This window comes from Metopolophium dirhodum, chromosome 7 (genome assembly GCF_019925205.1).
Source record: "Metopolophium dirhodum isolate CAU chromosome 7, ASM1992520v1, whole genome shotgun sequence".
In the NCBI taxonomy this organism is placed as follows: Eukaryota; Metazoa; Arthropoda; class Insecta; order Hemiptera; family Aphididae; genus Metopolophium; species Metopolophium dirhodum.
In genome coordinates this window covers 30,712,345-30,856,523 of record NC_083566.1, presented here as the reverse complement: position 1 = coordinate 30,856,523, position 144,179 = coordinate 30,712,345, and the positions used below count along the sequence as shown (strand labels likewise).

The following is a 144,179-nucleotide window of genomic DNA, read 5'->3' as shown; positions in this document are numbered from 1 at the left end:
AACCGTATTCCTCGTCCACGTCGAACGGTGATTCGTTTGCCGTTCAGTTTCAATGCAATTATAAAATACTCCCGGATAACGAGATCAAAGAACGCAAATTAATAAAAGGTAAAAAAAAGGTAAAAAAAAGGTAAAAAAAGAGATAATAATTTGCATATACATTAAATTATGTGATCTAACCGAGTGACTTTGGGCGACCGGTAAACGTAACTCGTACTAATTCTATTCCGTACAATAATAATATGAACCATCGTCGTTTGTTGTCCACCAGCATATGATATTATTAAACAGGGTGTTATTCACCGAGCTTGCTAACCTCAATTTTTTTAAATGAATAGGAAATGAATATTTTCGAAATCTGATTTTTGAAATGTTTAAGGACCATCTTCTTGGATTTTTATACGCAACGTACAAAATGATCAGTAAAGGTGCAAACTTATTTTTACCAATGAAAACTATTTATTTTTTTTATTATTGCTGATCTATAAAAGTGATGGTTTTTTGAAAGTTGTAATGTGTATCAATTGAAATGTGAACGAGTAATTTCTGAGTTATTAATATTTAACTATTTATGTAGTTGCTAAGAATAATAATCTATTATAATAGGTATCGACTGTAAAAAGATATAATGAAATAGTTATATAATTTGGTCACACCAGCAAATGTATGTTAAGTGTAACTAAGTATGATTTGATTTAGGTACTTTGGTGTGAATCGCGATTCTCTCGTTATTTACGGATGACACTATCAATATACATATACATATATTGTACAGTCTACAGTTTGAGTTGAAAGTTGTCGTTAAAAATAACAATATCAAATGAGTTAAAAATTCCTTTGTCCTCAATTCTCAATAATTGGATTAGAAGGTAATATGGGGTTGTGATAATGATTTTGAAATATTTAAAGTTATTAATACTAATTTATTACAGTTATATAATTTGATAAAATCGCCATTGCATATTATTAAGGTCTGTAAATTATCTTTAGTAGGTACATACAGTTGAATTACTCGTTCGAATTGCAAATTAGATGTGTCAAATACTATTGATATTTTAAAAAAACTCATCAACAGTTTAGGATATAAAATGGCGGTTCTCATTTAACAAAAAACAAGCTTGTATTTCCGCAAAATACTCATATACTTATTAAATGGAATAAAAAATCTTAATTTTTGAAATGTATTTATTTGTAAGTACCTATAGGTACTTAAAAATTCCAAAAATCATAATTTGTACAAAAGTATGTAATGTGCATGCTTGGTAAATCAACAATTTAAGTTACAAAAAAAATCTATAAACACGTTTATACAGAGTGATTAATTTATTTCAGAAGACTCGTCATTCTTGTTAACAGCATACAAACTCTACTAAATTAACATTTTTTTCTTTTAGGGATTTTTTGCACATGAGATGGTATATTGGCCGTCATAATTTATTATGGACAATTAAATCTTATCACATCCTTGACTTAAAATGTATTTCTTCGAAATGTCAACAGTAGCTGAATTATTTAGTAGCTGATGCTCGGATATCATGTGGTATTCAATCATACGTGTACCGCATATCCGAGAAGCAACAAAGAGAAAACAAAACAATATAACAATTTAATTTTACAAAAAATGGATCGTTTCAGTTCTATAAGAGATATCAAGACAATTTTCATTAGGTTAGGTCAAGTCATACCTTTGAAAGTTGTGCGACGAGTACACCGTCTTGTGTAAATGGGTGACTGTAAGTTGCGTCCCAATGTACCTTATTTATATAAATTGCGTCCCGAGTATTTTTTGGGTATATGTAAATTGCGTCCCGGGTATTTTTTGTTTATGTGTAAATTGCGTATTAAAATGTATATTACCAATTTACAACCAATATTTTCCTTCCCATTTTATCAGACTTAGGACTGTCAACATTACTGTTATAATGTTGGTATGGTTAAAAATATTGGTAATTAATTATTTACATTATTATTATTTATTAATATTAATTATTATATTTATTTATTATTATTTAAAATTGTATATTTGTATCGATACTAAGCTGTTGAATTTTTCTGTGCCAACTTTGTCCTTTATCAATTATTAACTTATTCAGTATAACTTATTTAAGTCTATATAGAAGTAGGTAAAAATTTGAATGACAATTGCCTCACAAATTTGAAAGTCTCATGAATTTGTGTTAATGTAGTTGGTAATTTGGGTAGCTTTGAATATCGAGCATTATGTATATTTCTTTTTATTAATAAAACATCTCCAGAAGTTATATTTTCAATATCATTATTTTTCAGTTCAGAATGTAAAATGTTTGATAGTCTAATAAACATTTCATCAACTGCTTTCCGTTTTAAATTGTTACTAATTTTTTGTCTAGTTAAAATATTTTCTGGTAATGGCTTATGTTTATGTTCATTAAAAATCTCAATTTCAGTATCAATAAGACTATTTACTTTTGCAAAGCACTTACACGTTTTGACGGTGCAACACCAACGTTCAACATCATTTATTAAAAACTTGTGAAAACGGAACTTTTGACCAGCAATCACTTTTAATGGTTTATTTTTTTCACTTAGCATTGTATTAAAATTGATCACATTCATTTTCAAAAATCTCCACGTGCACTCGTATAGAACGGTTATCGGTGAACTAATATGTGTTCATCGTATGAAATGTTACTACAGTAAAATTTTGCAGATAGAGAACAGGATATACTCTTGATAATACCACCATAAATACCATCGATAAAAACATTATAAATGTTAGTTTTACGGATTTTCCGTCGGATGCAATCAACGCATACATGACAGAAACACAGGCCGCAACTTACGTAAGTACCTGAGAAATACCGGGCCGCAACTTACGTATATTGTTATCGGAACCTTTTTTTTGGGACGCAACTTACATTTACCGGTGTAAATATATAACTATTACCGTTTACTTGTGTGCCTGACGATGTACCTGCCAATTACATTATTGCTTAGTAACTTTTGACGGATCAATAATGCACTGGCGACGGAGTTTGAGACGAAAAATCTGCGGTCGCAAATGAATCGATCGACGATGACGACGAAGACACGATTATTGGGCTTGACACGAGCGATCGACCTACTTTTCATAGAAAAGTTTCTGGGAAACCATCTTGGCGACGCGAAAGCGCACAATGAGTCAAACGCCGATCATTAAAAACTCCAATTTAAAACGTAGAAACGGTTCGCCTGAAAACGAAACGCTCGGATGACCTGCGATTGTTGATTTTATTTCACCGCCTACCCGGCCAAAGTGTCGTCGCGGTTGACATCTCGTTCGAGAAAATTTTCCATTAATTCACACAAAACGACGGCCAAATGACTATATATAGGCATACGGAATTACTAAGTTTTTCATTCGATCCAAACGTCGACAAAACTGTCGGCACTGCACGACCCGGTCCACCGTTAATGGTTTCTCAGGACAGAAATAATATAGTACACGTTCGAGTGAGTAATTTAAATGAATAGAATGTTAAATGATTTTTAAGCCTTTGGACATTTTTACGACTTTTATACACTGCAGTGACGTGTGTGAAGACAACATTAATCACTTATTTTAGTATAAACTATTGCGTGTACGACTTTTGTTCCTGCCGTTGATCATTTAAAAATAATAAAACGTTTGGCCTACAACTGCACCCTTTCGCGACAAAATTAAAAACACCGTCTCCGGTTTAAAATTGTCTCGTTGCAATGGGAAATTTTATATTTTAGTAGGTAGCTATTATAATGTTGTGATTTTATTTCACCGACGACCGATGGTATGAGGTGTCTGTACTATATTATAATATAATATTTTCACACAACATAAAACGGACTGCATGTTAACGATTTGCATTTGTACGTATTATTTTAAGATTGTGTGTGTTCCATGTACGTATGATAATAATACGTCTTGTCGAATATATTGTACGATCAGTTCATATATTTTTTTCTTTTTTAAATAAGTAATATGCAATCTGTATCAGTTGATACAATAAGCATATATTATAGAGTAATAATAAAAAAAAAAATGAATATAATTGAAAAAAGAATCTACCCAATTGTGACACTTTCAAAAGCAGTTAATATAAATTTGATTATTGGTTATAAAAGTAATTTCACACTCATAAATTACCTATAATATAATATCAGTATTCATTATAATATAGTATATTATATATTTATATCATGTACCGTGGACCGTACAAACCTGAACGTTATTAGCATTGTGATTTTATATTATGGCAGCATCTATAAATATTATTACAAATTAAATAATATTAATTAATTTTACTGTGCTTTATACAGTTATTAGTTATTACATTTGCATAATGTCTCTATACAATTCTAAATGTACTTTCTAATGCCATTTTCTATATTTTCACATGAAATTTCATGAAATTCGTGTGGTTTTTAAAGTTCAATACCAACGTATTTTTAAAAAATGATCATCAAAGCGTAACATTCATGAGCAACATCAATCATCGAACCAAATAATATGTTATCCCTTCGTTTAGAATTCTGATGGTCAGTCAAAATATACTAAATCTAAATTAATTACCTTAATTTATTAACTGTATTAATTTCCAAACACACTACGAGTTATAACTGTTAACAAAATATTATATTTATAATTATAGCTGTTTTACCCGTCATTGCCCTGAGATATACGAGACCAAGACGGAAAATCTACCTGTGACAGATAGTAATAAGTAACATATTTTTCTTACGCGTAACCAATATTGCAAGCAGAAATGAACGTTTATGTGGTTTAGATTTTAATATTGTTAACATCTAGTGGATGAGCCACCGTAAAATAACTGGTTCAATATGTTATCCAAACCTTTGAATCGTCAAAATCGGTTAAGGTTTTGACCTGTAAGCACGAAGTCAATGGTTGATAATAATATGCAGCTATGTTGTTTTTAAAATTATTAGTAACGAGTAAGTCACCTTAAAACAACAGGTTCGTTCTACTATCCAAAACCTTTTTTTGAATCGCCAAAATCGGTCAAGTATTTTTTTTTATTTCTCTAAGTCCCAGTAATACACTTTGGCTTTTATATATAGATAATCTGGTAATAGCTTTTCACTTGATACCCGTGGCTTCTATTCTAATACTCTTACGACCCGTCCGGGCCCCAAATAGTATGTGAGCAAAATTAGATCTCGATTGGTCAAAAACAGTGGATTTGCGTAATATGCGTAATTTAGATATCTAGTAATATATGTAGCAGCCGACTGCTCGACTATTTATTATAATCGATCCATCAATAATAGTTTCCGTTTTGCTTCAGTTGAAATATTCTCATTCGTTTTTTTTGTCCAAGTCAATGTGTTTTTCTAGTATAAAACTTGAACCATGCACTTTGGCTCTAATACGTATATAACGGCTGTTTTTTAGTAAATTTATATTATAGAATTGCTATATTAGCCAAAATGACAAATTGTAATACAATACGACGGACCATTATGTCCATTCATCTAATATATGAAAATAAATATTTGTTCGTCCTTTATAGACTTAAAAACTACAGAACGGTTTTAAATAAAAGTTAACTCAATTGATTTCTTGAGACTCGACGATGTCTGTAGCTTCGTTTTTCAACCCATGTAAGTCGTTATTGTATGGCTCACACATGCATTTTATTTTGGCGCAAGTTAATCGAATACTTTTTGTTAATGTATTGGGTTTCAATTTGCTACAGATAATAAAATAGTTATTACCAAGCCTAAATTACAAAATATAATACAATACAGAAATGATAATATCCAATCGTACCCAACTGCGAGTTTCAACTAGTGGAAACCCTATATACATAATATAAACAAAAAAATATTCGATTTTCATGAGCCACGCCAAGATTTATGCATGAGTCACCCCTATTACGACTTATATATGGGTTGAAATACGAAGCTACAAACCTCCCGAGTCCAAAGAAATAAATTCATATAACTTTTATTGAAAACGGTCCTGTTGAGTCTGTAGAAGACAAACGCACAAACATTTTTTTTTTTTATTTATTTTTACAAGATATTTACAATCCATTCATAGAATAATAAGCAAATTAGATAAGAGTAATAAAAAAACATAAGTAATATGACGGAAGAAGCCACCCATTGATGACACTACCTATTTTGTTTAGCTTATTAGGGGAAATTTGATCTAGGAATCAAGCATTTAGCAGGTCACGACACCAACGCACAAACATAAATTTTATTATATTAGATAGGTAGATAATTAAAATAAATACAATAATAATTTATAGTTCACATAGTTTATCGTTGTAAATGTGTTTTCTTTTTAATCATGTAGTACGGTCTACGAACGTTACTAAACTTTCTGATGGTAGTACAGAAAATTAATAAATAAATATTTTTTCTCATGTTTTGAATAGATCAAGTATTATTTTATATTTTGTGAAAATACTAACTATTGCTATTATTATTATTATTGTCATGAATGTATTGACATTTTGAACAGTTTTATTTTTATTCATTAGTGGTAAATGGTTTTAAAATAAATCTTAAAGTCAATGCTTCTAAATGTCAAGTCATGACGTTCACTCGTTCTCGTACTTTATGACTACTATATCTCAGGTATAAAAATTAAACGAGTTGATGATCTAGTTGATCTTAGTTTCAAACTATCTAGAGCCCTTAGTCCAAGTCCTCATATTGCAACGATTTCTAGTAGAGCATTTAAAGTTTTAGGGTTCATGATGCGTATCTATCCAAAGACTTCAAACTAGCAAAATCACTGAAATCTTTATATTGCGCTTTAGTTCGTCCTATTTTGGAATATGGATCTATAATCTGAGATCCTTACACTGTTTCTGATTCCGACCAACTTGAACGTGTTCAACAAAGATTTTTGAAATTTGCTTGTTTTGTGTTTGGCATTCCCCATTTAGCTCACAATTATTCCAATATCACAAACGTACTTGACCTGCCTACTCTTGCTCAACGAGAAGAATATTAAACATAACATTTATCCATGGTCTAATAACTATAGCCAAATTGATTCCCCATGTTTTCTATCCCAAATAAATTTTAAAGTTCCTTCACATACATCTCGTTCTCAAAAAACCTTCCTTATTCCTAGCGCCAACACAAATTACTTACAAAATTAGCCTCTAAGACGTATATATGTCACTCGCCAATGAGGATTCTTCATTTGATGATGGTTTGTTTTAATGTTTTACTATTTTAATATTAGTACTTCTGTTATTGTATTACATAATATAATATTTATAATGTATTTATATGTCCTACTATTATACTAATTGTTGAACTGTTAGTTTTATGTCAAAAGGGAAACCCGTATATTTGTAATAAATAAATAAATAAATAAATTACTGATCCGTAAATACGTATGCGTGTTATGTGATCAAAAAAAAGTTTGAGAATCTGACTACTGTAAGAAATAAAAATAAAAATAATGTATAGGTATATTGAAAGGCTTTAACCTTTGATTGAGTATGTGATAAAGTTTTACGTAAATAAGTGTGTGGGGTGTTTTCATTATTCGACTATCTTAGTAATGTAATTTTAATTTTTTTTAATTTAAATTTTTTTTGTTAAATTGTAATGAACTAAATTATAGAAAGGTACTTATAGGAGCTTAATTGTAGAGATACCTTAAAATATTATTTATTTTCAATATTAAAGCAGTGGGGTGTTCAAAACACCCTTGGATACGCGATTAAAGGTTAAATTAAACGTTAAAAAAACGTTTTTATAAATAATTTTTTTTTTTTATTGAGCTTGAGTCTGGCAACTAGGCCATTAGCTATTTTTGTTTATTGTTTGTAGGTTTTTTGTTGGTAGGGGGAGGAATACGTGTATGTTTGTTTTGGCAGAATTTTTGATTTGGGCACCCGTAGGTGGAGGATGGCGACACTTGTTCTCCGGACACCGTGACTTGCCCGAAGAAAAATGCCACCCACGGCCGATGATCGAACCCGGGTAGGCTGCGTCGCAGCCGACGCCTTAGTCCACTCGGCCACTCCGTCCGAATATAATATTCGTCCTATATTATTAGTCTATGCTTCAACTATAAAATATCAATTCAATTACAATTTTTTTTATTTTAATCACATTAGTTATATCACGCTTATTATATATTTGAATTTAATATCCTATGATCGCACTATTCTTTTTAACTGTGTTCCTACTAATATATAATGTAATGACAATAATTAATGCGAATGTAAAATGTGTTTTTAATAACTTTTTATTTATTCTCCAGGACATAATTTGAAACGTACCTATACTCATCTTAATCCTACTAAAGTGCATTGCATCAAAACTAAGTTGTGTTTCAGTTTTATTTTGTTAGCCCTTCTGAACTCCGTTTTTATTTTCAAACTATATAAAGAATTAATCACCGGAGGCAACAAGAATACTTTTCCATTGAGAAAAAAATCAAGCACCCCCATTATAAAATAATGTTCCGATTATAACGGATGATTATACGACGAGTTCAGGTGTTTTCAAAATAAATCTGTTCAGATCATAATATTATATTCGTGTAACGAATGTAAAAATAAAATACGTTTTTATTTTTAAATTAAAATTTTTATAGATAACAGAAAAGACACATTTCACCAAGTCGTTATTTTCCGCGTAAAGAAAATACGAAATGGGAATTTTGAAAAATCGTCATAACAACGACGACGAGAAGTCAATTTATTATTTGAGTAGTTTATTTGTATGCTTTCAATATTCTGATGGGTTCGTTCGTGCTGCGTATATACACAATACACATACGTATGTATTTACATTGCAAGGAAACAATAATATATACATATATGTATTGGAATAGCGGAATACTATAAAATCAGAGTGCACACAAACGTATTTTTTAAAATAAATAATTTATAATAGGAATGTGTGTAATTTGTTACTGTGATGTTGACACAATATTAATACGAATGCATTATAATAATATTGTGACGTGCGTGTGTTGTTTATAATATTATTTCAAATATTTTATCTGTTCATATTATACACACTATACAGAGTGATCCTTTTATCACTGCGCAGGAGACCAGGATACCAGATATTATACCCAACATAAGCCCGCCTAGTCTAAACTGATTTGGAAAGCGCATCTTTCGTAGGTACTAACCGCTATAATAATCATTATATTATAATGTTCTGCTTTAAAATAATCGCGCTGAACCTCGATAGTGTGTTTCGTCGCGATTTTAGCAAATTATTGTTCAAGTATAGACGACGCATACCCGCGGTGTGGTGTATTCGGTGGACGATGAAATTTACTCGCCGTATATTTCATGCGGTGGATAATTCAAAAACACAACGGAGTAAAATTTAAGTGCGCCATTTTTAATTTTTATGGCTATACAAACGATAGTAACCGACCGTTTTGTATTTCGTCTCAAAATTATAGTATTTTGTTTTGTATTTTTTCGCGAAATAGAAACCGTTAAATCTTCGCAACGTTTTGGTCGACATTTTTGATTGTTTAACGAGTACGGAAGTTCGAAAAATCGACACACAAAGAATATAACGACTGTCGTTACGTCGCTATTCACAATGCCAGCACGTCATCGGTATTTGCTTCTGTAGATCGTGTGTACGCACATATTCTAATAATCTAATACGTTATCACTTGATGAAAATACACAAGCATGGTCATAAACAATGTCAAGTGCATTCGAAACCATTTTCGTTTTTACTTGTACGTGAAACCATAATAATAATAAGTAATAATAATAATATGCTAGGATAATATGCAATGTTAAACGCAAGATCTAAACAAAATCATATATCTAATTATTTTAATTTTTTTCTTGCTTGATACCTGAATTATACCATTCGGCACTTACCGAAAAACCCAAAATTATACAGTCAAAAATATAAAATATGTTTTAAGGCGCTCGGTTTAAGTGTCATTTTATCCACAAAAATACATAAAACAGGAATAATGATCCAGTCTTACAACATCAACTAAATTCGATAATTTTTTTTAAAAATAATAGAGGGTAATGTTTTACATTTCGCATTTAACTTCAGTTTTCAATTTTTTATTCTCAATCTTAAACACATGAAAATGTTAAGTTTTTTTTACAAATTGTTTTCTACCATTATTTGAAATAAAATTAAAAATCAGAGTTCAATTCAGCGTATTGGAAGTCTTCTTCTTTCAGATGAATAGTTATCAAAATCTGACAATTCTACAAGACTTGATAGTTTTTCCTGTGAAGTCATTTTTGTCCCTCCTAAAAGATAACGAACAGAAGATTAATGATACAGTATTATGAGTAAGGTGGCAACTAAAATATGAAATGTAATTTTCAAAGTGTATTGAATAGCGGAAAATTTGAAAAATCGTCTCCGATTAAAAGAGGTGCGCCTATATTTTGTAATACATTATTTACATAATTACATATTATGAGATAACTTACTACCAATAACACGATATTATAATATGATGAAATAAAATTATGCTAGGTTGCCAAAACAAGCATGTTTTTGGACTGGGCAGATATTTTTATTTTCTAACCGATTTTGCGTGACGATTTGCTTATCACCATAGAAACGAATGAAATGTAAAAATTATCTAATTCCCACAACTATAATGGTAAATTATTAATACATATTTATGATTCATAAAGTTTCTTCGAAATGGAAAATATAGCGTTCTACGTTTATCTTTCCGTATAATAATACCTAATTTTTTTATCATCAGCGTCGTGATTTACCTGTCGTTGATGTTGCCACGTACTACCTACAAGCCCAGCGTGAAAGATATGGGCCATATCTGCCATCAGACTACACACCCACACACACACACACACACACACATATATATACACAAACATGCATTATAATAATATTATTCAATTACTATTATGTATATTAAAAATTTGTATTCAGAATGAAAAACGTAAGACACTAACATTTTTGAAAATATTTCTTTTATATAATTTTAAGCCGTTACAAAACATTATATTATTTACTTTTTTGAATGACAACATACATTTTTAATTTCATATTCTGAAAACGAGTATTATTCGGGGAACAAAAAACAAATTTCGAAAAAGTAGTTTACTGTAGTTATAAGTGTTGATGAGCGGACTAACATTTTGCGGGATATCACTGAACCAATTCATTCCACTATAGTGCGTTTCATAAGAACTGAAACTCGACACTAACGCGCCTCGTGGTGTTTTTTCATTATGGTTTCTAAGACTAGAGCGTAATAATGCGCGGCAAATTTAAAATTGAGACATTTTTGACATATTTTACACTTTAAAATTATACATTTATTATTTATTTTTTTTTTATATAAGCAGGATATTCAACGAATCATAATCAAATAATAATCAATAACCAAAAATGGTAACATTTGTTATAAAACGCGTGAAATAACGAGCACTTTAAATTTTTCTATCCTAAATTGAGAACCCCTGGTTTGACACAAAACCAAATTCGATTTTTATACATCGAAGTACTCCAACAAAATATTCTGCTTTAAAGTAAGGAATTAAAATGTATGATAGCATTAATTAAAGTAAAAGCTTAAAAAGAATATAATGATAAAAAATAAAAACCGTTGTTTTTAACGACTTAAAATTATGTAAAAAATAATTTTAAATAGGTCACCCGGTTGGAATTATGTATAACTATCATATAATTTTTACGAATGAAATTGCCTAGTTTTATTATTATTTAATACTTATCAAGGTCCTATACACCAAATAGTCAACATTTCATTATTAATGTAAATTCACTGCTCTTATTCATTATATTGTATTTTATAGCCTATTAGCATTTGTGAGTTTAATTTAGTGCAAGTTAAAGGTAGTGGCTGGTCAGTCGTATACACCGTCATATATTTGTAAGTATCTTTTATCAATCATTTTTATATTCATATTTACTTTTTGTAAATTATTCAAGTTATTAACATTCAACAATATTATTACCAATTTTCTAGAATATATAAGTACATGCATTTTGTTAGAGCTCATCGATATTTTCCCAGCAATCCAGAGCACTGCTAACTGAGATACTCATACCACTACTCACCGAACACAAAATAAATAAATATTTGGTCTTTTCGTATAGCACGCAATGAAGCCTTAGGTAACCGGACGCCTATATTAATATGATATGCTGAAGGCCCTAATGCCATCTCAATGTGATGATGAAATATTCACAAATAAACCTTAAAGGTCACCTCCTGCTGAAATATTATAAAATATGTTGATGTGTAACCTTTTTACTGTCGACTCTCAAACAATACGACGATACTTAAATGTCTGATAGATCATACACAGCTATGTAAACGACGTGTAATAATATATTGTATTATGTGAATCGTAAATCGTAATCGACGTTGATGAAATATTTTAAAGATGTAAAAATTATAGCAACCAGATACCTGCAGCTAATTAGTCATCTGGTCAAAATATATATGGTTATGTTAGATATCAGTAATTCTGAGCTTCATCGACTGAGCTAAAAGCTAAGTTGGTAAAGGTATCAACTATTATTAATGAAATTTATTGTAATAAAGCAATCATAAGTGATTTGGTTGAAATAATTAAATAAATAAATAAAAATGTTCAATATTATTTAAATCCCACGAACCATATTTAGGTATGTACCTACTCTATCTACAATCTACATTTAACGCGTTTCTAGATAATATACCTATGCACTGCTTAAGACTAAAATTATTTTACTCGTTGAGCACAGCGATAGACATGACATTTTCAATAAAAAAAAATATTATCTAGAGAATATTTTCAGCCCGACCTACATATTTTTATAAATATCTGTCGGTAACTTTAGAGTGTACATGGGAGCGACTCTCTGATCGAGAATCGCCAGTTGTACACAAGTGTAACGTGGGTTCGCGATAGTATACGCAAGACTCGCAAGAGGTCCATCTAAGTACATATTATTATTGTATCTATAATACATCGACAGGCGAGAAACGCTTGGTAGATGGAGCGGAATGGGTACTGTCCGTCACCGGTGGTCATATAAGGGCATTCGCGGTGCAAAAAGCTTTTACGCGAGAGTACGAGGGATAAAAGTTTGGCGCCGGTTTGACGTGACGGTTCCGCAGAAAAAAAAATACACCCCTCAGACGGAGGAAATATCTGTAGACGACTGCTGGGGTGGTGCAGCTATAGAGACGATGCAGGTCATAGGAGAAAAATACTAGTCGGTGGGTCGGTAGAAGGGTGGACGGTTGGGTGGGGCAGCAGTTGACCGTGCCCGGGGGAGGGGGATCAGATCGAGATTCGAGAGCTAACAATAAACGAAATTGATATCTGCTCGCCCGTGACAGTTGATAAGTAGCGTGCACTGCTGGAAACTCTAAATTGGTGTAGTTTTGTAGAAAACGCGTTCGAAAAACGGATTTTTACTATTATCGTACAACGAGCCGTCGTCGTCGAATGCGACCCCACTCGATATATCGATATCGTAAACCACGATATGTATTATTATCATTGTTAACGGCATGATTCACTTTGTTAACGAAAGACCATTGCGTATTCCGTGGGACCAATTTTGTGTTTTCATCGTAAAAACCAAAATGTTTTCAATTGTTTGAGTTATAATTTAATAGATACATTTATTTGTAAACGGTGATGACAATAATTTTTAAGTCCGTGGTCTAAAGTAGAAAGTTTGGTAAACAATAGTATTTAGATAAACACGTGACCGGAGATGGATCTAGGAATGAAAAAAATGGTGGACTAGACACACAATATGCAGCGCCCATGTAAGTCATAATATACCTAAATATAAATTAAATACTAATGATATCTCTGAAAAGTGATAATGATAAAACGTAAACATACGAAGTATTGTATGCACTGTTTTTACTTGTTCGGGACTAAATTGTTGCACTTTTTTTTGTAAATTAACTAATGTATAAACGAAAAACTATCTTCGAAATAGTTTCCAAAATGAGGCTGAGCACCCTTGCACGTGACATACCGTATATTTTATATCAAACAAATAGAGTTATTATTATTTATAAAGTTTAAATAGCTTAGATGTGTAAGAAATGTAACGGAAAACTGAGAGAACAGAACGCCCATGGAATATATTCTGCTGTATACTACGCTCTCGTCTGAGATTTACGAATTCGTATAAATAATAATAACCGTTGGTTCTGCAATAATAATCGATATTTTTATTAAACATAAACGTGTTTGGAATACGAAATTAAAAATGTGTGTGGTCTAGTTATAAGAGTACTAAAATGACTAGTAATTCATAAATAAACGTGAAAATATTATATAAAGGTATTAACATACAAATGTAGAGAGCAAATAATTAATATACTTTCGGGCTACTTTAGAAATATTTCAAAAACTTTATAATAGTACGGATGAAAACGATGCACACATGTATAAAAAAAAATTTAAAAGAAAAAAATAGCATCTACCATTTACCACCGTTTCACTAAATAACGGGTAATGTAACTTTCTATATGAATAAAGACGCAATTTAGGGGGATTGGAGGTCCTAAACACTTTTTAGCACCAGTTTACAAATCAGCACACTCGTAATTTAATATGCAGTTTGTGATTAGTTAATTTTATTTGTTGTTGATAATTGTTATCATGTATAGTACAAACTACAAAGCCATTATTATTAATTAATATATAATGATTATTGAAGGAAGTGCAGATGTTGAAGTTATTTTTGTTCACCACTCATATAGGATTAACTGGAAAATGTGCAAGGGCTTCAGCACTCCAGTCGTTTCGTTGAAATTGTGCCACTATTATACGTGGTATCCCGTCAATCGAACGAAAACGATTGATCGCATTACAATAAATTGCTCATACAACTAAAAATGATATCATTAATATAGAAATAAGTCAAATAAAATTGCTAAGTTAATAATTATATTATTAAATAAATACATTTAAAAAAAAGGTCGAACGAAATTGTTAAATAAATAACAAGTACTTATAAAAAAAAATGAAGTCAATTAAAATGTCTAAAAAATACGTACAGTTCAAAATTAAATACATTTTGCAGTTGAAACTTATAGGTTATTCCAGGTAGATAATCGAGAACGTACAGATCGTTATAATCAGGGAAAATTTTTAAGTTCTTTTAGCCCTATCTTGGTATTTTTTTCGGAGGTTCAGTGCCAGGGTGCTCAATTTATGCTTTTTTCCTTCTTTAAAGCTTCAATAAAACCTCATTTTTATGGATGTTTTTCACTAAAGATCGGTGTAAAACAGTTATGCCATCCTTCAACGGAATCATTTGTCGTTGCTAAATCTTCTTCTGTTCTTAAAAAAACAGTTCCACATTTCAATTTCAATTTTCTGTTGTTTTCGTCTTCTTCGTCTGTCTAATTTTCCTAACCAGGTATTTTCGAATTAGTCTAAAAATTGTTCTAATATTAATTCTTTATTTTCTGTATAGTAATTACTTTCAATTAAAACAGTATATGAACTTATTACACCATCCTTGTACAGATGCTAAAGCTGGTAACATTCTTAATTGCAATGCAAATTCAGGGTCTTCACTGTATTTTTTTTTTTAAGCCGTATACACTGGAACAAATAAAAAAAAAATCACCCATTTACTGCAGTACTTGGAAATTCTGTTTAAATTCTTTAATAGTAGTTTTTTCATAATCGATGACTATAGTTTTTGTATTTTAATTTGGCTTTAATGACTTTAACAACGAGTTAATAAGTTTGAAGTTAAATTAATTTTAACTTATTAATTTAACTTACTAGTTCGATTTTTAATTAACTTAACTTTAACGTAACTACATTTTCCTCTACATTAACTTAAAATCAACTCATATTTTTCTTTATTTTCCCAATTAAGTTAATTTTTAATATTCCTATTATCCAGAAAAATATTTTGTTTATTACAGATTTTCGGTTTATAATAATTATTATAAGTTCGAAGAATACAGAAAATATTATCAGAAAAAAAATAAGAGAAATTTACAAAGAATTTTGTATTTATATGTTTAAAGATAAAAACTTATATGAGTTATTTATAAATATTAATAAAATTAATTATCTATTTGAAATTTTGAAAACATCGATGCTGCGAATTATATTCATAAATCATAATACCTATTCAATAGTATTCATTACTCATTAGTTATTAATTATTTTTTTATTAGTACAATAATAATGATTATCATAGATTGTTTGAATAGTATAACTATGAATGATAATTATCATTCAAGTGATTATCACTTATTTTATTAAATAATATCTCATAAATGCATTTTTTTTACTATTAACTTAACTTATTAATTAAAAATAACTTAATTTAAACTTAACTGGTGTATTAAAATTAACTTTTAATTTAATTAAAAAAAACTTAACTTACCAACTGAGTTAAAAAATATCATTAGCTTGCCCAGCCTTGCTTTAAAGTATCATTTAAACATTAAACATTCTACGATAGTTATCTTCTATTTTATCTGGTAGTAATACATAAACACTGGGAACCAAATTTGAATAACATATACCATCAATTGAGTATAATTGCTCAAAAATTAGCCAGGCTACCGAAAACATTTCATCACAGAACCAATGTTCACAATTCTCCATAAAATCCAAATTTTTTTGGCTTGTACAAATCAAAATAAGAGGGAGATATTTTGTGCCACAGTCATAATGCAAAGATAACTCATCGTCACTTGTATTTCATTTCTGCTCAGGAATAATGAAATCAAAGTCATTTGGGCTTCTTCACTTTGACAAAAATATTGAATTGTACTTTTTAACGTTTGTACACTTAGCATATCTGCAGCTACAGCACTTAGTAACTAATTATTATAAAAATAAATTGTAATTAATTTAAAAATAATTTTATTACATTTATATTGAGATTTAAAAGGCAATAAACTTTTATCTTTCTCGATTTGAACCTGTCACTGTAAATTATTGGATCTAAACACGTAATTTTAGTTCATTAATAATACATATTACCAAATATAATATATAATAACAAATATTATATATTATAATATATAATACAGCCGGCCGTCCGTAACCTGTTATTGTTATATCCTGTTATTATTAGCACTATATATATTTTTTTTAACATTTATTGGATCATACCTATAATACAATCTGCAATGGTATTTACAATAAGCATATGTGCAAAAAATATATATATACAAGACGTGGAGATGTGATGAGAGAAGTCACCCAGCAGTACCACTCAAACGCCCAATATTTATGTCTGTATTTGTATTGTGTATGTATGATAATACATTGTATAAATATATTTTTTTTTAACTATTCTAAAATAGTTTATAAGGAAACAATACTTTGTCGTATTTGTTATTTAGTCTAAACTAGGTATTTTATGCTGGCACCCAAACAATTTATTACCCAGCATAACAATAAAAAACAAACTTCTTACTCCACACAAGTTCATTCAAAAATAATATATATAATAATATAATAAGTATCTGCTAGGTATGAATTATTAATGTACAGAACAAACTAATTTGTGATGTGTATTTGAAAAAGTGTAATATTATGTCCTATTTATTTAGGCTATGTTAATCATTTATGTATATTAGTGTGTCAGAATTAAGTAATTTAGAAACCAAAATAACTATAAAATGATAATTTCATAACATACTGATGGCTATATTTTGGAAAAATTATGAAATTGACTATGGTGCACCCAAAATACTCATATACATAGTTTTTTTAATACAAACAAACGGACATCACAAAACTGTTTACCTGTCGAGTCATAGATACACTGGAAAATGAATAATATTTTATGTTGAAACATTGAGTAAATACTTCTATAGTAATACGCCTTGCTGCCATCATCGCTTGTACTGTACTTACTTCTATGTTCAAACTAAGAAAAAAGCAACCGTCGATAGTGAAACGTACATAATATTATACAACTGCCCATCCGTAATACTCTGTGTGACCGATGTGAAACCGTCGAAACCCTGGTTGTGGTCCCCGGGCAGGTTTGTGCCGACGGAATTCGGCGTCCGCGTGCTGGTCGGTTAGGTGGTCGTGTGACTCGCACACCCAAAAGCCGACGACGACGGAAGCTCGACCGCCACCGCTGCGTCGGAATTTGTCACGCAAATGTTTGCACAATATTACAACAGCTACTACCCCACCGTGCTGCCCCACCTGCCCCCCCCCCCACTACCACCACCAAATTTAATACGGTCCACTGTGCATAGTTCCCGTTGACCTGGTGAAATATTGCGTCCGACACACGCGCCAGATCGTCCGACATTAATGAGGTTTATTTTTCGATCATACTATAACTATACAACCACCGGTGTTCGGACTTATCTAGATGAATATCTAGATACTTATTTGGTCATCTTTCATCTTATCTAGATAAATAGTTGCAAGGTATCTAAACGTTCATCTTAGATAATTTTTTTACTAATCTAAAATAAATTCATCTAGATACATTTTTTATTGATAAAAATCGCGAAATTTTACAAACGCATATTTACATATTTGTACCGATTCTCAAAACAAAGTTTATGGTTTATAAATAATGTAATTATTTTTATTTATATCATTATTATTATTATGTTCCTAGTGCCCAACTAAAATATACCTAAATTTAAAACCATTTAAAAAATAATTGTATCTTTTTTTTTATCTAGATAAAAAAGTATTTATCTTTATCTCTATCTAGATAAATATGAGTGAAGTTATCTTTTATATCTATCTAGATACGTTTGAGTTGCATTGTCTTTATCTTTATCTAGATAAAAAAAAAGTACTTATCTAATCCGAACACTGACAACTACACGCAGCTTAAGTAAGAATATCATCTACTTGGTACAACGTTAAAACACACATTGACCGACCAGGTTTACAACAATGTTTAACCGTACTATGATGAAACGTTCGATAAACGCGTAATACTTTTAATTTATTCTATGAATCGTGAAAAAAATGTACTCAAAAAACGGTGTTAATTTGATTTAAAAAGTAAATTATTTCTCTGAAAACTAGTTCGAATCGATTTTAGAAGTAAATTGAAAACGAGTTCAATTATTATGTAATAATGGAAGAATTAATGCAATACAACCACTACATAAATATAAATTATATACTTTTAAAATAAATCACTATAAAAGCGTTTATACATTTAAATTGGTTTCGATCACAAAAGGTCACTCTAATAACTCTTGCCGACCGATTGCCTTATCATCTACATTCTGTAAGCTAGGGAATCGAACACATCCTTAAAAAGATAACTGATTGGAGGTACGAATCTAACTTAACTCTGCCTATTAACTTGTATGCCTTAAGGTTTACTTAGACAATAAATTATTAATCAATCTTTTAACAACAATACGCTGTTCCCACCTTCCTCATTATTGACATTCGTGATATCATATTGGGCATATTTAGGCTTGTTTAGGCCAATATCAACTTGGTACCTCAAAAGACTGAGCTCGATGCTCTGATTGCAGGAGCTTTATGGACTATGGTCAACTGCCATCACACCACCATAAACATCTATCGTCCATTTTTAAATCTTCCAGCATCCCTCTTTATATTTAAAATATATTCTTCGCCAAACAAAAAACAAACCTGTTCCTAATCGTATAATTCTTTAGTTACACAGATAACCAGTTATATCAATTTAATGTTATGTATTATATATTATTAATGTTATAATTTTATACATTTAAATTTTAACAGCTCAAACGGCAAAACCAATTGGAATACAAAATATTAATTTTTTTAAAAAAAAAGAAAAACTATGTTTGACAATTTCATGATAATTTAAATTGTAATCAAAAAACTACACTGTTACGTAATTTCCGCTTATTATTAATTTATATAATAATATTATTAGTAAAATAACTATCAAAGTAGCAGATAAAAAAAGAAAAGAAATTTTAGTTGATTTTCAATACTACCTACCTTATAATATATTGGCACAAAGAAAATATATTAATTTTACTAACAGCCCTTCACAGATTGATTTTATTCTGATAATGAAAAACAATTAAATTGTATTGTAATTTTAAATTCTAAATAGTTAATTGTATAATGTATAACATAATTTAATTATTTTATCATTTATAAACTATAATCATAAAATGTAACCGATCAATTTATTTATTTATTTGATTTTAACTCTTTTCAATAAATATATTACAACAATAGGAAGTAAGAATAAACTAGTATTATGTATACAAACGTCTTATGTAATCAATTTATTTATTATTAATATAAATATCTAACCCAATTATATCAGCTGATAAGTAAACAAAGATGTAATTGGATTTATAAATAATGTATTATTGAGGTTAATATTACGAATACCATATAGATATTTTGTTTTTAATACGATGCTATTTAGGTCTTGCTTAATTTTGAAAATAATTACCCGGAAATCGGAATTCGTGTTTGTATGTAATTTTGTTCTTTTTTTTTTTATCAAAGTATTTTGTTATTGAATTATGAAATAAAAATCGATTGAAATCATATTAACAGCAGCTCATTCATAAATCACACATGAATAAATGCTTGTCATGTTCCACATCCAATATATTATGTCAATATAAATTCGTTGTTTAATAAAATAATACATGTTTAATGTTTATAGTTTTTTTTTTTTTTGCGAATCCTATTCCACTTGATCACGTTGACGTTGTCATTGTGATTTGGAAAATGAATGTCTTTGTACACTAAAACAAACATTCGAAATTGATTAATTAACGACTTGTAACAAACGATTTATGTAGAAATTGTTGTATTGAGAACAAACCGACAGCTTAGAGATAATTTCAAACAAAATAACAGGCATGCTGAAAAAAATAAAAATGATAGTTTTATATGGTCACTGGAGCAGAAATCGCCTGTTCAGAATACATAGCACTGCTTATTAAAAAATAAAATATAATGTGCCATAGCTTTTTTATTTTTCTAGAGACAGTCAAACTATAATAATAATATTACGGTGCATTGATAAATTAAAACCATCACATAATATACTTTGCGTACTAAAATAATTGTATAAAACAATATATTTAGTTTGCAAAACGTAACAAAGCACATAACAAAAGATATTTATTTTTCAAAATTGTTTAATATAATGTAACTGTCTAGTATTGTAATATTATATGTATAGACTATGTATTTACTATGTAAACAATACTACCATTATTTTTTATCGATTTTAATAATATTAATCAAACAATTTTATTACGTATAATATAGTAAGTAGTATTAATAAATAACAATATAATGTATTGCGAAAAATCAATAAGTAAATTATTTTTATAAAAAGATAACATAGAATTGTCCTTAATATAATAACGTTAACTATATAAATTACAAATTGAAATAAATTACGAAAAATGTAAAAATTAAAAATTTTAAAATACATTCACATTACACTACACTTACTTGCAATTAAACACAATTTTGTTTTATTTATTTATAGTAATTATTACATTGTTTGTTTTGGATTAGGAAAGTATTCCGCTCTAAAGCCAGTGTTTCACAATTAAATATTACAATTTACTTATCGATATTTTATTTAATGTATACGTGTACACGCAGTATAAAAATATTATATTTTAATTGTGATATTATTGTCATGATAAGTTTTGTCCATAGCCAAAACCTCAATTAACGAATAAAGTATAAACTTTAGTTGGGATAACAAGACAGCCGACCGCATTAGCTGTTATTATTTTTTCATGTTCTGCTGCAGATTGTCCAATTATTGGTTTTTAAAACATTTTGTTCAAATAATATGGTTTGAAGTAATTGAATATCGCAAGATGTGAATTGATTATAGCTTTTTCGTATTATGTGAAACAATATTGGCAGTTATTTGCCCATAATTAGTGTATTATCAAAAAAAAAATTTTTTTCTTAAAAGAAAGTTTGCTTTCATATTTTAAACTAATAATAAATGTCGTGTTTTATTTTATTGCCGCTACTCGGAAACTGTAATTTTAAGAGAAAAAAAATGTTTGACGTTTCTAATTTCTTTTATGCTTTTATTTTTAGCCTCATGTTGTCGATTTTTTTGTTAGATTTTATTTTCGTAACTGAATCAGAATCACGAACGCGTTAGAAAACTGAATACATATTTTTTAATACCTATGGCTTTTTGTAGAATAAAAGCATAACATGTGTAAAACAATGAAATTTCATAGTAAATCAGTGGTGTTTATTTACATCTATAATAGAACAGCAACAGTACGATTCGATGAAATATAATTTTAAAAAGCGAAATAGTTTTTTTTTTTATTATTATTAAAGGGATTTGAACCGCATCGACTTAAGGAGTTCTGCATAAGTAACAATACGATTTCCTGTGTGCATATAGGTCATGATTGTGTTGGTGTACGTGCGTAGTAAATGATCATTAATGTGTGTGTGAAGATGTGGTTATAAGATGGGACACGTTTTGTTCTCGTAAGCACATAACAACATTTCGTATGTCGTAGAATCACATATTATAATTTCATTGCTAAGTTTATTGATTTCCAATCCGTCTACTAAAATAAAAAAAAATAAAAAAAACCCTCGATACTTAATTATATTTACACGGTCAGGTGATACTGCTAAGTGCTGAGAAAAATTTCTACCAGAAGAAGTGCTTCGATTTCAACATATAGTACCTTACATTTTAGCCAATTGGATCAAAATAGTACCTTAAAGAGGTTTGATTTTTTCAATAGTTATTTCATTCCACGGGAAAAACCACCGACAAATTACAAAAAACCGCTAAAAATGGGATTTTAATTTCTAACGCTTTGTCTATCACCGTGTAGTTATGTATGGCTTTGTAAAATTAAGACCAATATTCAACATATTATGTTTGTGTATTAATCGACTAATTAAATTATGATTTTACAGAAATATTGTCTAGGAGAATCCATAACACTGAGGAAGAAAAGGTATTCTCAAATATAATTTCAAACATTTTAAAACATAGCCGTAATCATTATAAAAACAAAGTATAACAGTTCCTATTTAATTTTTATTTAATTTAATTTAAGTATTATTTTTTGTTTATATACCTAGGTCTATGGATACTATTTTTTATTTATATGAAACTTCTCATTACACCTCACAATATGTTTATTATCATTATTTTTATCAATTAATATTAATTATTTTATTAATCATAAATTAGTATTACTACTTTTTTTGTTTATATAAGCTATATAAGGTCCATATAAAGATACTATTTTTTATTTGTAAAAAAAAATGTCATCACACATCAGTATAATATGTATATTATTATTTTATATCAATTAATATTGATTATTACTATATTAACTATATTTTGTAACTATATTTTCTAAAATTTTATTTTATATTTCATAAATTAGTATTACTTTTTTTTTCGTTTATATAAGCCATATATAATTATATAATTATATAACCAATGTATATTGTTTTTTATTTGTATTACATAAGTGTACATTATGTGTATTATTATCATAATAAAAGAATTAACATTATGCAATATTATCTTGACTATTTTGTTATTCTTAAAAGGTAAACTATTATTTTACTTGACATAATATACAACATTGTCTTGCATTAACATTTTTATATAAACCAATATATGTGGGTACAACAATAATAAATATATGTAAATAAAATGTTATAATATATAAGTAACTTTGAAGTAGTCGTACCATGATAAAATAAAAATCGATTCTAAACTGACCCAAAAATGCTTGGGGCCATTTAAATTTTTGTCTGGTTAATGCACCGTCAATTGAACCAATAATGAACGGTTAAAAATCTAGATTCGTTTCACGTGAGTATAGGTGCCTACAATATAAACACAGCAAAAACATTCGTCAGTATGGCCGGAAAAGGCAAAGGACGTGAACTGTTAACGCATATTATACCTAACATAAAATATATTATTATTTACATTTATCGGAAACGCAGAGAGCATATTATATTACGAAAGGTTTTCGGTGTCGAAGTTAATGTACCGTGTCCATGAAAAAAATATATGGTCAGCCGGCGTATTTATTCCGTCCTCTATCTCCTCTCGCGCCACTTTATACACTCGACGACGATAATAATGATAATATTATTAATAACGAACTGCACGTACAGAATACGCCGATATCGCGCTCTGCTGTGACTTCAGAGGGTCAGTGTGTTAAAAGAAGACAATTATTATCGGCACCGCTTGTGTTTTTCCGACTGTCGAGAGATATAATTTAATCCGGTGACGGGCAGCTCGATGGGACCGTGTGCAGCCGTGCAGTTGGCGGTGCTCTTCAGACTGCTGGGCTGCGATAAGTCACCGGGCTAAGGGCGTTCCGGGGTTCTTAATATCACATTCAACCCCATCCCCCGACCAATGAATACCTGACATGCGTGGACGACGCCAGTGACTTTTCCAGCGACTTTGAATGGCACGTCCTCTAAAGGAGGCATTAATTGCCCCCGCCGCCCCTTATTGTTGATTGTTATGCATTTACGCATTAAACACATATACATACTGACATACACAGTAAGTTAAGGGGCCTGTTTTTTGTGCTCAAAAACATGCCTTACAGGGAAAACCCTCACGCCTCGTAGAGTGATCCGATTTCAATCTTTTTTTTTTTTTGAAAGAAAAACGCTTCTTGGATGAACTTGGATTCTCAAGATTCTATTTGCAAACCATATTATAACACGACTTTGAATATGACCAATTTTTCACAAGATTTTGTTATTTTCACTATGTTCATTTTAAGCAACGAAATTAAAAATCGAAGTTCAATGTGGAAAATAATTTAAATAATTCTTAAGTAATCAATTCAGACCACTCTACACGATGCGTGAGAGTTTTTCCCGTAAAGCGTGTTTCGAGGAAAAAATCATGCATTTTATTTTTGGTCGTTGACATGTGCGCACACGCAGTGCGTGCGTAGATAGCCCGCCACCAGCATACAATCACACTCGCACTAATCATCATTCATCATTGACGACTAACACAAATGGGCGGCCGGCAACAAAATTGCACATTGCCTAAATATTGCCCCTTATTGAAGACACGCGAGCAGGTCCCTCAACTCATTTCTATACCTCGACGACAACACTTTACTACGCACTACCAATCGCTGCAAACACCGCGTATAATAACTGAATTGCTAAATGCAGAAAGGGCACATGTCCAATATTTTACAAAAATCACTTTATTGCATAATCGAATTTAATATTGATAAATACATGGTTTTGTGCAGACAAGGCACATGTCCTATTAAATAGATCCCCGTTAAAAATAATTTAAAATTTCGTTAATTGCAGAAAAGGCACATGTCCTGGACATGTAACCTTTTTGCATCAAAATTATACTTTAGTAATATTATCAAACCTAATCTTCGTGAAATCACTTTATTGTATGACATGTAATATTGTTCTATTTATAAATTTAATTTTGTACAATTGTTTATCAGTAAATAAAGATTATAATGGTGAAAACGTTGCTATACCTACTTATAAAATAAAATGATTATCAGTGAATAAAATAATATTGTACTGGTTGAAACGTCGTAGTCGTGTACAAACGATCATAACGTGTATAACTTTCAAATATGAGTTCAGACGACGAGTGTATTAGTCCTCTCAAAAGAAAAAAAGGTGTTTCTAACAGTGATAAATATAAAAGAAATATTATTAAGCAAGCAAAAATCGAAGGGAAAAAACATACAAACTGGATTGGAAAAATAGTTGCTGAAAAAAATGATCCTTCATTAATACTTAAAGAATGGTAATTATATAATATTTAGTTTTTCAGTGTTTCTAGTTGATAAAAGTATGATTTATGACTATCAAATGTGGTTTCCACAATTTTATATTAAAAATACTAACGCATTAGAATGTTTAAGCCGTAATAAAACATTGAAACAACGTCGTACAATAGAAAAATATAGATACCTACAGTTTAATTATATTTCTTTAAGTGATTGTAGAAACATGTATACCATGTCTTAAACTATATTATTCTATAACATACAATTTGTAATTCATTTTTTTTCAAAAATATTAAGTTTTTTGTGTTTCCTGAAAAATTATGTTATTGGAATAGTGCGTAATAGAAGTATTCGTAATCTATAAGAGATAAATTTAATAAGGTCGGCATGTCGTTGCCCGAATGTGTGGGACATCAACACGGTTTAAGACGACTCGGAAACGGAAGGTGGTGTGTGACGGAGGAGAATGAGAGGGTCGTAGAATCCAATATAGAGAGAGGATAACGTCATGATAGATGTGTTGCAGTACAACGACTGTGGCCGTTCTGCGAGGAGCGGAAAAAGTCAACGATGTAAATACGTCGTTTATAGGTTTGCATAACTTATAACATTATGACGTGTATGGACTGTGATGTGGTTATGGCAAAAGGCGTTACGCCGTTTACTATATTATTATTATTATTATTCCGGAAATGAAAAAAAAAAATTTTCCAATTTGCGAACTTGTTTTGATGGTTGAGTATTTTACATGCCACGCTATAGCGTATTGCGACAAAATAAACATCTTGTATAATAGTTATATTTGAAGTTTGCTAGATAGGTAGTCAGATTTTTGATTATATAGAATACAGTATGGACATATTATAATATTAAAACTTAAACACAATTATGTATTTGATCACAAAATCCAACAACGTTCGAATTGTGTTCCGTGCCTCAGATTTCTTTAATTGCATACATTATTTTTTTTTATATATATATTCAATCAACGTGTCAAATTAAACTTAGAGGTCAAAATAAAAATGGTGTACCAAAATGATTAAAATAAAAGTTGTATTCTTTTGCCAAAGTACTATAATCATAACGATCGGAAAGATCCCGTAAATCAAATGTAGCGACGACGGTGGTGATGGTAAAATTAACCGAACCGTCTCATTAAAAGTCGATAAATTTACATTAATGATGTATGCTTTTATTGTTATGTCATATGCACGATAAACATTATTTGTAGTGTACATGATATGAGTAGAGGTCTATAATGCACACAAATTATGTTTTTAGGATGATGTGAAAAATCAAAAAACCCATTAGACTAATTTTTAGAAAAAAACCTGTTCGATAACAATTTTTTTTACATTTTAATGTAATGATAATTGATTAAGAAAATGTAACGACAGTGAAATCGATACAGTTCTTAATAATTCAATATTATATATCATTATATCATATCTCGTTGAAGAATAAAAAAATGTTTTAAAACAATAATATCCATCTACAGAGAGGCTTGCTCTGTTGGATACGGAGGGTCCTAAAGAAAAAAATCGTTTCCATTGAATTCGTCTTACAAGCGTACTTAACATTTACTGCTATAGTAATATTATATGATTTTAAACTTAAGAGGACGATTATTGTTATATTATGTGATCAGCGCGTGACTCAATAATATTATATTATATTTGTGAACTGATAATATACGTTGTATACTTGTATATATTATAATATATTATATTGTATAGGTAGCGCTTAACAAGTTGTATACGTCGTGTACGTATATATTTCTCACGTTTCGTACTCAATTTACATTTCCTATACTATTAAGTTAAGTGTCTGTTTAAACTTAAAATAATAATATCTTACGGGGGGACGAGGTGGCCGAGCGGTCTAACGCGTCGACTGCGGCGCTGGCAGTCGCGGGTTCGACTCCCGGCCACTGGGCGGCATTTTTCTTCGGGCAAGTCACGGTGTCCGGAGAACAAGTGCCGCCATCCCCCCACCCCGGGGCACGGCAGAAACCTACGGGTGCCCCATTAGAAATTCTGCCAAACACAACACACACGTGTACCAACCTACCCAATATAAAACCTACCAAACCTACCCAATATAAAACCTACAGTACCCTCCCCACACCCAATGGCCTATGTTGCCGCGGGTTACTCAATAAAAAAAAAAAAAAAAAAAAAAAAAAAAAATAATATCTTACCGGAAAAGTAGAATTTGTAGCTAAATTGCCTATACAAGACGCCGTGTTATAAATGTTACTATATTACTTATAATATAAATATTAATTATTATTGTCTTAAGAGGACGCCACACGGACATATTTTACTGTCCCCGACTTACAAGTGCGTGACATAGTAAATTTACGCTCTGCAGATGACGTTTAACTCCGTTAGTTTAAAATTTAGAGTGAATCGACATATTATGCGAAACTTGATGGTAAGAACATTATCTATGTTCGTAAGTTGATTTTTTTTACGAGTATTCAGTTTTTAAGTGGGTTAAGAGCATTTTTAATTTACGCTATATTATTATATACGCATAACTAGCTAAAAAATTGAACTATTGTAAAAACTAAGATACGAAAACAGATAATGTTCTTATCATCAAATTTCATAATAGGTCGATTCGCTCGAATTTTTTAACTAACGGAACTAAACGTTATTTGCTAAGCGTAAATTTGCTATGTTACGCATATGTTACGTATAGGACGGATACAACAAAATATGTCCGTATGGCGTCTTCTTAATATTGAAATATAATTATATATTTTTTGAAGTAAAGACCTCTGATTGATTATAATAAATCGTATTTAAAAAAATAAAACATACTCCACTCACTATTCAATAATACGTATGATAAATTAATAACAATACATGAACAAATTGACACGAATTTAATCTAAATAACGGATATAACTAGAATAATAGACACGCGTACATATAATATAATAATATGAAAAATATTTTAGTATCACAAGCAAAATGTACGTATTATGTATAAATTTATTTTTTATTCTTGACTTTTAACTTTACATTATGGACTTTTTTGGAGTCTTAAGAGGTCAGTTGGAAACATGTTGGAATCAGTACATCTATACAATAAAATCTAACGATATCATTCACGTGATTGCTGCAGTAGCAATGTCCATAGTTTTAAAATTATATGCCAGTGATGCCCAATGGCCCATAGTCTATAGCTCATAGTCTATAGCCTATAGCTCATAGTCATAGAAAGTCTCAAATGTTGGCACACGACATTACATTTTTATGAAAAATAAAACTTTTTGTTCAACTGGTAATAGTACTATAGTAATAATTAAGATGAATTTTTGTGTGTCAATGAAAAAAGTCAGATTAGAATTATTTAGTTTTACCAATGATCGTTAAAATTGACAGAAAACTAAAATTTGTTAACCTGCCCGATCTACGAAAATATTTTACGGTCGTTTCATCCATGGAAATAGTTGGAGAAACCAATCACTGCTCTGTAATATAGTCGGGTATAATAACGTTCAGAAAATAACATTAATCATTTTTAGATGACTTGTTTAGATCATGATAACATCATGACGTTATGACATTATATTATATTTTTATGGCTACAGCGAAAAATAATTATTTCGTCTTGAGTAGAACGTCGAACTCAGTAGAATCGGTAGACTCGACTGATCCAGTGGTCCGTACACATGACTATGTGACTACGTAAGATAATATAATATGTGCGTGCCTTTAACGTAACCAGGAGTATATAATATAATATAGGTAATATATCATCTCATTAGTCATTAATCATTATCACCTTACACGTCGCTCACGCTGTTTAATTAATACGTCTTCGGTAATGTTCCCATACACGTCACGACGTTATTATATTGTTGATAATAATAATAATATATCACATTGTATGGCCCACTTTGTATCGTAATGGGGAAGTCAAAAGCCCCCCAGTCGCGTATACCCGTTTGAAAACTTTGAATTCGCTCGTGTAGGTGGTCACAGTGATTTCGCAATCGTATAGGTATTTAATAATATAGCTTCAGGTATCACGAGCACACGTACCTATGCTACACTTGGGCGTTACGATATTATTACGTTCCGAAAACTTCGTCAACCGCAATCACACTTGCAGCTTCCGGGTGTAGTATAGGAGTCGTCAATACGAAATAATAATATATTATAATATCCCACAGACATTGCGTGTACAAATGTACAAATGTACAAATTTATTATACATCACGAGTACATCACCACAAGTTTTAAAATGTGTAGAGCAGTGCAGCAGTGCTAGGTAATTATTTTATGTTGCGTATAGTTTATTGATAGGTAGGTAACCTATACTAGGTAATCATATTATAGTGTGATATATTATTTTACTACCGAACCGGTTAAAACGTATTGGATTGGTTGCACCGCAGCTTACAAATAATGGGTATGAGAAATGGGAAATGCCGAAACACTAGTTTTCAAAATTAAATTATTTCGAAAAAAAAATAAATGTTTTTATATAATTTCAAATTATTTTCATAACGCGCTGAAAAAAATAAAAGATTAGATTTAAAAAATGTTTTATTAGTGTAGCTTATTACAATATGGAAACCTATCTGTATACTGATAATATAAACTTTATACACGAGTGCAGACGTATGCAATTTTATCTGTACAACGATATTATATTATTATATGGACAATATACATAATATTGATATTGGACTGTTATATAGTGACTCTAAGTTTATATCTAATCACAATAATTATGATGTACACGACACATGCATCGTCAACAGTGTTGCACGCATGCAACTTCTACAGTGCTTGATGTGTTTTAGTAAAACAATTTTCAACTATTAAATAAATTCACAACTATAGGAATTACAAACAATTTTAATTTGAATAATTTGATATTTTCAGGGAAATAAAACAATAGCCAAAGAGTGAATACATCAGTTAAAAGCTCTCAAATCCGTTGACCATGCAGTTTCTCTCCCTATTTATAGTGTATAAAAATAAACAGTACTTATATTATAGAACTGAAAATGAAAAAAATTATATAATTTATCGTAGAATTATTCTTATTTTTATTGAATTAAACTGTAGAAGTTGTTTAAAAAGAAACATAAATTAATTAAACAATCATAAAAGTAAGATGAAGGTCGTAAATTTGTTTTTTATTACAACAAATTACGTTCAACTTTTTATAAAGATAATTTTTAATCTAAATTAGAGATTCATTACGATAACTATATGAAAACGAAACAAACAAAATATTTTATTTGTTCTTAGCAATTGTTACGAAATAATTGTTCTTAGTATACTAATTTGCTTTACAGATTGCTACCTATTTCAATTTTTATAATAAAAACGCATTTTATTATAATAACTATATACTTGACTAATTTTAATTTCAAATTTGTTACAATTTCATACACTATAGCACTATATTCCTTTATTTTTGTTCGTGAATTATCGTCACAAGTGGTATTATAAACATATTATGAAGTAGAATATTTCCAAACAAATATAAGGTTTCTGTTATAAGTATTATTTTTAATTTAATTGAAATAATATAATAGCAGGATAGTCCAGTGACAGAGATAGAGCATAGACAAATATTATTGTGTTGTATTACTTTCCGCTTTACTATATTATAGAATACAGCCCTGGAACACGTGATTAAAATAATTGGCTCTAATTAAAATTAATCACACGCATATTTTAAAACCTAATCAATCGCTGTAATTACTAAAAACTGAGGACCTCGTGTTTATTCATATTTATAATATATAAAGGTGATAATCAGGGCTCAGGACTTATATTATTTGCTTATTTTTATGGCTTGACATAAAATCTAGCAGAGCGCTATGAAAATGTATGTCATGTTACAAGACGTTCAATTATGAAATTTAAAAGTGCTTTTTTTTTGCTTTTTTCCGCGATTTTTTAAAAAAATACTTATTTCCAGTTTTTCTCATTATTTTTACTTTTTTGCATACAACCTCTGCTTAATTATGATATATTTATACATTTCCTACTAACAAAAACCTAGATATTTTAGTTAATTTCTATTTTTATTGTTTTTTTTCACGGTTAGTTAGCTACAACCAAAAATAATTTTTCTCCTTTGTATCATATTTCCTAGTAATATAAACACCGTATTTGCTCGTTTATATTTCTAACAGGCCAAATTAATACATTTTTTTTTTTTGGTTATTTTTAAACAATTTTAAATTGTTTTTTCTCAGAAAATACATAAGAAGTATAATAAAGAAGCTTAAATGTTTTCAAAAACTCAAAAAAACTAAAAGTTTTGGATTTTTTTAAAGAAGATTTAAATATGATTCTAAAAAAAGACTCATTTCAGTAACCACCACATAAAATACTTAAACAATAATATTATGAAATATGAATGTACTACGAGTAAAAAAAATATTTATAAAGCTTCGGTACTGCACATAATTAAAAATAGTCTTACTTTTAAAACCGAACACGGACATAATACTAGACAAACAAGGGCGCCCATTAGCGGGTGCAAGGAGGTGACATGTAACCCCCCTAAACAAATATGAAATGATTGTAATTTTTTGTAATTGTATAAATAATAAACTATTTTTACTGATGATATTATAATACATGACATATCACATAGGTAAATCGTTTATCTATGTTGGGTATTTATTTTCTGTTATTTAATAAAATCAATTCTGTTGGTTCTTAGTTATTTTTATATGATATTGTCACCCCCCCTAGGTTCTGATTGATGGGCGCCCTCGTAGACAAATATCTAATACTAAAGTGCCCACCATGCACACAAAATGAACACAATTCACATATTTACGCATCGTTCCAAAATTTTACAATATATTATTACCATTAGAAATTAAACATAGGTAGTAACTTTTTTAAGATTCTAAAAACAAAATTACACTCTGGATATTACAATAACAAAATAATGACATACCTACTGACTTATAAAAAATCGTATATGATTATTGCATTACTTACAGTATTAATTAGATGATTTTAGTAATTATTATTATTCAACTACATGGTTTTTACATAATACTACATTGTATTATACGAAAACAAAGAAAAAAAATATCTATTTATGTATATTGATATTTTAGTTGTGTGAGAAATATTCAAATATGTACTTCAAGCAGTAATTATTTAATTCATATTAACTAGGTACTTAATGAATTTATATTTCAAATTGTGAACTCGTGTTTAATACATGATTGGTGGTAAATTATTATCACCAACAATCCGTATTCGGCGTTAACTTTCTTCGTGTATGTCAAATTGCTGTAAACGTAAAAAGAAAAATGTTTTTACGATTATTAGGTCTTAGGATCAAACGGAATGTGTCGTGCAATTAACCAAACCACTTTACGCGCTCCACTTTATACATATATATTATATTACATGCATAATAATTATGGTTTCATAAGGTTTGGATTATAACAATTTCTAACGCATATTATTTTTGACCCTACAAGTGTTATTTCCTTTGGGAAATTATAGTTAGTCCCTAGCATACGTACTTAATCGCCTGCTGTGGTGTACTGGATTCAAAATCATTAAACTTTTCCCTTTAAACATGTATGTTAATTTAAGTAGGTACTTAAGACATCTTGGAGGCGCAAAAGTCACTTTAAGCCTAATGCCTGGCCTAATTCTCTATTCCGTAATCCACTGTATTTTAGCCCCAAAACCATTATGATTATATTGTATACCGGGTGAGGCTCCAAGCATGATCACACAATTTTTTTCATTTAATAATAAATTTATTCAAATTCTAATTTTTAGAATTTTTAAGTCTAACCTAGTTAATATAACGGCAATATTTCCAAATACTTAGATATTTTATACAATTTCAGTGGTGTCCTGTATCAATATTAACTTCTTCTTTTTTTCAAATAAGAATCACATTTTTTTTTTTCATATTACATACCTTATCAAATATTTTTTTTTAATTTTGATGTAATATTATCTAAATTTAACTAGTTTTTTTTTAGTTATTCAACTTTGTTATTCGTTTAGAAGACTATCGGCTAAGATACTATATTGTATTTTCCACAGGACACTGCTGTTACATATTTACATGGCACAGAATACTTCAGTATACTCAAAAATTCTAAAAATCAAAATTTTAATAAATTAATCATTAAATGTAAAAATAAGGAGTGTACAATGTTCATGGTCGGGGAATCAACCTATATAATACTATAGACCTGTGTGTGAAAATTCAAGTGGGTAACTATATTACTCCACATGTAGTATATTTTATGAAATAACATCAAGTATCAACTGTATATAGTATCATATAATTAGTGTCGAACACACTTTCTATGCGACCTCTGCTCCTGTATTCGATATCCTATGGTATTAATATATTGTTGGGAAATTATATTATTTGGTATACCATTGCCTCAGCCAGTTCTATAAGCTACCACATCAATTACCATATTATAATTTATAAAAGTTTAACATATAATAATTTATGTCAATCCACACGGTATTCATTAGAATTGCAAATCAGTTAAGGGTTATACAAAAAACCGTTAAATTTTACTGATATTCTATTTGCTATGAAATCAACTTATCGAATCCCAACAATTTGTCAAGCTTCGTAATACATTTTAATTGCGATTACAGTTTAATGGTTTACACAGTTTAAATATACCATTGAAATTATCAGTAAAAGGCTGTTTTACACTTTATCGTATTATTATAAAAATGATGTGTCAACAGTTCATTAATAGAAATATTCATAAAATAGAAGAAATTAGCTAAATTACTTTTCAATTTTTATCAGGTCTAAACAAATCTAATATTTAATATAAATATTTGGTAAAAATTACAATTTCCTATAGTTTTTCATTTTTAAATAGGTTAAGTACGACAAAATCATTTTTCCCGAAAACCCGGTTATATTGGAAATTTGGTTTTTCCTTATTGTTTTTTTTTATTTTTCACGCTTATTTTGAAAAGAGTCTTTTAAAGTGTCTAACTACTCGTAAATCGAATTATCCACCAGTAGCTACCCTTACATTTTATATTCATTAATATACGCATTAACAAAATTTATTAATCAATTACGTTGGTCGATCAATACATACGACAAAATTACATAGGTATCTAATCTGTGTTTTATAATTATTAGGCCTGTAAATAAAATGCACTATAAAATCGTGAAAATGCAATTAACATCTCTAGAAATGCAATTTAAATTGCAAGAAAAAAGGGAAAATGTCCTAAAAGTTTTAGTCTTAAAATTTAATTAGTTGTTACATTACTAATAACTAACACTTTCTGGGGAAAGAATAAGTGTTACAATAAACAAAAAAAATGCACTTTCCTTCGAGTTCACAGAAATTTCTAATAATAATGCACTATCCCTTATATACGCTACACAGTCCCGATCCGCGACAGCGGGAATACCCAAGTCATATTCATTAACGCGTGATTCTCATAGATTCCACGGTTTTCGTACAATTTATTTAAATTACACGTCATGCCATAGACAATATCTAACCGAGAAATGCGACTGTTTTGATCCCAAAATAATAATAATAATAACAGCATTATTCGAGACGAGGGTACCGCACACACTTTCAGTCTCTTTCTCTCTCTCTCTCTCTCTCTCTCTCTCTAACAACAATATCCTAGCTGTCCTACAGTCGTCTTTATCTCGCCGTTCGCATCAAAATTGGTCACTATTGTCCGCGCATAGCTGTAGTATTTGTGTGAGCGTGTAAGTGTTTGATTCTTGGTCCCCGGACGTCAATTACCAAGAATATCAAAGGCTGTGTTTAGATAACGCTAACCACAGAGAAAACATTTCGTATTATCACACTGCAGCGTAGTAGACCGCCCAAACGACGCGTTCGTTGTCGACAAACAAAATACATGAAGAATATAATGAAAAACGTTCTTGCGCGAAATGCCTTTTTGCCAAATTAAATTCTTGTTGTGCTTACGCGTACGTATGTGTAAAATAAATCTTGACTTTTTCCCAATATGAATTTTAAAAAAAAAAATAATGATTTTCTTGATTAATTTAATAATTTAGGTACCTATAATAACTATAATTTATTATAAGATACATTTTTTGCACGCCTACTCTTAGGAATTGTACATTAAACGCAACAGTAACTGCTCATAATAGTCATAAAACATTCGAAATAACATATATTAGATAAAATATTAAAGTAGGTAAATATTATCGATGGTGACAGACAAAATTGTTTGGTAGAAAAATATACAATGTTAACCAAGATATTTTAATCAGTCTGTATAGATAATTTGTAAAAAATTATACGGAATAGAAGATATAGAATGACAATTATTGTTGTTATTTTATTTTTTGTGACACTCTAATTATACAGAAATTTATTTTATTATTTACTTTCTCATAGCTTTTTTATATATGATTCTAAAAACAGTTTGTTTATTTTTTCAAAGGTACTTACTTAATAATCTGTGGGTCATAGATGGAAAATTTAAATTTTAGTTACCTTAAATGTATTAAAAACGTAGCTTACAGTGTTTCAGTAAAAGTGCTTAAAATAATCTAGTTTTCTGGCTTATTAACTAGTAATAAATGGTAATAATAATATCTTTTAAACACTATTTCTTAGTGTTCGCTTTAAATGCTGATGTTGGAAGTCAACCTATAGGAATACTTAATTTAGGAATCTAACTATCTAAAGTTGTATTCATTTTTGTAGACCCGGTAAAAGAAAATTGCACTGACCGAACAATAATTCAGATCAATATATTTACAGATAGCGTACCATTTTTTGTGATGCTCAAGTGAAACGACATTATAATATTTTATCGGAATTCTACGGGTTTAAAATAAAATATAATATATAGGTATACGTAACACACTATACTGTTTATGGTGTACGAGCAGTATAATTAATCGTAGTACTTATTGACTTTGTTCAACGAAGTTCGTTAGTAAAAATGAATACCTATATATATATATGATATATACATCAACAAAACCAATTAAAATCTATTAGAAGTCCATATTAAAATCCTTATTAAAGTCCTTTATTGAAATTTTTCCCGTTTAAAATAGGATTAATTGAAAATCGAATATTCGTCCTTTTGTCTTTAGTGTTTGTGTGACGTTTCGATTATCATAAAACAGTGTCGGTCCGACGCGCGCGAGGGTGCACATGTGAACGTGACCTCTTGCCAGTTATATCAGATACCCAGCTGACAAATTACTTAAAGACAAACAATATAGAAATTAAAAAAAAAAAATTTTAATCTAATACAGTAGAATCTCGATTATCCGAACCTCCGTTATACGAACTCTCTATTATCCGAACTATAATTAGCGTATACGAACGTTCTGTTATCCGAACATGAAAACTTGTATCCGGCAGGTATTGATAATTATGTCAAAAAAATATAATAAATGTCATGTATTTAATTATGTATTTATTTATTTCTAATAATGTATGTATGTACCTAATGTATTTCTAATAATTTAATGTATTTCTGATAATGTAATGTAATATGTAATGCAATTCTAATAAAATATTTATAATAATAATAAATATTTAATTATAAAAATAATAAATAATTAATACATAATATTATAAACATTTTTTATTTTATATTTCCAATATCCGAACTTTTGCGTATCCGAACTAGGTGCGGTCCCAATTGGTTCGGATAATCGAGGTTCTACTGTATCTACTATGGGTATATTGGTGAATTTGTTAATTATCAACGACTCGGGTTGAATTTTCTTTCAAAGAATCCACATGATAAGATTAATACGTCAGCACTGAATAGATTACATGCGTAATCAGAGTAATCTATGTATGCAAAATGTATTAATATTCATTATTTCGTGATGAGGTATTAGATATCTATACAAAATAAAATTGTCTGTAATATAAACAATATAATATAGATAATGCGTGTAAAATATATCCACGGCTCTAATAAAAGACAATTTTTAATTAATATATTATTCAAGTAGTTACAAATAATATATAAATCTCAAATAAATTAAATTTATAGCTCAGCACTTATTTCAGACATCAACTCAATTTATTGGATTAAATATTAACAACATAATATACTATAATATACACAGTACACTAATCAAAAGTAAATAGTTTTGAATTTTAGATAATTCGTTACTCAATTTGGCCGAAGAGGTCACTTAACTATGGACACATTGTTATGAAAATAGTGAAATTGTCATAAACTTAATAAAAAAAAAACAGCTTTATTAAATTTTTTTCAATGGATTAATTTATTATGGTCCAATAACGAGTGAAGAAAGTTTTATATTATTTACAGACCAAACATTTAATTTCTTTGAAATATCGTCAATTGACATATTTAATATTACACTTCAGGAACGATGATACGTGTATGTTTTGTACAATATTTTACCGACAGCGACAGCAGCACTTTATCATAGTGAATTTTCTGTGCCAGCATCTATACATATAGTACTATAGTAGGTACTGAAAAAGACACCGTGTTTCGTTTTTTTTGTTTCGTTCTTTATTTTCGAATTGGCTTAGAACTAAGTTTGACAAATTTATGATAACTCTAATTTTTCAAAACAGCAGAGTTCGTCATAATATTTAACCTAAAATCAAAACTACGAAAAAAAAATTAACTCTAAAAGCTATTTGATAATATATCAATATTAACTACTAAGTATTATTGTCTATACTCTATACTATGGATATCGGATAATGTTATTAGTTTACACTCTAACTCTAACACAATGTAACGGTAAATAACGCGAACAAGCACACTACCAAAACCCATGAAAATCAAGCGTAAATAAATATCAGTTCTTTAAGGCAAATACTTACATTATAAACACGACCATTAATCCAAACAAATTGGTATCGACATTAAGGTGAAATCCGCCGATTGAGAATCGCATATACATAACGCAACAACCCATGGCATATTTAGGTTTATGTTTTGGGGGGAGGGGGATTTGATTTTATCCAGTAGCCCCACCTTTAAATTTAGGTGTTAAGGTCTTAAGTTATAGGACCCTAAAAAATGTTGCTCATTGTATACAGACTATTGTGGTGGGAGGGTTGATCCCCTTTATTCCCCCCCCCCCGTAAATACGCCACTGGAAGGTAAGACACTCTCTCTACACAATTCCCGTGCGGTCAACCGGCACTCATACTCGATCACCCGGCGCTCACACAGTCACACCTAAACGAGGAAAAAATATGAGTAAATGTGTCCGGGCGATTGCTTGCCCGACAACATAAGGTCACTAATAAGTAACACCGACGGCCAGCATACGACGCCGGAGTTCTCTTATCAACTCAAACTGGACCAAAAACACCATCCAGAATTAGAACATCCGACTCGGCAGTCGGATTCCAAGGACGGTCGGCGTATATTCGGTCCAGAAAATATCCAACCATAAAAAATATCCATTTTCAGGGCAAACACTATAACGTTCCCACATGGCAAGCTTCTCCAAGCCTCTTCCCCAAGTCCACGCAGTCTATCGACGACATTTATTCGAGCAGGCACGAGGACGGCGGGACTCCGTCATTAAAACAACAGCGTTCAAAGATTTTCTTAATATTTATCAAAAATATATTATACCATAATATTATGACCGATATGAGATTGAGAAAGTGCTTGTATTATAATAAACAGGGTGTCCCGTGAAGATCTATTAGCCGTAAAGGGGGACTCGCCGCCCGGACAAAAACAAGGTTTTTGCCGTTTTGCCTATAGACTAAAAAAAATATTAAAAATCACGAGATTAATGAAAATAAAATGTTGAAAAGTCAACATTTTCACAAAAATAAATTTTATAAAATGACCATCTTTAACTGTTTCAAAAATAAAAAATTAAATTAAATACGGGTAGTCTTTGTCTCTGTGAGTCTAATAAAACTTAAAAGAAAACAGATTTATGATAATATATCTATTATCTCAGGAGATGTCGCAATGGGCGAATCCTCGTGGAACACCCTGTATAGTTAGTAGTTACCCAGGTAGCATTCATAATTATAACGAAAACTATAAAATCCATGACCATTTAAAATTAATCATTTTTTGATAAAAGTAATGATGTAATTATGTAAACTTTATAAAAACCGAAATGGTGATCTTTTGTGTAGTATTAGTTTTGTAGAAGAAATATTAATAAATTAACCTTTGTTTTTGAAGTAATAGTTGTATAGTAATAATTGATGAACACGCTATATGCCAATATCATATCTTGATTGTTGATAGTAACACAAGACCGGCCGAACTTTTTTCTCACGGTCGACCCATCGACGTTTGTAGTTTGGTGTTTACAAGACAAAAATAATGATTATAAACCTAATCCTGCCATTTATTTATATGTACTTTGTACAAAAGGTTTCATTGTGTTCGGTAATCTGATTCGGGTTTCCTTATAATAGGTATGTCCAAACAATAGATGCATTAAAAATAAATGCTCGTACCTATAGGTGTAGTGTGTACATAATAGTATAATGTATGTTTATATATTGTGCGTGTATGTGTGTGTGTGAGAGAGAGAGAGAGAGAGAGAGAGTATGTGCATGCGTATTGTTTATGCGTACGTAAAATCATATTAATTGTGTTCACAATAAATTATAATATTCATCGAAAAAGTAAACAATAATAACTAAAGGGCATATTTTAATGAACTAAAAGACTAGTATTATACTCTACAACTCTACAGAATTTTAAAAACTCCCTATAAAACATTCTTAAATGACTATAAAATAATAATATTTGTGCTAAACAATCAAAATATGTGCTGAAATATCAAATATAATATATTTATAACTCTAAAAAATCAAACTAATAGACATAAAAATAGTAATTTGAGGTATATTAAATATATAATATTAAAAAAAAAGGTGGACAAGTCGGTTGTCTGCTGTACAGTAGTTGTAATGGATGTGTTATATTTAAATAGAAAGATTAACCATTGTATTTGAAAAACGATTCTGAGCAGTTAGCGTAGTCCTTATAATATTATTATTTTTTATTCGTTGCTATAGTGATAATGATAAAACAAATCGTTAGAAATTAAAATCCCATTTATAGCAGTTTTTCGTAATTTGTCGGTAGTTTTTCTCGACGATTTCTAAAACTACTTGGAATTTTCAATTTTGCCCTCCAAAAAGTACCAACTAGGTTCACTTTTCTATCAGAAAAGATGCTGATCTCAAAAATCGAAGTATGCTTACTATCCGAAATGTTGCTGACAGACAGAAAAAAAAACACACATCATTGTAAAACCAATACATTTTTGCTCCGCTCCGCATCTAAAATAATCATTAGTCGTCCAAAATGTAATTTATAGTCGGTTTAAACTAAAAAAAAATATGTTTTCATGAACAATTTTGAATAACTATAAAATGTATTTGGTTTTATTTGAAAAAAAAAACAATATTTCAGACAAAGTGTCTACTCTGTAAGTATAGACAATCAATTTTAATATGATAATTATTATTTACCATTATTTTTATTAAGACGCGTCAATATCAATAAGTTGAAGGATTGACAATAATTAAAAAATTATATTTACTATTCATTATTCAAATATCTGCTACTTCCCCCATTACTGAAACTGAATAACCGTCGGATTTACTACAGTTACACTAATATATTTATACTTATATATTTTTCATTGTCAAGTCACAAGTAGTTTCCAAAAAGGTTCTATAATGACTATCAGTAGACACTTTATTGAGCTGAATAATAATAATAAACGTTCCAAGTAGCTCTATCTATCGAGTTTAGTTGGTACTTAGCAGAAAAATTCATCTTTAAACCAGATACATATTATTCAGAATGTTTGCGCCGTTCATTTATTTGTTCAACTTATTCTTTTAAATGTCAATTTTTTCCGGTAAAATTAAATTGTATACATGTTACATAACTATTAAGGAAAATTAATATAACAAAAAAAAAAAAAACTTATTATTAAAGCTACATAAAAATTGCCAATAGCATTCAATACGTAACATAAAAAGTATAACATTTAATAACTAAATATAAATAAATTCAATAGGTATTCAATTGGAATGTACTTAGTCAAAACTCAAAAGTTATGCATAATGATTATATCCATTATATATTGTTATAGCCATCGATATATTTTGAGAAGTTCTCGTCAAACTCTGTAGTTGTATTCTAGCCACACTCGGAATCCTTTATCAAAAATACAACTATACAACGATTTAATATTTGTTGTTTTTCAAGAACATAATATAAACTCGTTTCTTATAACCATTGTATTAAAATTCCATAATAATTTTACATCACTATCTTACGATGGCAAAATGTACGATCTCTGATATCCTATCTGGCTTATAAAAATGTTTATTCTTATTTATTCGTTATTTTTATCACTTATATTTATAACGTATTGGTGTCTACGTAATATTTTACGACGACACCGACCGATGTATTTTACATTTTTATTCACTACATATTATTAGATTCTGAGCGACTGAACGGATCGATGAATTCATTGATTTTACGATGATGTATTTTTATCTTGTCTGTTTACTCATTTTATAGTAGAATCTCCAATCATTTACTCTAAGTGTGGTTAATTGGATATAGTTGGTATCAAAAATAACAATTTTCAGTACTTTAATACAAAATAATCAGGAAAAACAAAAAATTACGTGAAACACTGGACTAACTCTCTAGATCATTATAATCTTTTAATAATTACAACATAAAAATCAAATAGAATTTGTAAAAAACTGGTTTTGCTTACATATTCCGGTTTTTCCCTAATATTTAATATTAAGAACTCATCATTGTAAAGTCAATACATCCATTGATCGAAAATCAATCGACAACAATAAAATTATTGACCTATTTTCATTAAGAAAAAAAACACAGTTAAATAAACTAGTTATAAAGTAATTCCATTGGTTAAACCCTGTATAGGTAATCAATAGTAATACATATTATTAATTACCATGAATAAATGTATAAGTATTAGGCGTAGGTATATCTACTAGATTACAATTATTATTATTGTGGAACCCGTAGGTACCTCCTAAATGTTATCTCAGCTCCGCATAATGATGTTGTTGTATTATTTTAAGTTACATTAAGATTTAATCTGATTTATAAATTCCACACCCATTTCATATTATAATATAGATTGTTCATTGTTTTCAATACTGTTCCACACTAAATATTCGGTTCGTGAAAGTGTACGAGTTGAGCATAGGTACCCTGCGAGACCCACGTCATAGTAGTCCAAACTAGTTATTATTATTCAATCCGATATTGGGCGACTGTGTTTACAATATATTATACACGTCACTAACATTGAAACCATTCTAACGAATAATCTAATTTGACTAGCTGAATGTAATAATGATTGTTATTCGACCGGGCGAGACCGTTTGCTCAACCGAAGTACTCTAATTATTATAATTATAAATTTTGCACTCTATTATTATTTTATTATTATTATTACTATACATTTTGCACGCAAAAATCAGTTATAAACGAGCCATTCACCATATACGAACGAAATTTAATTATTTCGTGCATCATTTATGTACGGCGTCAAAGACGATATACCCGTAAATTTAAAACTCGTTGTCACAACGTAATAGTCGCGCATTATGGACAGACCTCCATAGGCGCTATTTGGGGAGTGCTTAGGGGGGTGCTCGGCACACCCAAAATTCATATTAGCACCCCCAAATTTTTGATAGCATCATCGAATTTTTATTGACTATAATATGATGCCATAGGTGTTTGGATACCTATTATTTCTAAGGCCTTCTCATTTTCATAATAATAATAATAATAATAATAATACAAAGATACCTATCAGAATAATAATATAGATACAATTTCTTGTTATTTGTTTATATTAAGATTGATGCGAAGGTCTATACAATTAGGTTGCATGAATGGAAGAGGATGGGGAGGGGGAAAAGAAGCCCCCCACTGATCACTTTAGTCGACATAAATCTAGCATCCCCATAAATTTAAATCAAATTGCGCCTACATGCAGACCTCTCAGATATTGCGTGCGGCTATATAATATTATCACATAACGGTTTAATTTATGTTTAATTAAGACGCCCGGCCGCCATTTTATACGTTGTGCGTATAGCACCCGTAGTATACAGCACGATGATATTATTATTATTACGTCGAGTTTGCGGATGACAGCGTTTCCGTTTTATTTCTCTAAAAAGAAATTCCCATGTCCCTCGTTCGAGAAAAATCTCGTACGTTTTCAAACCACACGGCAGTAATATTACGTTCAGGTACGTACATTACATTACATTATGTTCGACGAGTTTTGTGTGCGAGCAATCGAAAAAAATAAAAATAAAAACGATTCTTTCCGGAACCGTTTAGCACGCCGACGATTGCGTGTTAGTGCTACGCATACAGCGTTCACGTACATAATAATATCACGTAGGAATATATTATTATTATATTTTTCATTTTCTCGACGTTGGATGAAATTTATATAACAATATACACATACTTATGCGTGTATACGGCAAGTCGGTTTGCAAAAAACATTCTAGCAAGTGCACGTAACAATATTAGAAGCACACTATTTTCGTAATGTTTTTATTTCCGTGTATTTTTAATACAGTTCTTCTGAAAGCTACAACTGTTCTGAACACTTTCATAAATATTGATCTAACTGCTACACAGCCGGTTCGTGGTAACTCGAACTCCAGTAATTAAAAAAGCTTCATAACTTGAGTTTTCTCTTGTCCTCTGAAGTGTTTGTAAGTTGCGGTTTAGGTAATTTCATAATTAGAAAAAATTTTAAATCAAATTTGTTTTTATTTCCCATGCAAATCAAACAACAGACTTATAACCGTACATAATATAATATATTATAATATCGTAATTGTCATTAAACCAACACAATATATTTTTCAATGTTCAGAGCTCCTACACAAACAACCGGTGATAAGGACAACGACCCCCCCCCCCCTCACACCCTACTACATTGCTACGACCAGTTTCCATGGTTGTTGTCGTCGTTGCGCGTGTACGGTCGGTCGCGTTACGATACCTATTGCTCGTGGGTATACGACAGTCCGTTTTCCCATTACCTTAGGTGTTCCTTTCGCATACTACACGGGCTGAACCTTTATGTGGTAGTTTGTTTACAGTCACCTCAACCAGCCACACTGTCACCTGCAGTCAACCATTCACCATCACCGTCAACCATCCGCCATTCAACGTCCAACCATTCACCGTCAGCGTCAAGCAACGGGAAATCACAGCATTTACGCTGTCGCCTATACGGTTTCTTTATACCTATATTATTGTTTATTATTTAATTATGTCATATTGTGAATTTTAGTTAAAATATACCCGTTTTTAGCTGCGGCCAGCACCTATTGCGCCCATTCCCATATATTATTGTTAGATTTGTATGAAAAATAGTAGGCCGGAACCCCGGAAATTATACAACAGATCGTGTTTGTTTATTGTACACTTAAGTACCTGTCAAAAAGAATTTATCATACGGTCCATTCAAAACCGTCTTATCCGACACATATGATTCAATATATCATAAAATATTATTATTTTTTAATTACCTAGCAGATATCAACAGGTCAATAACAACATACTTAGATAGATGTGAAGTACTAAATAATAATACTTTTACAATTCTACAGCAATTGCATACATAATATCAAAAGGCGGATTGTATATAACGTGCAAAACGTTATTATTATTGATTTTATATTATTATATATTACACAATGCCGAAGTTCCAAAACTCAAATAGTTAAACAATTTGCGAGGTTGTTTTTTAATCTGATTATATTACATTAATGTTGTATGGTAATTTTAATTAAAATATCGTGGACGATAAGCTTATGAATATGAATGTGTTGTATTTTAATTAAATACTAGTCTATCAATTATTGAAAATAATATTATTTTGTTGAGTTCAATGCAAATGTATCCAAAATATTTAAAACTATAATGTTTATTTAGAGATATAGTATATTTTATTTGAATATATTTTTGAATTATAAATAAAAGTACTTAGAAATAGGTACATGTATATTTTATTGTCCGTGGTTATTGGTAATACATTTGGTTCAATATTAAAACATTATACAATAATAATTTTACCGTGAATGGTGATTATGCGTTGTGATAACATATTTAAATTAACATTCACATTTTAATTCAAAACAAACAATTGTGATATAATTACACGATAAAAGCAAAAATAATTATGCTGTAGGTACTGTTACAGAACAACTCAGTATTTTGTGTTTTATTCAATTCAAGACTGAGGTAGGTAGGTATTTCAAAATACGGTAGTAGCAGGCATTGTTATAAAAATTACATTTTATAATTGCTAAATGCTAATACTATGTCGATTAATGCGGTGTTATTTTTTTGAGTACCTACTAAACTTCTGAATAATATCAGAACAATAAGTAGGCACCTACCTCATAAGTTGAATAGTTGATTTCAAAATGTATTATAACAATAATTAAAGTAACTATATTTGGAAAGTTAAGAACTTCAGTTATTACTTATTGGTAATTATCAATTATTACTAATAAAGTGTCATCGTATAAACGTTAAAAAAGGCGAAGAGATGCTAAGTTATTAAAATTAAAAATGGTAGTGCGGATTATATAATACATATATATATTTATTCGGTACAGAACCGAAATGTAAATAATTCTCGTCCATCCGTCCAGGATTTTAGGTATGGAATTTGTAAGCGACCGGAAAATTCACGTTGGTGGTGGCGGGGAGATTATGCGATCGTTTGGACAATGTTTTCGGTGGCGGCGGAAGAGATACTCCCGTCCGTTTTGGCGGTACCATGGTCACGGTTTAAACCCGAAATCGCGACGTTGGTGACTGGTGTATAGAATAAACGGTATGCGTGGACGATGCGTCAGAGATAGGACAATAACTGCACAGCAAGCACTTCCGGAGAGACGGCTACACACAGGCAGACAGAGAGCGAGAGTCGTTATGTTGTCGTTGTTATTATTATTATTATTGTATTATTACTATATTGTATACAATATATAATAATACGACCACCATCAGCACCACCACCACCACGGTCATTCAACGTCGCCGGGAGGCTGTATAATATAATATATATTATTTAATTTAGGCTGGTGCCAGGCATACATCATTGTTGTGGTGGCATAGGAGACGGTAGAAGAGGCGATAGGTATAATAATATAGCGCCCGCGAAGGTAGACGCGGCTGTGCGGTGGAGTCGTCGTCGGCGCCAGGAGATCGTGGCTTCAGCTGCGCAACAGCAGTAATCCGCGGAATTGTATTTTTGTTTGTTTCCGTTAATTCCGAAATGATTTATGTACTCGCCGGAGTGCGCAGTTTATTTATATATTATAAAGGGCGACGTTTTCACAGCGGATTATATAATCCGGAGGCGGTTTTTTTTTCCGCCGCCGCGATAAGGACGAAACCGCCTGTATATAATATACGGTGTGCGTGTATTATCTTGTCGGGCCGGCGACAACTGAGCCCAAGAAATTAATGTGCACTCGTCGTGTTTTATGTGCTTCACTGTATACAGGATGATTCATTTTGAGTGCAGCACCGGGCAACACATCTCGGGTCTTCGGGAAATTTAAGGAATTCTAAAATCGTTATTTTCTACCGCACACAATTTCACACTGTCCCGTGGTTTTCTGTAATTTAAAAAAAAAAACTATTCTTACTGAAATGTCATCGCTGCCTGGTTCACGATATCAGAATCACTCCGTATAATACGCGATAATCCACCGCCACCGAGAACCACATTCACATATAATAACAACGATTTTAGAAATATAGGTATTGTATATTATTTTGTATGTATGTGTATAACATGTCGTATAAAGTCGTCGTTGTCGTGTGCATGAGATAAGGTTGGACGAGTGTTTTTTTGTTTTTTTTTTTAGCACCGTCATCGGTAATCCTCTCTTTTTACCGATAAAAATATGTATTAAGTATCATCCGCGCTCAAAGTCCTGAGCTGGTCTTGTGTCTAGTGGCAACTGGCGAATATAGGTACCTACGAGAGCGGCGATTTTGATCCATTTGGTTCCGGCTTCCAAACATATTAGTATAATATATTATAATATATCAAAATATCCGAGTTTCCACGCAGCAGGTAATCAGAAGGAACTTTTCAACTCTTCTCCGACTTATAACTGATATAGATACCTATAATAGGCTATAGAGAATTAGTTTAAAATGGTTTTGTGCTTTGCGTTGTACATAATAATATATAATGTAATGGGTGTTGCAGACAAACGTTTCCACATGCAGCTGCTGCATCACAATAACGCTTATAATAATATTAAAATGTATACTGTATAGGTATAAATGAACATCTACCCTTGATTGATATAACTATTGAGATGTATCGAATCAAATTACGTGGGGAAGGGTGGTATTTGGTTTCGTGTAATCCCCATACCACCAATTGCTTTTTTTTAAAAAAACCCACACACCACTTGTATGTAGACACTTTTTTAACACTACTATAGTATACTTTGTAGAGATAATACTAATAACCCAAATCGGGATCCTAGCTGTACATAACGAAGATAATATTACTTAGTAACAAAGACTAATGCAAAAATGTATTGTATTGTGGTAAAAATATAAACCACTGAACGGTCAAATAATATTTTATTATTTAAGAGTTTAAGATTATACCATGACCCTCCTACAACGAATTCTTTAAAAAGATAAGAAGAATCGGTATAAAAACCGATTGAGAATCAGACATAGGTACGCGAGTTACGCACGCTTACCTATTGGCAAAGGAAGAACTCCCCCTCATGCGAAGTCTGTGGTGTTCAGTTGACAGTGAAACAAATCATAACCGAATGCTTCAAATACCAACAAGATCGACCAAACATCGGGTTAGATACATCCTTTGAGGTTAGACCCAAAACCGAGGAGACCACAATAATGATGATAACATTTTTTAAATCAAGAGGTATCTACAATTTAATCTAATAATAATATTTAAACTAGCTATAAATATAACCATTATCTTTACTTTTAATGTTGCACTACCTAAAAAAACAAAATATATTTGATAAAACTGTAAATACTGTTACTCAATTTAAATTGTAACTAATGGCCATATTTGCCAAGTTTAAAAGATCAATAAAAAAATAAAATAAAAATATTTTATCGTGAAACGACGACGCACATCAGCAACGATGTATAATGTATAAGTGTACTATTACCTAAAAACATTATATGCCCTAAAAATAACAAAGTCTAAACATGAGCATACTAAAAAATAAGAAAATTAATTCACTGAATTAATTAAATTTTATTCTCCCATGGTCTCTAATGATTCTATAGAGTGGAATTAAAACTGTGGCAAACACTAAGATACAACGATATGAAAAAATACGAAATGTCGGACTCGAGGCACTAGAAATTTATAATACAGACATCTACCCAATATTTATTTTCTCCTAAAAGTAATACGCACGCTTTACCAGTGTCAGCATCTTAAACAGATCATCTGTTTTAAACTCTGAGAAGAGTGAAACCATATTTAAGAAACACTATGTCTGATTTCGAACCTTAATTAAAAAATGTCCAATATTTTTCATAAACTTTCTGTGGTAGAAATTACATTTTAAATAAAATTCTCTACTTTTTTATTCCATAGAATCGATTAAATGGTTTTTCCATGTTGGCTGTTCATAAGAATTTTAAAATGAATCTGAAGAAGTAGGTACTTAACAAATTAGCATTAACCACGACATCACATAGAGTGAATCTTTTATCGTGATGAAACTATTGTGTATATAGTATAAATATGATATACATATATCATGTGACCTATAGATTCCAATAAAGAGTAATACCTACCCATACAAATTGTAAGTATGAATTTAAGTATTATGTAATCATTTGTTTCCAAGCGTGCATAAATATTGTACGTAATTATACACATCACAATAAATGCTTATGATCCATACAAATGTTGGAGGGTTATAGGTATAACGATTTGGTAAACCCTCCCCCCCACTATCCACCAATCAAACATGACCAAATCACCAAAATCGCCGTGGTTGCGATTTGCTTAGATAAACAATTAGGTATAAAGTTATTTGGTTTCGCGAAGATATATTGTTCCACAACTATACAACGAGCGGTATCCATGTGCAATGTTATAGGTAACCGATTGTTTTTAGATACCTACACAAGTACACGATTAATAATTATTATTCCAATATAATTGCGATGTTCAGTCTTCATTTTTAGAGCAAAAACTGCCGAGACGTAATCGTTTTACAATACTCCACGATTTCACGTTTCCTCTTGACATATTTTATTTTTCAATTATTTATAGATCCTGAACGAATACAAAAAACCCATTCGTTTTATTGTTTTAATTTTTTATTTATATTGTATATGTTCTTGTAACTCGGGCGAATGGAGTGCTCAAATAGTTTAATATTATAAAACATAGCGGAATCAATTGAATATAATATAATATATCGATCGTATACCAAAAGTAACAAATTGTCAGTACATATAGTTTTAGAAAATAAAATTACACAGATCTAAAAACAGTAAAATATACGGAAAACTATTTGTTTTAAGATTGTATCCCGATCGAAAATGGCTCTGTGTGGACCTTTTTTAGCACTTCACTGCCCCAAAAGAGCTATCTATGAAAAAAAAACCAATACAACTTCCCTGTACTGGTCTGATCAGAATGTATAAGAGTATGAAAAAATATTTTTCAACGTGTCTGATAGTCACTTGAAAAAGTCGATCGAAAAATGATATATTTTAAAATAAAAAATGAATAAGAAAAAATAACGAATTAGATACCTATTATAATTGGAAAACTAATCTACTAACTGACCTAATTTTTCGAAACAAAATAAAATATTAATAGACATATATTTTTCAAATGTACCTATATCAAATACGTTATGCAATAATATAATATAATATAATACCAATAATACTGAATACCTACAATAATTAACAACCGTATCAAAGTACCTACCGACTTATATTCACAGAGGTTTTAGAACTGAATTAAAACGTTATTCTCAGATTGTCTTAAATTGTCTGTTGCGTACAATTTGCACGTTCAATGTTTTCTTTGATGTAGGTACTTTAATACAATTCCATAGGTAAAATTTAATTAGTTTCTATACAAAGCCTGGATCGTGACGTATCATAATAATATTGTAAGATATTAGTATGTTATTAAACGTAATCCATTATAATTCGAACGAATCTAAGAGTTCGTAATTTATGCAGTGGAGCAGTTGAGTAGGGTAAGAGATAAAATAAATATATAACCTACTGAATATTATTATTAATAAATTATTGTTATATACAAGAATAAGCTGTATCTCCTCAATTTTATTTAGTATCTTTGTGTCTTTTTTTTTTCAATTTATTCAAATATATTTTTTCAAAACTGATTTAAACTGAATATAACAAACAATAACTATAAACCGTGGTAGAATATACCAAATAAAACGTTACATTCGTCCCCAGTTCAACCGTTAGTCAACGTGAACGATTTGGTGTTTTCACATTTTGTTTTGCTGCGAGTCGCCGGCGCGCCGTTATGTCGTTGATAGTTATAGTAGAGATATTCCGCGATTCTGATTAGTGATTACTAACTCAATCGGATATTTCCCCTTAAATAATTAATATTGAAATATTTAACACTTAACAATTTTACTTACAAAAACAATATCTTTTTAAGTATCTCGTTTCTTAGGTACAGTATATTATCTAATATCTAATTAACTTGTATCTACGGTAAAAATACGAAATATCTTGTACTTAGCATATTTTCGAAAATGTTGAATGTATCTATTGTACCTACCTAGATACTGTTGGCCGTTTTCTTGGGTTCGTATACGAAGTAATTATTTCATACGATGACCGTCATTCTAATAAGGATATAACGTCCTAAATCAGCCTTAAAATAAAACCAATCGAATAATACTATTTACTATACCTAATAATATATTATATAGTACGGTTTACAACATCACATTACGCGTTAGGTATCGTTGTGTATGAATCGATAACTCAATCAAGCTGACTTTGAATATTAAATTGCACTGTACCTACGTGCCTGGCTACGTGTAATTATAAATGATAATCCGACGTTTAATAACGATAAATTGGCGCACGAATCACGGTCGGGGACGCTGTGCCAGAGAGGTTCATTTATTTCACAAGTCAAATCGCGTACCTGTATTGTAATTGAATTGAGCGAGGGACTCGGATAGCGGCGTGGTGGCTGATGTCCGCCTTCGAGTTTTTATTCGAAAATTTAGTTTTGTGTTGTTGAATAAAATTATCGAACCCTCCGCTGAAAACGATATCACAGAATTGAACGACAGTGATATCAACCCGACGGCATTCGATGTGGAACCCACAATATACGCATTGAACCATTTCGAAATTTGGGATCGTGTTGATATCAAAATCGTGTAACTGTGTAAGTGCTTGCGTGTCTAAACGTTTATGTCCGCGTATGTTTTGAACGGAAAATCTTTCGATCGTTTTGGGCAGACGTCCGTCAGTTCGTTGTTGTTCCAAGGTGTTCCGATTGAATGTTAAAATTTGATTATAATTTTAATGAAAAAAATAATGTCAACAGAACAAACCGAAATACCTAATGCAGCAGTTTGCTCTCGCGGTAGGTATATATATTATATATTACAATATATAAATGAGAAAATCTTGAATTCCGTTCGAATGGGGAGAAGGCGTCGAGTCGCAGAAGTTTTAAACCGGAAACTTTTGTCACCATGATATACCTATCCTATCTGTAAATGAGAATCGGGACATTTAAAACACCGATAGTGTTAGGGATATTGGATAATATGCTACAGCATATATATACACGCCGACGAAATAAAGACAAACACATTTATTTAACACATATACCTATATAATATTATATGGTTGGTTTGGTACTGTTTCGAGTGTACGTATATAAAACGTGACGCACAGAAAACAGATGACAATATGGTATAATATATTTTATTTATTTTATGTTACTATGCCAGACTCTCAGACACGAAGGTTTGAAAACCGATCGAATATTCAACGAAACACTGTAGCATAAATTGTTTTTTTCTGGATTTGAACGTTTCCCTCACAAAATGTTATTTGGATATATAAATAAACCAAATAGGTGCATTTTGCGTTTTTACTACACAGTACGTCAGTACGCACGTATTATGACGTACAGAAAAGTATAAATTATTAATACGCTATTGCGCCTGTATAAGAATTAACACTGATAATGTGGAAATTTGCATTTGAAAAATATTTGCTTAAAACCGTGACTTATCGAATAAATCGGGAGTGTATTGATTTGATGCTTGTCATGGACTAGAAATAGTGCCATAGCGATTATAACAAGGATTGATAGTTCACATTAGATATTCACATTGATGTTGGTTTTACAAAGATACAGTGTGTTTCTGAAGAAAATTTTACGATAGAAAAACTCCTTCGAATTTTAACGTCGAGAGTGATTTCTGGTATAAAATAAGATCTAGTTGGTATTTTAGGGGATCAAGAATACAAAATGTTCACTATTTTTCAAAATAATTATTGGAAAACGATAAAGAAATTTAAAAAAAAAAACACGGGAATTTATAAGCAAACCCAGATTTTAACTAGATCAAGTTTTTTTAGAATTTAGAAATACATAGCTTTTGAGACGTGACATTTTCACCAAATATTTAATATAATTATATTCAAATATAATATTATGCTGATGGTATCCGCTCAAAACCGTTTTTCAATTGCTATATTATGATTTAACATCGAATTCAAATTTAACACATCCATTTCAGTGACTTAGGTACCCAATGATGAGATAATTACACTACTTGACCCCCACTATAAAGCAGAGTGAGTTATTTGAGTTTTGAGTACTTGTGTACAGTGTACTTATACATTTAAAATTATAATAATTATAATAGTCGCTTAGACAAATTCATCAATCATACACTCTCCAATCAGTGGTGGATTTAACAGTCGATTAGTCGGCAAATGCCGACGGGGCCCCTCTCCTAATGGTTAATAAGTATGTATACGGTTTTATTTTTTTTTTTTTATTGCAAAAAAAACATACATTATAATGTACTGTAAACTGCAATATTATTAAATCGACCATTGTTAAGTTGGGTTATGTTAGTAAAAACATCAACATTTCGCAAATATGTCACTGATACGTTTTGTACGAGGCGCCTCTTATGGATTGGCCGAATTTGAAAAACGTGCAAAAAACAATCGAATCGTTCTGCAGCTGCTGTACACTCGTGCCTGTATATTATGAAGCACATATTTTATTGCATATCGCCGTGAAAAATTTGCGGATTTCCATACGGATTCCCTTGAACTCCAAACTAATCGATAGTCATAGAACGATCGGATTTTTCCGAAGAAAATAATAATAATATAGTCATTCCCTAGTGGCGCGTATAACAATGACGCGCAATTAATAATACGCGCGTGTACCTATAGGTAAAATTCATCGTTAACAAAAAAAAAAAAAAAAAACCCTATCAAAATACGAGAGGCAGTGGCCACGCGTGCTTTATATTGTGCGCCTACATATTATTATTATACTCCCCACACATTATAATATAGTTACGAGGAAATATTTGTGTGTGTGTGTGTGTGTGTGTGTGCATATTGTACAAAAAGGTTTATTATAATATCGTTTCGCTGCAGTGTGGCTGCTGGTGGCTTTCGTATTATTATAATGATTCGCACGCACACGTGAGCCTTTAATTCGTCGTATATTATATTAAATTTCGTCTAGAGCACACTGTATTGTATTGCCGCGCGCGCGTACCTACCTAATAACAAACTAACTCCGTGCGCGTTTTAATTAAAACGAGTGTTTTTCGCGAAAATAAGCATCGCCTCCTGTATGCGCACACCCACACACCCACACACCCACACACCCACACACAAACAATAATGTGATACGTGTATAATACAATATGTTATACGATAATGTTATCGCGGGCGTGTGTGTTACGGGCAACCTGCGAATGCTAAACTGTAGTGTGCTAACCGCGGTGACTATTATAGTTATAAATGTTATGTACAGGTATGATACGTCCGAGTTTATTATTGTTATGCGTACAATATTATTATTCATCGCGACTCTATTTTCACGCCGTCCCGACCGCAGGCACGGAACAGTCCGCTTCACGTCAGTTTCACCAGCCCCTCCACCCCCCCCCCCCCCCAAAAAAAAAAATATTGAAATCTCGGATTTTTTTGCACTAAAAATTAGCATGCAATTATCACGAATTGGTAAGACTATTATCATAACTCACATGACCTTATTTAATGAAAAATAATCCAAAAAACTTTGGGGGGCTGCTGAAACGTTTCATTAAACAAGGTCGTGTGAATTATGATAATTGTCTTACCGATTCATGCTAATTGCATGCTAATTTTCGCACAAAATTAAATAGTCAAACGAAGAAAACGATTTCAGTCATTTCGTTGGAATTCAACAATATTATTTGGAGACTTGAAACTTTGACGTATAGGTATATTTTTATAGATTTGTACCTATATGGCTAAATAGTATATACGGTAAATATACCTAATTCATTTTTTTAATGCATTTCATCAAAAATTAATTCAACCTACCTTCTGTCATTGGTACAATAATACATAATAAAATAGACCCAAATCAAAAACCTAACCGTTAATAAAATTTAAAATGCCAAGTTAAATTCCATTTTACAAAAATAAAAAGTCAGCTTATCAAAGTAGTGATATAAATACATTGTGGCCAACTCTTTCTTTAGTCCATAACCTCACTTCACCAGCGGCGCAACTACAGGGGGGGTGCAATTAAAATTAAATACTAGCAATGAGTATAATGCGGATGGTAATGTGGGTAGAGACTCTGTGAACGTCATTTAATTGTAGCACCTCTAACATTTAAATTCTAGTTGTGCCACTGCAGTTCACTCCTACTTTTATGAGCAGCATGTTATTAATTTTTGAGTCAGTACAAACTTAACGTAAATTTCCAAAACTACAAAAAAAATATTTTTGAATTACAACAAATTAATTAAAATCGTTATTCTTAATTTATAGTTTGAACTTAAAATATCTATAAAAAATTCCTGGCTATGTTTTTTTTAAATAATTAAATTGTATAAAGAACAACTTATGTAAGATCATGTATTCAATTTTCAAACTTTTTAATCAAGCCTAAAAATTGTAATCAACACATTAAACAAAAAAAAAGTACCAACTAAATTTACTTTCCTAATAGAAAATATATTGAAATTGAAAATCAAAGTATTTTTTCTACTATAAATTGTGTAAACTATCACAAAAAAAAATCTCAGACACACCTCATTGTAAAATCAATACATTCATCGCTCCACTCAAAATCTTAAAGGATGTTTTTACTAACACAAAACACTCCTTAAATTATATAAAATCTATTTAATTGACAATATGGCTAGCATACTTCCAAAAATCATAATTTAAACAAATTCGTTGAAAGAACAAATGGGGCGAGCATGTTTAAAGGTTTGAAACCTATAAAATCTTATAATATATTTATTAACAATCATTTCCCTCTATCAGATTCATAATGATTTAACTGCATATTTTAATAATTGATTAGCAATTTACTATAAAATATATAGATTAATAATACAACAAAATAAATTAAATACATCATTGACTACTTCAATACCTCAGAATGAATTTATCACTATCATCTATATTATATATATAACTTGTATTTTATCAACCCCAGCTAATTCTACCACTTATGTCATAAACATGAACCATTTTTCAACCATATACGATAAAAATGATAAACTCAAGATACCATTAGGCTTAAGACTCTTGAAATAAATGTCTAACACCAATATTATTTCCAGTGCCTTATTTCAACATGAAGTTATAACCTTATACCTTCTTCGGAAAAAGCAAACTATCATAGTGATACATGTGGCTATGTGAACACAACAAAAAATAAACGCAAAAACAGAAATATGTTCAATGAACTTTAAAGTTTTCTGTCAAACCCATCACCCAAACACTACACTGATATATCCGAGTCTAAGTGTAAAGTAGGACTTGCTGTTGCTTATAAAAATATAAATCAAAAGTTCAAATTCGATATCTATAGTAGTGGATAGTTAGACATGTGGTCCTTTTTAAAAAAATTCAAATAATAGGTACTTATGACAGAGAAAACCAAAATTGACAAATCTGTTCTGACCCACTTATCCTTAATTATTAAAAACCAAAAACCTTATCCGTTTAAACTTTATTCGTCCTTCTAATAAATATTTAATGTACATTTCATATGCACACCGGAATATTTTAACATAGATAATAAATATGTGGCTGACGAAGCAGTTCGAAACGTATACAAACAACAACAACAATAGCGAAACACTACAATAATTTTCATCACTAGTCGATAAACGCAAAAATATATTGTATGCATATTTGCTATGTATAAATACTGCATTAAACTTTGAAATATTGAATGACGTAGTAATATGAATAACAATAATTACGTGAAATATAGCACTCGGTTGATCTCTGTCAAAATTCATATGTCTGCAATGAATGTGCTACACTAGATATAGGCTCAGAATTCACACGAGGTCCTCTCATGGTTACCTGATATCCATGATATGGGAACTCGGTATTACGCCACTCGTGTAACGTGCAGTCAACAATATTAAGCACATTATCGTCCACTGTCCAAATTTCGTAGAGGCTAAAAAGAAATTTTACATACCGGAAAATCTGTAGGAAGCAATATTATTATGAACCCTTCACCAATCTAAATAATTGTAATTCTTAATTTTTAAATTTAAAAAAAAACCAAACGTATGGCTAGTTAATCTATATATTGTAAATAATTTAATAAAATCTATTATTAGTTACGGTATCGGCATACCCGTAATATCGGTATATTATCCGTATGCTCAACAGTTGGTAATAATACAAAATGCATACTTCCGCGATTTATACATGTGTATAATAATACGTATACCTATATAAATTATAAATTGGAGGCATTCATTATATTTCATTGTATGTACGATATTGTGTTAATTAATAATCGACCGTAAACTGTGCAGTGGGAAAATCCCCACAGCGACCAGTCCAAACTGCGCGTTTTCCCGCCACAAATAAAATATGGGAACCGATTAGCTTTGATCCGTTGCGGACTAATAGTGAAGTTGTTATTATTTATAATAGTGTTGTATGGCACGTAATAAGCACTCGATTTCCCGTGCAAATGCTCAAAACACGATGCAAACACTATACGGTATAGCAATATTAATTATATTTAAACCTGCGAAAAATAAAACGAATACCGTTCGGTTATATAGAGACGATATTATATATATATATATTCGTTTTGCAATATTATTAAAACGAGTATATTATACGAAGGATATTATAATATTTTGTACGATTTTTTACTCGACAACCGTAGGTATATACATATACATAAATCGATAAACATATCTATGCACATGTATATATAGGCACTCGTATTACAGCTGATGCGAACTGTTCGTTTGTTTCTAGCGATGACCGTAAAATCGTACGATTATGATGATAATATTTCGAAATCGTAGCCAATTCGGCCCGAATTATGCGAGACGCCTAATCCCCGCGGCAAGTCTGCGTGACGGTATCGCCCTACATGACGTTGTAATATTATACGGGGTGTTCCGCCGTGTTTGTCACCTGAGATCGAAATATATGACAGCTAAATTTCGATATTTTTCCGTTTCTTAATCGTTATAGATACGCCCGTAACATATTTTACAAGAGTCGATTGGTTTAAATGTTTTCAAATTAAAATTACTTTTATTGCATTTTATCAAGCATGATATTGTTATAATATTCAAATAAATAATGTGCACCCAAGTTTTAAAGTATTTGTCGGCGGGAGAGACGGGTAGGGGACAAATCCGACGATACCACGCTGTATGCACGAAACCACTATAACCATGGTTGTATATTATAATATTATTCGATATGACTAAATATCGTTATGTTTTTGCGCATCGTTTCACGATTTTATAAAGCTTGTCAGTACGATCGGTGTCGGATAATACTCACACACACATAATGAATATATACATAGCAAATATTACTAAAATTCGTGAACATAAATCCATGATACGGCGTAATGAAAATATTTAAATATAAAATTTCAATCGAAAATATAATTTTAACTTTTAACCAACAATAGCAAACACTATGGTAACTTGGCGTATTAGGTAGGCAATTTAGCTACACCGATGTCGAGGGTCCATGTTTTCGATATATTTGCAGTTCCGTGTATGTAACAATGTAATATAACGCATATATTTTACTATAATTAATTCAGAAATTGAAAATTTTAAGACATTTAAGTTAAGTATTATAATATACTAACATTATTAAATTTCAATATTTTTAATTTAATTTTTTCAAATCCATACAATTTCTTACCTACGTGAAACTGGCATTACAAAGTTGGCACAATAATCTAAAACCATTCCAACAAACTCTACTCAGACTTGTTGGACGTTGTTGTACAATTGTTGGAATTTGTTGGAAGCTACATTAAAAGTTATTCAAGTTCAAAGTTTGTAGTGCCAAACTTCACAACCAGCACTACAAATCAAAATAAAACGCTAAAAACAGATCCAAAAATATACTAATACAGTTTTGAGACAATGTTGGACTTTTGTTAGACATCGACTAAAAAAATATTCTGAATTTAAACAGTGTTAAGTAGTTAAGTTTGGTTCATATAAAAAATGGTACTCCAATTAAAAATTTTGAACTATCGTTATATTGAGATCGCGAATTAAATTGCGGACCTCCTACCAATTTTATTTCGAATACCTACCTACCTTTTTTTACGAAATATCTCATGTTATCATAATTAATATTTTAATACTTATTTTTTATTACAAATTAATTATCAAGTAGGTACATACCTACATATTTATAATTGTTTTTCTTATACATAATTTTTTATAAAAATGTAGTATTTTAATTTTAGATAGAACCGCCGCTGACCACAGTTTAAGAAACACTGGTCTACGACGTCTATATCTTCGATGATATAAATATTCAGTGCACATCTAAAGTATTGTTTTCTTTTACTTATCGATCAATTCGCCTCTTCGACAAAATATGTAACTAGTGTGTAGAAATGTGTTTTTTTTTTTATTTCAATTTGTATTTGTTTATAATATAACGAGAGTCAAGGGCGCGTTTTCTCGGGAACGCGAAGACGACCGTGGAAACGGGCGGAACCCGACCACGACGGCTGCAAGGGCTGCAGCAACGATGACGGTTGGCGACGATTGGCTAGGGCGTGATGTTGTGCGTTAGACGGTATACTGCACAGGTGCCGAAGACGACTATGGCGATGGCGACGACGGTGACCTAAGGCTCATCGGAGCTAGCGACGAAGACTATAATATTATTATATGGGTGCTGTGGAACCGGCGGCGACTCGGATGCGTTGCGAGACCACCGGCGGGACCACTCAGACCAATGGGCGAAAAAGGGAGAAGATCTAGGCGGACAGCACCGCAAAGCGCCGCTGTCCTGGAAACCCTCCAAAGTTTTCGACCTAGCCGGGCATCCCGTCGGCGCCGTGTCTGCAGCCGCATCCGAAGTCCTCGCCGTGGAGTCGCGCACCGCCAAATCCTGAATTAACTTTTCGTTCCCGCGGATCTGGCGCTGCTGAAGTCCGCGTTCCTAGCCACCATGAAATAATAATTATAGTCGTCCAACCCGACGTGTGCTCTGCGGTGTCCGTCGCCACCGTCGCGAGTCATCTCCGTGCAACGCTGCAGCAGCAGTCATCGTCAGCGGTACCTTCGGGACGGCGTCGTTGTCCGCGCCGGTACAGCTAGCCCCAGCTTCGTCGTCGTGTCGTCGTCGCTCTCGGACCGTAGCAGCCGGGGCCCGCCGCGTGTCCAGATGGTCTCGCGTGTCGGCGACCTCGACCTTGCGACGTCCGCGATCCCGTAACCCTACCGCCGGTGGCCGGAGAACGAGTGTTGGTGACTTACCGCCGATCACCCCAAAAGTGCACTTTCACGTACCTTACCTCGACCCCACATCGCTTCGCCTTGACTGCTGCCCTCGACCGAGGAACGGAGGTGCCGGGTTCTGCGGACGCTTTCTCATCGTTAGTTGCAGCCTAGGCATATGACCACACGCCCGGCCAGTTTTACTCCCCTCCGCGCGGCGGCCGCGAATCACCTTATCCGCCCGCGTGGAGTTACTGCGTGGGTTGCCTGTTCAACTCCCGGATCAAGCCTGCCGTCCAGAACCTCTAACATAGTCCTCGCCTCAAATGAGCCCTCGGTCGGAAGGTCGTCTTGAACGACCTCGATCTCACCGCCGTTCACCATGTCCTCTTCACCATCTCCGCACCACAGAACAACCTTTCCGTTTACGGAGGTGTCTTCGGGCTGTACGTGCGGCACGGAGGACAGCGTTTCTGACACCAAGAAAACCATAGCGTCCACCAACTGATCGACGACGGCGACCGTCCGTTTATCTCTGTCACACATTATCGGTGTCGGTGTCCAGGTGAAGTTGTTCTTCGTAGCCAAATCCCATGGCTACGATCTCCTGGAGCACCGACTGGACGGTCGCCTCGATTTGGTTTGCACCGGAATCAGCAGACACCACTGTCGTGATGATGTCTTCCATCGCCTCTTCGATCGCATTGTCGATGTTTTCGTTTGAGTTTGACATGATTGTGATGTGTGTGCGAGTGACGTCGAATGTTAAATTGCAAGTGAACGAATATTGAGATTTCGTTTTACGCCGTTGTCGAGAAAATCAATTATCTCCCAGACGACGGGTATACGCCGCGCGTAGCAGCGAGTACCTACTAATCGGCCATCAGCATGATTATAGCATGGCCTGTCTATTTTACTAAGGACCAACAACCGATTTTTTTTCTTAATTTGAAGATTTACAAATTGACTTCTTTGATCTGTACAAAGTATGAAAAAATACCGACGCCGCACTTGTGCCGCTCTGCACAAGTGCGTGACTTACGCTGTGGTTTTCCGGAACAAACTCGACGAAAAAAAAAAATCATAATAATAATATAATAATGTCATATTATTATATATCTATCGTTAATCATCATTATTATATTGATATACTACACTGTATCGATAATGTCATTATTGTTTTTTATAATATTATACCTAAGACAGTGTATATGACGACCGCCCGGCGCTGGCGTCAGAGTGTCGGCGACCGCGAGATTTATATATTGTAATATTATAAAAACAATACAAAATATACGTTTTATTATTATTGTACATGCTAATAATGTATACATTATGAGATCAAAGACTCCGTCCGTCAAAATAAATCTATAGGGAAAACTGTGGTTTAAACATTTTTAAAAATTGTTGTAGTATTTTTTATTCTTCTACGATGTGTAAACAAGTTTATTGGACCACACTTTAAAATTGTTGGATACCAACTTAAAAATTTAAAAATACGAAAAAAAAAATTTTTCAAGATGAATATTAGGTGTAAATTGAATCATGATTATATGAAACAAACTTTACTTCTTAACACTGTTTAAATTCAGAATATTTTTTTAGTCGATGTCCAACACAAGTTCAACAACGTCCAACAAGTCCGAGTAGAGTTTGTTGGAATGGTTTTAGATTATTGTGCTAACTTTGTAGTGCCAGTTTCACGTAGGTCAGTTTCAAACACAATAGGTACTCGTTAATATTTCATGTAATAATACATAATATTAAACCCATTTACAAAAAATAATCGAGGCGCATGTAGAATAATAGTTTTTGTAATTTATTGAGGGTTTAAGTTTTTACATTGTCTAATCTGTTCAAATGGATAATGATAATAATACCTGTGAAATATTATTGCCGAAATTAATTTTACAGCTTACAGAAAACAGGTACAAGATATACAATTATATCATATGTATAAGCACTATATTTATAAGCGCACGTGAAATCACATCGTTTCCATTTTTTTATTCATTTTTTTTTTTATCTTCATGTTTTTCAAAATATTACATATATTATAATATTATACTCTTACCTATAACATAATACGCCGTATTCAATTTGATCCATTTCGTGGACTCGTCGTGAATTATTTACACGCATTTTTGGATCGTTATATTTTTAACTCACCCTTATTTTATGGTCGAATCACTCGTCATAACTCACAAACGAGGTTTGTCATTCTTTTTCTTTTTTTTTTAATAGGTTTCTTTTTTTTCTCTTTTATGTGAAACCCGATAAAAAAATGTTGTTCAAGTGAAATTCTTATAAAATACGCACTGGTCAATGGAAAATAAAGCTAAGGATTACAATATTATACTGCAATTTTATTATTCATTTCTATAGAATAAATGATAATATAGAATTGATTATTAATTTTTAAGTATCTATGTATCTATATTAATATTATGAAGAAGACAAATTTGTTTGTTTGTTTGGAATAATCATGGAACTAAAAAAACTAAACTAACTTAACTGATTTAAAAAAAAATAATTTACCATCAGAAAGCTACACTGATCCCAAGGATCCTAAAGCTCTATTTTATCTCGATATGTGGTCCTTAATTTTTTTAATATGATATTTAGCTCACTAACAAATAATATATTTATTTTTATTATAGGGTTGCTATTGGTTACAAAAAAAATTAAATGTTTATTATGATTGAATATAATATTTTAGATCTGCATTTGGTCAAACCCATCAAAATAACTGTGTTAAAAATCTTAGAGATTAAGATGGGATAAATCGACGGCCATTAATTAACGGGAAACGGTTTATTTCAATATATTATACAATGGTTGGATATAATTTAAAGGTGAAATAAAAATCAAAGTTAAACTTGAATCTTTTTTTTTTTTTGAGTTTTGAACATCACTACACCGTGTATTAACTATTAAGCAACGAATTCAACACAAAGTTTGAATTACATTGGTGAGTGGTAGCATTTTTTACAGGCAATGATTGCACAGGGGACAGCTATCTTCTATATAAAATATCAACACTTATGCGTGCGCACCTCATGGGGTCTGCACTCCATGAAGGCCTACCTGTTAATATATTGCTTGCATAACCACAATAGTTAGTCTCACGGACAACGGCGAACTAGATGGCTACAATAATATTATAATATAATCGAACGTGTCTTGCAGGACTGACACACTGGCTGATCAATGAGCCTAAACCAGTGGTTCTCAACCTTTTTTGGTTCACGGCACACTATTATATATCACAAGTTTTCGCGACACACTCACGCACTTGACAACAACAACAATAACTTTGGCAACCATGCGAACAACCATGGGCCGCTCTTAGGATTTTCAAGGTCCAAATTTTAAATCAATTTTATCACATTTTTTAAACGCCATGCCTCCAAATGTAAGCAAAAAGCGTGAAGCCCAGGATCTGGGCCCTGCTCATCCCCCCCCCTAATGACGGCCCTAATGCGAGAAAATTAGTCACCACTCATCGCTATGCGCTTACATATGCATCGCGGTCTTATCTGCACAATTAATTGACATTTAATTGCCACAGTTTTATAAAAATTGGTATTTTCAACAGCATAATCCCAAATATCAGACATTTCTCGCGGCACACCTAGTCGATCTTGCGGCACAGTATTGTGCCGGGGCACACTGATTGAGAACCACTGGCCTAAACAATGATAGCTGGAGGCTTGTAACTTTCACGGTACCTACCTTCGTACCATCGTGTAAGAGTGCACTAAAAGCGTTTTCCAAAATTTGCATTTTAAAGTGGTGCTTGCACAAGTATTATGATATTGGACATTACATCGATAGTATTTTTAAAGTTGTGTACCCCATTACAATTTACACCGAATATTAAATAACGAATCGAACAAGTTTGAATCATATAGAGTTGGCATTTTTAACGGGCAACGAAGTGCACGGGGTCAGTTAGTATCGTACCTATATTATGCATGCCAATCGTAAGTACGATTTTCACCTACAGGCTACAAGTAGTTTTTATTTTATATTTTATATTTTATTTGTAACTGACAATAATATCAATTTAAAATAAATATTTTTCTTTAAAATGAATTATTGATTACATATTATCATAAGGATTGTTTGTTTTATAAAATAAAATATATACCCTCTACTTTTTATTTGATACTTTGTATTATATTATGTTGAATCAATCACATAGTTGTATGTAACTAATATAATATGTTATATTATAATTTACCAATATTCACATATATTTAAACACAGCTTCGATAATAAATAAATAGTTGAACCCAGGTTTTATTTATATTCGTACTCGGTTTGGAAATTAATTATGACTATACATTTTCAGAAATTCTGATATTCCTTTGCTCTCCAATTAATACATATTATATTAACCAACAACCAACATGTTGATTTGTATGATTTATATAATGATCATAGCTTATACTTTTTGATGCTGGTGGAACGGTAATTCCCATACCCTCATAACCACCTCAAGAATAATGTACTCGCCACTGCCCACTGTATACTTTTTATGACCATGTTTCATAATTATTATTATGTTATAATTTTTTCAAGCTTTGCTTTTAGAAGGTAGATAAAATAAATATGATATACAGAAAAATCAATGAAATAGTAAAATACGTTATCGGATATCATTGTTTCTATATATTATCATGTTTGACGGAAGGTTTAAACCGATTTTGTTATTTCGTTTGAGGGGAGGTAAAAAAACATTAAAAATAAAACTATCTTATTCAATCTTGCTTAAAATAAAATAAAGTGAAATTAAATACTCGACGTGTCGATGAGTGCATACACGCGCGTGTATATGGAACAACAATATGCATAGTAATAAAAGTATATAATAGAATACAATAATATATAAAAAAGAAAAAATCTAATACAGCCAACATTCTTTTTATGTAATATAATATACATTTTACCAAGGTTTATAATATATTATGCGTATATTATACGAGTAGGCACTTGTAGGATTAGCCTTTGTTGACTCAGAGAAAATGTGTTCTCGACATATTATGCCGTTGTAAACTCGTAAGGGCAGGAGTTTGTGTAATGCAAAAATTTTGTATCAACAGAGCAATTTTTTTTTTTTTATAATTCACAACAAAGAGTATTCCGAAAAGATTGCACCTACAGTTAATTTTTGTTCATACTTCGGAGTGATAATTATATTATTTTCAAATTTATCAATTGTGTCAAGTCGACTTTTACACTGACTATTATTTATAATTCGGGTTATCGGGAAAATTATTTATTCATCAATTTTGCTCAAATAACAGGTTGTTTTATTTCCTAAATTAACATTTTGTATAGTCTTTGCAATATAGGTAGTTAAAACTAATTTCATAATTCATAATAATTTTAATTACCTCGTATTTCGTAATATTGGTCAGTGCGCTATCGACAACAGAAATATAATTTAATATTTAGAAAAATAAGATAAAAATATAAAATAGTAAAATACGTCCACAGGTAGGCTAATTATAATAGCCGTAATTTAAAACATAATAATTCAACCAAATACAAAATGCACCTGGTCATCACTATATCATCGAATACCTATTCAACCAACAGGCAACAGCGATCACTCATTATTGTTTTCACTTGCAGTGGGCTATGGTTCAATGTCGGTGGTAAGATAATATAATAATACATAATGTAAAATGTATTGCTTAAGTTTTGCAAGTGAAATACTGAAACTGTTGGGAACAAAAATATAAGTTGTGAAATTTCCTTTACCCTTTTGGGTGATAACTAATGAACTATATTTTATCATTGTAAAATATCACCAGTATACACGCGACCGTACAGACCCGATGAAATACAAAGACAAAACGTTCATAATTACTATAGGTACATTGCAAACAAATTATTAACAAAACACATAATCGGACATTCGGACGCTTATATCGTTATATTATATATACAAACTATAAAAAAATTTGTAGTTACCTATACATATAATATTTAATGTTGGATTGTGTATTCGGTGATTGCATATACCTATTAATTATTATACATAAATAGTACGTAAATTCCAATCACTATCATAACCCAACCCTTAGTGAACTATTTAGACTACTCGCTTCCAGTTGAACTATTTTATTTGTTCGAGATTACTCGACGTCAAAACTGCACGCAACAATAACAGTGTAATTACTATTTATTAATGGCAATAGATTATATTTACAATATCATGAATTTATAATATGACCAGCTATTTTATTATAATACATTTCGAGTTTTTAGCTGCACTTATACTATATTTTAAATATACATTTTATATACCTAGGTACGCATATTCGTTCATTCAAAAATTGTCCACTACAACATCAGCTATATAGATCCTGCGGGTGGCGTAATTAAGTCTATTGTTTTTTATTGTACAGATTTTTTTAAGTTTTATGACTTACCATTACATTGAACATAATAATATAAACTTACCACCGCAACAACAACACAACTAAACGCATTTGGTCTAGGTCGCCATCCATTAAGAATGTATAGTTCAAAAACGCGGTTTCCTTTGTTCTGGTTTAAACTGAATAGGTATGTAAAAAGTATGTAACTGATGTATACATGGTGATTCATAAAGCGTAGGATTATCTATATTCATTATCTCAAAAAGTATTGACTTTTTAAAATTTTTTTTTTTCAAAATTGTAGATTTACGCTGTTTTAGAATAAATTGTATAATTTTTTTTATATTTTTCACCCTTATATTTATTAGGAAAACCACTATCAACTTTTTATATTCAAATGGTAACCTATAGGTACTTTTAAATTTCATAAATTCATAAGGCTATTTTTTTTATGAATTATCGCGTTTAAATTTTCATTTTTCATTAATCCATTTATGAGATATAAATCTTCAAAGTTGGCCGGTTTTGGGAGGTGTTTGTGTGTTAATGTGTTATACCTAGTGGCTAGTCGGTAAATACCGCAACAATTAGAATTTGTATGCCCTAGGGTAAAAGATATTACATTTTAGATTCTGAGCGAAGCGATGAATGTATTGATTCTACAATGATGTGTGTTTTTTTTTTTATTTTTTTTTTTAATTTTTAATTTTTTTTTTTATTTTTGTGTCTGTCATCACCATTTAGGACAGTAAAAGTGCTTGGATTTTCTTCAATAGTAACTTTTCTGATAGGAAAGTGAATCTAGTTGGTACTTTGGGGGGTCAAAAGTAAAAATTTCCCAGTAGTTTTCACAAGCGACGTGAAAAACAAAAGAAAAATTAAGGAAAAACGGGAATTTTTACGCAAAATGTGTTTTCGAGAAAATCGATTTTGGTTTTTGGTGTAACTCTAAAACAAATGACCGTAGGGACATGAAATTTTGACTGAATGTTTATATTAGCATTTTCTATACACCATACAATTTACAAAATATTTTGACTCTTTTTGAGCTGTTTACGGCCATTGTCAGTTTCCAATTTTTTTAGTTTTTTTTTCTATAAATATCAATAAAATTTTATCTGTTGAGTAAAAAAGCTTGAAAATTTAATAGAAGGCTCCTAGGTTATTGTTTCAAAGGAAGATGAAAAAAATTAAAAATCCTTAGTCACAGTTTTTAATTATAAGCATTTAAAGTTCAAATTTTGACAAAATACGGAAAAATCACGAAAAATAGCAAATTATTTTGATGAGAATTCATAAATTTTTTTCTTTTTAAATCTAAGATTTGAAAATGTAATATAAGATTACTCATAAGTTTGTCTACCTTTATCAAAAAAAAAATGTCTAGAAGAAACTTAAATTAAATTTTTATGAGCGTCTGAAATTTATATTTTTACAACATTTGATATTTACTCGATTTCTCATGTAACAATTTTCTTATTTTATTGTAATTAAAAATCGAATGACTGTAGATATTTGAAAATTTCACTGAATGTTTATATTAGCATTTTCTATACACCATAAAATGTTGAAAATATTTTGACTCTTTTTGAGCTGTTTACGGACATTGTCAGTTTTCAATTTTTTTAGTTTTTTTTCTATAAATATCAATAAATTTTTATTTGTTGGGTAAAAAAGCGTGAAAATTTAATATAAGGCTCCTGATATATCGTTCTAATAGCAGTTGAAAAATATTAAAAATACATAGGCACAATTTTTTTTTATAAGCATTTAAAGTTCAAATTTTGACAACATTTATCAAATTTATAATTTATTATATAAAATTTTTAACTTTTATGGCTAAGGATTGAAAATTTAAAACAAGGCTCCACGTAAATAGGTTATATATAAATTACTTTATTCACAATAATATCATCAAATATACTTGGTAAAATCATAGGCTGACTGACCGTTTTCGCTCAGAATCGTTTTTCTTATACAATGATATTATATCATTGAATTCAAATTTAACACCATCCATTACAGTGACCCACTTGTAACCTACCGTACAGCAGAGTGACATCCACTTATATCCACCTTTTTCATATCAATTCAGTAAGTCCCCCCCCCCCTCTAGATCCGCCACTGATCCCTAAATGTATTTTATAATTCCCATTTGGCAAGGTTCGCGCAGATCGCCTCACTGAAGGTGTTTGCGGCACTGATCACAGTGGTCATAATAATACTTATCAATTACAAAAACCAGAAGCTATAAGTAATAAATAGATCCCCCAAAACTTTATTTTTAATGCTAACATTTTTATCAAAGTATTGATAATGACCGTAAGTATTCATGTTTGCTAAAAACGTATATCTCCCCCCCAACCAAATTTCTAATTACACCACTGCTTGTGTTCTGCTGTACGCACTTCATCGGCTAACAAGCAGCGCGTGCCAGACGCTAGTTATGATAGGTACCTACCCCTTGGCATCCACAAAAGATTTACAATTTCTACAGTTCTACACATATATTAGATATACTCATATAGTCATTATAGGTCCTTCATTTGTTTTATGATAGTTCATTGAGTGATCAACTTTTAGTAACTTTTATTATATTTTATTTTTTTTGGTTAAAAAGAAGATGATTTTACTTGTAATAAAGCCTGTCTAGAATTCCATCTTTAGTTCCAATTCTGTATCGATCGCCTATGATCGCCTACGTTTTAAGTTTTATTTTTAATACCTACATTTTGGTTAGGTATAGCTTGATATACCTAGTTTCTAATCAAAACATTTAAACTCTAGGCTAATTCTAATTGCAATTGGACAAAATCACTTTTGACAAAAGTGAAAACTAGGTTTGATGGATTTAGAGTTATATACATAGCATATATTACTATGGAAATAAATATATTATTATCATACTTTATATTATCCAACAGGTTTCCCAACACATCATTGAGTTTGAACTTTTTTTATGATTTTGTTCCAAAGACTCCTTCAATTAATAGTGTCCTTATGGTACCCTATTCACTATATTTTTCTATGGAAGGGAAAGAGACCGCGATACACATTATACTTAAAATTTCCATCTTTTCAATACGTTATTTGAATATTGTATTTCTCAAATTTATTTTAACAGATTTCAAGCGGCTAATACTCCCAAGTCCCAGATGTCATAGCCTCGCCTTACTCACGCTTTTTATTGAGGGGAGATGATGGAATACACGTATCTCAATGTACTTACCAGTGTCTCGAGGCGTTTTAATAATTTAACAATTTATATTTTTATCTACGAGCGAAGTCAGATTATAAAAATTGTGTTAGTATAACAAATACTACCTATACGTCTTTTACACCAAATATTACATATATTTTACATGTAAAACCGTCGTTATAAGAGCTGTTATCCTTAGTCATAATTTAAATAAATTAAAACTAAGAAACCAACAGTTCTAGTTTCGATTTAGATGCATCAACATTTCCAAAAAAAAAATCACGTACCACCTAATAATTTACTATAAAAACGGTGGTTCTCATTTGAATAAAGAAGTTTGAACCGCAACAGGACACTCTTGGTAAACAAATCTAAGCATTTGAACATAATATGTTTAATAAGTTTATTTAAAATTTTCAAAAATCATAATTATAATTAATTAATTAATAAAATATAAAATGGGAGTGGGACAGGGGGGTGCATGCTTGGTGAATCACCCTGTACAGTGTACATCCAACTATAAGAAAGCGCACTGGGGTCATCACGCAAACAAACGGTTTTCGAGGTTCGCACACGCATATTTTATGGTAAGATCTTAGTATCTTACCTAAATACAGCTCATACAGATGCGTGACTTGTCAACGTTTCGTTTAGGTACTGGAAAATAAACATGAATATAGGTGAAAACCCTAATCTACAATATCTTACAAGGATTTTGGTTCCCTGTCGAGTGGATGAATAATATATTTATAATATATTATTTTCTAATATAAAAATGACAATATACAATACCTAATTATTCTGTATTATATTATGTTACGACGTCGGACGTACGTTTATTACACATTATATGTCCGTAAAAATACTAAATATGTCACATGTAGTAATGTTTAACTAACCGTACAATATATGGTAAACATTTTTTGGAGGCTATATTTATTCATATAATACACCGTGCGTATTAAAATATATAGGTATATTATAGCTATTACGGATATATATCATTTTTCCCCATGTGTGTATATAACTTAAATTTGACATAATACTAAAACCAGATATTTGGAGAGGGTCACGTGCTCCGAGTCGCCCTGAACAAGGCCGTCGTGGCACTGAGTCGATTTATAGTGGCAATAAACTACATATATTTTTGAAAATTACGACGAAACAATAGCTGGTAAAGTTTTTATACGATAACTATTTATATATTATATATTGCACGCAGTCGAGGTTGGTATATGTCAAGTCGACATACAAAGTACGAACCTATAAAACTGAAATTTTAAAACGCTTTAAAACTCGTGTAATGGAAATTAAATCAATACTACATAATATATTTTTCCTCGAAATAATTTTCTAGTATTTTTCAATTATGTTTTCATTTTTATTAATGTTTCGTGCCTAGTGTCTACAGATCCGTTGCAGTGAAGTCAAGGGTGGACACTGCACATTCTCGGTGATGCCAACAATTTAGACGAAATATTTTTAATTGTAAATAAAATTCATAATATGCAATTTTATTTATAATTTGATCGGTAAAATATTATGTATTTATGTTCCTTCCACTATTTTTTTTTTGTTTACAGTTATATAATTATTGTTTTTTTTTATAACAACCAACGTAATAAGTAGTAGTAGATAATAATAATAAAGATAATAACTGAATATTAAAAATATTATTTTTAGTATTTGCAGATAAATTTATTTTACCCAACGAATTAAAAATTGTTTTATCGACAGCCTGTTAACACGATAAATATTTCAGTATTCAGTGCACACCTTATGCACAGTACAATGTTTTTTACGTATTATTATTTTTTATGTTTGAATAATTGTATATAGATTTTTGGTAATTAAATTAATTACAAGTTGATACCCGAATATAATAAAATATTTTAATTATATCCATATTGCACGGCATCGGATATTGGCACATCATATTTACAATAATTTATTCTTCGTTGTAAAATAATATTATATTTATTTTGTAATTATTGCAAAATAAATTACCTAAGATAGAAAGTATTAATAATTTAAGAATTATTATAATGATATGGCTAACAGAGTAGTTCGCTAATCTTATGAGTTTTAGGGATGAACAACCTCCACAAAACGGTCGCCAGTCGCCTCTAATCTCTATATTATATAATTAAGTTTAGGGAGTGCTATAATATTATTGTGATTGAGCCATCGAAAAAATTTAAAATCTACACAATATAATAATATAATATTGCTATATGATATAAATAATCCTTTTCAGATCATTTTTTAATTCATCGATTAATTTTTTTTTAAATTAATGTATTCCAATCATAATGAGGACTTTTTGGTTATTTATTTTTTTTTTTTTTAATTGAACTTAAACCCGACTATGGCCATAAGCTATTGTAGGGGTTATGGACTGTGGTATGGTAAGGTGTTGTTGCGGTACGTAAGCAACACGTGTATGTGTGGCAAGGTTTTAACTACTACGAAACCGGTTGGTCACCCATCCGGGAGCTAGTAGATGCGGGCGTTACTTACACACAGTTGCATTGCGCCATTGGTAACAGCCATCACGCTAAGCCAAGACACCAATATTTTATTACGGATTACAATCATAGTATTCAGATATGATGCGCTGAAAAATGTTAAAATACAGTGAGTTTTGTTCAGAGGTGTATTTAGGAATTGTGTAAGAAAGGGGATAAAGTATTGAATCATGAACAAGTGGAGAGCTTCACCCCCATGCCACCATTTAGACCTTAGGATTTCCGATACTCCCCTAATATATGTATATGCTGATAACAGCGGTCTTCAAACTTGTTTGTTCGTAGCATTACAAAAAAAATAGGTACCTATCATTACAGTTGTAATAGTTTTTTCAGTACCTATGTGCAACTCCTTCATCTCCGGCCTATGTCGTAGTTCTCCAATTCTGATTGGTTGGTTTTTTCCTATGTTATATGTATACATATGTAGAATGTATGTATATGATTGACAGCCAATAAGAAGTTGAGAACTATGATATAGTAAAGAGCGGAGGATGCATATCAAAAAACTGTAATGATACCTATCTATTTGTCATGGTTCGTAGTGTTATGTTGTTAAGAAATTTCTTGCAATTTCTTGTTAAATCTATTGATTTAACTCTTTAAAAGTGAGAAGATCTACAAAAACTTAAAGCTGGAAATATAATTCTAAATTAGATTTTTTTTTTTTATATTAGTTTTCAAAAATGTTTATGATTTATAGTACTCGGGTAGTGTAACAAAATACATCATGGTATTCAATGTTATTTCAATTGATGTGTTTATTGCTAAGGGCATACAATGAATATTAAAAAACCATAGACAATCTATTGGGATAAAAAAAAATTGTCGTTGAAAATAATGTTGTGGTACAGTTACACCTATAAAAAGTGTTAAAACTGTAGATACTAGGTCTTCTCTTTATTATGTTTTATTCTGAGTTTATTAGATACTATTTAAAATCTCACAAATTATAACACATTGGCAATGGCTCTATGTCTTGAATATTTGAACATCATTATCAATATTAATACAATTCAGCCGATAGTTGATGGTTTTGTTTCAGATATCTTCAATTTCAGGAAAAATCAAATCTTTGTCATATAAATATGAAGTTATATTTTCAGAATCAGGTTCACTAGGTAGATAAATTATGAATATTAAAATAATTTAAATTGTATTTTAAACTGGGTACTTCTATTCTATAGGACATAGGAGCCGTTAAGCCCAATCTCATTCCTAAATGTCAATTTTGTACTTTTTTTTATCAGTTATATTTTATTGAGTATTTTAATTACTAATCTATCACCATCCTATTTCACTTTTTTCTTTGAGAAATTCCTAAAATCTAATATTTATTAGTAAATTACTAATATTATATACAATATATTATGTATTACCAAGTAAATCCATAGTTTTTATCCATATTGGACATGTAAATTTTGAAGACTTTTTTTGGGAAATTTTGATAACAATCCACTTTGCTTCATCGTTTGAATGATGTTAAAATATTTTGTATATAATTTACCTTTTGGGGAATTCATGGCATATTAAACAAAATGTATATCCTGTAATAAATCACAATAGAAATTTATTTATTTAATAGGTATATTATTAACTACTTAAGACTTATATTACCTTGAATTACAAAATATGTCAAATATTTCAGGAGATTAGTGATTACTGATTATGGTCGGTGAATGAACATTTTGTAGCCAGTGCATCATCGTCATGGTGTGAACTCTGTGACAATCTTCGGGTCCCATTTTAATAAGCATAATAAACCACTTTTGTTAAGGCACTGTACCAGAGGCACTGTGTCAAATTGTGGTAGAGGATTGGGGACATTGAACAATGTCAGAACAAACAGCATTTAGTTTAAATTTCTTCCAACCATCAGCACAATTTTTTTTCAAATTGACTTTGTTTAAAATGAAGCTGTAATAATTAATTGAACCCATTAAATGATAATACACAGTAAACATAAAATATAATATTAAAATGAAAACTAAAATACTTAAAAAGTAGTTTCTTATCTCACAGTTGTGAACTTTTTTGTAGGAACAAATTTATTTCTCCGAGTATTCAATAACCATCTCTTTCTCCTCTCTTCATTAGTAGGATAATTAAACATCCAAAAACCTTTCTTGTCACTATTATGACAGTTGATTGCTGTACAGTCTCCTATATGATTTATATTTTGCATTAAAAGTAAATAAAGTGAAATAATTTAGTCCTAAATTACTTCTAATAGGTAACATCACATATTCACATATTATAAATTATAATATAATAATATAAATTAAATACCCTATAGTCATTCGAAGTGATAAGCCAATAAAGAGAAATGGCGAAAAATGGCGGCTTGGTATACCTATCTTTACAGGGCACTACTTTCATCAACCTACTATTGTTCTATGCTTTCCTGGTAGGCTTCCAGGAATAAATAACAAAATTACCAGGAAGGCAGGAATGATATTTAACAGATATTCACTGAGCCAGAGTTATGGATTAATATACAGATTAATCCATGACCAGAGCACATACATACAGCACTAACATTGAGTACATTGAGTAATAAATAAGTTTACCATCTATATTATCAAAATGTAGCAATTTCGACCCAATATTTACATAGTGTGTAAACTGTAAATGAGCAATTAATCCACACATTGATGAAAAGATATTGAACACAACGAACATAATGATTGACGCAGTATATTTATCATCAAATGGCTTTTGAAATACTGAATCAGTCTTTTTCAAGTTTAAATTTTCATTACTATCATTACATATTGTTACAAGTTACATTTAATAACTTTAGTTTTTTTTATGTCCTTGTGTTTATTTCTGAAATGGAAAGAAACTTTGTCTCGCAAACTTTACAGGAAAACATAATGAAACAAACTTAGAACTTATAGTAAAAGCACTAAAATTAATTCTAAATCTAAATCTTATTCAACCGTTGAAAGGCAAAACATTGATATTCTCGTTATCATAGTTTCGTGGATTATGACGTCATAGATTCTACAAACATTTTTCCAGATTTTTCCTTAACCGCCGTAGGCTAACATTCTTATCATTTTCGGACAAGTGCTTATCACTCCGTGTATTTATTGATTGCCGTTCGGTCATCAGCTGTGCTTCCGCGGATCAAAATCAGCTGAGTATGCTGCGGAGTGCGGACTGTCGACTGACGAGTGACGGACGAGTCCGGACGACCTCATCAAAATTGTAAATACCGAAATGGCGAAATCGAAAATCCCATAACAAAAATAAGAAATTGGAGAGCTGCCGCGCTATTGCAACAACATCAAACCGTTTCGTTTCTATAATGTTCTATGATCAAACTAACAAAATGTAAAATAGTATATAATACCCATAAAATAAAGGCCATAATTATTATTAATATTAAAATAATTGCACACAAAGCTAAAGGCTAAGGACAGTTTTCGTATTTTATTTTTTTTTGCAATCGCATTCCCTCGTCCACCGAGTAAACGCACTGCGACAAGTGACAACAAGTAACGACTGTCGGACAGATACTGTCTACTATACAGTAATATTATTATCATCTCGTCCGCATTATCATCGTCGTTTTTGTTATCGTTCCTCACTACGCCGTTCCCCGTTCGCGGTCGGCGAGTTCGCTCTACGATATTACGCACTACTGAGTAGTGCCAAAGGCGATGCTTATCCTTTACGTCTTGTACCACGATCGTATACTTGCCAGGCTGATCATACTATTGCTACTGCTGATGCTCATGATTTTCATCGATTTTTACGTGACCCACCGCAGTCAAAACTTCATCAAGTCGTTGAACAAGAAATCAAACAACATCAAAGGTTAAACGCCACACCGCCATGGACACGATGGCGACAACGTCTTCCGAGGTACCTAACCGTTTATCTATATACACCCAAAAATATTGTTTCGTTACGGGGAGAGGTAATGCAGTGTAGTGTTATCGTCACCCTCACGACCTCGCGTTGTTCCGCAATGTTGCTTATTAATGATTTTGCAGGACGACGCCAAAGTGTTGTTCCGCAAGGGAGTCGACTATGAACGTGAGGGTTTTCACTACGAGGCGACGCGTTGTTACAAGCGAGCGCTGAAGTTAGACCCTGATGTTGAGAAAAAAATTGCCGATGAAGAATTAGTTTCACGCTCTATGGATACAACTGGTGAGAACTGTAACTTTGTATTTGTGGAATGGACTTAACGTGTTTTCTCTTTAGCAGATGAAAATAATGTTAGTAATGACAAAAGCGAAGACGAATATGATAACAAAGAAGACCTTTTCTTGAGATTTCAGAGAATATTGGGACCTCTAATTTGCTTTCCAGCACGTCCACAGCTAGTATGACAATATCCAACTCTTAAAATGTTTTGATTGTTCTATTATTATTTTATTTGTGTTCTAGACCACTCATTTTTCAGCTCTTCCCCCTGAGCTCGTTATATACATATTTAGGTGGGTTGTATCTTATGATCTCGATCTACGTATGTTAGAACAGTGTGCAGCTGTCTGTCGTGGTTGGTACTTGTGTGCCAGAGATCCTGAGTTGTGGCGTCGAGCATGCTCCAAGTAAGTAAACTTAACAAGCATTTTAATTATTTTTAAAAAACTAGGTACTTGTTTATTATTACCCGCCACTGGGATGACTATTCGTTGAACTATGCTATTTGTTATAATATAATACTGTTACAAAACTTTCAAATAATAATATATTCTTTACAATTAATAGTGGTGTAGGTAATAATTTAATTATATAATATCTCATTATTACACATTAAAAAAATAGAACAGTTTTATAAATATCCTTAAATGTTGTTACACATTTTATTTGTTGTAAGAATATATTTTTGTATTAAAAATTAAATGCTAATATTTAATATTGCAGGAAACAAATCATAAAATTACATTACACCGATATTTATTGTCTCCATCTTACAAGTGCGTAACATAGCAAATTGTATGCTCAGCAGAACATGTGTAGTTCCGTGTAAGTTTAAAATATAAGTTAATTGACGTCTTATAAAATTTAAATGTAAGAATAATATCTAGGCAACCTCTTGGGATTTTTATCATATTTTAATTTTTAAGCGAGTTATGAGTATTTTAAGATGTACAAACAACTTACAGTTTTAAAATCCTCATAACTAGCTTTAAAATATAATTATAAGCCCATGAGGTTGCCTAGATAATAATTTTACCAATTCATTCTAATTTTTAAATTACAAAGCTATACGTGTTCTGCTGAGCTTATAATTTGTTATGTTACGTACTTGTATGATGAAGACAATGTGTATCACATCCTCTTAAAATTAATTTTTAACAATATTTTATAATAAGCTAATAACGTTTGCAAGGTAGGTTAGATACCATCTTTAAATTATACATACCTACAATATAACAAGTTGACTACATACTAACATGATTAAAATAGAATTTAAAATATTATAAGCAGTATTTACCATTTTTCCATAAATAGATCACATACTAGACTAACCTAAAAGTATGATATTCTAGAAATTTGGAGAAACATCAATCATGAATATCGACATTTTAGGTAAAGATTAGGTAAAGTCTGTTGGTCTATTACTGATGTGAGGTTGCCTGGAAGCAGGGTGATAAATTGTATATAGTGCTCGTAATGACTAAAGGGACAATAATAAATAAGAACCTAAAACACTGATAAAACATTCATATGTATAATTATACTTTATTTTCTTGATATATACTGTATTGAATTTAAATTTGTGAGACACTAAATTAGTGAGTTCAGAAGTTTAATAATATTAAATTCCCAAAAATAAAACTTATCCAATCTAATTGTATTTGAAATTGTGTAAAGATATTTAACGAATTCTGAAGTTTTTGATTTAATTTAATTACCTTCTATTCATTAGTTTAATCAATTACAATTCAATTTTTTATTTTATTTTTATTCCAACTATCTATTTTACAATTTACTTTCAGAGTTTATATTGTTAAAATTTTTTTATTATTTTTTATACTTTGGACATTTGAGGTGTAACCAGTCATACCTATTTATTTTTATTATTTATTAAATTGAATGAAAAAAATTATAATCATAATTTTTATATAAATATACATGAAATTAATTTTTATTTGAATAATTGAGTATTAGTATTTCTTTTATCTAGATTTTGGCCTTCAAATGTCAACGACTTAGTCCCGTATGATGGAAATTGGCGACAAATGTTCATAGAACGACCCAATGTATTAACAATTGGTTGTTACATATGTAAAATAACTTATGTACGAAGAGGTGAAGAATCTTTCAGAGACAACACTAATGGACCTTCTTTTCAAGTTGTTTATTACAGATACTTAAGGTGATAATTTTTTTAAGTTTCTTTATTTACATAAAGTTGAACGCCACAATAAACATTTAAAATTATTATTAAATTACTCACAATTACACTAATATTTTTCCAGAGTAATTAATTTAGGCTATCTTGTCGTATGCGCTCTACCGGCAACATTGCGACTGCAATATGTGCTCTACCATGTTTTGCCACTCTACAATAATATTTAGATTTTAGACGATATATTCTCGTAATAAGTGTGATGATGTAAAAGTGGTTTTAATGAAGATCTGGAGCAATGAAGCAAATCTGGAGTTGTACCACACATATTTTTCACAATTTTTAATCTCAGAGGCCGCTATAAACTTTCAATTCTTTGGGTATGTGCCTTTGATATTGGATCTACAAAATTTTCGCTATGATTTACAACGTAGTGATTGTACCCGTGGTCCGAGAGTCCATTATACCCTGACCAGCTATCAAAATGTATTGTAGACCTAACAATAACTTCTCTTTGTATAATTTCGTGCAAAGTCGTTTTGTCCCTTTTTTGGACAGCAAAATACCTTCCTTCATTATTGTCACATAAGCCGATGTCATATACCCATGGCCCATCAAGCCGTCTTCCATAGTTTCTTGCTCCATTTTCTAGAGGATCAACAACTAAATATACGATAAAAAATTATATGATGCATGAAAATAGAGTCCTAATCTTTATTACCACGATAATAAAGATATAAATTGCATAGTAGAGCGCAAATAACAAGTGTCCCGTAATCGCAGGTAGACCGCAATCTGGGGTAGAGCGCATACGACACGATAGCCTTAATTTATTACATTTCTAGGAAATATTTAGCAACTAACTAGAATTCAGAATTTTAGTAATACTATTTTAAACATTTGTTTTTATTACATTTACCATAATAATAATTGTGGTTTGATAATAATATGATGTTTCAATTCAAGATTTTTTTGAAATTGATCAAAACTTGTTACAGATTTTGATTTTTATATGTATGACAACTGACAATACTTAACTACTAGACTTTAAAATAATCATTTTAATTAAATTATTTATAATTGTTAGTAAGACTATATAAAAGAATATAGGGATGGCCCACTGTATATTAATAATGATTCACCCAAATTTGAATTTTTTTATTTTTTATTTTTAAGTTATTCAACACATAGTTTGACTAAAATGTATGATATTTTGTTTTTGGTATTAGGTTTTTTTCCGATGGCCGTGTTTTGATGGTGCTATCTTACAATCCTCCTTATAAAATAGTAAGAAAGTTACAGACGCGAGAGAAGGCACCTTTCAATGTGTCCCCTGGACACTATAGATTGTCTGGTACACAATTATTTTTGACTCTTGACAGCGAAGATAAGGAACGTGATCGAGAATTTAACAAAAAATATGGCTGGGAAGACAACACTGAAAGGAAGACTACTTATAACATGGTATGGTACCAATTCTTTTGAAACAGATACAATTCTTACTTACTTACTGCTGTCAATTTTATCTCAAAAGACCTTAAGTTTTGACCAAATCAATGTTAGTTTACGCTGTCCAAATATGATTCTGAACAAAAATTTGAACTTGACAGAATATTGTCCATAGATGGTACGGAACACTTTGTTAAAATTAAAACTTATATTATTGTGAAATAATTGTATAATTTTTTTTCAAATCTTAATTAAAATTCAAAATAGAAAGTGTTTTGTACGATCTACAGATATATTTCTGTTGAATTCAAATATTATTTCAAAATTAAAATTAGACGATGTTAACTAACTTTAATTTTGTCAAAACAATAAGTAAGTTGTCGTAAAATTTGTATTGTAAATTTTATATTGTTATGGAGTTATTGACATGTGCATGCGTGTACGAGAGTGATACCCGCATTTAATTTCACTCAAACTAATAATCATTTACAGCTAAGGCATAGATTCTGGGCGGCTAAGACAAGATTAGAAATTGTTGCTCCTAAAATAATAGCTTAACTTAACTTCTGATATTATTTATAATTTTTTTTTTCCTAATCTAGGTTTTAGAAATTTCAAAATACAAATCCAAACAGAACTGGAAATTGCAATGTATAGACTATGAAATTGTTTATCAAAGTCGAGTTAACAAAGTAAAGGTTACCAAATACGATTTAACTAATAATCGTTTTCCACCATTTATATTTTCACGCGTAAAATGCTACTCAAATGAATCTGAACGTGTACTATAAATATAAAATAATAAGCTCGACCATACATTTGAAACTGTTAAAAAGATTTTTGTTTTGTAATAGTTTAATATATTATGTATTATTATTTACTGTATATGTATTGTTTAAGACTATAAATTAATTTAAATTCTGTACTGATCAGCGGCCTGTGATTTCTTCAAAACAATTTAATTTTGTTATCTTCAATGTTACCTGAGATTACACAAAACTGTGTAATTAATTATTTATTTTATAAAAATTTAAGTACTTAACATGTCTTAATTATAGTACAACCTATCCTAAATTACATCTTCTAATATACAGAAACCGTTTTTCTGGTTGATAATAGCTAATTATTAGTTGTTACCACTTTCAATATACTATGTGTTTTCGTTGAGGTTACGAAAGCAAACAGTTTGCTGGCTGTTTACTTACCTAACATAATATGAAGTTTGCTCATTGTCAAAACAAAAATGTTTCATGAACCAAACAGTTAAAAAAGTCGGTTTGCGATAGGAGCAAACATTTTAGTAAACAGTTTTAGTTATAGCTAAAAGAATTTTAAGTAAACCTGTAACTTTTAGTCGTATTAATATCTCAATAATTTAAATCTATGTGTATTTTAATAATTATTTAACAAAAAAGCCAAGCAAGGTTATACATTTTATTATGATGAGTGTGTATCAATTTTATTTAGCCAATTTGTTGAATTTGTATTAAATAATATTGAGTTTCTTTTGATGTTCAATTATTAGTTATTGCATTTACATAGCAGAACTTGTATGAGTGTATTTTTTTTTTAATACCAATTATGTATTATTATTTATTATCAATAGAATCTATATATACTCCACGGCATATTAGAATTCATGATGCTTATCATCTTCTATTGCTAAGGTATAGTAATATGTTATTCTGTGGTAATATTATATCTCCCAACATGTTATTAACTACTATTATACCTAACCAGACATGTACCCTGTGTGTTTAGTGTAATGTTATCTTTTGGTGTATATTTTTACTGTATATTACATGTATTGATGTGTTTTTTTTTTAAGTGTACCTATAAAGAAAATTATATTATTATTATTATTATTATTAATAGTATACTCTAAATACATCTTTGACTGAAGTAAAAAAAGAAGATAAAGTCTTGAATTTATTTTCAATGGTTGGGTTAAACATTTATGAATTACCTATAGACTATAGAGCATAAGAACCAAAATTGTATGAAAATGGAAATATCTACTGACTAGGTAAGCAAGTTATATAAAAATGAATAACTTTTCTGGCAAGTAGTGATTTTTTTTTCTAGAGGATCACATACAGAAAAAACTAACAACTAAATATTGTCAAGTGTTATTGTTGGCTTACCTAAAATTATAATCGTTTATGTATGAAAAAATTAAAGCTTTTCCAACCAGTCTTATATTTTTACATTGAAAGAATTTTTACATTGGAAATTTGAAAACAGATTATTAGGTACCTACTCGAGAATTGTTGTCGTTACCAAGTTTTAAGTCAAGACATTTGAGTTCCGCTTTGAAGTCGAAATCCAATATTAAGTGTACGGAAATATGGAATTAATAATTATAAAACACATTCTACATTGCTACACCTACGGGCTACGACCTACGCGAAGACCTGAATAACTTACATAATGAGAGCATTGTCAAAAAACCAGAAGTACAGGTACTATATTTATTTTTATATAGTTCTGATATACTATTTGAATATTATAAGTTAATGTTCTTATTTCATTATTTGATCTTAAGATTCTGAGGGGAGCGATGAAAGTATTGATTTTACAATTATTAATTATTATGTGTGTTTTTTAGATTCTGAGCGAAGCGATGAATGTATTGATTTTACAATGATGTGTGCTTTTTTTTAATTTTTAATTTTTTTTTTTTATTTTTGTTTTTATTTTTGTGAAAAACGGGAATTTTTACGCAAAATCGATTTTGGTTTTTGGTGTAACTCTAAAACAAATGACCGTAGGGACATGAAATTTTGACTGAATGTTTATATTAGTATTTTCTATACACCATAAAATTTACAAAATATTTTGACTCTTTTTGAGCTGTTTACGGCCATTGTCAGTTTTCAATTTTTTTAGTTTTTTTTTCTATAAATATCAATAAAATTTTATCTGTTGATTAAAAAAGCTTGAAAATTTGACTGAATGTTTATATTAGTATTTTCTATACACCATAAAATTTACAAAATATTTTGACTCTTTTTGAGCTGTTTACGGCCATTGTCAGTTTTCAATTTTTTTAGTTTTTTTTTCTATAAATATCAATAAAATTTTATCTGTTGATTAAAAAAGCTTGAAAATTTAATAGAAGGCTCCTAGGTTATTGTTTCAAAGGCAGATGAAAAAAATTAAAAATCCTTAGTCACAGTTTTTAATTATAACTTATAAGCATTTAAAGTTCAAATTTTGACAAAATACGGAAAAATCACGAAAAATAGCAAATTATTTTGAGTTGAGAATTCATAAAAATTTTTCTTTTTAAATCTAAGATTTGAAAATGTAATATAAGATTACTCATAAGTTTGTCTACCTTTATCAAAAAAAAAATGTCTAGAAGAAACTTAAATTAAATTTTTATGAGCGTCTGAAATTTATATTTTTACAACATTTGATATTTACTCGATTTCTCATGTAACAATTTTCTTATTTTATTGTAATTAAAAAACGAATGACTGTAGATACTTGAAAATTTCACTGAATGTTTATATTAGCATTTTCTATACACCATATAATTTGATTCTTTTTGACTCTTTTTGAGCTGTTTACGGACATTGTCAGTTTTCAATTTTTTTAGTTTTTTTTTCTATAAATATCAATACATTTTTATTTGTTGGGTAAAAAAGCGTGAAAATTTAATATAAGGCTCCTGATATATCGTTCTAATAGCAGTTGAAAAATATTAAAAATACATAGGCACAATTTTTTTTTATAAGCATTTAAAGTTCAAATTTTGACAACATTTATCAAATTTATAATTTATTAATTATTTTGTGGTTAAAAATGTATAAAATGTTTAACTTTTATGGCTAAAGATTGAAAATTTAAAACAAGGCTCCGAGTAAATAGGTTATATATAAATTACTTTATTCACAATAATATCATCAAATATACTTGGTAAAATCATAGGCTGACTGACCGTTTTCGCTCAGAATCGTTTTTCTTATACAATGATATTATATCATTGAATTCAAATTTAACACCATCCATTACAGTGACCCACTTGTAACCTACTGTACAGCAGAGCGACATCCACTTATCCACCTTTTTTTTTATTTGTGTGTACATTACATGATAAGTACCTAGTCGAAATAATGCTTCGATTTTCGACTTCAGTATTTTGTTCGATGGAAAAGTGAATCTAGTTGGTGCTTTGGGGAGGTAAAAATCCCATATTCCCATTAGTGTTCAAAAGTGCCGAGAAAAACAAAAAAAAAAAAATAATTGGACGCTATACGTTGTCTCCGTCTTACAAATGTACAACATAGCAAAAAACTGTTTTGCGCAGGATAGACCCACTTCCTCTAGTAGAAATACCCATCAATACCCTCCGTTATAGCAGAATTACCAAAATTCCACAACGCATAGGGAACAACTTTATCTGTATTATTACTATAGCGTTTTTATTTTTTTGATAGCATTTGCCAATAGTTTTTAAAAATTAAATGAAAAAAACAAAATAAATTCTAATGTTTTCAAACTGATAACTTTAATTTTATTTATGTTATCCAAATAATAAAAACGCTACGACACCCTATGTTCCCTATGCGTTGAGGAATTTTGGTAATTCTACTATAAATACCGAGGGAGTGGTTCTATCCCGAGCAAAACAGTTTTTTGCTATGTTGACATGTTATAAATTTGTAAGACGGAGACAACGCATGCTGGTAGGGGTTCTCTTAAGGAAAACGTGGAATTTTTACGCTAAATCGCTTTTTGACAAAAATGGTTTTTGGTGTAACTAAAACAAATGCCCGTAGATACTTGACATTTTCACTGGTTGTTTATTTCAGTGGCGGATATACGATAGGGCGAGGGTCCAGGGGGATCGACATATATAATTAATTAACTAATTTTATAATTATAAAAATAATACATTTGAAATGCATATTATTTTTTAGGACCACCCCACCAGAAAAACTTTTAAAATCCGCCACTGGACTTTAATATATTAGCACTTTCTACAGGTACACGATAAAATGCGGCGCAACGAGTCAGCAGTCTAGATTTTTTTTGATTGAAGGATGATATTTGGAATAATAGATTGGGTAATTTGGTGGGATTAGAGTTTGTTGATCGATTGGTTATTCTTCGTCTTGCCTTTCCAATGGTGTATGAGAGTTTGTACCTACGTCTACGTTGGTTTCCTAGCAAAAGGAGCGGATATTGAAAGATTTTTTGGAGAAGTTCTCCATTAAATAATTGAATTGGGAAAATGAAACAGGGATTTCAGCATCATCTGAGAAGATGTCTCGAGTTGAGTTTTTAATAAGTATTATCCATAGAATTGCTTTTTTAAATTTTTTTATTGTAATAGTTTGGTTTTACTTTTTCCTCTGTTTTGCCTGATTCCAAAAGTTTTTCTCTTATGTTTTGGTCTGTACGGGGTTTTCAATACTCTATTGCTCTCTATTGGTTGATCTGAAACTGTAGGCGATGAAGGGCCGCTTGATGATGGGGGAAGGTCTCTTGACTTGATTATTTGGCGGATTTGAATAGTAGTCTATATTATAGTAATAATACTAGTACTATATTATACTCGTATTTTAGAATGAATAGAAAAATGTCGTTAAATTAATGACTATTGTATTTTACATTCAGAGTTTCTACATTGACTATACCTGTTATTATAGGTTATTAGGTATATATTATATTTATTTAAATTTAGTTTTATTGAGAAATGTGAAACAATATTGTAATTATTAATATAGGATTTACTTAAACTAAAAAGGTACCTCAGATGAATGAAATATAGATGGATACTTTTTACTCGTAATTAAAATCAAATTATGAAACACTTCCTAAATGGTTGTATTTTTATAGTATTTTTTACAAGACTGCTTCACCACCAATTAAGCCAAATAATTTTCAAAATATCATTTTTAATGTTTTATAGGGAGAACTTTATAAGACAATCATTTTTCATAATGTATTATTCGTAATAATATGGTCGGATAAACCCATCCGGTTATTTATTGATCCAGCAGAGGACATTGATCTTGTCTGTGTATCATTTTTAAACATGACGTAGGTAGTGACGTATGCACGAACGCTAAACAATATTTATTTTTATTTTTGGTTTATAGCATTAATCATTACCGCCTACAGCCTATACTGTTACTGTTATAGCACATATAGTATATTCTATAATAATAAATAAAATGTAATATTACCTGTTCTTTAGATGTTTAAATGATTTTTTTTTTTTACTTTTATTGTAATATAACAAACCTACCAGCTATAATACAAATTATGCCATTATGACGCAAATCAGTGACGACACTACCTACGTATTTCGTGGCCCTGAGCAATATTTATTTGGTGGGACCTTTAATGATTACAATGGAACTAGATGGTAAATACTAATTACACTTGATATCTTTTTTTATATAATAGCTGACAATCTTTAGACACTTTTCATATACCAATAACCAGTTAACAGAATTGATATATCTTATTATTCCTAATTGACGATTTATTTAAATGCTAAATATATACAATTTATTAGATACCTATTGTTAAAATTAAAATATACTTATTACAATTAATATATTTTAGATTCTGAACCGGGCAAAAGAATGTATTGATTTTACAATGAAGTGTGTTTTTCCGTCTGTCTGATGAGCATCTGTTCAAAAAAGGTGAATCTAGTTGGTACTTTTGAATTTTGGAAGATAAAAATTGAAAATTCCAAGAAGTTATAAAAAGCGTCAAGAAATCTTTGAAAAAATTGATTTTATTTTTGGTTAAAACTCAAAAATTAATAATCGTAGACACTTGACATTTTCACCAAGTATTTATATTAAAATTTTCCATAAATGGTAAAATTGTTGATATATTTTGACTCTTTTTGAGCTGGTTATAGCCATGAAAATTTTTTCAAATGTAGCTATTTTTTTTTAAATTATTTTTGATAAAAATTTTTTCATTTAGTAAAAAAGCTTGAAAATTTAATATTAGATACCTAATTAATTTCATTAATGAAAGTCCAAAAATATCAAAGATACATATTATGTTAAATTATTTTTATACGCATTAAAAGTTCAAATTTTCGAAAATGTTCAAACTATTTTTCAGTTAGGAAATCATAAAAGTTTTTCCTTTCATAACTAACTTTAGAAATGTTGATAGAAGATTCACCATACATTTTCCTACCATAAATAAAAAAAAAACGGGTAAGTGGATGTCGCACTGCTATATACAGTAGGTCACAAGTGAGTCAATGTATAATGGATTTTATTAAACTTAAATTCAATGATATAATATTATCATTGTATATGAAAAACGATTCTGAGCAGAGACAATTTGTCAGTGTGGATATTTTAAATTATGATTATATTGTTATTACTTGTTATTAATACAGTTAGTAGACATTAAGTTGAATTAATATTATAATATTATTATTTTTTATTCATTGCTATGGTGATAAACACATTGAATATTTGGATTTTTGAATGTGCCAAACGTTTGTGCATCGTTTGTGCAGAAATGTGTATCAGGTCCCGACGTTTGTGCACAAAAACTCCCAGCGCTATCCAAAAAACAAAGTGGGGGGGGGGCATTGAAACGAGACACCCTCTTTTTGGAAAATTGAAATTTTTAAGGTGCCAAATGTTTGTACAGAAATGTGCACCAGGTCCCGACGTTTGTGCACAAAAACTCCCAGCGCTATCCAAAAAACAAAGTGAAGGGTATTAACACGAGGGTCCAGCTTTTTTGAAATTTTAAATATTTGTCATATTAATAAATGTTGTTTACGTACCTAATAGGTTTAATAGAATTTTACTATTGCCATGTAAACGTATGACAAATAAAATCTTCAAATATTTTTAATTTATCAAGAAAGCATTATCTTGTTCTAATGTTTTTGATTTCAAAATTGTATGAATAAATACAGTTTTTTCTTAATGCATTTCTTTACTTTATATTTTATATTATATTTTGCTGATGAAAATGTGTTTATGGACAGGTACCTCAACCCGACGTTGCTGTATGTCCGGTCCAATAATGTAAGTTATATGTCATTGTGTATATTTTAATACAATAAAAGCATAGTAAAAAAATAATTAATAGACTATATTAATATAGTACCTACTTAATTAATTTAATATACCTAACCGTACCTATATACATATAAAAATATTATAATAATATATTATTTATGTTTGAATTCATTAGAACAATGGCGTATCAGACATCGCTCCCAAATCGGTCGACATCCATCTGCATAATCCAGCCCGTTAACAAATAAATAAATAAATAACTGTGAGTTGAAAACGTCTATATTTAAAAATTGTTATAGTATAATATTTATCTAATAAATTAATTTTCTTTAGCATTCCGCAAGAATGAGCGGTATAGTTTGAAAACTTACCAAAGTTATCTGGTGGATGTCGATACGTTGGTGAGCAGCCGTCGCACATAGGTCATCAGACTACCTATGGAAAGTTATTATTGGATCGGTCATAATATTACGTTGAGAAGTTATCTGTCCATAAACTTATTTTCAGATTTGTAGGCCAATTCCGTTGCCATTTTTTAATCATTCTTTGTTTTTATTAAGGTTCAGGTGTAACAGCATTTTAGGGGCTATTGTAATTCCCAATTTTTTGGATAGCGCTGGGAGATTTTGTGCACAAACGTCGGGACTTGGTGCACATTTCTGCACAAACGATGCACAAACGTTTGGCGTGGTCAGAAGTTCAAATTTCGAAAGTGGGGGGGCCATTGAAATGGACCTTGATAATATGCTGTTCTTGATGGTTGTGTTCACGGTTAAAGCGCCCGGTGCCAATGTTATGTTGTACACAAAAATACACTCTACGGGAATAATGATCCTGTTCTGTAGAATCAACCAAATTTGATAATTTGTTTTGAACTAATCAAAACCTATTCTATAGTTTGCACTGAACTCCGTTTTACAATATTTTAATCTCAAACTTTATAATATTATGACGTCTTCAAAAATAATACCATTTTAAGCATTTTCTTATAAATTATATTATACCATTATTTTAAATTAATTACAAATCGGAGTTCGATGCGGCCTGATGGAGCTACAAGGCCAAAGAATTATTCTCGTGAAGTCAGATTTGTCAAAACAAGGTTTTAAATAAATAAAAACGAATTATTAATATTAAATCATTATTATTTATTTGTAAATCTAATAAGTCTGTGTGGATTATGTCATAAACATCCAATATACTTGGAATACGATGTATATAATAAGGAAAATACACAACAGATGCAACCAAAATAACCTGTAACAAATAAAAAAAATAATATTAGACTCATATTATAATATTGAACATCCGAAATTTAAAATCTTATATATACTTTCGATTTTTCGACAACGCTCTCGTCGTGTTACTGAAGTCTTCATGTAAAATGTGTTTCCTAATCCCGTGAACGGTACATTTTATGTATGATTTCCAATCAAATTCTTCAAAACCGAACCAAAATGTCTTGCGATCCTCTTGACTTAGTGACGACCATAATTTTCGAGTATTGCCGTTGTCGAATTTCCATTCACTCGTTGTAAAATCTTTAAGCAAATCAGTCATATTTTCTATTTTTTTGTAAATTTTCAGCATTCTAAATGAACATATAAAATCAAAATTAAATTTTTTACATATATGTATGTATACATATTAACATTTTTAGTGATCTGGTATTGTTTTAAATATAATGAAATACATTTGATATTATGATGGTTTGATTGAATTAGCCTGTGGCGGTAATAAATCTGACGAGAATTAAATCGTCCAAACCCTGAATTTAAACTAAGTGACCATTTAAAAATCACGATTTTGTATTAGAAATAGACAAAAAAATCTAGCATCGTTTTTTTTTTTATTAATTTTTAAAGCATTGACTGCGATGTTATTAGGCAGCATTAGATTTTTTTTTACATTGGAAACAATAGGCTGAATTTTCATAACATTACATTAAATTACTTAATTACTATTATATTATTTGTACATTGTTTTCTTAGGTAATATTATCAAATAAGATGACAAATTTCTGTTTCATTGACGAAGTGAATTAGTTTTTTGGACGTCTCGGGAGTGGGTTCAAGTATCCCATATGAGGTCTACAGTAGCTCCTCTTTGATGTGTATATAATTTAACTGGCGGCGTGTAAGGAGTTATGCGCTTGACCGTAGTCCGTAATGAATGTTCCCCAAGTAGGGCATGTAGGTGGGACTTGATGTGGCCGTGTGCCATGCAGGTACATCATTTTTTGTATGTTAATTCAACTTAAATACTAGTATTAACTATTAAAGACTAAAGAGGAAATATTATTATATTATTACTTATTATAGGTACCTACACTACTTAGTACTTACTTAGGATTTTTGCCACGAATGATGAATGAGAAATCTACAAGCGCACCAGGTATCCGGTGTAAAAAAAATCTCAAGATATTAACGACCCATCGATTGGCAGAAAATATACAAAATATATACCACATCGATTCCAACGGTGGCACCTGGTGGTATGTTTCAAACGTGTATTGTATGATCTTGTCCCAATGTATTGAGCTTTCCACACTAGACACGTAATTATAAATTTTTGGTTCCTTATTTTTTTTGTCGCCATCTCGATGTCTATCAACGAAAAGAATAGAAAAAACAAATGATAATTACGCTGCATACATATAGGTACGCGTAATAAAACATATAATAAAATATAATACCCATACCTATTTACCGTATCCCACATTACACTAATCAGTGCATTGGCGGTGTAGTCAACTGGGACAATATCAGTTATTTTATCCGTGGACAATTGAATTGTTCTTAAGACCCCAACGATTAAGGGAGCAATTATGCCAGATACTCCATTCATATTATCCACCCAACCTGGTTCCGGTTCAGATTTTGTGCACCCTACTACAGTATATTACCAATTGTTTAATATCTTTGATTACACTTTTTGGACAAAAAAAAATAAAACATAAATACACAAGGCAAACTTAAAATAAGTTTTTGGTGTGTATCGCAAAATATCGTAATATTATAATCAAACATAATTATTTTAAGCCTATTTTCCACAATTACTATAATATATTTGAAAACCTTACTAATTGAAGGACGAAATATTGAGATCGGCAATTTATTTTCATTTGTTGATATTACATTTTCTATTAGCGCTTTAGTAAAAGTGTATGTGTTTGGCCAATCTACCGAAACGCTATATTTTCACAGAATATGCAAATTAAAAAACTTGGAAAAAATTGTAATAGAAAAAAGGATAAATAAATATTTACTTGTGTGTGTTTTCATCTCGTTTAATTAAATTTTTTAATTCTTTGGCTGATATTGAAACTGGATAGAATTGTTCGTTAATTTCACTTCTCGGGCAATGCGAATAAGCGGTTGATACATGAACGAAACCCTGAAAAAATGTTCCGTTAACAATAATTTTATTTTAGTTTAGCAATTTTTCCTAATAACTCTAATTGGTAACTCAAGTTAATTAGTTTGAATTTTATCTTGAATTTACCAAAATTATAATTTTGAAAAGTTTTACTTCATAATATAAAATTAATGTTTACTGTTAAGTAAGCACGATGTATAAATATCTATATTATTACGAAAACACATACTTTTTTATTAATTACATTTAATTAAAAAAAAAAAAAAAACGAAATCATATTCAAAAGATCTTATGATAATTAATCAATGATGAACTGCTATTACCTTAAGATTATTCATTTTCGTTGCTAGTTCTAATAGATTCTCTGTTCCTTGAATGTTTATCCTTGTTGCTATTGGAAGGGTTTCATTGAATTTGATTGTTGCAGCACAGTGAAAAACAAAATTCACATTTTCTATCAACCAATCATGATCTCTTGGTGATAAACCTAGTGAGGGTTGTTCCATATCTCCATCAATTACTTTTATCTTAGTCATGAAGTCGGGCTTTTCAATTCGAAGGCGGTCAAACATCTTAAAAACATACATAACATAATATAAGTACTGTGGATAGATAACAACAAATTAAAGTCACACAATGAATTAAAAAACAATATTTTGTTAAATGCATCGTTTTAAAAATGTAATTTCAATTGTTACTAATTATTTTCAATACACAAAGAATGTTTTTTAAATATTTAAGCTAATAATTATTTTAAGCTAACGTTATATAAAAATCATACTATTCTATACAGTACGTTGCAGTGGAATTTCCCTATACTCTATGGGCTATGCATATATGCAATTAGGAGGTCTTAGGGGGGGGGGAGCCCTCCCAGTTTTATCCGTTGCCCTTTCTCCCGGGTTTTTGACCATATATTAGTTTAAAATATTAATTATCAGGGTTTGTGCTGCTAATACAATTTTAGCCCCCCCTCCATTATAAAAACGTCCCTAATTGCGCCTATGACTATTATAAGGTAGTAAAATAATAGTATAAATATAGTTATACACTTATACCTATTATAAAATATCCTTAAAAATAGAAGCTGACACACCGTTTCTTCTCAAATAATTTTTCGTATACAAATTTATTACAATCATTATCCAATACATACATTACATTTACTTAAATCAATTATGGCGGTGTATACCTAAAATCTAATAAACAGCTATAAAAACTATTGTAGATTTAGTATTTACTAACAAATTTTATTTTTAAAAATTTTAAAAATTTTAAAAGAACAGTGTACTACATTTTTATGCATTTTGATCAAGCATACATTTCTTAGAGATATTTATAGAAAAAAACAATCGACATTTTAAATATACATAATTAAATCAAAACAAGTAAAAATTATTCCATGACGTATGAACATGTATGTATGTAATATTGTAATACAGTTATAAGTAAAATAAGATTTTTGATTTTATTTGGATATGGTGAAATGTAGCAGAATTAATTATACTACAAATTACAATATAATTATTGTATAAATAGTTTAAAAAATAATTATCATTTTTAAAATATTCCTATTAATTATTACATAGATAATAATATAGATATAGATGCCGTTGATATGTATACAATTTTGAATAATATGTAATTTTATGAGCATTTAGTTATCACTAGGTTTGTGCCAATATAGGAATTAAAAAATCTGTACGATATAAAAAAAATTTTAATAGATATTAAAATTATGGTATGAGATAATAATTAAATAATATTACCATTAGTCTCGCTGTTGATGCATTGTTTTTATAGTATTTTAATAATTTATATCAATAATAATTAAATTTAGTTAAATACATTATTGGACTTTTATCCACAAACAGTTATCAAACAGTTAAAAACAAGTCTTAACACAAATACACGCCCATATTACACTAAAAATACTATTATTTGCATTAGTTAAATATGCGTTAAAAATAAAAATACACGCTAAAAAATACTTTTTTTCTTTAAAATATATCTTGTTTTTTTAAATTAATTTAAATTATTTTACTTTATTATATTTCGATGTACTTACTTAATACCTACCTATTTATAAAATGTATGTATATAAAAAAAAGCAATAATACACAGCCAAGTATAGGTACAGATCTCATTCTTCATTGAAATTTAATTTGTATAATTTATTGTTGTCCTTGTGTTATATTAAATATTAATATATACAATTAAAACGTTGAGTATTTTATCACAACCGTTGTGAAATGTATTGTGTACTTACTATAAGCATACGAAAAACATACAATTTAATAATATTCTTCGTGATTAATAATTTTATTTCATTTACAATCAAATAAAAATAAATAAACTACCTACAATCATCGCACACAATGTATGATAATTTAACGGCTGCAATCAAAATTAACTTACAGATTGATTGCAGATATCTGCTACCCGTTGACTTGAATCGAGTCCTTTCTTACTTCTAACAAGCAGTGCAATTTTATTCATTGAACAAGATCTGAGCAATTTTTCAGTGAGTATTTTCCCCAAAAACCCCGTACTTCCGGTAACAAAAACGGTCCCATTCCTAAACGATTCAGCTATGCTTACTTCCATTTTGTTAAGTTTTATTTTAACACATGCGTGAACTTCTAAGATGTGTAGTCTGGTGAATTTGAACTTGAACTGGAATCAAAACAAGTATAGAAAACCTCTATTAGAAACATTTTATTTGGATGGGTATAGTATATAATAGTTTTAATATTCACAAAAAGATCTTGTAGTTTGGTGAGAGTAATCCAGAGTTCGTTCAAAAGGGAAACATATTTATATTTTATAACATAATATTATATAATCCACACAATTGTTCAGGGCCTAAAATTGTGTGCAGTAGCACACACTAAGTGCAGTAGCTAATATTAAATGTGCAGTAGCAAATTAAAAAATGTGCCGTTCTTATTTTCGGCTTTTATAAATTTTTATTTGATCAATATTCAATATTGATTATTGAAAATTACTAATTAGCAAATTGTATTTGTTTAAATCCATAACACTAAAAATTCTAGGCTATATTCTGGGCGGCTTATAATATAATTAGTATATTAGCCCAAGCTATTTCGGTTTTAATTTTAAAATGTTTAGTCATATTATAGCCATATAGGTATCAAGGAATTTTATAGAAGATTGTCTTAGATTGTATTTATTATAACTAATTATCAATGAATAGTAATAACAATTAGGGGTGCAGTAGCAAAATATCTTAATTTTAGGCCCTGCAATTGTTAATTTACTATACATTTTATATCTTGCAATATACTATGTCCATAAAACTGACAAATCCCTCACCCCTCCCACCATAAAAAAAATACACAACACTTATAATATTTTATTCAATGTTATATTAATGTAAATTAATAATATGGTTACCTTACAATCTTTATTCCTTTTTTGGTTTTATACTCAAGTATTACATTCTCTCTAATTTATCGATTTTATTATTTTATTAAGAACCTATCTAATAGGTATTATTATATTATGTATCAAAACCGGGGGGCTCCTTCGACGTTCCTTCAGTGGAAAAACTCGATTCGGCTCACAGATCATTATGTTTCCCTTTTGTGTCCAACATTTTTTCTTCAGCCCTTAAGTAAACAATTATCTTTGAGGGGCAACCAAATTTAAAAATTGAAATAGACACAATTACCGACTTATACACCTATACCTTTATCTACTTTACCTACTATTAAAAATATTCGGTATCAGAATCGTTGTTTGATTACATAATATGTTATGTGTGGATTGGAGATATAAATATTGAAATATTAATAGACACGTCTCTTGCTACTGAAAGCTATTTAAATTTATTGTCGAGTGTCGACTAATGGCTTTACTTCTCAAATCTGTACACATACTAGAGTGGGAGCGTGAGAGTGCCAGTGTTGGGATTAGATAAGTGCTTTTTTATCTAGATAAAGATGAAGATAATATGATGAAAATCCATCTAGATAAAAAAAGATGTTTTTTTTTTAATACCTACTATAAAGTCTAACTTTTGAGAGTACAGCTTAGATACTACTTAGGACTTCAATATTATATAAACACCGGCTATATGTTTAAATTAATGTAAGCAGTGAACATTATTATTAATCAATAACTAAGGTATAACTGAAAAAACATTTTAAATATATATAATTCAATTTTATTGTATGGTATAACATGCTGGGGAGGCACAAATAGAACAGATATAAAAACAATAGGTACATATTACTAAAACAAATTATGATAAAAGTAGCTTACTCTCTTCCGTTGACGTATCCATCATCAGTCGAGTTATTTATAAATTGTACATTAAACAAATTCGCATAAGATCCATACAAAGGCACATTCTCAATAATATAGGAGAACAGGAAAGTATATAAAACCACATAGACACATAGTGCAACACTAACTACCTAGTTCAAGAAGTTCTCCCGATTAAATGATAACGACTAAATTCAACAATTTGGAAAATTATGTGAAGACTCTAATACAACGTTTATGTGAAAATCAGTCTAATAAAACCAGTGATAGGTATAATTAATAAGACTCATATAAAAAATCAATTAATAAAATAGTTAATGACCTTGATGATAATATGTGCATCAATCAAATATTCAAATTATAAAAAGTCGATGTGTATAAATATAAATAATTAAGGAAACATTGGTGTTAATATTGGTTAATATAAATTAATCAATACTATTGTATATCTAGAAAATTAAGAGTAGGTACTTTTTAACTGTATAAGAAATTTCGTATAATATAGTACTATAAATTATAATATATTAATATTGTATATTTATCTATGGGAACTCCATATACCAGATACGAGCTTCGCTCAGGCAGTATGCGTATCAGCTTTTAATATTATTATTGTTATTATTGTATTATAATTGAATCACGCTTAAATAAAATAAATAAATAAATAAATAAATACCTGTTACGTGTATGTGTCTGGAAAATAGTAATTTGGTGGTTATATTTTGATCACCTCGTGTGACGTGGGTTAGTAGGTACACGTCTGCGCTGGATGTAATTAGTTGCATCCGTTTTTATATACAATTTAGCATCACAAAAAAGTCCACATTATAGGCGTAACATTGAACATTATAACTCGTTCTACAAAATTATATTAAGACATAGTAAATTCTTTAAAAAATAATCACATTTTATTTTTCCTTGGTACCATATACATTTTACGAAGCACCGGCTATATGATACACCTATAAGAAGGTTATTACTTATAATTAGTTATTAAAGTAACAAGTAATAATTAAATAAATAAGTAATTAGATAAAACTTTTCATCAGGGCTACGATTTCGTATATTTGAACAACAAAATGCATAGGTATGAAACCATTTCTTATCGCATATAAATCATATACCTACTTAATGATATATTACACATCCAAATTATTAGTTATTACTCCGTTTTACATTCACTTGCGTTCGTAGTTTAAATGTAGTAATAGTACACTAGTCCAGTGGTGTAGGTCACGCCTCTTAAATTTATATTTATGCGTTTGTGCGTGTACCCTTAACGAAAATCGTGGTACTCGGGTTAGGCGTAGTACCCCCCCCCCATGTTATTTTTTACAATGATTAGGCATGTACCCAACTTTTTTAGGAATATATCACTGAACACTACGGTTTGTCCAGTGACGTGTATTCACGATATTCTAAGAAAAAACTTAAAATTGTCATAAAAAAATGTATTTAATAAAGTATTTATTTAACTTTTATTTTGGTGGGGGAAGGAGGGGAGGAATGGATGGTAAAATATAATTTTCCTTAGAAGGCAGGCACCAATTACGACTATGTTTTATTTAGTTTGTTTGATTTAAATTTACAGCATAGATAATTTTCACAACACAATTAAAACAGCACGGCTTTGTTATATACAACTAATTTATTCCTCACAAACTGTCTGTACATGATATCAAAATTTAAAGGACATCGTGTTATTACAGACAATTAACTATAACTTCACTGGCCACTGCTTACCAAAATACAAAATACGAAATACTCACTTAAAAGATAATATTTCATGGTTAAAGAGTATTTTGTGCAAAATAATATGTTGTAGGAATATATTGCCATATTGGAGTTTAATTGAAATATTTTATAAAATATCTAATGGCTTCTAAAAGTATGCAAATATATTTTCTCTATATCATATTTGTCACGACGAAATAACGCAAGGCAATATTTATAACAACCAGGGCCTAAAATTGTGTGCAGTAGCTAATATTAAATGTGCAGTTGCAAATTTAAAAGTGTGCCGTTCTTATTTTAGGCTTTTATACATTTTCATTTGATCAATATTCATTATTGATTATTGAAAATTACTAATGAGCAAATTGTATTTGTTTAAAATCCATAACACTAAAAATAATACCGACTACACCATATTCTGGGCGGCTTATAATATAATTAGTATATTAACCAAGGCTGGGCAAGTTAATGATTTTTTTTAACTAAGTTAAGTTAAGTTAATATGTACCAATAACAAAAAGTTATAAGTTAAAAGTTAATTTAACTATAGGTAAACTCAGTTAAGTTAAAAGTTAATCCACACTTTTTGTTAACTTTTTATTAAGTTAAAAAAAAGTTAATTTTTTTATACAACGCTAGCGTACTTAATTTTAAAAAAAATGATATACATTTTTAACTTTAATTAATTTAAGATACATATTTTTTGACATGAAAACGAAATAGACTGAAATAGTGAAATATTATAAAATTAAATCAAAATAAATTAACTTAACTTACTTCTTAAAACGAAAAATTAACTCGTTAATTTCACGTTAATTAAGAAAGAAATTTAGTAAGTTAACAGTTAAGTTAATGAAAAGCCAAAAGTAACTAGTTAAGTTAAAAAGTTAAAATTAAATTAACTTTTTAACTTAACTTTAACTTTTTAACTCGTTTATGCCCAGCCTTGATATTAACCCAAGCTATTTCGTTTTTAATTTTAAAATGTTTAGTTATATAGCCATATAGGTATCAAGGAATTTTATAGAAGATTGTCTTAGATTGTATTTATTATAACTAATTATTAATGAATAGCTAAAACAATTATGTAAAGAAGTTATATGTGGCATGCGCACTACTAGGTCTATGTTCATTAATTTAAAATATTTTGGTGTAGAATTAGGTGTACAGTAGCAAAATATCTTAATTTTAGGCCCTGATAACAACATAACAATGATGAGAAAATAAATTATTCTCTAGATCTCTTATCTTATACTTATAGTCGGAACATGGTGATTGGCGGTAGTTCCCGCGTTCAACGTGGGTATCAATGGTCGTGTTTCTGTTATTCAACAATACACAATACTTTTTGTTTTTATTATTTAAAACATGTTATCATTATTTTTTTTTTATTCATAGATCTTAATTTTAGGTATGGCTACGATCACTCATCTAAAATATGTAGGTACACCAATAGGAGGTATATCACCATATTATATATTAAATATCACTGTTTAGATACTTTTTCAATGATCAGGATTAATTAAACTATTTTATGGTTTTTATAAACTGCTACTTTTATTTGTTTTATAATACATTTTTATTAGCGCACCCATGCGCACAGTCGGATACAATATTAGCATTTTCTATACACGATAAAATTTTGAAAATAATTTGATTCTTTTTGAGCTGTTTACGGACATTGTAAGTTTTAAATTTTTTTAGTTTTTTTTTCTATAAATATCAATAAAATTTTATTTGTTGGGTAAAAAAGCGTGAAAATTTAATATAAGGCTCCTGATATATCATTCTAATAGCAGTTGAAAAATATTGAACATACATTGGCTCAAATTTTTTTTATAAGCATTTGAAGTTCAAATTTTGACAAAATGTATCAAATTTAAAGTTAAATAATTTTTTTGTAGTTAAAAATTTACAAAATATTCAACTTTTATAGCTAAGGATTTAAAATTGAAAACAAGGCTCCACGTAAATAGGTTATATATAAATTACTTTATTCACAGTAATGTCATCAAATATACTTGGTAATGTCATAGGCTGACTGACCGTTTACGCTCAGAATCGTTTTTCTTATACAATGATATTATATCATTGAATTCAAATTTAACACCATCCATTACAGTGACCCACTTGTAACCTAATGTACAGCAGAGCGACATCCACTTACCCACCTTTTTAAAAGTTGAATTTTGTCCGGAGTGAATTAGATCTCATTAAAAACTGGTGTTATAATTACAATGGATGACTTCAGACAATATAGATATTTAAAAAAAAAATGTTATGAATTGAAATAATAAAACCCATACATTTATCGCAAATACAACATAATTTATTAAATATACTAAAAAAAAAATTATTTACTTTTCTATAAACATGTCAACTTAAAATTTATTTTTTACTTTTCTGTTTTTACTTATTGTGTTGTCATTTTTTTATAACTAACACCATCAACCACATTTTAAATAACATTAGGATTATAATTCTTATGTACGGACGACCTCTTACATTGTTGACATATGATCTGGGCATAGTTAATTTTTTTTCCGAAGTCACCCACGTTTGGTAATAATTAAGACGATTTAACACTACAGTTTTTTTTCTCATTTTAATCACTTGTAATCCCAAAATCGCATTTTTGGAGTTAAGTGATTCGCGAATTAGGCCGACGAAATATACAATTTCTTGTTTTTGAATTAATTAACGCATATTTGGGTTGATTATAATTGATAAGAGTTAAAAATCAGGGTAATAATTAATTAATCGTTTATTAGATGACATATAATAAAGTTATACTATAAGCTAACATTGCTAGAACTCCGCATCCACTCAAATTTATTTTTTGTATAAAATATGTGTCAATAATAAATTATTAAAATTATTTGGACAGTAAGACTGTTAGAGATGACAAGCAACGGCATCAGACCATGTTTAATATTTTGGCATGCATTTCGTAGCACCAGCTTATTTATTGATGTTCAATTAATTTTGATTATTTTGTTTTGTTGCATTTTTTAAATTACCACTTCTTCAGGTAAATGCTCAGTACTCGTTGTTATAATAATACACACTTGCAAATGGTACCATATGTACATAATAGGCAGATGTACCATGTGTACGCACCTGCACCGGATCCTGTAACCATTAGCTCGTAAATACTTTTTTTTGAACCGGAATTACAGGCAATAAAAAAGGTAGATCGTAAACTCTTTGCACCGACAAAATATAATAAACATGACACAATTTAATCTGAAAATCATATATATTACATGCCATTTAAGTTTCGAAATTCCATAATTTTTACAGAAATGAATTGTCAGTGGATCGCAGCGAAGTGGTCAGTATTACACTTGGCAAACTCGTGATTAAAGATAATAATATACCTACATAATCATTATATTTATTTTTATTACACAATACAGTAAAATAGTACATTTTTGACGGATATTCGGGATGAGCAGAACCATGCTTCCAACATACTATTGGCCAAACTTACAGGATTATATCAAATTTTGGATCCTAAAACCATTAAATGTCGTGGTCAGTGTGTCTACCACATGCACGGTCGTGGTATTCATTGCACTCTATTTTAGTTTTTTTTTTTCTGTTTTGGTGGTTATGTTGATCGGTAGCAGTGTGTAGATGCTATTGGTCCATCATTGTGCCATTAAGCATAGATTACATTGAAAAGATTTCATCTCATTGTACTTCAGTGACGAATTATTCTCCTGACACGCTTATCATGTGACGCATGCTTAAGAATAAATTCATAATTAGTAAAAATACAAACATTGTAATTTTATCATGGATAATACGTTATAACGTATTTAAACAAAAATTTATTTATTTTTTGTTTTGCTGCTTTTTTTAAAATTATATATCTATACACTTCAACAGTCTTTAGTTGTATCACTCCTATGTAAGTCGAGTGTCGACGAGCTCTTCAGCCGTGGACAACTCAAATGAACGGCATAGTGAACAGTACTATGCCGTTACACTCACCAAATTCACTTAATTAAAAAAAAAAACGTTGGGGCACTGATTGGGGCAATATTTTATGGCCTTCATAACATCAAGAAATCATTTTAAAATTAATTCGTTATTTGTCTACCTAGATTCGACAACATTTATTGATCCCATGGTTCTACCATAATAATCATTTTTTTTTAAATAAAATATTAATAAGCTCTTACTTCATAACTGCTTGATGATCTATTATAATTGATTTTAATTGAACATAAATTAAGTCGTCTTCGTTTTTTTTTTCATATCTGTTATCTAAAAATAAACAAAACAAAACAATATTGTGTACATTTGACAATAGTTTAGTAAAGGCAAATCAGTATGACTGTATATGGGTGAAGTAAGGATTTTATAACAGTTTAACAGTTAAATGAATACATAATTAGTATTCAAAAACATTCTAAAAATACCATACGACATTATACTTAAATACCAAAAATTGTTTCTTTTATGAAAATCTGAAGTTTAAATTGAGACAATTTTGGATATTCACTCGTAAAAATAATAATGATTTCACTTCTAGTTTAAAACGTGTGGTTGTTTTTCAAAAATTAATAACGTAGATACTTTAATTATTCACCAAACATTTATATACATAATATAAAATTTGGAATGATTTTTTAATATTTTGGGTTTTTTAAAAACTTAGATGATAAACTTCGAAAGAAATTTATAGTAACAAATCGTATCTAGTTTATACTAGCATAAGTCAATAGTAGACATTTATCAGTACTTTTTAAAATTATCGGAAAAAAATGTTAAAAAGGTGGATGTAAGTGGATGTTGCTCTGCTGTAGGTACAGTAGATTACAAGTGGGTCACAGTATAATGGATGGTATTAAATTTGAATTCAATGATATAATATCATTGTATACGAAAAACGATTCTGAGCGGTGACGGTTTGTCAGTGTGGATATATATTATATTATATTTATATTGTTATTACTATTATTAGTTATTACTTATTAATACGGTAGCCTGTAAGTTGAATTAATATTATAAAATTACAACAAAATAACTAAAATCGTTATTCTTGGTTATTTAATACGTAATTTCCTCCAAATTTGAACATAAAATAACTATGAAAAAAAACTGTGATTTATATTTTTGAGATTTTTCAGTTATGGAATAACCTATATACGTGGAACCTTGTTGTAAGTTTTCAATCCTTAGCTATAAAAGTTGAATATTTCATACATTTTCAACTACAAAATCATTTTTAAATTTAAAATTTGATAAATGTTGTAAACATTTGAACTTTAAATATACTTATACTTACTTACTTTACTTTTTTTACTTTTAATATTTTTCAACTGCTATTTAAGAAAAATATATCAGGAGTCTTGTATTAAATTTTGACGCTCTTTGACTCAACAAATAACATTTTATTGATATTTATAAAAATAAAAACTAAAAAAATTTAAATTCGAAATTGTCCGTAAACAGCTCAAAGCAAGTCAAAATATTTGTATAAATCTATTATGTATAAAAAATGCTTATATAAATGTTCAGTGAACATTTCATGTATCTACATGGTCATTTGTTTTAGAGTTACGCCAAAAACCAAAATCAATTTTGTCAAAAAACCAAACGGTGGTGACTATACAAAAATAAAAAATTAATTTAAAAAAAAAATTTAAAAAAAACACACATCATTGGAAAATCAATACATTTATCGCTCCGCTCAGAATCTAAAATCGAACGAGTTGTTTTTGAGTTATCAAACATACTATACGAAGGATTTTAGGTCCATGATAATAGCTTTTGAATATGACCCTATTGGTTATTCGAAAGTTCTAGTAATTTATATTAATCTATCAATATTTATAAGTAAGTTGTAGGTAAATATAATTAACGCTAAATCCAATATTATGTTATATATTATTATGTTTATTATTTATTTTTGTAAAACGATTTTTAAGGACTTATTATCCTTAATATAAACATTTTAATAACTGATTTACTTCTCGTACGAATAATCAATTAGGTGAACTGAAATTTCATAAAAATTATCCATTTAATAATTTGCAGTTAAAATGGTTGTTTTCATTCGAAAAACACCTGCTTTTACAACTACAGAACACTCCTAAAGTAGTACAAAAAAATCTCAAGAATTTTTAAAAACAGTTTTATTATGTATTCTAAAAATTTGAGTTTAAATATATTCATTATTAAATGATAAACGAGGGGGGGGGGGTTGCATGCTTAGTGAATCACTCTGAATAGTGAATACCTACACATGCATCTTTTTAATACAGTCTAGTCGCAATAATTCGAAGTTGAAGGGGATAAAAATTCACTTCGAGATATGTATTGTTCCAGACATCTAACTAATTTATAGGGGTCAGGGGAACAATTTTCTAAAGGAATAAAAGTATAAAACACAATTATAGTTGTCAAGTTTTTCGAGTTATCGAGGTTCGATTTATCGCGATTTGACTGTATTTATATTATTTATAATAAAAAAGTAAGTTATAACATAATTGGACATGATGATTAGTGTCGATACATTTAAATTATATTTATTGTGTACAATGTACAAATATCTTAAAAGTTATACCTACTCAGTACTCACCATTTGAGGTATGTTCTGACCACGGACTTGCTGGTTTCAGGATCCAATATTTGATATAAACCTGTAAGTTTGGCCAATATTATGTTGAAAACATGGCTCTACTCGTCCAGAATATCCATTGAAATTACTATTATACTATAAAGTTAAATAAAAAAATAATATAATTATTAATGATATTATATAATTGCTGGTCGTGTATTTTTATTGAATTCTCTCCACTCGCGAGCTCAGCGCGTGCCATTCTGTCTACTTCGCTGTTCGTTTGTGTTGTCTGCGGCTAAAATGCTCGTCGACTTTTATATGTTCATTGGTTAAGGTTTAAAATATTAATTATGGTCACGTCATTATTTTAATATCAACTATTCCTTAGTAATTTAACCGTTGATTCTCAGTATTATCTATATATTATGTCATGTTCAAAACCATTTAATTATGCAGTTTCAATTTTCATAATTATATACTTTACCTTTAGCGTGTATGTATCATTAACCAACGAAAGGCTGTTAATTTATAGATGTATTTCTCAAAAATGCAAAAAAACAATATAGAGGTCATTCTATATAAATAAAACGGGAATATACAAAAAGCATATTGCATGACAAAAAATTAAAATAATATTGTTTGAAGCAGCTGTGGATCTAGAACTAAAATTAGCAGAGTTGTTTTTTCGAAAGGACAAAACAATAATACACAATTAAAAAGTGGGCAAGTGGATGTCGCTCTGCTGTACAGTAGGTTACAAGTGGGTCACTGTAATGGATGGTGTTAAATTTGAATTGAATGATATAATATCATTGTATAAGAAAAACGATTCTGAGCGAAAACGGTCAGTCAGCCTATGATATTACTAAGTATATTTGATGATATTAAGGCGAATAAAGTAATTTATATATTTACCTATTTACGTGAAACCTTGTTTTAAATTTTCAATCCTATAAAAGTTGAACATTTTATAAATTTTTAACTACAAATTAATTATTAAATTTTAAATTTGATAAATTGTGTCTATGTATTTTTAATATTTTTCAAATGCTATTAGAACGATATATCAGGAGCCTTATATTAAATTTTCACGCTTTTTTACCCAACAAATAAAATTAAAACTAAAAAAATTGAAAACTGACAATGTCCGTAAACAGCTCAAAAAGAATCAAATTATATGGTGTATAGAAAATGCTAGTATAAACATTCAGTGAAATTTTCAAGTATCTACGGTCATTCGTTTTTTAATTACAATAAAATAAGAAAATTGTTACATGAGAAATCGAGTGAATATCAAATGTTGTAAAAATATGAATTTCAAAAGCTCATTAAAATTTAATTTGACTTTCTTGTGGACATTTTTTTTAGTTAAAGTTTGACAAACTTATGAAGAATTTTGTATTAGATTTTCAAATATTAGATTTAAAAAGAAAATTTTTATGAAGTCTCAACACAAAATAATTTGCAAATTTTCGTCATTTTTACGTATTTTGTCAATATTTGAACTTTGAAATGCTTATAAAAAAAATTAGTGACTGTAATTTTTATTTTTTTTCATCTGCCTTTGAAACAGTATACTAGGAGCCTTCTATTAATTTTTCAAGCTTTTTTAACCAACAAATAACATTTTATTGATATTTATAGAAAGAATAACTTAAAAAAGTTGGAAACTGAGTATATCCGTAAACAGCTCAAAACAAGTCAAAATATTTTGAAAACTTTTTCATGTATAGAAAAGACTAATTTAAACATTCAGTTAACATTTCATGTACCTACAGTCATTAATTTAAGAGTTGCACCAAAAACCAAAATCGATTTTTCAAAAACAGATTTTGCGTAAAAGTTCTCTTTTTTCCTTACTTTTTCTTTTGTTTTTCACTGCGCTTTTGAAAATTACTGGGAAATTTTTACTTTTGACCCCCTCCCTAAAGTACTAACTAGATTCACTTTCCTATCAGACAAGATACTGTTGAAGAAAATCTAAGCATTTTTACTGCCCTAAAGCAAAAGGTTAGGTTAGTAATAAATAAACAGTAATTGACTATACAACGAGTAGGTACCTACTACCCTTATCATTAGACAGCAACTAGGTTAAATTTAATTATATGAAGAATATGGTTAGTCGGAAAAAGGGTTCAAATGTAGCGATCGTGTGACACGCACACTATATTGAACGCCGGTTTTTAATAATGTGCTGACACTACCTACTAGAATATGGTTCGTTGTAAACTTATAACAATTTTATGCAATATGCATCACGCTATCACGCATAGGCAGAGGCACACCTAACATTTTTTTTGTTGAGGAAGTCACGAACGAAAATAAAATAATGTTCTGCCATTGTCCATTAGACACGCATACCTAGTAAAAATGAAAAAACTCGAGTCCACGGTGACCGCGCTCTTACCAGTAGCTTATCTATGGGGGGGGGGGAGGGGGGATACCCCCTAATCCCTAAAAATCGGCGATAATTTACGCCATAGGCGTAACTAGAGGGGGATTGGGGAGGCTAAACCCCCAACATTAATTTTATCCCCCCATGTCATAATTTATAGTCCCACTAACGGTAGCTACCTACATTTTTAAACTTTAATTTAAAATATCATTTTATTATTTTTATTAATATTTTGGAAAAAAATTTATTTTTTTTTGGTTATCAAACTATATATTATTGTATGTAATGACTAATGACCCTGTGTAAGACGTATCATGTCATGCAGTTTTCACTACATAAATACTACCTACATCCTACTTAGAAGTTGTTAATAAACTAAACACAAATATAGTCGTAAAAGACGTACGATTATTAATAAATGGTGATAAGTGATAACGATTAACGAGTAACGATGACCGGACGACAATCGCTGTACCTGCCCCTGCCAGCCGCATATAGGAGCTTTTTGTTAAAAATAGAATCAGATTTTATATGATCTTCGTCCTTAGTACAATGGTTGTGTGTTTGGGTCTGGTACTCGGGTCAACGTCGTTATTACTTATTACTTTTTTTATTATTTGTTATATACATGTCACACACAGTCTATAATAATAAAAAAATATTAAAATTAAATAATGAATGTTATTTGAGGGACGTGTTTGGGGGCGTGGGGGGCAGAGGCCCCCGATATAAACTATTTTAAATATGTTAGGACTGAAGCCCCCCTAACTTTAAGGTCTAGTTACGCCAGCTATGATGTACGCAGAACAAACAACTGCACGGACGCACGATAGGTCGGTAGGATAACTGATAACTGATAAGTAACTTGATTATTGGGCGCATGTAAACTCCGCCACTGAAAAATATCAGGTAAAATTGAGGTCATGTAAACTCCGCCAGTGAAGAAAATCAAGTAAAAGTATAAAATTAATATAATTATTATTATAAAATAAAAAAAAAAAATAATAATAATAATTAGTAGTCGTCCACATTAAAATATGATAGTTTTAAGTAAATAATACATTTGACAAAATTAAAAATTACTAACCTAACGGCTAAGAGTATACAATTGATATTATAATATAATATTCATAATTTTCATAATATTAATTAATAATCGTCCACATTAAAATATAATAGTTATAAGTAAATAATACATTTTACATAAAAAAATATCAAAATGAAGCCAAAAATTAAAAATTCGCTAACGGCTAAGAGCATACAATTGATATAATATAATATTCATAATAAAACTGGTGGAGTTTACAATAGACCTTTTAATTACCTTTTTATCTAACCGGTATTCTGGCGGAGTTTACAATCGCCCTGATTATTTGCATGGTAAAGATATTTTGTATAAATTAATCATTGTTAACCAAGGTTATTTGCTCAGATTTGTTCTATCCCGCTATGCTGCCTGTGTATATCAATGGTCTATGAGCTATCAATGCACCATACACTGATAAAAGGTAATTATGGGTATGCCAAGCTATTAGCTATTTAGTTATCTCATTTCAACAACAAAGGTCCCGCGGCGGTATTGAAGGAGTAAATTATTGGACGAGCAGTCCATATCTTATAGGTCTATGCCATAGACTCTATGGACTTTGTGCGGTATACGTAGTGAACTATATGGTGCATGGGCATACCCTGCATACCCAGTGCGCACAGTGTTCTACAGGGATGTATTAATTATTTAGTAAGATATTAAAATAAGTGGTTTTGTGTTATCCATCAGTTTTTCTGTTTTTCTTTTAGATATTTTAAAGGCTCTCTGCACGTTCTTCATAATTTACCAATTTTTGTAATACATATGGAAACACCATATATTATAACACTCTAGTATAATATAGTAGTATCATCTAAAATTGTAATTCGTGATGTATCAATTATATAAAATAATGATTATACAATAAATCATATTATTATGTATTTATTTCTTATGACTTATAAATAATATGTTTTCTTATTTTATGCATTTATCATAGCTATAATGTATAATTCTATACCTATGTCTATATCTATAAAATAGTATGGAAAAGGATTAAGGCTGTGTATTGTGTATATAGCTTCATATATTGCCGACGCGACTAGCGATTACAACGCTATCCGAACTAACTCGCGACACGTCCAAAGTGCCTTTTGTAGCGAAACCCGGTTATTACTAGGTATAAAACACGAACAGTGTGAATTCCATAGTAATTATAATTAATGAATATACTTATTAGATATTTATAATACATTATAGCCATTATAAGAAATAATTATTACAAAATGTGAAGAAAAATAATTTTATATTCTGTCCTTCGAGCAGCTACCTACTTGCATTATTAATGCCGTCTCCTTAATTATTTCTCAAACTTAACCGCAAGTTTCGCCACTGCACTCGTAAGCTCTACAGTCATGGGCAACTCAAATGAAAAGTTAAGTATCAGTGTTACATTCACCAAACCCGTGGAACTTCTAAGTGAAGAGGACTCAATAAAGTGACACGACCAAAAGTCACATATCATTAATAATTATACTATTTTTTATTACATATTCTAGTATAAAAGTGATTTTTTCGATGGATATTCGGGACGATCAAAACCATGTGTTCAACGTAACATTGGCAAAACTCATAGGCTTATATCAAACTTTGGATCCATCAACGACAAAATATCGTGGGAAAAACGTCTACCGCATTGTCATGGCATTCATTACGCTCTATATTGGCGTAACTGGGGTGATATTGACCTTAAGCGGTGCATACTATTGGAAAAATAATATGCCTTTAAGTGTAGATTGTTACTGGAAAGGTATCGTTTCGTATGCCATGTGCTACTCGATGTGCCTCGTCGTCCACTACTCTAATGACATATGGAACTGTTTGTCGATCACGTGCTACGGTTTAACATCGAATAGCCTCCGAGACAGACACATACTGGATGGTTGGAGAGAACGATCTGTGTTGATAACGACTATATTGGCATTCGTGTATTTTATGTCAGCGTTAATTTTCTTTGTTAGTGCTCTGGCATTGTCAAACGATAAATTACCGGTCAAAAATCACGAAGGATTGGTCAGAAATTACCGTTATAACTTATTCAATTTGTATTTATTTGTATCCGAAGACACGTACAATGCACACTACTATATGTTTTACATTGTCGAGGGTTGGGGCGTAGTCTCATTGTTAACATCATTCTTCGTATTTGATGTCGTTCTGGTGACACTTTGCTTAGCTATAACCTGTCAGTTGCAAATGATTTGCACCGCGTTCGAATCAGTTGGGCATAAATCGCTTGCCGATCATCCTTCCTCAAATGGTGAGTACGGCTATTGAAGTATGCGTACATTATATAGTTTATTAATTACAAAGTACTATATACACAATTCATATACATTTAAATTTAGGTATAGTAATCTTTATTTCCAGTGAAATAAACTAACTTTTTTTTATTTCGTTAAGTAAAAGTTATATTGATATAATATAATAATCTGTTTACAGAGTAATTCACCAAAAATGACCACCCCCTTAATATGATTTTTAACGAATGTATTCTAACTTTGATTTTTGTATTCCTTATTAAAACCTTATTTTAAAATGTTTATCGCCATATTTTTATTCATAATGAATGTTTTCTAACTTTGATTAGTGGAATGCTTTTTAAAACCGTATTTTACATTTTTTTAGATTTTTTGCACTATTTTACAATACGTCAATGTTTTTTGAGAAATTATCAGAATATAATTGATTACGTAAAAGGGTGGATACCATTTAAAAACAGATGATTTTTAAACTAAAGAATTTAAAAATATTGTCTTTAAGTATATTAAAAATACCAAATATTAGAATACGAATAATTTTATTATGCTTATTGTGAGTAGTGAGTCATCCTGTATTATAACAAGTGTCGAATGAATCTTTGTGATTCAAGATTCAATAGGACACTGTTATATAATATATTATGTTATATTTTAACTCCAGCTTGGACACGATCAGAAAATTAGTATTTAAAAAAAAAAAAAATGTTAAACTTTTTAAATGTTTTTGTCATTATTTAAAAAAAATACTGTTTAATGTCTATACTATTGACCCATGAAAGTATAAACTAGATTGAATTTGTTATCAGAAACCTAGATGAAGCATAAATCAAAATTTAAACTTCAGTTGCACATACAAGTAAATGAAGTAATACAATTCTGTATTTATAGGTATATCGTACGATAAAGAATGCTTTTTCAGACCGATAGTATATTTTAAAAACAATTTTTGAACTTTTTTAAATGTTTTACTTCACTTATACAGCATATGGTTGACATTTACTGAACCATTGTTATATGGACTCAATAATATGCTCTATTTACATGTAGATTGCAGAGATGAAAAAAAAGAGTTAACTAACAAACATGACTTAATACATGATGAATTAAAAACAATCATAATGGATCATCAAGCAGTTATGAAGTAAGAGTTAAATTATATTCAAATTAAAATATAATAATAATTTATGATGGTAGAGCTAGAGGTGCAAACATTTTGTCAAATCCACACTAACAGAAAACTTATTTGAACAATGGTTTATTCATGATGTGGGGAGACATCAAACATAACTCCAAACCCTCATGGCCCTACCATATTTCAAATTTACCCTTAACCCGTCACCGCAAAAATTCTGAAAGCCATACAAATGTGTTCTAATAACAAAATTATTAATTGCAAAAAAAATTGAAGCTGGAGATGAAAGTATATTTTGATATGTAAGAGTTTTGATGGGGAAGTACACCCCCCCCCCCCCCGTGTTTCTAAATGTTATCTTTTGGACAACAAATGACTAAATACGGTTCATATTATGTTTCTTTTTCAGGAAATATGATGTATTTTTAACATTATTTAAAAGAGTTTTGTTGATACAAATGGTTGTATTTACAATAGCGTTCATCATAACTTGGTTTTGTTTCATAATGGTAAAAATAAATATGATATTCAATTCAAAGAAGTTCTTTGCTTATAGTATTTGTGAACTAATTTATAAATTTATAACGTATCTGGGGTAAAATGATTTCAGAGTTTCTCCAACGAAGAAAGATTTAAAAGTTCGAGGACATTTATTGTAAAAATCTTTTGTGGAATTCCTCCAAATGTGTTTAAATTATTCGCCACGTGTTATTTATTTGAAAAGTTACACAATCAAGTAAATTGAAATCTATTATTTTTAGAATATTAATATATTGTATATGTTGATTGCGAATGTACGTCCTATACTTTGTTATATTATTAAATACAAAAATTATTTTAAAACTATTAGAGTTGAGATTCACATTGCATTGTTCATTATTTTATAACTTATCAAAAATACAAAAAATAAAATTTTATATTAATAATAATAATTAATGAGCTTGTACCCCCACATGATATATCTTAATTTTTACTTATTTTCTATACATGGGGTATACTACCTATATAATAATTTAAGTAACAATTTCTGATAATTCATTATACGTTCAACAAAAATAAAAATATATTATGCCTTAAAAAAAAGTGGTCGATTTAACAAATTATATACCTAATTACAGTTATTTGATGAATACTTATAAAAATGTTTACTTTTTTTATGAAAGAAAGATTCAATAGTATTCGCATTGTATAGTAGTAATTGGACTGAAATGGATATGAAGTGTAAGAAATTGATATTGTTAACAATGAAAATGAATAACGCTAACCACAAAAAGTTAAAATTTACTAGAACAAAAATTGTAAGCTTGGAAATGTTTTTTAAGGTGAGTACCCACTTATTTATATACCTACTACTTTACCAATATGATAAAATTTAGTCAAATGTATTTATAAAAAGGTGGGCAATTAGTGGTGTCACTCTGCTGTACAGTAGGTAGGTTACAAGTGGGTCATTGTAATGGAGTTAAATTTGAATTCAATGATATCATTGTATAAGAAAAACAATTCTGAGCGAAGACGGCCAGTCAGCCTATGATATATAAGTATATTACTAAGTATATTTGATGATATTATTGTTAATAAAGTAATTTATTTACCTATTTACATGGAACCTTGACTTAAATTTTCAATCGTTAGCTATAAAAGTTGAACATATTATTATAAATGTTGTCAAAATTCGAATTAAAATTTTTAATATTTTTCAACCGTAATTTTAACAATATATTAGGAGGCTTGTATTAAAGTTTGAAGCTTTTTAACCCAATGAATACAATTTGATAGACATTTATACAAAAAAAAAACTGAAAAAATTGAAAACTGAAAATGTCCGTAAACTGATCAAAACAAGTCAAAATGTTTTGAACATTTTATCATGTACTTATAAAATATGCTAATAGTATAAATATTAAACATTCATGGAAAATTTTATGTACCTACATTCTACGGTCATTTGTTTTAGAGTTACACCAAAAACCAAAATCGATTTTTTTGAAAACCAATTTTATGTAAGACTTCCTGTTTTCCTTAATTTTTTATGGTTTTTCCCTGTACTATTGAAAACTAATGAAAATTTAAAATTTTGACCTCCCATATGCATCAATTAGATTCAATTTCTCATCGAACAAAATACTGAAGTTGAAAATCGGAGGATTATTTTGGCTACTTATTGTGTATACAAACACAAATGAAAGAGAAAAAAAAACCCATATCATTGTAAAATCAACGTTCATTGGAACGCCCAGAATCTAAAATCAGGGGATCTCACTCTCCTAATAGGTTTTGAAGATACCTTTTCATTGGTTAGGTAATGTCAATATATGTGTGTTACATAGGTGGAAATCCATTAAAATTTCACGGGGGGCTAACATTTTTAACATCAATATGAGTGGGAGGATAAAACCCCGTAAGCTCCCCCCCCCAAATCACCGCCTATGATGTGTTAAATTTAAATTTAATGATAAATGATTCTTTATAAATATTATTGGGTGACAAAAAGTTGGTCAGCTTTTACTATTGCTAATGACATTTTATCTTAAATGTTCAATGTTGTCATTTTTGTTATTAAAACCTATTATAGGTAAAACTTAGGAATTATGAGAATTTTCGTATAGCACTATCAAGCTTTTTTTTAATATCATATCATAATAAATTATATCATATCATATTCATAATCATATCAAATAAAAATGTAAAAATTAAAATTATATACATACAACTGATGTTCGTATATATAAATCACCAGTGTTCGGACTTATCTAGATAAATTTATCTAGATGAATATCTAGATAATTATTTGTTCATATTTTATCTTATCTATAGATAAATAGTTACAAGGTATCTAAACGTTCATCTAAGATAATTTTTTTACTCATCTAAATTAATTCATCTAGATGCATTTTTTATTGATAAAATCGCGAAATTGTACAAACGCATTTAAATATTTATACAGATTCTCAAACCAAGTTTATGGTTTATAAATAATGTAATTATTTTTATTCATATCATCATTATTATTATTATGTTCCTAGTGCCCAACTAAAATATACCTATATTTAAAACCCATTTAAAAAAAATTGTATCTTTATTTTATCTAGATAAAAAAGTATTTATCTTTATCTTTATCTAGATAAATATGAGTTAAGTTATCTTTTATCTCTATCTAGTTACATTAGAGTTGCATTATCTTTATCTTTATCTAGATAAAAAACTACTTATCTAATCCGAACACTGTAAATCACACCAAAAACACTTCGTTATAACTCCGTGAAAAAAAAAAGTTAAGTTAAAAAAAAAAAATTTTGTAATGATTAAATCTTTAAAAGACGTGATATAATATGGAAATTAAGTAAAATGCCATTTTATCATATTACAAATACCTATGATGACAAATAAGATCATTTGTAATGTTAAATACTTAGTCAACATATTATGTTTAACTATTTGGCAGGACGTAGAAGTATACTTAAATAAATATAATCAAGTAACCACTACAGTATTTACAGTAATTAATAATGTATCAACAATATGTTGACTAAGTATTTAACATTACAATTGATCTTATTTGTCATCATAGGTATTTGTAATATTATAAAATGGCATTTTACTTAATTTCCATATTATATCACGTCTTTTAAAGATTTAATCATTACTAAATTTTTTTTTTTTAACTCAACTTTTTTTTTACACGGAGTATAACGAAGTGTTTTTGATGTGATATCAACTATTTTTAATGTTGATGTGTTAATTATCTGGTTTTCTATAATAATAATAATAATAATAATAATAATCTTTAATAACCGCTGGCCTCCTAATAGTAATATAGAAGGAAATAATAACAAAAGTATAAACACGTGGCGAACAATCGAGTGCAAGTCACGAAATGGTTTGTTTTTGCAATTGTCAGTTGTCACCATAAAGTAATAATATTGTCCGTGCGTCGTCCTAGTACATCGTCGCCGCCGCCGCGATGAGAGTAGTGGGAATGGATAAGCGGCGGGTCGGGGAATAATTACGATATTTTACCCCGACCCACCGCTTATCAATCCCCACTGTTCCGTACGCAAAATCGGTCTTAAAAGTACTTGAACATTTTTGCTTATAACTTACAAACTATCTAACCAATCTGCTAGCGAAATCGTCTATTCCCACCTGCACAATATTTCTGATCGATTGATACCTCATACTACTTTATATGTTAAGCCGTTTGCCCTGTAGAGCTTGGCAAAGAATTGACATAAATTAGGACGATTTTTCAATGATAAACTCGGTGTCCTGTTAGTATACGTTAGTGGCTACTCCGCTATCTTTTCTTACTTAGCTTCGCGCCACTACCGTCGCGCTGGATACTTGAATACTTCGAAATTAATTGTATTGTTTTGTAGAAAGTTGTATTATCATTTATTTGAAATGTTTCAAGTTTCTAATATTAACATTAAAATTCTTTTTGGTGAATTTGTTATATGTTAACTTCAAATGTTTACAAAAATCATTGCGATAATATGGTTTTGATTTTTTTTGAATAGCTGTTAGGAAATCTGATGAGAATCCTTGCATTAAATTATAAGTTTTAAAATAAATATATGAACACCTTTTTTGTGGTCTTGACAAATTATATTTTGTGTTAAAATATAATTTAAAAAATATAATATAAGTATTTGGTAGTATTATCAAGTTCTTATGGACCATTAAATATTACAAGAAAAAAATACAAAAATATTAAATAATTTTTTTTTTTTAATTACAGACCATGCGTGATTCTTACTCAGTTTTATCAGTTTTAATCAACTATATAAAAAACATGGATGAATAATTCTTCAAAATTTAGTTAGTTTATATAACGTACCTATCTAAATAAATTACTATATGGGTAGCTAGTATATAGGTATCTAGTTCTACTACACTCCGTCTAAATAACTCAACATATACAATATTTGAGTTTGATTAAACAGAATGTAACATGAAGACCTGCCAGATGAATATATAACTTTTGTTCTAATCAATATTTTTAATTTTTTTTTTTATATAATATATATCATTTATAGTTACTGACAGTACACGTATAATATAAAAAAATATTTTTATTTGTTAATACTTACCTACTAAAAATTTCTTGGGAATTTCCTGACATGAGTATATTTATTAAATTATTTATTAACCATATGATTTTCAAAATTTTTGTCATACGGTAAAGTAGCATCAGTTTTTTTTTATCTTGTCTTTCTGTTACGCTCTGTATAACAGTTTACCTAGATTTAATTATTAAAATAAATTAGTTCTAAGTTTATTTTATTGTTTTAATGTTTAGTAATGAGTAATGATTTTAAATCTTATGAAAAATATTTTCAAATACGTTAGAAATATCTAGCATATAATATTAAATATTAGTTGATTGAATAAAGTTAACTTGTTTACAAAATTATGATGTTGATTATGTTGTTGTACTTTAATTCAGTTTTGTAGGTCAAATAAATAACGATACATTTCTATTAATAGTATCAAACTTATTGACATGTGTATTCATTTTAAATGTAACATAATATTATTATGTTACATTCATCAAAGGATATGGTGCCCAAATTATATATTTATAAATATGGTTCAACATTCAAGATTAAACAATATAAAATAAATGTAATACCAGGCGCCATTTGGGGTATCGCATTCAGTGTTGGGAATTATCTAGATAAGATTTTTTTAAATAAATTATCTTTTAAAGTATCTAGATAATTATGTTACGATTTATCTAATGTTTAGCTTAGATAAAAAATGGGCTTATCTAGATAAATATTATAGTGCCCCTAAAAAATTATAAAACCAATATTACTAAAATTCTAATATAATATAAATTATTTATAAAATTATAAGAATATATTTCTTGTTATTATTGCCAACGACAATATTACGATAATACGAGAACCTGCATGCGGGCTTGCACTATACATCGTTCTCTACTAAAATTAATTAGTTATAGGTTTATTTCCCCATCCATTTCAAAAATAAATTAAAATTAACTTCGTAGAACTGTATTTCAAAGGTTCAATTCGTTGTTATTATAAATATTATGTCATTATATTGATATAAATCTAATATTACAAAAATACTAAAAAACAATAAAAATAAGTGTAAAAAAATGATATTTATCTAGATATTTATATAGATAAATGTATTGTTGTATTTATCTTTATCTAGATAAATTACATTTATGTTATCTTTATTTTTATCTAGATAATTTTTTAGTTATCTATTCCCAACACTAATCGCATTGGGGTACTCTATTCAAAATAAGGAACGCAAACGGCGACGACCAGTATTCGTCGGCGGCAGTCAGGTAACACCCGTTTGTTACATCCATCTAGTCATCACTTAACACGTTAAGTTAAATTATTTTAAAAAACTAAGGTAAGTTAAAAGTTACTCGTATTTTTTTCATTAACTCGTTAAGTTAAAAGTTAACTTTGGAAAAAAAAGTAAATTAACTTAGTGTAAAGTTAAAATTTGCTAATTTGCAAAAATAAAAAATTCCAGACACATAGTATGGTTTATTAGATAGTTTTTCTTTATGTTCAAGAAAATTACTGGGGAAATTCAAAATGATAGGTACATCAAAACACACTAAGCAATTTGCATTATTCTTCGGACGAAAATGAACTTAATTTAGTTAATTTTGAAATAAAATTAACTTGAACTTAACACGTTAATCTTGAAAAAAAAGTAACTTATTAAGTTAAAAGTTAATTTGAAAAAAAAAATTACGAGTTAATTAACTTAACGTTTAAACTTAATTTTATTTTTTAACTCGTTGATGCCCGCCTTGATACTTGCAGTGTAGTATCGCCACGCCCCTGCGCATAAGTCAGCCTTACTACTTACCACTTGCCAATTAGAATTTCATGCATCTATTATTTTATTATTTAATAATGTACCTATAGGCTATATTGATAATGTATTTACAGTTTTAGTTAATATCCAATTAATGTAGGCAATATGTTACTGACATCAGTTACTCATGACTACTTAACGGCAAAAGGTTTTGTATTTTCTAATGCATAGAGTACTATTTTTGAAATTACCATCAAAATGTAATTGTAAATTTTTGTTCACAATAATATTTTGTAATTGGTTTCTTACCCGTTAATAAATAAATAATAATAATAATCAGCGGTGTGTACTATTGGACAGACAATATACCTTTAAGCATAGATTATATTTGGAAAGGTATGATTTCGTTGTAGGTACATGTGCGTCATCGCCGTCCACTACTCGAATGACATATGGAACTGTTTGTCGATCAAGTGCTATGGTTATATTGCTAAGTTATTACTACTTACATTATTTATAACAGATTTGATAGCTTATTAATTAGTATTATACACACAATTCAAATACATTAACATATGTAGGTACCTATATAGTAATCTTTAGGTCCATTGAAATAACTTTTTTCATTAAGTATAAAACTAATATAAATATATAAAAATTAGTTTACAGGATATGATTCTCCGACAATGATCACCCCCATATTTTCATTTATAATGAATGTATTCTAACTTTGATTTTTGGAATGCTTATTAAAACCGTATTTTACATTTTTTGAGATTTATTGCATTACTTGACAATACATCAATGTTTTCTGAGAAATTATCAAAAAAGTAACGTTTTACGTCAATGGGTATCATTTAAAAACAGATGTGTTAAGTGGTATAAAAATCTCAAGAATTCAAAAACACAATTAAACAGTATTTAAGTATATTGAAAATTCCAAAAATCAGATAACGAATAACTGCAATATGCTTATAGTGAGTCACCCTTTATTATAATAAGTGTCAAGTGAACCTTTGTGACACTGTTTATAATAAGTGCTATATTTTAATTCAATGATAAATCATTAAATCATTGTCAACAAAAAACGATTCTAAGCGGAAGTGGTTAGAATATTTATATCTTAACAAATATTATTTTAATTTTTTTTCCGATTACATAAGAAAATTCATCAAAGTATAAATAAGGTTTGATTAGCTATCAGAAGCATCTATCAAAGTTTATGATCGTAACATATTTACTTATGAAAAAATCTGTATTTCGTATATGATAATATTTAGAATTGCTTTTAAAGACCGATATTAAATTTTAATATTATATAATTGAACTGTCATAAATTCTTTACTTAATTCATACAGTCATACTGATTGACATTTACTAAACCATATTTATAAGGACGCAATAATGCTCTAATTACTTGTAGATTGCAGAGATGAAAAAAAAAAGTTACCTAACGAACACGACTTAATATATGATGAATTAAGAACAATCATAATTGATCATCAAGCAGTTATCAAGTAAGCATTTAAATATATTTAACTTATTTAACTTATGAACAATTTATTTATTATTGTAGAACGAGGGGTGCACACATTTTGTCTAATCCACACTAATAGTGAACTTATCCGAACAATGGTATATTAATTTGGTGAATGGCATCAACCATTACTCCCGATCCCACAGCCCTACCGTACTTTGAATTCACCACTAACCCGTTACCGACAAAAATGTATTCTAATGACAAAATAATTGATTGAAAAATTTAAAAATTAGGACAGGCCCGTTTATAATAACAGTTTGTACAATAGGTTTACTGTATACACATATTTTTTTTAAAGGATTTTTTATACAGTTTTTTTTATGTTCAAATAATCATAATAACTAATATAATATAATTCTAAAACATAGGCTGACACCGCAGCGACGGGTGCACACTTTGTCAACCGCCACCACGGGCAACAACGGCGCCACACCGTCAACTCCCCCACAATGACTCAAAGGCACAGGGTGGGACGGGAACACGAGTCGCGCTGGACGGCCGGCTCTCTCTCTCTCTCTCTCGTATTCGAACCGTTGGGAAGACAACTTGTCGCCGTCGTCGTACCTGCGTAATACAACGCACGCCGAAAAGGGCTAATATATCGTTCGACCGCTATACCACGGGTTCCTTTTGTTCAACCATATCGGTATTGGTTTTGTACCCATTCGATACTTATTCATAGCATAAAGGCCGGTTTCCACTGTAATTCACGTACGCGCGTGTACGTGCATACAAATCCTTTGCTGCGATTGGTTGGTTAGGTTGAGTCACCGCACGATCAACCACGATACCGTGTCGTTGGACGTAGCTGAACATTTTTCGTGTACACGGCAAACATGTATACAGTGGAAATCCGCCCTAAGCTTCGTGACGATAAAGTGTTCTTCGATCTAAACCATTAACCTCGCCGATTTCGAGTGTCACCTACCACCTCAATAGTCTATCGTCGGACACTAGAGACCGGACTACCGCCGCAGATACTATCGTAGCCCGCGTCAAGGCACACCGCGCAAGACACACAGATGAAAACGAAAACGTACACTCGCGGATCCGATGGACTGTCACTACGAACCATATAGATATCCGATTTCATGTTTTCAAATTAAAAATGCGTATTTGGGTTGATTATAATTTATAAGGGTTAAAAAGATCAAGGTAATAATTAATTTATTATTTATTATATAATGACATAATATATTAAACTACTAGGCTAACATTGCTATAACTCCGCCTCCACTCACGTTTATTTTTTGTATGAAATATGTGTCAATAATGTTATTAAAATTATACATTAAAGTTATGCAATTATTGGACAGTAAGACTGTTAGAGATGGCAAGCAACGGTATCAGACCATGTTTAATATTTTGGCACGTAGCATCGGCTTATTGATGTTCAATTAATTTTTATTATTTTGTTTTATTGCATTTTATAAAAAACCACTTTTATCGTTCAATATTCAGTACTCGTTGTTATAATAATGCAAATTATTTCATGGGTACATAATAGGCAGATGTACCGCATGTACGCATCTGCACCGGATCCTGTAACCTTAGCTCGAATAAACCTTTTTTTTTCACCGGAATTACAGGCAATAAAAAAGGTGGATCGTAAACTCTTTGTACCGACAAAATATAATAAACATGACACAATTTAATCTGAATATCATATATTACTTGCCATTTAAATTTCGAAATTCCATAATTTTTACAGAAATGAATTGTCAGTAATCACAGCGAAGTGGACCAAACTCGTGATTAGCGATAATACCTACAACTACATAATATATGTTATACGACCGCAAAAGTTATAAAATATTAATAATTATTAAATTTTTTTTATTACTTAATACAGTAAAATAGTAAATTTTTGACGAATATTCGGGACGAGAAGAACCACGTTTTCAACTTACTATTGACCAATCTTACAGGTTTATATCAAAATTGGATCCTGAGACCATTAAATATTTAAATGTCGTGGTCAATGTGTCTACGTATTTAAACAAAAATGTATTTATTTTTTGTTTTGCTGCTTTTTTAAAATTATATATCTACAGTTCAACAGTCTTTAGTTGTATCACTCCTATATAAGTCTAGTGTCGACGAGCTTTTCAGCCGTGGACAACTCAAATGAACGGCATAGTGGTCAGTACTATTCCGTTTCACTCACCAAATTCACTTAATTAAAAAAAAAAACGTTGGGGGTAATATTTTATGATAAAATATATATATTTGGAGTCTTAAACTCTTAACTACTATCACTACATCTTGAGTGGTTCTATTTTGACAGTTTTTGCAATGTTGTACATATTATATTATATAATTATTATTATATATATGTATAATAATGAAGTACAATTGATATTAGTTAGTTGACTGGACTAATCAATAATATTATTATATAATTTGATTTTTTACGTTATGTTGCATTCGATAAGTGTCTGCAGGTAGGCAACCCAATTATCCAATTAACGAAGTAGTTGCTCTTTGTACGCCTGAAGTGTACCGAGTCGGTGACGTAATTTACTGGACATCCAGACAACGACGAGAAACAACGACAATCTGAAAGTAAGGTGAAGGAGAGACAATTTAGTTGTGGACCTAGGGGCCTCTCCAGTTTGGAGCAATTACCACTGGGTGCAATTATAATAATGAGCCTTGAAAAACTACTTAAAACTACGGCAGAATAAAGAGGGCAGCGGTGATCCAAGCCGGTGAGCAGTACAAATGGACGACTTGGGCATACAAGTATACAACAGCCAATGGTTATTGGTTATGATATGGTAATTTTATACGTTTAAGTATCAATTTATCTAATATTTTTGCGGAAAGCAGAAGTAAATATTAAATGCAACAATGCCCAACAGGTACCTATATAATATTATTATTTATTTTTCGGTAGCTGGTATTTGGTAATAAGTAGTATAATAATATTATAGTTGATTAATATTTTGATTTCTTAAGACCGTTTGACAGTAACGACGCGTATGGAACTAGCAAACGACGATCCTGCACGTATTGATGTTTTTGAACATATTGAACAATCATTTAGTTTGATGTGAAGCATTGTAAACCCTGCAAGTGGCATCTTCTGCTACGTTTCTGTATAGGAGAGTTTTACAGTTCAGTCCCAGATATGGAATTATATTTATGGCTGAATTCCGTCAGTAAAACAGATATTGGATTGATAGTTGATATTGGATTTCTTATATATTGCTATCTTATCTACGTCATTTATTACTAACAATATAGTACATCGTAGGTTAAAACGAATATTTTCATATAAATATAAATCAATGATATAGTCAATCATCGGTACTCAGTATCGGATATTTGACAATAATAATACATTTATTTAAAAAAAAATCAGATTTACATTGCTTATGAATCTTATAACCTAACCAGGTGAATAATGATTTTTTTATTCAGGTAAGCAACGTATTACGAAAAACAATTTAATTTCGTATTGACAATATTAAAGTTTGTATAATGTAGTATACATTTTATAAATAACCCACTATAGGTTAAAACTACTAACTAATTAAATTGAAAATAAACATATAATAAATAAAATAAAGATGTATTAGGAAGTTATTCATTTCAAGTTCAAATATCAGCTGTTTTGTTTCATGATCATAATCTGTAGAAGTATATTGGTGCGTGAGTAAAATGCGTATTTGCAGGTAGGTACTCTTTATATTATAAGCATCCAATACAAAAATTGTAGTAGGAGATAAATAATAAAAACAATGCACAAATGATGCAACCAGAATAATCTAAAAAAAAAAAAATTAAAGACGATAAATATATAATAATTATAAAATAAAGTAACATAAGTGATAACTATAAGTACGATTCTAATTTCATTTTCACGACCTTAAACCCAACTCCCACTTAATTTTTCTTAGACTTGAGTTTTATTAAAACATTTGTTTTATCTTAAATGTGTTATTCAAATAAAAAAATCAAACATTTTTATTTGCATTTAAAATGTTGTTTTAACTTAATAAAAAAATAATGACTAATAAGTATTGATTACCGATGGGTTCGGTTAGGTTAAATCTGCCTTTTTCCATTGGAAATAAATAATAATAATAATCTAACGTTATAAATTATAGCCAAATTTTAACTGAAACATTTTAATATGATTTCGAGCAACCATTCGATTTGTTTAAGATGTTAGATTCTAATTTTAACTTATTTTTTTTATCAAATAGTTTGAGAAACATTTCTATATATTAAATAATAAAAAAAGAATTCAAAACCTTACCTTCGATTTTTTGTTACAGCCTTTTCTGTATTACTCAGGTCTTCGTGAAGTATATGTTTCCTGATCCCCAAATAATAGATTTTTATATAGGTTTTCCAGTCGAAATCTTTAAAGCTGAACCAAAACATCTCATGATCTTCTTTACTTAGTGACAACCACAGTTCTACAGTATTTTTATTGTCAAATGACCACTGTCTAGTAGTAAATTCACGAAGCAAATCCAATGCATTTTCTGTTTTTGTATACGTTTTAAGCATTCTAAATAAATACAAAAATTTGTTTTAAGCTTCTATAAAGGTGCCAATTAATTATATAACGCTTCATGTGCTAAATTCAAAAATTTGATTTTTTGTATGATGAATACAAATCATACAAGTTACAAGTGTAATGATTAAGTGTAATATTTAAGTTAGCTTAATACAATGATATATTAGAATAAAGCGTGACATTCGTTATTATATTAGTTACTATGTTGAAATCAGCACATTAAATAAACTATGTTATAAATTTAAAATTACATTGATTTGGATTTAGAACTAAACCCTACACAAATAATAATAATAATAAAAAAATAAGCGAGTAAGTGGATGTCGCTCTGCTGTACGGTAGGTTACAAGTGGGTCAATGTATATAATGGATTGTATTAAACTTGGACTCAATGATATAATATCATTGTATAATAAAAACGATTCTGAGCGGAGACGGATATTTTATATTGTTATTATTTATTATAGCCTGTAAGTTAGTTCGTATGTTAATATTATTATTTTTATTTATTTCTATGGTGATAAGCCAAGCGTTGGAAATTAAAATCCCATTTTTAGCGGTTTTTCGTAATTTATTGGAGGATTTTCCCGTGACATTAAATAACTATTGAGAAAACCGAAAAATGACCTTTTTAAAGTACCATCTTAATTCAATTTACTAAAATATAAGGTACTATATTTTGAAATCAAAGCACTCTTTCTGGTAGAAATGTTGTATACAAGATAAAAATTTATTTATATTTATAAACACCATTGTAAAACCACTAGCTTCCTCGCTCCGCTCAGAATCTAAAAAAAAAGAAATTAGAAAATCATAATAAATTGTTCCCCCCTCTATAAGTATAGAATAGTATAATTAAATATATTTATTATATTTTAAATCGTAGAATACATATATTGTAATTATTAGAAAAATGCATTTTAGCTTTAAAACCCACAATGACAAAAACAATAAAAAAAAAAAAATTAATCAAAACGTAATTTTGTACCTATTGTTAATTTATACTTAAAAGATAACTTATATCTCAATTTATCTAAAACTGAAGAATAATCAACTGACAGTACACTTTTTTAGTTATCAAATCACCTATAGCAGATTATTAATGTCCTAAATCACAGTTTTGGAACCACTGGCCTATAGTATATCGTAGAATTAGTTTACAAATACAAACAAATAATTAATAACTAATACAAATTAAAAACTTACTTGGGAGATTGACCACTTATAATTAATAACAAATCCATAAACGCAGCCGGTATCGTATGTAGCCAAAATCTCAGAATTGAGCTAACTAATGGATTGGTATGGAAAATATAAAATATATACCACATCGATCTCAATGGAGGAATGTCAAAATAATTGTCGTGTATTCCTCTAATATATCTACCCCATGTCAACGGGCTTTCTACACTAGAAACGTAATTATATATTTTTGGTACCTTATTCATTGGATTGGAATGTCGATGTCTGAAAATTATAAACATTTTTAATGTTTTGGTGAAAACTGTTGGGATAAAAAAAATATACCTGTTAACTGTATCCCACATAACACTGATCAATGCGTTTACTGTATAATCAACTGGAATAATATCAGCTATTTTATTTTTGTCAATCTGTATCGTTCTTAAAAATCCAGCTATGACTCCGGTAACTATACCAGATGGTCCATTAATATTATCCAACCAACCGGGATTAGGTTCTAACTTTGTGCATCCAACTGTAACATATTATTATGGTTCTTCTTTAAGTAATTATAATTTTTCACGGTTTTTTTTAAGTTGTTAAAGAACATTGACGTATCTTAACTGAAGCATAGTTTATCACGAAGAAAATTATTTTAAATAAATCAACTACGCATATTTGATGGTTTATACCAAACAAAATCTTTGTAAAGTACTTTAAATATTTTGATAACGGTTAATGAAATGTATTGTTTCTACTATTCAAACTCTAATCAGATAAGAAATAAAAAAAAAATAAATGCACATCATTGTAAAATCAATACTGTCATCGCAGTATCACACCGTTCAGAATCTTAAGTTCGTTCTTCTGAACAAATGTACTACCAATGTATGACCATTCATTAATCACGAAATCAAAAGCTGAGTAAGTCAGATCACTAACCTACCACTAACCTACCAATTTCGAAAATATTTATATTTTACACACAAACTAAAAGCTATGCCAATCCTTTTCACAATCTAAACTAATATAAATCAGCCAGAACCAGTTCAAATATATTATATTAATGTGTCTGTACAATATAACTACATATTATGTATAATCGAATAACGCTTATGATCTATTAATATTATGCCATATAATGAATAACTTGGTTCACTATCAAAAAAAAATACACAAATAAGACATAGCATTTTAACATTCCCACACTTAAATCACAATTCAATATTATATTTTACAAATACACTTACTAATCGATGGACGAAATATTGAAATTGGCAATTGATTGTCATTGCTCGACATCAAATTTTCTGCGATTGCTTTAGTAAACGTGTATGTATTTGGCCAATTTTCTAGGATACTATATTTAAAAAAAAAAAAAAAAATCAAGAACTAAAAAAAATGATTATCTATTTACAATTATATAATTTACTTTGGACATGAAATTTCGTCTTTGGACATATTTTTCAGTTCCTTGACCGTAATTGGAGTAGGATAGAATTCTTCCTTAATTACATTCCTCGGGCAATGTGAATAAGCGGTCGATACGTGCACAAGACCCTGCAACAATAAATATGATTAATTCATGTGGGTTTCCTTCCATGTTGGTATATCCGGAAACGAAAAAGTAGACCTAGTGGCAATTAGCAATTGAGGTAAGGTAAAAAGGTCATAAATCATAATAGGTGGTTCTCAATCTTTTATTTACAGGTAAAAAGTTATTCGTATAGCAGTTTACATTTGGTCCCACAGAGACGCTGAATAATATTATTAACCACATAACAAAGGAAACGTGGCCAGAAAAAATGGAATAAAGTTCCATTTGCAAACATTTAAGAAATATAAAACCTTGTATTGAAAAATGGAAATCCATTATAAATTCACTTATTTTAAAAATAAGAGATGAAAATATAATTATTACTGCATCTTTTTTTGATCGAGTCAGAATAGGAAACACACATTTAACTCACTCCTTTCTTGTCACTAAAGAACGCGACACATGAAAGAAAACCTTAAGATCAATATATTGACGAGTATATAATATGGCGTGTATTAAAAATGCTCATAACTCACTTAAAAACCGAATCATCGCAAACAAACCCATATACAAACACAGATGATGTTCTTACCATCAAGTTTCATGTAATAGGTCGTTTCACTCAAATGTTTTAACTAACGGTGCTAAACGCGTTCTCCCGAGCGTATATTTGTTATGTTACGCACTTGGAAGACGAAGCCAATTGTGTAACTCTTAATGAACTATAGAACCGTCTTTTCCCGTTACACAATACGATATATTATTTACCTTTAGATTTTTCATCATCGTTGCAAGTGTTAAAATATTATCTGTTCCCTGTATGTTTATTCTTGTTGCTATCTGGAGATTTTCATTGAATTTGATTGTTGCAGCACAGTGAAAAACGAAATTCACATTCTCTATCAACCAATCACGATCTTTTGGGGATAAACCTAGTGAGGGTTGTTCCAAATCACCATCAATCATTTTTATCTTAGTCATGAAGTCGGGCTTTTCAACTCGAAGGCGGTCAAACATCTTAAAAACATACATAACATAGTATTATGGATAGATGACAACAATTAATTTACTTTTATTAAAAATAAGAGTCATACAATGAATTTAAAAATAATATTTTGTTTTTTAAATTGATCTATCGATGAATCGATTATTGCGTTTTAACAATAATTATTGTATGATAATGGATTGATGAATACACACAAAAAATTATATTGTTTCTGGATGAACAATATATTCATCTATTGAATATAATATCATTTATTAACTATTATGGCAATCATGCTTTTTTAAAAAATACGCATTTTTAGTTTTGTGTTTTAATAATATATTGTTTAAAATATATGCGAATAATTATTATACTTTATGTTATTAGAAATGACAACACTATTCGGTGATATTAAATTCAGTCCATGCTACTTGTATGTGTTTGATTTGAGTCCAGCTTATTAATAGCTTAGTATCTTTGAATTGAGTTCGTATGGATAAATTGGCAAAACTACCTACAAGCCAGCGGTGACCTCGAACCTTGCACATTATATTACACATAATTATTATTATTTTCAAGTAATTGACTCTTTATGCTTATTATTACAGTTGAAAAAAAAACAATCACACACATTTTTTGGGGGGATTATTCAGCCAACCTCCACGTGGTGTTTCCTGGGTAAGGCTAATAGTCTGGAGGACTCAACTCGAACAACCTAACAATATTGGTCGGACTCAACTCCGATAAACCAAAATTATTTGTGGGACTCAATTCAATATTTGGAACTCAATTCAATGTTATCCACATTGCTATGATGATGGCTGTGACAGTGTGACCGCTCTACCCATCCCCGCCAACCTGTAATGCTCCGTCTATGAGTATAGGGTCTATGGTTTAACTGTAACTTCCACGAACATATCACTATATCAGTATATCACACGCCATTCTACTACGTGTCGTCGGTATTTTGACTTATTAGTGTTAATAACAATCAACAGCTAGAAAGTAATATTATATGAAAACATGAAATAGTATTAAAATAGTTATTATATAAAATACGCGATTGGTTTTTGTAAATAATTATTCAACAGAATGAAGCATAGAAAGGTATTAATAGTCTAGACTCTAGGGCAACATTAGCAAAATATAATATGCATTGCTATTGTACAGACTATAGACACCATCTAGAATGCAGAATATCTTAATCAAGAGATAAGAGGTGAGTAAATATTTACAATAGAAACAATACATTTTAAAACCACATCGTAGCTATTAGTGTAAAATACATAGGCGGTATAACCCGTCCAGTTCATCTTGGCTCTCGGTAACTGTTATGGATTAAAAAAAAAAACAATGGTCAGAAAACTATATTATATTGAAAAAAATATCATAATCCCGGGGATTTAATACAATTCTCAGACCACTGGTTCTTAAAATAATTACGAATGCCGAATGCCAAGATGAACTGGACGGGTAATGTATGACTATATGAGGGTCTGTATATGTTATGTCCGATAAGGAGGAAATGTATTTGAATGGGTGAAACATGACTGTGAACGTTTTACCTTTTATGAAACTCGATTGCATAATGGTCAACTTAGCAACGAACTTTTTTTAGCTAGAAAACGAAAGGTTGTGCATTTTTTTATGCCACTTTAACAAATTAATAATTATTATTGTTGATTAAATTGGTCATTATAACCGAAACCACCAATCTACGAGTGTAAATTGGCCATTGTATACTTGTATGTCTTATGGAAGCCCTCTGCACCATCAGTTCATATTTTAATATACTTATTTTTATGATATAAAAAAAATACAATTAATTAATTCAGTACAGGTAGGTATCTACTATATTGTCATGCTTAATTATTAGTAAATATAATAATTACATGTACCTAAGTATTATAATATTTTATACATTTTCTTACAATTATTAACGTATTCATTTATTGACAATACAATTGCTATAACATAGAACATATTAGGTATACGAAGATCTGAAATATGAAATAGGTAATAATATTATATTATATTATATTTACTTTTATATTCAATATTTATAAGTTATATATTTTTTTATATAATAATTATAGGTATACTCATTTATATATTATATCTACTAGGTATGAATAAAAAAATTGGAATTTCAAAACATTATTAACTGTCTAACTTTTTTAATAACTATTTTCTGTGAATGAAAAATATTAAGTGTCCAAGATACCGTTTTATTTTTAAGATAAACTCATAAACTACTTACTATATTATATATTATAGATAGGTATAACTGGTACAACTGTCGACTGTACTTAAAGTTTAATTGAAACATTATTTTTTGTAGGTACTAAAAAACCCCTATTTCCATTCCAAAGTACCGATCAATCTAATTACGTGATGTGCGTTTTGAAAACCGTTTTTAAATACATTTTAACAAACACTTATAATTAAAATTATTAAATATATTGTATACATTTTTGTAAATTCTGCTGATGATTACACTTCTCCAGATAAATAAATGGAAAAGTCTTAACAATCCCATTATTTTAGCCAACTGTCACTAATGTACGTTAATAATTGTTGATCGATTGTGCATATAACATAAAATGATAACGGTAGGGTAATCGCTGTACGTAAATCTATCGTATGAAACGCGGACCGACCTTCAATCGGATCGCATCGATCCACATAAAGTTCATAATGTACCATAGTATATTTACTGAAAATCATTATTCTTATAATTTAAAAATTAAATCACTGAAATGGATGTGTTAAATTTCAAATCAATGTTAAATCATTGCATACAAAAAACGATACTGTAAGCAAAGGTCAATCAGCTTTTATTACTAAATATATATATTATTAAATATTTGTATGCTATTATTAATATAATAGTTATAATATAGTATTATATTATATTATATATTATATTTTTACTACTGCAGATAAAATGGTATATATAATATGGTATTAATTTTTAGTTATTATCATAGCTAAAAATTAATTAAAATATAGTGAAAATTTAATTTTGTATCGTAAAGTAAATTAGTATATATGTTACGGGCAAATTAGGAAATCGAGCATTGTACCAGATTGCCCAGGCAAAGTGTACCCCACCCCGATTCAAGTAGGCAAAGTGAATTAATTACTGCACACATTTATGTCGAATGGTATTTATACGTAACAATAATAATATAAAACTATTCTTACGTATTTTATTCGTTTGATACTACGACTTACGAGTTACGAGATATCTATCTAATTGTACGCAATATACGCGATAATACACTGCTGATAGTACGTACCGATCCGTAATTTCAACGACAAAGTGATCACATAGTATATTATTGCGCATTTGCCCGGACATATTATAATAAAATTACAAACACTATTGCTGTCGGTTCAAACAGAAAAAAAAAAAAATTACAAACACTATAATCTAGCTAATATTTCATTATTTAATCATTAAACCTCTACCTATTCGAAATCGAATGATTATATTGTCACGACGTCTCGTAGTCCGTCATCACTAGTGTATTATTATGTAATACCAATCAGTGGAAATACAAAAAGTTTGGTCGACTTTGTAACTTCTTACGTGCCTAAAATTACTTTTTAGTTTTTAGTAATAATTAATTAATTTAAAACTATTAAAATAACTATAATTTAATAATTAATAATATTCATCTTGTTCATGTCAAACCACTTTTAGATAAAAATATGAATTCTTCAGTAGGAGGTACTATACTGGATTTGAAAACTATTAAAAGGCAACTAATATTTGCAGCGTATATTTCAAGTTTTATTATGATTATTAAAAAAAATGTAGTAAAATGTTTTATTTGATTTTTAATATATTCAATATTTAACCTACAGTGCCCAAATCTAAATGGGCTCCAGGGGGTCCTAGGGGCTGCCCCCCCCCCCCCCCCCAAGCTGCATTTCTAAACAATTTTATACTGTTCAAAAAAATTATCGACATTTTCTGAAAATTAGCCGGGGGGGGGGTTAGAGGGGCCCTAACCATGTCTCTGGAGCCGTCCCTGATGAGCACTTTATACAATGTTAACTTATTCCAACTTTTCCCTTGAAAAACGGGCATTGTGCACAATGCCCAATTTCCTACTTTGCCCGTAACATACTATACAGTGTGATTCCTTTTAAAGGTAACACTAAATAATTCTGTCCAGTGACATCGGATTAATATGCGGTTTTCGGGAGTGGATAGGGAATACATAAATACACATTTCTTGATGGTTTTTACATTTTTAGATCTTTCCATGTGCGCATGCGCAATGCAACTTGCATTTTTTTTTTTTTTGGCAACAGGTGTTTTGAATACCAAATTCGGATAGACCGAATTTTTTTAAGTCGATTTGGTCCTTTTTACAATAGCTCTAAAATCAAAATTGACCAAATGGCAACCAGTCAAAGTTTCAATTAAAATTATTGAATTTTTCAACAATCATACTAGAATTTTTTAAATTATTATAAAATTTTAAGTATTTTTTTTGTTTCCGTAGATTTTCAGATATTATTAAATCATTTTAATTTAATTTTGAGGAATTAATTAACCTCAATTAGACGTAAATGTTAGTTCATTTACTAATTACTAGGTAAGAAACGATTAAAATAATTAACACAATATAAACAAATTTCTAATAACTATCTAATAAATTGTTCAAAATTGTACCCATCATTCTCCATGCATGATTGAAATCGACGAATCACTTCTCTTTGAGTAGCTGCTAATATCTGTTCCTTTTTAAGTTAGTCCCTATCCCCTCCCGAAAACCGCATATTAATCCGATGTCACTGGACAGAATTATTTAGTGTTACCTTTAAAAGGAATCACACTGTATACAATTTTAAAGTTTCCACGAATTACTAAAAAATAAGTAAAATTGATATTATTAGATTTTAGTGTTTTAATAAGAACTACTTATATGATGGACTTAGTATTATATTTTCAAACCTAAACAATAAAAATGTAATATGTAATATTTAATATTTCTTAGTAAAAAATAAAAAAATTAATGTAATATTGAAGAATTTTGTAAAATTTGGATTTTAAAGGTCTTATAAAAAGTAGTTTGCCCATATGTATTAATTATTTTTTAATTGCTATGAGATCAACTTATGTGGATATATTATTATTGTATTCAATTTTCAGAAATTTAAAATTTAAAAATTTCGTATGCCTAAAAATAGCTTAAATTTAGTTCAAATATTTTGAAAATTGCATTGAGTATAGAAATTATAGTTAAAGTAACTGTGTAGCATAAAATTAATTTTGAATAACATTAACAAATCTAAAATCGTTATTTTACTCGGGGAATTTTAAGCTTCATAATTCAAACTATAGGAATTCATACACTCAAAAAAAATTACAGTGAATTTACAATCAAATTTTTTATTTTAATTTCAGTAATTACAATTTATGAGGAATTTTGTATTATATTTTCAAGCTTTTTGGTCAAACATAAATTTTTTATCGTAATTTTAAAAACAATTTGAGAATTTATTTATTATTGTTTAATCATTTACACGATATAAAAAAACTGTAGGTAATTAGAATTTAAAAATATGGTATTAGGTAGTTATTTATTCATACCATTATAAGTCTCGTTGTTGATTCTTTGATTTTTAATAATTTTATTAATTACATCAATGGTCATTAAATTAAATTTAAAACTAATGACGAGTTTGCATACAAATTAATAAATATACAACTATAATATATAGGTACTAAAAAGTAAAATGTTAAGTAATTGTCTATACAGCCCAGTTCTAGTGTTTTAGTCTATAAGATAATAATAATTTATGTGGATTTTTTTTTATCTAAAACTATACTTATTAATGTAGTTCTTTGATAGAGTATGACTGTATGAGTAAAGTTACGAATAATTATAAACAATTTTTTTTATGATTAATACACAATAAAATAAAATCAATTACCAACATTGTAGGTACACATAATAATATTATAACAGCCGAAAAAAAATTTACTTACAGATTCATTGTAGATATCTGCAACCCTTTGACTTGAATCGATTCCTTTCTTACTTCTAACAAGAAGTGCAATTTTTTTTAATGAACAAGATCTGATTAATTTTTCTGTGAGTATTTTCCCCAAAAACCCTGTACTTCCAGTAACAAATACGGTCCCATCCCTAAACGATTCAGCTATGCTTGTTTCCATATTGTTTAGTTTTGTTGTAACACATGCGCAAACTTCTAAGATGTTTAGTCTGGTGAATTTGAACTTGAACTGGAATGAAAACCAGTACTATAGGATCATTGTAGTAGTTGTATGTACATATTATTATTGTTATTTCCGTTTTTTTAAAAACTATCTTGTTATTTGGTGGGGGTAATCCGCATTATGTTCAGAGGTAAACGCGATAATAATCATATAATCCGATTCACTGGCATAACAAATACTTGTAGAATCATCGTGTAAATGGAAATATATGGATCAAGATACCAGTAATTTCGATTGATTTATTGTTTTTTTTTAACTCATCAGAACTAATTCAATGCAATAAAAGCATTAATTTTATTCATATTCGTTGTGTTGTAAGATTTTCCATTTTTTTTAAAATTAATTTAATTTGCATATAAATATAATTCATGCGATATGATCTGTGATAGAAAGTTTAAATACATACAGTGACGTAGTTACAGTTATTGTATCTTAAATAATAGTCAATCCTTGTAAATGGAGAAAACGCGGTATTTATATTATTTTAGAGAGACTGATTATCTGAGGTCGAGTAAACTTATTTTCCTGTGATAATATTATTATTATATTCGTAAGTGTAATAAATGTATTTTGATAGTACAATATTTAGTTAGCTGGACAAAATCGGAAAAGTCACTGTTATATAGTAGGATTTGTGTGTACATCGCCATCGCCACTATAATGCAAGGACTATATTTGATTTTAATCATAAATCATTGGATTCGATAAACGATTCTGATCTAAGTCTGCTTTCAGTCTGCTTTACTAAGAAAATATTTTTATTTTATATGTATTTACTATTAGGTAAATAGTAGGACAGATAGACAGACAAACATCCTAAATCATTATACGAGTTTGTAGCTCAGTTGATATACGTGTCAGTTATTAATGTAATTATTATTACGATTTATTGTAATTATTTAAATATTTTAAAAATTGCACTGAGGGAAACAATGTTAAAATACTTAGACACCTTTTAAGTTAGATATACTACTATAAAGGAACCTATTTATATTATTCTAGGGTAGGTTACTTATTAATTTCTTTTTCTAGTACGTTAGTATTGACTGAGCTAATAACAATATAATATGTATAATATAATAAGTTAGGAACGTTCACTCTGCGAACTTGATAAATTCCTGGCTTCTAAACGTTTTTTAATACAACGCAATAAACTATAATACCAATGTAATAATACTATATAATATTGAAAGTTTCAAGTTTCTATGATTCATATTTTTGAACTTCACAAAATAACTATTTAATGTCAAATCAAAATAGATCTTGAGAAAAAAAATTATTTCACGTTTATATCAAGTGTTGTCAAAATTAGAAATTTTCACAAATTTCTAAAATTACTTACATACTAGGTAGTGTTATATCTACAAATCTAGTACAATCTTCTACTTAGAACCTATACTATACCTGGTTCATATAGCTACTTACAATTTTTATAAGTTCCAAATCTGTAATAGTAGTATATTAAAAATTCTAGAAATCAGAAGTCCCTCGGTTCAATATTTGGAAGATGAACATTAGAGGCATATTTACCCAATACACAACACTTTAGCTAGGGTGTAAATCTATACAACGTTGGGAGCAATATTCCCCATATATACGTACGTTTCCCTAGCCCCCCCCTATATTATAATGTTTGGACACATATAGTAAGTTACAAGCATATTAGCGTTACCCAAAAGACACAACTAGAGGTTGACCCAATAGTTTCACAAAAATATGTTAATACTTTTATTAATACTTTTTATTATGATACAATTATTTGTACTTGAGAGTTGAGACAACTATTGTAAATGATATTTTCGATTTATTTTTATGATTAATTTTTTTTAATGGCATAACTTCGCTGTTTTTTATGCATAATTTAATGTATTTTTCAATTTTTGATACTTTCTATTTTCCATTTTATTAAACTTAACCCAAGTTTCATAGGTTTCATCAATTTTCAATTCCGCATTTTTTACAATAACTGTACACAAGTTTAACAAAAACATATCAAAACACGTGGTTGATACACAAGCACAATGCACAATACATTATTGAGAATACCACAACACACCTGTTACTGAAATGCAAAATTATAAGACATGTTGTATACATATGAGCACATTTCACAACGCACACATTATACGTAATTGTAGATGTATAATATATATGGCCATAAATCATAATGTTGCGGTATTTTCCAATAATTGCGGTATAGTAGCTATATTTATAGAGATTAAATAATACTTAGTTGTTTATAATCTTACCAGTTACATTTTGACAACAAGCGCAACGTCATTCATTTCGCGCCGTAGCATGTTTTAAATTTGTAGGTGTGTTTTAAATTTTTAAGCTATTTTTTTACAATGCGCCAAAACTTGTTATAAAATATCCAACAATGCAAATCCTGTTTCAAAATAACATCTTATGTGTTTAAAAAATAACAATACTTAGCAAAAGGGACGGAGTGGCCGAGCGGACTAAGGCGTCGGCTATGATGCAGCCGACCCGAGTTCGATACCTTGGCCGCGGGCGGCATTTTTCTTCGGGCAAGTCACGGTGTCCGGAGAACAAGTGCTGCCATCCCCCCACCCGGGGCACTGCAGAAACCTACGGGTGCCCCATTAGAAATTCTGCCAAAACACAACACACACGTGTACCAACCTACCCAATTTAAAAACCTACAGTGCCCTCCCCCACACCCAATGGCCTATGTTGTCGCGGGTTACCCAAAAAAAAAAAATACTTAGCAAAACCCGAGTCAATGATCCTTACCTTACCTTACCCTTTATCCATACATTCGTGTTTAACATTCAAATAAGTTTGCTGAAATCCGTTAGTCCCCTGGGCTGGAGGGGTTTCATCGATTCCGCCAGACCTTTTTATACTTGGGTATAAGGTTTATCGATTCCGCCAGTGCAGGTAGTCTAAAAACAACCTATCGATTCCGCCAGGGAGAAAATAATCTTCCCGAACAAAAATTTTAGTTATTTTAATTTTATTTATATGGCTATATTATAAATATTATATTATGAAATACCAGTATAAAAATGTTATCGCTAATTGATGACTTTTATACGCGTAATGATGCGAAAAACGACTAATAGTATTGTCCAACACTAATCTGGTTAGTCTCGATTTATCCTCGTGTCATTATACTTCATAATAATGAATTTCGAAATCGTAGATGGTGAACGAGAAAATAACTTAGTTATTTATCAAAATGAAAAATTGTTTAAAATAAACTTTGTGAAATATTTATGTGCGTATAAGTGGAAATGTGTTAATAAAAAGCGTAACTTAAAACTAGATTTGACTAAATTAATTTATATTTAAATGAATTATTGAATTATTTTGTAGATACCTATATTATTATTATTATTATTATAACATTTTATTTATTTAATATAACTGTATTGTATTAATTTTTAAAAATATTATATTGTATTAATTATTATAGTGATTATTAATTTATTTTTAATATTTAAATGAATTATCGAATTATTTTTATAATAAAAACAGGTTGACAGCAGCAGTTGCCAGGTTGAGATAAAAATTGGTAGGTGGCGGAATCGATAGGTTTTTTTTAGACTACCTGAACTGGCGGAGTCGATACTGGAGAAGTCGATGCTACATTGGCGAAATCGATAGGCCCCAGGGCTGGAACCCGACTGAGCACGATTGACCTTTTTCACAATCCGATTGAGCATGGTTGGAATCAAACAATAGGAACCTAAAAAAACCCCAAAAATAACACAATTGAGCACGAAAATAGGCGTGACGTTGCCATTTTGTATCGTAGAATATTATTATTAAAAAATAAGATATATTTGAATAATTGAATGTAAATGTTTATAAATAAAAATATTTTATTGGATTTTAAGCACATGTTGTTACATATTAAAACAATGTTTGCTCCGTCAGTTAATATAGTATATTATATTACAATTAAAATTTATTCCGCTAAATACTAAATATAATAATATATTATATAAAAAAAAATTAAATAAAAAAATGTTGAAAAATACCAAACAAAATAAATCAAAAAAATTAAAATTAAAATTTTTTTCTGTAAATACTTATTTCCAATTTTTCATTTACCCAATAAACCTGTACTTGAAAGCTCCAACATTTGCCAACTCTTTACCTCTCTCAGATAAAATAATTTTTATTTCATTATTTTCCATCATAAAAATCGTAAAATTTGCACACTACCTATTTTTGAAGGAACACGAGCACGAGACAACACAACAGACTGACTGTGACAAAGTCTTATTTACAGCGTAAATACATAACAGTTAATCACAATTTAGTGCAATCGTTGTAGATAAAATTCTGGTTTCCTATCTATCCCAGTTATTTTCAACTTCTGTGGGTTACCCATCGATCGATAGCAAAATCGTTTTCTACTAATATGTTAGTAATTACCTATTAGTAATACCTACACAACATACGTAGGTACTAGTGAACATTTGACAAAGTTGTACACAATATTTTTTTTATCGTTCTCAATCGGGTCGTCTAAAAGGTTGGTCGATAACGACTGTGCTCAATCGGGTATCACCGGTCCCCTGCACCTATACCCACAATGAAACAGATTCATGTCAGAAAAACAACATTTCAGTTACAATTTAGTTGATATTAAATTATATGACATATTATGTAGTTTACCATTTTTACTCGAGTAGATAGGTAATTTATTTCTGTCTGTCTTGGGAAGTCCGGGGTCGAAACAATTCGAAAGAAGTTCGGTCCCCAGTTATCGGTTCAAAAAGGAAAAAAAAGGTAATTGATGTCTAGGTAATTATGATAGATTATAATATTATGAAAAATAGATTATTTAAGGAAAAATATACCTATAGTGATGCTTGGTAAATAACTCTGAACCTACTAATGTATATTGTATATAGATATTGTCTGACTAGACATCATTATAGGTACTGCATATTGACTTAAAAGTTTAAGCCATCAGATTCATTTTTTTAAAAATAATATTCCACTGCAATGTATTGTTCAAGGTCGTGGTCGGTTCATTGACAGCACAGATAGTGTGAATTCATATTTAATTTACACAGGTATAAGATACTATTTTATGATTACCATAGAGATTAGAGGCATAAAACATATTATTGTATGCGAATTTTCACAATAAAATTGTAGGCCCTGCCCCTCCCTCGGAGATATAATAGCTGTTTGTGACGTAGATACGCGGTTGGGTATAATTTGTTGATTATGGTATTGCATTGTATGCAATACCTAACACTTAAATTCTTTCAACATCATCGGTCTTGGGAGTATTTTGCTTTTTAATTTTAAAAGTACGGACGTTTAATATTTCCGACGGCACAAAATATAGAATAGACATAAATACAGTACACAATACCCAAAAAAATATAATGAAAGTAGCTTACTCTCTTCCGTTACGAGTCGAGTTACTTAGCCATACACATTAACAGACTATCTATCTATAAATTGTACATTAAACAAAATCTCATAAGATCCATGGCGCATACTCAATGATATAGAAATAAATAATAATAGATAGGAGAACAGGAAAGTATATAACCACATAGTGCAACATTAACCAGTTCAAGAAGTTCTCCCGATTACATGGTAAAGACTGTATTCAACAATTTGGGAAATGATGTGAAGAGTCTAAATATAACGTTTATGTGTATCAATCAAATTATAAAAAGTCGATATGTATAAATATAAATAATTGAAGAAACATTTGTGTTCATAATACAATTTATATTGGTAATATAAATTAATCAATACTGTTTTAGTATCGTATACCTCTATAGTATTTTATAACTTTTTAACTGTATAAGAATTGTATATATTATCAAGACTGGACAAGTTAAAAGTTAAAATTAAGTTAAAACGTTAAGTTAATTAACTCGTTACTTTTTTTTCAAATTAACTTTTCACTTAATAAGTTACTTTGTTTTCAAGATTAACGTGTTAACTTCAAGTTAATTTTATTTCTAAAGTATCAAAACTAAGTTAATTTTCGTCCGAGCAATAGGTAATGCAAATGTTTGAATGGGTTTTTACATTGATGTATCATTTTAAATTTCCCCAGTAATTTTCTCGTGCGTAAAGAAAAACCGTCTAATAAACCATATTATGTTTCTAGATTTTTGTATTTTTATAAATTGACAACATTTTAATTTTACACTAATAGTTAAGTTACTTTTTTTCCAGTTAACTTTTAACTTAACGAGTTAACGAAAAAAAATACGAGCAACTTTTAACTTAACTTAACTTTATTATTTTAAAATAACTTAACTTAACGAGTTCAAAAAAATCATTAACTTGCTCAGTCTTGTATATTATTATTGTATTATAATTGAATCACGCTGAAATAAATAAAATAAATAAATTCATACAAGTGTCCGAAAAGTTGCATAGAAACATTAATACAACAACAGCAGGCTGTGCGTCTCGCTGTTACTATTGAAATAATAAGTATAATGATAATGATAATTATATTAATTATAATAATTTGTAAAGAATAATAATGGCCCGAGAAATGGCCAGCCACTAACACAAAAAAATCCACATTATGGGTGTTACATTATCGGTGTTCTATAAAATAATATTAAATATTTAAAACATAGTTATTTCTTTAAATAATAATGATACTATTTATTTCCTCGGTATTTACATCTCATCAGGCACCTGGTATATGATATCTATGAAGGTTGTTAGTAATAACTAACTTATTACGCTTCCAAATCATTAGTTATTACTCCGTATTTACCCGCGGTCGCCGCTAACATGACGTAGTTATACACTTTTACACGGGATTTCTTCACCAGCCAATCATCAGGATTTATAGGAAATAGTACACAATCATTGACGTCGTAAAATATCATATTTCGTATGCTTGAAGAGTGATATTATATTGTGTTTATCGTCGTAGTCTTCCTACAAAGTAGGTATTTTATATAAATTGATACAATACATCGTACGCCCATGACTCTTGAGACGTATTCGCGATATTTAAAAAAATCTTTGAAATGTCATGAAAAAATGTAATTATTTAACTTTTTGTGGGGCGGAAGGGTTGAGGCACGGTTGGCAAACAGTCGATTTACCCAGTAATGACGACTAACGTTTGGTTATAAAATATTTATAGTATTAGTATAATTTACAGGAGAAGTAATTTCCGCAACACAATTATAATTAGCACGGTTTTGCTGAAACTTTAATCATATACAACTGATTATTCCTTTCAAAGTACCTACAACTATAATACATAATATATTAAAGGACATCGCGTTTTTATAGAAAATTAACTTTAATACTGAATACCAAAATACGAAATGCTCACGAAGAAGTTATATAATAACTGCAGTAAAATGTGTTCAGTATACCTTCAAATAAATTGAATATAATGTATATATATATCATTAATGGCACGAAACGGAGATCAGTTTCCGTGATAATAGACTAGTAGACTACAGACAATTATAAAATAATAATAATTATAATCATTCCACGTCTATCGTCGCCGCATCAACTGTTTATTTTGGCTGTACGCGAAATGTTGTGAGGAGACTGGTAAGGTGCTGCAACCATGACTGTGACCTTCGGTAAAGAATGACACCGACTCGATCGTTTGTTTTGGGTGTTTGTCGTACGTAGTATATAATTTTTTTATAATTATAAAATCGTTACAATAATACAAATAATCGTTGGCCATATATACGTACTTAGAAAATACTAATAATAGTAATCATGATAATTATAGCTTTTAAAGGAGGGGATGTTAATGAAAAATAAATAAGGGAACTTTCTCCACTACATAGTAGGTGACGACTGTACCTCGTAATAACTAATAGAGTAGGTCACTATAATACTACTATAGTGTATGTGTTAAATTTTAATTGAATAATAAACCATACCATACGAAAAATGATTCAAAGTGGAGTATCAGTTTCAATTAATTCGAAGGATGGTTTTCAGAGTAAGATAATATCTGGTCAGACGATTTATGTGTTAGAATTGATAATATGTTTAGTAAGTATACTAAGTAAACTTAAGTATACTCTAGCTCTGTTTATTCGCCTATAGTAATAAACACCATTTATAAAAATTACTATCTATGACAGGGGTGGCAACAAAGACATTGTAAAGGGGGGGGGGGGGTCTAACTAATAATTTTTAGAAAACTTTCAATATTATAATGTTTTTGTTTTTGTATTTTGTTTTTAACAGTTCATATTTTTTTAGAAATACAGCTTGGGAGGGGGCCGTGGCTTCTAACCTCCCCCCCGTATAACCACCCATTGTCTAGACTAGTGGCTATCACATAGATATTGTAAGATGTATTATCTCTAGGAATAAGATGTTGAAGAGTAACAAATAATTTTTTTCTTACATGAACCAATCAATTTCAAGCAGAAGTACCTAATGATAATGCGGTTATGATTTTAATATTATTACAATTAAAGCTAAGCCACACTAATATAAATGATTCAATCTATTATTTAAATCTTCATTGAATCGTCAAGTATTTATTGATTCTATAAACCTCAGAAATACGCTTTGCCTTTTATATTTAAAATGTCCTATAAAATTAATATAAACATTGAAATCGGTTCAGGTTATTTATAAGGAAAAAAAAGATGTTATATAAAATTTAAAAGTACCTATCTATAAATACTTTTCTTAAGTATTTTTATTTGTACTTAAATAATATTTTTACTGAGTATTCAAATACGTATTTTGAATACTTTTCAAAATAAGTATATACCATATACTATAATATCTGTATTTGAATACTGTTAAAAAGTATCTTTTACAAGACTGCCCCACTGACTGACTGATCAACGAAGAGCCTATAAACTATGATGGCAAGGAACTTAACATTTTTACAGTACTTTCGCACTACCTTGTAATGGTGTACTAAGAAATGATTTTTCAAAATTCACATTTTAAAGAGGTGCTCACTAAGATTTTGAGACTCATGATGAAAATCAAAAATAAAATGTTTGTTTATAAATGGTTACCATTGGTTACATACAGATTCAAATATTAATAGTAAAATTTAGTAGAAACTAGTATTTTGTTTTATATAATTAATGGTTGCTACTGGTTACATAAAATAAAATTGTTATTACGATAGGATATAATTTTTATTTTACGTTATTTTGCGCCCGATATGTGACGAGTAGGCTACCAAATTATCAGGCTAACGAAATTGTTTTTCGTGTCCCTGAAGTGTACCGAGTTGACAACCCAATTTACTGGACACCAAGACTACGACGAAGACGAGAGAAGCAAAGGAGAATAATATAATAATAATAAAATAATCGAAGTGAAGGAGGGACAATTTAATAGTAACCCGTGTCTGGATCGGTTAGGTGCAAAAACCACAGGGTGCAATTATAATAATTGGGCTTAAGACTACTTAAAATATTACTAAAATCGCTATTGTTTCATTTAAACGTCCAATTTTACTGAAATTTGAATTTTCAATGTCTCTACGAAAAAGCTCGTGTTCACTAGACATAAACTGACACATAAATCTACTTATACCTACCTACAACTGTATTTTTTGAAATTTTAGGTTACTGTAAGAAAAATTTATGAGGAAACTTGCATTGTATTTTCAAATTTTAGTTTTTAAAATTACAATTTCAGTTGTTTTCAACTAAAAAACTAAAATTGTCTTAATATCCGACTAATTT

General features: G+C 29.8%; 4 protein-coding genes and 2 long non-coding RNA genes across 7 annotated transcripts; 2 read left to right on the top strand and 4 right to left on the bottom strand.

Annotated features, from left to right (window-relative positions):
- Positions 1-72,106: 72,106 nt before the first annotated feature.
- Positions 72,107-75,006, bottom strand: LOC132949056 (uncharacterized). The gene is made up of 3 exons (XR_009665066.1): positions 74,609-75,006; positions 74,371-74,538; positions 72,107-73,080 (listed from the first exon to the last, which is right to left on the bottom strand). It is a non-coding gene; the product is annotated as an uncharacterized LOC132949056 (long non-coding RNA).
- Positions 75,007-76,145: 1,139 nt separating this feature from the next.
- Positions 76,146-81,798, top strand: LOC132949055 (F-box only protein 9). 2 transcript variants are annotated; one of them, XM_061019812.1, is made up of 7 exons: positions 76,146-76,864; positions 76,996-77,155; positions 77,213-77,331; positions 77,396-77,559; positions 79,143-79,334; positions 80,537-80,771; positions 81,359-81,798. In XM_061019812.1, the coding sequence occupies exons 1-7, from the start codon at positions 76,835-76,837 to the stop codon at positions 81,545-81,547; spliced, it is 1,089 nt and encodes a 362-aa protein (XP_060875795.1). In that variant the 5' UTR covers positions 76,146-76,834; the 3' UTR covers positions 81,548-81,798. The 2 variants fall into 2 exon arrangements, with proteins under 2 accessions (XP_060875795.1, XP_060875794.1); XM_061019811.1 differs by having other exon boundaries at positions 77,210-77,331.
- Positions 81,799-89,910: 8,112 nt separating this feature from the next.
- On the bottom strand, positions 89,911-97,260 carry LOC132948786 (fatty acyl-CoA reductase wat-like). Its single transcript, XM_061019432.1, has 9 exons — positions 97,131-97,260; positions 94,583-94,840; positions 92,488-92,736; positions 92,055-92,182; positions 91,869-91,978; positions 91,488-91,677; positions 91,132-91,392; positions 90,120-90,377; positions 89,911-90,043 (listed from the first exon to the last, which is right to left on the bottom strand). Exons 2-9 carry the CDS (start codon positions 94,769-94,771, stop codon positions 89,965-89,967), a joined length of 1,464 nt encoding a protein of 487 aa, XP_060875415.1. The 5' UTR covers positions 94,772-94,840; positions 97,131-97,260; the 3' UTR covers positions 89,911-89,964.
- Positions 97,261-101,297: 4,037 nt separating this feature from the next.
- On the bottom strand, positions 101,298-105,049 carry LOC132949602 (uncharacterized). Its single transcript, XR_009665114.1, has 3 exons — positions 104,784-105,049; positions 102,379-102,463; positions 101,298-101,939 (listed from the first exon to the last, which is right to left on the bottom strand). It is a non-coding gene; the product is annotated as an uncharacterized LOC132949602 (long non-coding RNA).
- Positions 105,050-109,765: 4,716 nt separating this feature from the next.
- LOC132948274 (odorant receptor 46a-like) lies at positions 109,766-116,447 on the top strand. Its single transcript, XM_061018682.1, has 6 exons — positions 109,766-110,507; positions 111,556-111,649; positions 112,050-112,149; positions 112,251-112,376; positions 112,804-112,962; positions 116,382-116,447. Exons 1-6 carry the CDS (start codon positions 109,766-109,768, stop codon positions 116,445-116,447), a joined length of 1,287 nt encoding a protein of 428 aa, XP_060874665.1.
- Positions 116,448-124,259: 7,812 nt separating this feature from the next.
- LOC132948806 (fatty acyl-CoA reductase wat-like) lies at positions 124,260-134,490 on the bottom strand. The gene is made up of 7 exons (XM_061019455.1): positions 134,245-134,490; positions 128,018-128,266; positions 127,145-127,272; positions 126,963-127,072; positions 126,058-126,247; positions 125,737-125,997; positions 124,260-124,521 (listed from the first exon to the last, which is right to left on the bottom strand). Exons 1-7 carry the CDS (start codon positions 134,431-134,433, stop codon positions 124,260-124,262), a joined length of 1,389 nt encoding a protein of 462 aa, XP_060875438.1. The 5' UTR covers positions 134,434-134,490.
- Positions 134,491-144,179: the final 9,689 nt, after the last annotated feature.

Coding starts and splice junctions, on each gene's coding strand:
- LOC132949055 (XM_061019811.1), top strand. CDS start 76,835: ATGGACACGATGGCGACAACGTCTTCCGAG. Junction 77,332..77,395: donor TTCCAGCACGTCCACAGCTA/GTATGACAATAT, acceptor TTTGTGTTCTAG/ACCACTCATTTTTCAGCTCT. Junction 80,772..81,358: donor GGAAGACTACTTATAACATG/GTATGGTACCAA, acceptor TTCCTAATCTAG/GTTTTAGAAATTTCAAAATA.
- LOC132948274 (XM_061018682.1), top strand. CDS start 109,766: ATGGATATTCGGGACGATCAAAACCATGTGTTCAACGTAACATTGGCA. Junction 110,508..111,555: donor CGATCATCCTTCCTCAAATG/GTGAGTACGGCT, acceptor ATTTACATGTAG/ATTGCAGAGATGAAAAAAAA. Junction 112,150..112,250: donor CTTGGTTTTGTTTCATAATG/GTAAAAATAAAT, acceptor AAATGATTTCAG/AGTTTCTCCAACGAAGAAAG.
- LOC132948786 (XM_061019432.1), bottom strand. CDS start 94,771: ATGGAAGTAAGCATAGCTGAATCGTTTAGGAATGGGACCGTTTTTGTT. Junction 92,737..94,582: donor CAGATATCTGCAATCAATCT/GTAAGTTAATTT, acceptor TATGTTTTTAAG/ATGTTTGACCGCCTTCGAAT. Junction 91,678..91,868: donor AATATTTCGTCCTTCAATTA/GTAAGGTTTTCA, acceptor AATATACTGTAG/TAGGGTGCACAAAATCTGAA.
- LOC132948806 (XM_061019455.1), bottom strand. CDS start 134,433: ATGGAAACAAGCATAGCTGAATCGTTTAGGGATGGGACCGTATTTGTT. Junction 126,248..126,962: donor AATATTTCGTCCATCGATTA/GTAAGTGTATTT, acceptor AATATGTTACAG/TTGGATGCACAAAGTTAGAA. Junction 125,998..126,057: donor ATGTGGGATACAGTTAACAG/GTATATTTTTTT, acceptor TATAATTTTCAG/ACATCGACATTCCAATCCAA.